Here is a 144,179-nt window from a genome sequence, read left to right on the forward strand (position 1 = left end):
CTGTAATGATGTTAGGGTCTGTCTTCTTACATCACTTGCTCTAATGCCTGAGAGTACAGGAAGTACAGCTGTGTGTGTATAAGTTGTGCAGCCTGTTAAGGGTCTCAACACACTGTTAAATACAGGGTATGATAATGGTTACCTTATCATGGTACCACCTGTGAATAGCTGCAAAGCAAAACAAAAATTCACTGGCAAGGCAATTGAACTTGCACTTTTTCCAGTTTGAATGGCAGACATGCTGAAGACTGGGAACTGAATTTGAGCCACAGAAAGGCACTTTGTGTGCTACGCAGACTGAGGTTGGGGATTCTGGTTCATACTGTCACAACTTCTGTCTTAACCCTTTGAATATCAAAACAAGAAGAGAAAGACCCAACTCAGCAAAGCACTTCCCAAATCTAACAGGATGCACATGACAAGCCCCATTATGCCCTTCAGATTCTGCTTCAGGAAAGCATCCCTACTTTGGGGGGTGGGGGGAGAACACTTAGGTGTGGATGTGAGTCCCAATTAAGTCAGAGGGTCTTGAAATCATTGTGCACTGGAGTCACTGCACATCACTGGGACATATGCACATGCCCAGAGGGAAATACGTACCCTGATCAGTAAGTGTCACATCAGTGTTTAAGTGTCTTGCCTTATAGGAAATGAAGAGCTTTCCTAAATAAAGAAAAGATTTAATCCAATGTTTAAGTGCTTTTCTGAATCAGACTGATCATTTGTGAACTCACTCGAATCCTCTGAATAAATTAAAGGGTTTTGTAGAACAAAATGTGGGGACTGAGATAGTAGTGCAAGTTTCATAAAGTGCAAGTGACAAAGATTGTCTAATTATCCATTGGGTACAGTGGCAATGTGAAGAACTTTGGAATGATCGTGTATACCTCTGTAGGTTTGGAGGTTAGTGTGGTGATCTGTCAAACAATTCCTCCTGGATGCTTCCACATGTACACAGGAACCAGATCATGATTAAGTGAGTCCTTGATGCCTAATGGAGAACACCTGAATCCACTGGAGGAAGTTTATAGGCAGTCCCCTATGGGGAAAAGTAGAGATCGGTTTGGTCAGGTTCATATGCCAGCTCAACACCTTAAAATGTTTTTTGTATGTGAATTCATGAGTGGAGGAAGGGATAAAAGACAGCTTGTAACCTCAGAGGGAGACTGACTGGCTGACTTGGGGTCAAATTGATAGATGGGTAGAGGTTGTAGAGGCACCACCTGTCTCAATCACAATGGTGTGTGATGTCTGGGCCAGGTGGTGCTTCAACAGACAAAGATAAGCTAAGGTTAGGTAAGACAACTGGTCTTATTGGCATTGGTAATCTTTCATGTGTTGCTGTGAGTACATTTTTTCTGTGGTTTTGCTGATCACAGCTGCTCTGCATAACAGGGTCCAAGCTCAAGTGAGTCCCTGTGATAAAACAGTTTACAAATAGAGGTACTGTGATCCTCTCTAAAGAGGGGAATGAAGAGCAAGTGTAGATCTGCTATTTGAAAGAAGTGTCTATAGAGAGTGAGAAGGAGATCCCAGGTGCAGCTCTCATGCAGCAAATGATAACAAGTGATCATTGTTTGAATATCTAGTAGGGCTTTGCGAAGCTTTGGTCCCTGATTCAATTCGGTGGAGATTCAGCCCAATTCTGTGGCTGAATCTCTGAATCCAAATCAAATCAGAGGACTCTTTAATCTCTCCAAATTGATTCAGAACCCTCCGAATCAATTTGGAGAGATTTGAACAGATTTGGTGATTTGGACATAGAGACAGTTTTAAATATTTTTTCTACATACCTCTACGTAGCAGGGGCTTATGATCACTGTGGCGCTCGGGTGGATACAGCATCCCACAGAAGCATGGTGGGCTCCCCAGCATGCTCGGCAGCAGACCTGGAAGTGGACCAGAAGCAGTTCTGGGTCCATCGGGGAAAATACTGGGCCCCCCACCCACGCCTCCTTGGCTCGGTGACTGGTGCCTCCCGGGTTTGGGGGGGCACCCAGGGTCCCCTTGAGGCTGATCACTGGGCCAGGGGAGTGTGGCCCCCCCCCTCTGCATGTTCCCCAGCAGACCTGGAAGCTGAACAGAAGTACTTCCAGTCCACTTCTGGGTTTGCTGCCAAGCATGCTGGAGAGCTCCCCCTTGCTGCTGTGGGATGCTACATCTGCCCCAGCACCACAGTGATCACAAGCCATGCTGAAACCTCAAGGTACGTAGAAAAAGTTTTAAAAGCTGTGCTTGTGTCCAAATTGCTGATTTGCTGAATCAGCACCAAATCGTCAGCTTCGGTTTTGGCCAAAACAAATCAGGGACAGTGATCCGAATCAATGGATTGAATCACTGTCCCTGATTCAGGCCAAATCTGAATCAAATAGGGCCCATTTCCCACACCCCTAATATCTAGGCAGCAACAGTGTTATCTTAAATGATTCTCTGTAGGTGTATGAAACAAAACCAGAGTGTCTTTTCTTCTGCCCTTACTTAATTCCCAGTTGAATGGTAGTTGCTTAACTTTCTTTCAGACTTTAACACTGGTGGGCTATTTCTTTCAGGGATTTGTTTCTATATATCTTTACTTTCCCTGGGAAATAATAAAAACATGATTCTGATTCATGCGGAAAGAGCAGAGCAGGGACAGGAATTTGGTTAAAAATAGTAACGTAAGTTAGGGTAGAAGAATGGAAATTGTTTCTTTTAAAGCCCATTATCAGTGATCAAGTCTCCAATAATAATAATATTTTGAATCCTAGTTTCAGGGAAGGTGACTTAAATCTCTTCCATATATTTTGGTAATTCTGTTTTTTGTAGGACTACCAGCAATAGACTTGTTGCTCAAATCTTCGAGTTGAATAAGGCATGACCATACCTCCAGCCATTGATAGATCTGACCTCTATATTTAATAGGCCCCATTATACAGATAAAAAACTAAAGCAAAAAGATTAGGCAAAATAATAGATGTATCTACATGAGATATTTACTGCAGAGCTGCCTAATTAGCTCCTCGGTAAAGTCTTCTTGTCTACATGTGTGGCCCTATTAGGTTGCAGTAAACTAGTAAAAGCTGCTGTATGTTATTACTTGTAAATAAAAATACTATCTTGTGGCAGCATTATTTACTGCTCAGCAATGCATGTGTAGATGCTGATGGGGCTGACTGGGTCAAGAGGTTGTTTCAGTTCAGGGGCTGCCAGGCAGCTAGCCCAGTAGTGAAAAACCCGTGTGTGCCAGTCAACTTCTCTGCAGCACATTGAGCTGGGTTGGAGAAGCCCTGGGCTGGCAGGCTGACCCCCCCACCTCCCCAGGGCCTCTTGCCAGTCAGGGCTGTTCTGATCTGGCTCAATATGCTATGGTCCCAGGCACATGTGTAAACACAGCACCTGGGACCAATAAACTCCAGCATGATATGTGTCAGAGTTTATTGCTTCAAATTAATTGCATGTATAGAGGTTTACTTGGTAGCCGTGTTGCTCTGAGACAAAAAGACATACAAAAAACTAGAACTCTTGGTTCCAAAATGATACCTTTTATTAGACCAACTGGAAAATGGCAAGAAAATTGTCCTTTTCTGCAAGCTTTTGGGATCAAAGTCCCTTCATCAGGCTCTGGGAAAAGTATAGATGGTACAAGATGGTAAAAAAGTCTAAGAGTTCTAGTTTTTTGTATGTCTTGCATGGATAGATGCAAGACATACAAAATATGTCAGTAAATATTAAATTGGTGGAACCTAAGCATTTAACTGTCTTGCTGAAAAAGGATGGAAGTGCTTTTCTAAGCATTTTATCCCAGGTTAACAGCTTTCAAGGTACCAAACATTCAGATTCAGTCTAGCTTTTGGATTCTGTCTCAGTGGAAGTTCTGGGCAGCCTCCACTTGTCTATACTCCTGGTAACCTCTCACACATACACCATGATCCAGAAGGATCCACAGTCACCTAGCAATATTATCCAAGATTACATGAGAAGTCTGTGGTACAATATAGAGCATCTCAAGTTTTTTGATTGAAATGAAAGGTTTCAACATGTCTAAACTGAAAAATTTATATCACTCAGTTGAACCAAACTGAAGCATTTCCTCCTAGTTTGGTACTATGTAAAACTGTAGCCACCTGAAATATCAGAATGCCTCCTGGGATTTGTAGTTGTGTTGGCATACTTGGGACATATGACACCATTTTTCTGTGTAGCTCATCTTCCTCTCTAGACCATGCATCTCATGATTACCTTGACAGTTCAGAGTAATTGGACACCATTTTGCATCATGATTTATTTAAACTGGCTCTCTTGCAGTGCTCTGAATCAGTATTGGAGAAGTCAGGAGCTCTACCCATTACAAGCCAGGTAAGTAATGCCATATTAACATCATGTTTCTAAATCATTTACTTAAAACCTTAGGAAATCCATCCGCAACCAACTTGGAACATTGACATTTCCAAGGAGAGGCAAAAGTCCATCCTATCAAAAACATCAATGTGCATGTAGTGAGTATGCACGGAAAACACTGTCTGCTACATGAAGTGACACAAGAATGGGCATAAGACAGTTTTAGCATTTTCAGCCATCAAAACTTGAATCAGTTTATAGAGAATTACTTCATGTTAAGTCACATCACATATGATGCTGTATTATATGATATGCTGCGCCCTTTTACAGATCATCAAACATTTAACAGAACTTTTCTGATTGCTGCTGTTACTAGCCAAAAGTTGAAGGTAGCATCTAACATCCAGGCATGGTGGATATGTGTCCCAAGGGCTACCCCCAGCTCCCCTACCTCTCTTTTTTTTTTTTGTCATGACTGCTCCATAAATGGAAGTGAACATCTTGATTTTAGTCATTTTCCTGATGTTCCTGTTCAGTTGTTCTGTACAAAAGTGGGTCTGAGCTATAGATAGAATACAGTTTAGCCTATAAAACTTTGAATCTCTCTGGATTTTTTAATGCTTCCTTATATCCAATGTTCATATCAATCTTGAAAACTTTTGCATGAAACTTGAATTTTATAAACTACTCAGGTGTTGTCTATGTAGAAAAGGGGGTTCCCAATGCAGCCTCCCTGTTGTGGGAGGGGGCATAGAGATTGTGTGCCTTGTCATCTTTGGTTATATTAAGTTAGATCAAAATCCAGATTTATTGTCTATTTTCCTTGAATCTCAAAAGGTTAAAAGTAGTAACATTTCTGAAAGCTCCTCTTGAGTAGGCCCAAATATATGCTAATCTTTTTTTTTTCTTTCTTTTCAAGGCAGCCTCAGAGCAATAGTGTTCAAATAACGATGCTGGCTCAGGGGTAATATGTTAATTGCAAGCAGCTCATAGGTGCAATTTTCAAAACCCCTGAAAAGTTTTCTGTTTGTTAAACTAAGCTTATTAAGAAACTTGTGGGGACTTTCCATCCGACCCTTGCCCCTTTCCATTCATTGGCTAGATTTGATAATTGTGCTACACTAGTGATTTTAGGTGTCTCTCTTGTCTATCTTTCCTGGGTTCTTGTCAGTATCTTGCAAAATTACCATATTTATTGAAGTTTAAGATGATCACCCAATAATTAGATTCCTTACATGGAAAATCTATAAATTGGTTAAAATTTTGCATGTATAGAATCTAATTATTGAAGGCTCATCTTTAATTCATTCTCAGCCTCAATGCTGCAAAGGGGCAGGCAGTGGGGGTGCAGCTGGTGTGAGGAGGTCAAGCAGCTAATCCCCTGCTTGTGTCTGCCCCCTGCTCATGCCCCCCCACAGCCTGAGCCCCACCCTCGCTCTGCAACCTGCCCCTTCTTCCAGCCTCTGCTCATCCCCATGCCTCTGCTTCTCTCCCAGCCTCCTTTCAGCCACTGCTCCCCCCTCTCCCTAGCCTCTGTTCCCCTTTCCTCCCCACTTACCTTTTCTTCATGCTGGCAGGCTCCATCCCTGTTTTTGCCTGGGACACAAGGCACAGTCCCAGCCCAGTTCCCACAGCAGCTGTGCACTGCTGCTATGGACCAGGCTGGGGCTGAGCTTAGTGCCTCTGGGTGCAGTGTGGATGGAGCCAGCCAGCACAGAGAAAAAGTAAGAGTGGGAGAGTAGAGGCTTCATGGAAGGGAACGGGGGAAGAAGCTGAAGGAGGAAGAGGGCAGGGTGCAGGAACAGCAGAGAGGGGGAGGGCAGGCAGCAGCTGTGGTTGGGGAAAAAACCCTGTCCTTGAATTGAGCAAGTATAGTACATTGTCTCCCTTCTGAGTATGGGGGAAACTCATGACGTCTGATCTATAGCCAGAATTGAAGAGAGTGGCTAGGAATCCAAGACAGAAACTAGTGCAAAACGCAGCAGGGAGGTAATGGAAAAGGATGGATGGAAGCTTAGCGAAATGGATTCTAATTTAACCACCAGTTTAGTTTGGAGGAGGCTAGAAAGTTGATGTATTTGAAGAATGATTTTTTACCTTTCTTTTGGTAAACTCACTTACCTGGTCTTGCATATTCGAAAGTCACTTTAACTTTTCAGTCCAAGTCTTGTATTATTAAAACAAAATCAGGATAGATAGAGCAATATAGGTATAATTATGCTTCTAAACAAACCAGTGTACTGTTTGTCTCCTGCTGACAGGTCAGCTATGTTGGACATGAACTCCCAGAGCAATTCCTTGGTCAAAAGAGCTGATGTATTCATCAGATGTGTCATGGGGAAGCTTGAACAGGACTGCAGAGTTATACAGAAACTTCATTGAAAGTAGTGTGACCACTTGTAGTATGCCTTCCAGTTCTGCTGTCTGCAGTTCAGGAAGGATGTTGATAAAACTGCAAATTGTTCAGAGAAGAGACTAATTAAGTTCTTGGAAAATGTGCCTTGCAGTAAAAGACACTAGGGGATGAATCTACTTTAGCTATCAAAGGGAATATAAAGGGTGACTTATTCCTGGTCTGTAAACTCCTTCTGGGGAATAGTTTAGTAATTAGTCCTTCAGTTTCCAGGCTGTGGTCCTTGTTATATCCCTGACCAACAGACTGAAGCTAGATAAATTCAGACTGAAAATAAAGTCCCTTCTCCCTTTCTGTCTTCTAGAGTTTTGAGAAGGTGTTACTTAATCCTTTCCTATCCATTCAGAGTGACCAGCCCTTAGATGGGGGAATACTTGGGACTAGCAATTACATTTGAAAACTCATTTTACTGCAAACTTTCAACCCAAGCCCATTGCTCAACATTAACTGTCTTTCAACCAGGCCCATTGCTTGACATTATTGTCTGGCATGTCATGACTAGTGGAAAATAGATTTAATATTAATGATTGCTTGATTAGCCATAGTTTCAGTTCCCCACAGTGTCTGTCCTTGCTCTCCAGAGCTCTCTGACTTCCACAATGGCTAAGCCACCAAAGGGTTCAGTTATATAGACTTCTGTGATGCAGCTATGGCAAGGGGTGCAGACAGAAGTGACAATTCTCACCTGATCTGGCCCCAGAAAGTAGTCTTCTACAGCTGTAACCAAACAGAAGTGCATAACTGCAGATGACTTTAAAAGAGCCTGATCCCTGAAAACCTGAACCCTCATTGCATGACGGTTCAGCTGAACACTCTTCGAAATGGAGTGCAGTCTGTAAATTGTGTCTGCAGAGCTCACAGCCTGTCACTGTTTTTAGAATGGGAGAGGGGCAATGAGCACAGGGAGTTTATACTCTGGAGTTTTTTCAGCCAGTGATGGAGGGTGGGGCAGGTGAATTGGCTGGCTGGAAAACCCTGAAAACAAACTCCCTCTTCTCCCTTTCCCCACTCCCATTCTGAAAACAGAGACAAGCTGGGAGTGGTGAGTGGTGCTGCTATGAAGAGCAGGCTGCAGACTCGCAGTCAGCTGCTGCTCCAACTCCAAGACCCAACAGTGAACTTCTGTTTGGTCTGGGGGATTGCTGCAATTCATAGCACTTCCTGCAAAGTGCTCTGAGTTACACTGGGGAGCTGCTTTTCTGTCTGCATTCCCATGGCTGTAAGCCACATTAGCTATAGGCATACCAGTATACTTACCATAATATCATACTATGTGCTCCCATGAATAGGAGCCCAGATCAGCTGTTGAGACTCCTACCTATTGAAGTGCATGATGCACCCCCACAGCTGGGAGCCCCATCAGCTGTGGGCTCCCAGCTGCAGGAGCTTGTTCCTTGTTGCTGGAAGGGAAGCCCAGGATCAGGAACCTGGGCTTCCCCTGCATTGGCAATTAGATGTGATGGAATCTGATGCTTGATGCCCCTGCCATGCTCCCTCGGGAATAGCCATGCTGGCTGGAAACTCACCTATCTGAGTTTAGATGTGTGGCATGGTCCCCTGATGCATGTCAAAACACAGCTTTTGGCAATCCCAGGAGCATGAGAACACATGCTCTGGAGAAGCAGCCCTGACTGGCCAGGGGTAAGAAGCAGGCAGTTAAAAGAGAGGATGCCAAGGAGAGTTTGGTGTTCCTGATGAGAAAAACCTTACTGGAGATGGCAGGAGAGGACAAGCCCCAAAAAAGAAGATCTGCAATCTGGACCCTCGGAAACTGCCAGGACAGGGACAAGCCCTAAGGAGGGGTTGACTCCCCCTGCAAGAAAGATAAGTAAATGGGAACAGGGGAAGGGACAGAGTGGGTCTGCCCCCCACAGAAGTCCAAACTGATCTCCTAGGAAAAGAATCTCTAGGGGGAAATGGTTGATGTAAACCAGCCAAAGAAGGAGGGAGGAAGAGAGAGCAAGTGAGCTATTCTGCAGGGAGAAGCAGGGACTGAGAAGAAAACTAAGGCAGCCAGCAAAAAGGAAAAAGGTTATACATGTCCTGCTGATGAGAGAAAAACTGAGCAGAGAGACACTGCATGAGGCAATACATACCCTTGGAGAAGGGAGAAAAGATCCAGGATGTATACCTGCAAGTTTTGATTTATAAAAGAAATAGAGGGAGAAGCGGACCATGGTGGACCTGTATTTAACCCTTTTATATCAGTGGGGAAAATGGTAAGAACCCTAGCTAGAAAATTTGATTTAAAGTTAAGGGGGAAGCTGCACCTATTATGTAAAAAGGGATAATTGAGGAGGCCCAAAGTCAAAGGGCCTGGGGCCTGCAGAGGAAGGACTGCTAATGAGTTCATGAAGATAACTCTTATTTGAGTCGATAAGAGTAATTCATATAGTGATGGAACTAGTGGAGAAAGAAGGCAGAGCACTGTAAGTTAAGGCTGGGAAGAGAAAGAATCCAGGATAAGCTTCCCTTGACATCCACGGAGAATAGCAACCATCCATCCAGGAGGAAAAGGACAGGGTGTAGGGGAGGTGGAGCCCTGCAGAAGATCTGCCATGAGGTCAGACGGACTGACAAGTTAGAACATTCATTTTCCTGAACATCCATTTTCCATCAAGATGTGGTAGGAAAGTGGGGGAGAGAGTGGGGTATAACACATTGTGGTTCTGAAGCAGAAGAACAGTGCCTGCTCACACACACCTCCTGCCAAGTATATGTGGCATGGCAGAAGGCATGATTATGTGGATCACACATCACATCATATTGTGCCTTAACCTGTATGTCTGTTAAGGGCCTCTGTGCAGGGGAGGCTTGCTCTACAAGAACTAGTGACCTGAGATTGACTAAAGTACTCAGATAGCAAAATAAAAGCGGGGGAGGGGTTCCAATCACTCTTTCTAATAAAAGACCTTTGTAAAACAGAACATTTTGACAATTGTGAGCATGGTAGCTGCCTCCATTCAGGCTAAATGAGGGAACAAATGAATGATATTGAATCGATGAAAGACACTACCCAGAGGCCAGACTGAATGCAGATGCAGAAATTAAGGATTGATGCAATGTGTGTCTATGTAAAAACAGTAGGTAGAAGGGGGGAGAAATATAGGAGACTGCAAAAATAAGATTTGTATGTGGACCCAAGAGAGATCTAAAACAGCTTTTGGGGCATAGTGCTGGCTGGAAAGGCAGACTTGAAATTATGAGGAAGGAAATAGCCCCATTTCACTTATTGTGTTCAGTGAAATAGGACCTTGGGTACACTTTTATTAGGTTCTTGGAATGCATGAATCCAGTTTTGAATCTGACTTTTTGTCTAATGTATGAGACAAAATAATTTACCTTTCCTGAGGGACATGGTTTCATATCGTACTATCTTGATTCTGCATATGTACACTTTACCTGCATCTAAAGTGTCTATAGTCTGTGACAGCAACTATGTTACAACAGTAGAAAAATTAATGTAAATAAACAGGAGATATTGTGAAAGGCACAAGTTTTCATTTTTGCAGTTAGTGTAGAGCTCTATTTCTATTTTTCTGGGATGACAAAGGAGAAACTGTATTTCTTAAATACAGTGGGCATGTATAGATATGCTTCAGGAGGTGCGGTGAGAGTTGCTTTAATTAGTGAGCCATGCTAATTTAAAGCTCCAGAGAGTCATGTTTATCAGCATCCTTGCACTGAAAAAAATGGCAGTAGGGTGATTTGAACTAAAGCTCATTCGATGAGTTTAACTTAAAGTGCCCCGCTGTCATTTTTTAGCATGGGGACGCTAATATGCACGATGTTGGAAGTTGCTGGATCACGTTAATTTCTGCGCTCCGGCACACTTGCTTAATCAAGTCTGCTCCAATGCATTGAATCTCCCGGCATGTGTGTAAGTGCCCAATGAGTTAATAAATGCTGATACAGCAGGCTTACCTACAGGAGACTAAATTGTACATTTGAAGCCCCTCTTGCCCCTCACCCATCCCCAGCTCTAGTTTGCATGACTTCATGTTCTTATGAAGAATGGTCTCATCTGGAATTTAACCTAGTATCCAGATAAATTTGTTAAATCAACAATTAGTCTAAATGGCAATGGGAGAAAAATTAGTGGGACACTTATTGCTACTTTGAAATGAATTTTCAGTGGTCTGAAAGGTCTATTTAAAATTTAACACTCCCCCCCCTCCCTCCCCCCCCCCCCGTGGTTATTTCTGTACTTAGAAGATCAAAATGTTAAACAAAAACATAAATACTCAGTTGAAGAGCTGGCCCCCATAGGAGCAACACATTTTTCTATTTTATATATATTTCAGGAAAACAATATCTCTATACATGCCTTTATCAGGCCTTTTAATACATGGTAATGATCAGAAATTTCATGTTTTAGCATACAGCACATTTTGTAGCAATGTGACTTTGAAACTACTGTGTGACAGCAAAAAAAATTATTGCTATTGTGATTTAACAGCAGCAAAGGGTTTACCATCCTTTCAGAATTTCTTTTGATATAACCCTATAACCCTTCAAGCCGTGTTTTTGACAAAATCCATGAGCTAAGCAGGTTTGGCTTCAGTCAGGACATGGCTGTACAGGAGACCTCTGTGCAATCCTTTAGTGCTGTTTGAAGTAACTCAATACGTGTTGTTTCATCCTAAACAGTGCGTAGTGTCAGTGTGACAGATTGATTTATGAAGGGGGTGCTGTGCTTGTGGAGGTGCCACCACTCACATGATAAGCAAAACAATTGCCCTGATCACTTGCAGTCATTCAAACCCCACAGCATGTCTTAGAAGAACAAAGGTGGTGCCCAGGTTAAATGTGACTTTGGACATCTATGCTGTCCTGTCTACGTAAAGCAATCCATGTCACTTCAAGCAGACATGATATGCTTATTTCCTCTTGTAGAATGTTTCTATGGGTTATTAAAAATAAATTTCATTTGCCTGCCCAGGGGTGGCTGCATTTCAGTGGCAGGAAGAGTGACACATTTGTTGTGAATATTTAAGATAGTTGTACAATTGCCCTGGAACATCTCTAAAATGCTTTCAGGTTTACATAGATGTTAGGCATTATCTAAACAGAACGTCCTTATCCTTCACCATTGCTGAGAAATTATAGAGACACAGTGGTGAGGCGTGTTAGGTTATTTACTAAATTATTGCAAAATATCATCTGATACAATTTATTCAATGGTCTGATTCTTGTCTGTATTGTGTCACGGCAAAACGCATTAACTTCAGCCCCTTAGCTTACTGTATGACATCAGATTTCCAGCGCTGGTACTTAATTGATTTGTCATTTATTTATACTTTTTTAATACACATACAGATTACATTCATAATCCCTTTTCTGGAACTAAAGGTTGGGGAATATGAATTATGTTAAGGGAACAGGGGACTCTCCTTGTTCTCTCTGTCATTCTCACTAATCTTTGGCATTATCTAGCTGTACAAGAAGACTACTGCTCTGATGGGGAGGGTAAAAGATGTTTAAATGGGTATAAGGATATCAAGAAAACCATGGTTAGGGCATGGGCCACTGGGATGCAGTCAAGAGACTGTTAACCTGCTATGTGAGCTTGTACAAATGAGTTAACTTTCTTAACTGTCAGTGGAAATGGGAATATAAAAAAGTAACCAGCATTTTTATAGGTGCTTTGAGATCAGCCAATGACAAATGCTGATTGATGTGGGCATGCTGAATACAAATGGTTTGATCCTGATCCTCATGGACTCAGATTATCAGAACTTCACAACATCAGTCAAATAAGCAGAGCAGGGAGCTAAGTGCCTCTGCTTCTAATGCAAGATCAAACCCAACAGGGTAACACAGACATTAACTAGATCAATAAGTGAAAATCAATATTTTCCCAACTCTGAAGTGTGAAGGGAAGGCATTCTGCATAGGTTCTCAAGGTCGCACATTAAAAGATCCCAAAAAGATAGTGGGCCAAATCCTGCACTAATTTGCAGGATTGTCCTAGAGTTGAATGGGCTCAGGTAAATGCAACACGCATTTCAGTGTACTTAGGGGCACCCGGTGATTCTATAAGAAGGAATCATTAGGCAAAGCCTGTTCAGTTTCCCTAGAAGTACTGAGATCAGTATATGGCAGCTCACAGAACTGAGCATGATTGAAAAGATACTTCCTCTTGAGTCTCAGTTCATTCAACAAATGGCACTAGAAAGGATCACAGGAAATATCTGCAAATCTTATATTGATACTTTGCAGTCCTACCCTTCAGTATATGCAGGCAATGAAAGTTTTTAGAAATGGTGTTTCATGATCTTTCCTGGATATCACAGCTCTTCTTGGAGGAAGGTAATCCTTAGAAACTAGGCTCTTTTAATGGCAAAATCTGACAGAGCACTGACATGTCCTGCCTTCGTCTGATTATCAGTAGCTAGGGTGTCTTTACTTCAATAGAAATAATCTGAACATTCTGGTTTTAGCAGAATACAAGAATATACATGTGCTGCATTAATAGACTCTAAATTAAGGACCATTAACATGGAAATTATCTGGTTTATAAAAGTGCCTCAACCAATATATATAAAACTAAGAGTCATTTCTGTGATTCTTAAAGTGTTCCTGTAGTTCCCTTGTCATTTTCTCCACCCTAAATGTGAATCCTTAGAGTCCATCAATGTCTCAGAACTTCAAGAGAGAAAAAAAGATTTAAAGTGCTGCTGGATTTTGCTTTTGATTCTTTAATGAAGTGAATAGTCTCTTAAGAAGAAGCGTTTGGTAAAATGGGAGGGTGAAGGGGAAGAAGGCACTGTAACAAGCCTTTTTAATCTAACTGCTAAGTGTTTTTTTTCCCCCTGAGGTGTACAGACATCTCCTTTCTTCAGCTGCACATTGTGCAAAGGACATCAGTAAATTAAAGAATTTCAGGAAGTGGAGTTAAATGGGCATACTCCAATTAAGCTTGTAACTGGTATGCAAGGCCTCAGTTTGCATCTAGAGCATTGTACATCTACTTTGTAGAAATTTATGAGTTTTGGACCCGCTAATTTATATGCCAGATCTTGGGTGATAACAACTCAATTATGTGCTGTCATTAAAAAGTGATTTGTTGCTTGTTTCCCCTATATGTCCATCCATGTGAACTGGGCTTTTTTGGTGTTGGTAATTGGACTCAGAAGGAAGTCTTAGTCTTGGTTCATAAAGGGACTAGATAAATTAATGGATGGTAGTTCCATTAATAGCTACTAAACTCAATAGACAGAGATAGTATTCTCTGGCATCTCTAAACCAGGGAGGGTGGATGCCAGGGTCGGGGGGTGGCAATTGAATTGATCACTCTAGATCTACCCTATTCATCTACTCTTCCTCTAAAGCATCCACTCCTGCCATTGCTGGAGACATAATCCTGGTTTAGATGGATCATTGGTCTGACTCAGAGGGCGCGTCTGCAAGTGACAATGCACTATAGTGTTGCACTATGGCAACGTAGCATCCACAAGCAAAACCCATGATGCCAGAACTACGTTGCCATAGCAATGCACTCTCCCATTATGGTTCTTAACCCTCTATATTTTGTTAGAGAATATGAATTGGGACTATTGGGGAAAGTCATTGAAATTGTAAATTCCACCAGCATAGTCTATGAATCCACCAGAAAATCTTATTTCCTGGGTTGCTATGGTCTGGCTTCCATATTGAAAACCCTTTTTCATAGAGAGTATATGGATATTTATATGGCCTATCTTAACAAAGTACCTGGGTAAATCACAGTCAAAACTCATTTGAGTCGCTCCTGTTTTACAGATAGGAAACTGAGGCCCAGGGCATATAAACAATATACCTAAACTGAAATCAGAAGGTGTGAATGTGGTTTATGTAGACCCATCGTAGGTAACTAGTATCAAGAGAGCTCAGGTATTAGTAGCCAACTAGTTATTGCTTCCGGGGAGCTTGGTTTAAGAGTTTGGAGGTTGGGGTGTGTGTTGCCACAGCTAATCAATATACAAACCAGCTAGTTTAAAACTAGTTCAGATATGCCCACCCAAGTTGGAGTCATAGCCTTTGGTTTGCAACATAGACTCATGCTCAACGACTTAACAGGTCATGCAGCAGTTCAGCTGGCTGCAGACTTACTGCAGGACTCCTGAATTCCAGCACTATTATACTCTTCTTTTTACCCCTTAGAATTTTCCAAGGCTGCCAGATGCTTCCTATTTCTGTACCTAATCTTCAGTTTTTGGAAAAGAAAAAAAAACCCCAATACGAGTAGCAGTGTTACAAGCCTCCAGAGAAAATTAGGCCTTTCAATGAAATACAATATCTTCTGGACTTCTACTTTTTGGTTTACAAAAATTATAAGACCACATCCACAGGTACTGTCAGAGACAGAAATAAGTGGAAAAATCTCATGCAGGAAAGTCAGCCTTAGAAACCAAGACTCACAAACAAACTATTCTAAATCTATAGTTACAGAATAGATACAGATGCCAGTATATTTGCTGTTTCAGCCATTTAATTCTACTTCTTATCCACCTTATCACTAGGTGGCAGCATAGCAACACACATCTTTTCTCTTGTTAAAAATATACATTGCAGCTTTAACACCTCTAGTTTTAGCTTATAAAAATGTGAATTAAAAACTTACTATTTGGCTTCTTGCATTTACACATACAGGCCTGTTTAGAAACCACCATTTACTTGTTTCAATTTCCTAATAACTATTTTACTCTAAAAATGAAAGTGCAGTGGTTTTAAATAAAATGGACAAATTTACCCTATCTCTGCAATTTAAATTTAGAGTTAAAAGCTCTAACAGGTGAACATATTCTGTTTGTGTCTCCTTTCTTCCACCAACTGTTCTCTAGTTATTTTCATATATACTTTATCGCTGTATGCTGAAGATTGCTTTTCTGGCAGATGGATTTGTTGCTCCCAAATGATTATTTGATTTCATCTGCTCAGTTGTCTGTATTTTTAATCATCCAGTAACTTGGCTGTGCTGTAGTCATAGATGATATCAGTTCTTTACCCTTTTTGCTGGTCATTTTTCAATATAATCTTCAATGTCTTGTAAACTGCTGTTTACTCCCGCCCCTTTTTGAAAATCCAGGTCCATCAGTTAAATCTCTACTTTTAATGTTTCGATTAAGTATGAACATGGCTTATGCTTTGCATCCTAGTACCTGATTTCCATTTACTATCCAAGTGATTTTGGATAGTTAGTTTTATTTACTAACCAAGTGATTTGGAAACCATATTTAACTTCAGAAATACTCTGAAGATCTGCTGGACTATAAGGCAGTTTTCATTTGTATCTATTTGCCCTTTAAGTGATCCTTGATTTCTAGACCATGACAGATGCCACATGAGGTCAGCAGATATGGTGTAGTTAAAATTGCTTTTTCTAAAAACATCTGACAGGTTTCCGCATTGGAGATTAATGATTGATGCAAGAAGTAGTGAATACTAAAATCAGCAGATTGTTGGTCTCAGCCCTGGGATTGCACAGTAGCTTGTACAAGGTTCCAGTACAGTGCAGGTACTGGGACCAGCTCCTGTGCTGTACCTGTGTCACTCCTCTTACCTGCACTGTACTGGATCATTGAACCAGCTCCCATGCACTGTGGGAGCTGCATGTTGGTGTTGCTCCCAGCCTCCTTACCACTTTGAACTGGCAAGTCTCTGGTGTGGTGTTGGGCGTGGGGGGTGCTGGAGCCTAGCAAACAGCTGTTTATCAGACTTCTAACCCCACCCCATTGGGCAATGCTGGTTCAAAGGCTCTGGTACCGTAAGGAGGCTGGTAGTTCAACAAGCAGCTTTTGTCAGGCTTCTAGGCCTCCCACCCCTCCATGGCCCTGGAGTTTCCAGATCATATTTCCTCTGTGGAGCAGTCTGACTGTCTGGCATTAACTTAACAAGTGTTGGGTAATAGATCTAGAGATATGACTTCCTGGAAAAGGCCTAATTTTACTATACTATGATGGTGCTTAGTACATGCATCGCTGCTTGATGCTAGCTTTGTAAGGGCAGTTAGTGTGTGCTAAGTGTAATATGTAACAAGGCCCTTAAATAAGAAATGGCTAATGTTTCCACTGATGATGCAGTGATTAACTTTAAGGTGTTAGTGTAAACCTGCTCCATGACAAAGCTGAAGCCTCAGAAAAGCCACAAGCCAGAAATTGAGTGGTATTGTTATTTATTTATTTGCTTATTTTCTAACAATAGCCTGCCACAGCAGGGAAAATTTAACACCATAATAAGAAATGGATAATTCAAGATTTTACATCTGTTTCTATCTACGGTCATGAAAATGGTCAGTTTGTCTTATGGAATCAGATTTTAGATTTATTCATGTCACATAGTTCATCTCTGCATCAGTCCTCTGAAACAGCTGCTTCTTACTGCATCACACCAAGAAAAAAAAAGACTTTTTTTTAGCCCCATTATCTACAGATATAACAGAGTTGCCTGTGTCACAGAGTAGTCAAGGGAGAAAACACAATAAGTAGATGTGCATATATTGCAGCTCTTTATGAAGGCAGATATGATAAGTATATAATATATGGCTCCCAAGGGGTGATTTTTACATATTTTGAATGGAGCTGTTTTCTTTAAATTTGATTTGAAAGTTAGGTACCTTCTAGCTTGCATCTAAATTCAGATCAATTACTGTTTTCTTTCTCATGGTAAATTGCTTTTTATGTTTGCTTTGAATGCCTTTCTATTAATGAGTGGTGCTTATAATGGGCAGTAGGAGAGTAAGTTTTCAAGATGCAGCAAATTTACACAGATGTGTAAGGTCTGTATTTGAGATGATTAATTTGTATGTACTAATGCAGACTAGGGAATAACTGGTGAGGCTGCAATACTGCAGAAAAGGACCTGGGGGTTACAGTGAACCATAAGCTAAATATGATCTCACAATATGTTCTTATTGATAACAAAAAAAACAAACAACAGCACATGGGGTTGTGTTAACAGGAGTGTATCTTGCAAATCAAGAGTAGTGATTCTGCCCCTCTATTCAGCAATGATGAGGGATCATCTGGAGTAGGCTATCCAATTTTGGGTGCCACACTTCCAAAAAAAAAAGTGGACAAATTAGAAAAAGTCCATGGCTGAGCAACAAAAATGAGAGGAGGCTTAGGAAAAAGTACATATGAGGAAAGGCTGAAAGAACTAGGGTTATTTAGTTTGGAGAAAAGAAGGCTGAGGGGGATTTGATAATGGTCTTCAGGGCAACTTTAAAGAGGATGGAGATAAACTATTCTTTGGGCTGTAGGGCACAGGACCAGGAGCAATGGCCTCAAGATGAGGTGGAGGAAATTTAATTTGGAGGTCAGAAAGAACATTTTGACTGTGAGGGTGGTCAAACATTTTCAGACCTACTTTCCTATGATCCTAGATCTATTACTTCTGTAATTAAGCTAAGGAATAGGACCAATTTCTGTCAACCTGTTTAGAGGCCACGATGCCTTCAGTTGAATTAGAATTTGCAATAATGGATCACATGATTTTAAAGGCAAAATTTTGATGGAATGCTCTTAGAGCATATTTTAGCTTTATACTAACAATTAACACAATGGGCATGTCCAGATGAGCCCACACGTGTGTCTTGTGGCATCTCAGAGCAGGTCGAGACTCCACAAGAGGCACACTGAGAACAAAAGAAGTTCCAGTGTGGGCTCAAAATTTGATACCTGGAAATCCAGGTTTGACACTGCACGGGGCCTGTGGAGACAGAACCCAGCCCAGCACAGTGCACAATCCCTACAAGCAGTACCAGGCTCCAGATGACAGCCTGAGCAATCCAGGGCTACTGAAAGGTGCACAGCGTTGCACCAAGCTGGGCCAGCCCTGCAACAAGTGGCACAGGTGGTGCCAGGTCTGAGGTGGCCAACGCCATGCCACAGGGGACTTTACCAGCAGCGTGCCCTGAGCACCTGTTTGGTGTCCTCCAGCAGGCTCAGGTGGTAGAATTGGGAGCACTGTTAGGCTGGGCAAAGTGCTGGCCCTACGACAAACTCTGGTGGGCTGGAGAACATGGGGTGGGGGGCAGGGACCACCATCACACAGGACCTGGTCAACAAAGGCAAAGGTGTTGGGAGGTAAGGCAGATTTCACCTCTTGCAAACAGTAAATTAGCAAAGTAATCCAGTGCAGGTGCAGTGCAGGGTGGCACAAGGCAGTGCAGCAAGGAATCCCCCTCACTCCCGAGGGGGCATTGGAGCGCAGGTGGCAGCACCAGCAGCAGCAGCAGTAGCAGCTATCCAGGACAGTCACCCAAGGCATGCTTCAGGTGAAGGTGAAGGCAAGGGGTGGTTTGCCTGAGGCAGCTGGAGCAGGCAAGGCAGGCTTAGGTGCCGGCAGCGGTGGGGGAAAGGGGCTATCAGGCAGTGTAGGCCCTCTCTCTGGGCTGTCCCCCAGCTGCAGCTTGGCAGTGGGCTGGACAGCAGGCCAGAACAGGAGTGCGGAAGCTAGGGTGCGGTACTGGGGTGTGGTCTAGTGCGGTGGGGAGCAGAGGACTGGGGGGGGTATCCCAAGATGAGGTAGCAGTGTGTGGCATTCAGCAGAGGACCCCCTCCTTGTGGAGTGGTGGCAATAGCAAGAGCAAGGCAGAAGCAGGAACAGGAGCCTGAGGCAGGAAGGGGCATGACCAGCTTCCCCCCAGAAGCTCCTACAAGCAAGTAGCAGTAGCAGCAGGAGCAGCAGCCTGAGGCAGGAATGGGCCTGGCCAACTTCCCCCCAGGAGCTCCTGAGAGCAAGTAGCCCTGACGTGCTTGCCAGGGAAGGTTTTAATACTGCTGGTTCCAGCACAGGTGCTGACCCCAGGCTCTAGCTCCCCATGGTTGCAGACCCAGAAGTAGCCGTGCAGGGTTATTTTGCCCCAAGTGACACAACTTGCCCCACACCAAATTGCATGTCCAGGCATTTGCACTGAGGCAAAAATCCCTGGTGAAAATTTGTACTCCTCTGATCTGAGCTGCTGCAAGTCCACGCGCCTGCACGTGTGGATGTGCCCAGTGGACTTAATTGTTAATCTGTAGAATGTTCTGGGGTTTTCCTTTTGATGATGGGAGATATGAAAAATCATGATCTATTCTACCAATTTTGTTCTCTCTTTTTGTGGTGAAGAGCACATTGGAAGGTCTTGGCATTGCTCATGGGTGAAGTGAAGCCATTATTTTGTGTGTTAGTTTTTCAAAAGAACTGTAAAGTGTTTTGGGGTGATTTTACTAACCAGCTACTTCAAGGTTATTACTCTTGCTTACTTTTGATAGGCAGTGAAAAGTCTTGACCTTCCTCCCTAAAGATCACATGCTTTAAGAATAATACCTTGCAGAAGCAGACTTTTTTCTTAGCCAATTCAAGTGCCCGTTTAAATCACTCCTCAGTTTTGTAACAGTTCAGTAAGGAAGTGACCAAAGAAAATCAAGACTGATAGAAATCTCCTGCAAAAAATTAAAAAATACTATTATTTGTGATCTCATTTATTTCTAACTCTGATCACCTCTCCTGGAATATTTTTCTCTGTAAATGTGAAACTATTGGAGGCAAGGTAGGAGAAAACGTTGACACTGGAAAATCTGTTTTTTAGTGCAACCCATAGAAGATAATTCTAGCCTAAAAAATGAAGAAGTCTGATGGGAGGCAATAATAGTGTTGAGTGGGAATTTGTATTGAGGCAATGCACTTCTCCTCCTCAGTTCAACATTGTCAGCAGGGATTCTGGTTTTCTCTGATTTAAAAAAATCCCCAATTTTTGTTAAAAAGTAACCCCAAATCCACATTTTTCAATGATTAAAATGAAACACCAGTGTGTGTCTGTGTCTGTGTCTCTGTCTATGTGTATGTGTATAATCAAGGATCCTGGCTTTCTCTGATTAAAAAAAATCCCCAATTTTTAATTAAAATGTAGCCCCAAATCCATATTTTCCTGTGATTTAAATGGAACATCACCATATATCTATATATAGATATATATATATATATCTATATATAGAATGGTGTTTTTTTTTTAAATCACAGGAAAATGCAGATTTGGGGTTACTTTTTTAACTAAAAAATTGGGGATTTTTTTATATATATAGTGGTGTTTCATTTAAATCACAGGAAAATGTGGATTTGGAATTACTTTTTTAAATCAAAATTGGGGATTTTTTTTAAATCAGAGAAAGCCAGGATCCCTGATTATCAGGGTTACCATTTTGAAAGCACTTAGCAAGATTAGATGTAGTGGCAATCTGCCTCTGATTCCAAGAGTTTAGTTCACAGAGTCTTGGTGTTCTCGCACTTCTTTGGATAGCTGGAGAAACATTTTTCCCTGTGGTTTCTATTAGCCCTAAGCAGAGTTTGAGCAAAGACAGTTCTGGTTTGGATTGACTGCATATTGCTACTTTGGGACTGACCAGTAGTGTAACAATGAGTGGGGATATGACTCATGAGCCCTCGGTGCTGTCTAAATGTGTGTGTGGGGAGGGACGCCAGAATGGACATGGGGAAGGGGTGGGGCACCTCAACTTCCTGTCCCTTGCCTGGCACCTAGCACCTTCCCTGTAGTGACTGCAGCAGGGAGGCAGAGCAACAGTAGTGGCATAAAATGTAAGAGGAATGGCTGGGGGTTTGATGCTACGAATGTCACTTTCTTTTTTGGTTTTACTTCCAGAAATTGGTGTTTAAATGTCTGCTCGACACATTTCAGAAGCAAAAAACCCCCAAAAACTAGGTGGGGAGGAGGCAACGCTTCCCTACTCCTAGGACAGCAAACCTTCAGCTCCTGTTCCTGCACCATGTCCTAGTATTGCCCTGGGCACACTGTGATGGGACTGACAAAAGAAAATGGTGACTACAAAAGAATGGAAAGCAGTATGGGCCCCAAGCTCAGGGTCACCAAGCATATCTGCTCTGTGAAGACTGTTCCCAGCGTCTGAGCTTGCCGCAACTGAAGGTCTGCTTTAAGGGCATGTGGCTCTGAGGGCACAACCAAAGTTCAGATCAAAGAGCTGTAGACCAAATAGCTTGTAATATAGCCACTACAGTTAACAGATATGAGGATAGGAAGATTTCTAAGTCCAATGTAGTCATGCAGATATGCCTGTAAATAAAAATGATTTATTTGGGTCATTGAATAAAATTTAGTTTTATCATTCTTTTTTCACCTTGGTGTGGTGACTGGGAAAGTTGGCCTTTGAGAATGGGATTTCTTTGAACTCAAAGGGTGCATCCAGATGAGCATGGACATGAAGTATGCGGCACCTCAGACCCATCTGCGATGCCGCACACTGCACCTGCCATACATGCATGCATTCCCCATCCTGCTAATTAGCAGTGCAGTGGGGGGCTGACACTGGGAAATAATGCCATGTATTGCTGGGAAAATGCATGTTCCTGTTCATGGCAACATGCCCAAAGGATTTGCACTTGCTTATGACAAATTTGCACAGGATGTGGTAAGTGACTTGTCTTTGGCCACACAGTTAGAGTTGGGAATGGCTGATTTTATTTATCTCCATGGCCTGTTTAGTCTACTTAGCAAAGTAACCTCTGGAGCTGGCCTTTCTATACTGCCTATTAGAATAACTGGGTTGAATGAACTGTTTCACCATTGTTTGAGTACATGTGAATGCTACATGTGCCCTCTGTACACTATAGATTGCTTGGCTAATTAAAGTAGTGCTACATTATATTTGTGTCTCAAATATTTAATTTCTCACAAGGAAAAAAGACAAGAGAGTTGATACACAGATTTAGATAAGTCTGATTCCAATAGATTGGATGGTAAGGGAGCTATATATCATGTCACTGTGCCTGTATTGATATCTAGCTATCTAAATAGATATAAATAGATAATATATATTGTCTTTATTTCTTGTTAGAAATTATATATTTGAGTTATTCTTCCTTTGGAGCTATATCTGCCATTGGAGAATTACTATAACACTTTTAAGGAGAAATTTACCCTTTTTGTTTTAGTTGATTGTTGGGTTTTTTTGTTTGTGTGTTTTTTGTCTCTCCAACTCTACTTGTGTTCTGTAACTTTATAAAAAAGATTGTAAATATCCCTTCCATTGCCATTATGCACACTTCCCTTTTTGAAATAAAAATATTTTCTTCAGAGAAACTAACTTCAATTCTTGAACCTGCTTGACTCCATGTTAGTACTCTACATAATGAACCTTGTAGATCAATGTTTTATATTGAAATAAGGTGAAATTAGATTTGAGATCTTGTAGTATATACTGTTTTCATTTCAATGATATATTATCAAAATCAGCTTCTGTTTGACATTTTACTGTAGGTTGTGGGTTACCTGTATTTTTTAAAAATTCTGATTGATGCAAACATGCCGTAACATACTACTATACAGTAAATTATTATTTTCCTCTCTCAAAATGTTGAGCTTTGGCTATTGTGGAAAATTCCTAAAGAAACATTCACTTCATTTGAAGATGGATTGTCCTGACAAGTGGAAATCCAAGATGCATTCATCTCAGGGGTTTCTTGTACTATAACTTTTACCCCTCTGTATGCATCACTCTGACCACAGGATATTAACACTAGATGTTTGAAAACTGATGCTTGGGCTGACTAGGAGGCATACCTTCCTATTACAAAAGGCAAGGGGTAAAAGTGTAATTGAATTTAAGGGAATACCTAAAATGAGTACAAAAACCATACAGCTGAGACAGCAGTATTTCCATTTCTAGTAGACTCATAACATGAAAACCAAGATTGCTCATTCACTTGGTCACTTTGAAATCTTGTACCTATCTAAGGTGCATCCTTTTGTGGGCAATCTCCATTTCAGTACCCTTTTCTTGTGTGTTTTTTAGAGGAACGCTGGGGCACACTTAGAATTCTCTGTCCAACAAATGAAATTCCCAATGTCATACACTCTCAGTCGGCTAGAAGAAAACTTTTCAGACTAATATTGTTAATCTATACTATATTTGAAATAAAAACCATTTTATATTTGAAATCCTATTTAAGGTCAATAAAATATAGTAAAGTGAGGGTCTATGAATTACATGATAACCACACAGGGTCCACAATTCCTAGCTATTTCTGTGCAGCAGTTTATCTTTTCAATCCTATTCAAGATGACTCAAAGCCTGCTATAAATGTGACTAAAGAAAAGCAAATAAAAGTTTTTTTTCTATCAAATTAGCAGCTTTCCTGAAATATCACAGCAAATAATGTACAGTAGGTTGATAAATTTCATACATATGCCATTTTAATACCTTTTGAATCACATTATAAGACAATTTTATTATTGCTAATTCTCTGTAATCTAATACCAATTTTCAAGAGAAAGGAAAAAATGCTTACTCTCACAAATGGAAGCCCATCAAAATTTCTAGGCTAAAACAAACAAGAAAACTGATTTGGCAATAATCTGATAACTGGTAGCTACTGAGTGCCAAATTACCTATGAAAGTGACTCTGGCATTTCAATTGCAATCAGAAAAGTAATCAGTAAAAATGAATTTCAGATTAACTTTGTGAAGGTCATCTGGGTTTGCCTTCATCTGAATAGTTGTCAGTTTATTTTATTTATATATTTATTTATTTTAAATCTCCAGTGTCACCTTTCAGAATCATTCACTGCAGTACTGGCCAGAGAATGACAATTCCAATTTGTTATAAAATTTGAGGTTTTAATATATGTTTTGTGTTCTACATCGAATGGATGAAAGAAAATCTTCTGAACATTTTTTTTAAATGAACTTGTAGAAACATTCAAAAGGTCTGTATTTGCCCTCAGATCTCTTCCCCTGCTTTTTAAAGTGACTGGACAGTCCAGTCTAGGCCTCTTCCCATCAAAAACTTTCTTGAAATTGATACATCTCTGCAATTCTTTTCATCTTAATCAAACCTGTGTGGTTGGATGAAAATATATTTAGCTGAAAATGTTCCAACAAATTGTATTCAGAAGTACTTTAGATGACGGTTTGTAGAACATGGAAGAGCTAATGAGGGTAAATCAATAGAGGTATGCTTTTGTGGTACTGAAACAATGATATAAGCCTATAAGGCCAAGATAGTAGCTGGCATCCATTTAGACAATATGGAATACCAGTCTGACATATATCTGTAACTGTTAGAGATGAGCAATGCTGATTAGGGGACTCTGCATTATTAACAGGAACTAGAGACTCCAGATCAAATTAGGATGTTGTCTATTTTTGCACATACTCAGCAGGCTCCTAGACATATAAATTGAGACTGAGTTACATTATATTTGCAGAAATAAGTGGCTAATTCCACGGGCATTTTCCTTTCTATCTTACTTGAGAACGTTGAATGTTTAAGAAATGTTAAGAAAGTTTAAGAACGTTGCAAAATTAAAAAAAAAATCAAAGGTAAAAATGCCATTTCCACATGCAAATACACAACCTAAATTAGACTAGATAACTGTAGTCTGCTATAAAAACTGTTGCTCTAAGGTCCAAATAGCAGACTAAATTACTGAGATCAGAAGCCTGGAAAAAAAAAAAGGTTTTGTATAATTTTCTCTGTTAAAAGCATTCACATCACTGCAAATGTGTCATGGGCCTGAATTGTTGAAAATATGTAATGGGATCATACAATCATGATGCTCTGGTGAGGTGCCAGAGGACTGGAAAAAGGCCAATGTGGTTCCCATTTTCAAAAAAGGGAGGAAGGAGAACCCAAGAAACTATAGGCCAGTTAGTCTTACCTCGATCCTGGGTAAGCTTTTTGAGAGAATTATCCTGGCGCATGTCCATGAGGGGCCAGCAGGGGAGATTATGCTTAGGGGCAACCAACATGTGTTCATTAGAGGCAGGTCCTGTCAGACCAACCTGGTGGCCTTCTATGACCAGGTCACAAAATCCTTAGATGCAGGGGTAGCAGTGGATGTAGTCTTTCTGGACTTCAGGTAGGCCTTTGACACTGTCTCTCACCCAATTCTCATTAAAAAACTAGGGGACTGTGGCGTCGACACCTACACAGTCAAATGGGTCGCTAACTGGCTGGAGGGCCACACCCAGAGGGTGGTGGTGGATGGGTCATTTTCGACCTGGAGGGATGTGGGCAGTGGGGTCCCCCAGGGCTCGGTCCTCGGACCCACGCTGTTCAAAACCTTCATCAGTGATTTGGATGAGGGGGTAAAAAGCACCCTATTCAAATTTGCTGATGACACTAAGATGTGGGGGGAAGTGAGCATGCTAGAAGGGAGGAATAGGCTGCAATTGGACCTAGGCAGGTTACAGGGGTGGGCAGATGAGAACAGGATGGGTTTCAACACTGACAAGTGCAAGGTGCTGCACCTGGGGAGGAAGAACCAGCAGCATACCTACAGGCTGGGGAACTCCCTTCTCACCAGTGCAGAGGCAGAAAAGGATCTTGGAGTCATTATTGATGCCAAAATGAACATGGGCCGGCAGTATGGGGACACAGTCAGGAAGGCCAACCACACCTTGTCTTGCATCCACAGATGCATCTCGAGCAGGTCCAAAGAGGTGATCCTCCCCCTCTATGTGGCACTGGTCACGCTGCAGTTGGAGTACTGCATCCAGTTCTGGGCACCGCACTTCAGGAGGGATGTGGACAGCCTTGAGAGGGTTCAGAGGAGGGCCACCCGCATGATCAGGGGGCAGCAGGGCAGGCCCTACGAGGAGAGGCTAAGGGACCTGAACCTGTTCAGCCTCCACAAGAGAAGGCTGAGGGGGGATCTAGTGGCTGTTTACAAACTAGTCAGAGGGGACCAGCAGGCATTGGGGGAGTCCCTGTTCTCCTGAGCACTCCCAGGAGTGACTAGAAATAATGGTCACAAGCTGGCAGAGGGTAGATTCAAACTAGACATCAGGAGGCGCTACTTCACTGTCAGGGCAGCTAGGATTTGGAACCAACTTCCAAGAGAAGTGGTGCTGGCTCCTACTTGGGGGGTCTTTAAGAGGAGGTTAGATGAACACCTTGCTGGGGTCGTTTGACCCCAGTACTTTTTCCTGCCATGGCAGGGGGTCAGAATTGATGATCTGCTCGGGTCCCTTCTGACCCTACCAACTATGAAACTATGAATCTTCCATATGTTAGGAAATGTATGGAAAACAGGACATTGCTTTCAGATACTCTTTATAAATATTTCAGAGTGAAATGAATACAGATTATAAAACAGAAAATATCCAGGCAGATAAATGGTAGAAAAAAACATAGGTCTGTGTGAAGTGGCCAGTATTCAATTCGGATTTGGTTTCAGCTGATTTGGTGGACAGTGATTCAATTTAGTGATTCAGATCACTGTCCCAAATTGATTTGGCTGAATCGGATTAAAAAGATTTGGTACTGATTTGGTGTGATTTGTCTGTAGACTATACTGGAAATCACTAAAATACCTGTAACCTTGTGATTTTTTTGCAGAATTCCATGAAAACAGCAGGGATGGTAGCCCTTTCTGAGGGCATGAGGCCTGCTAAGCTTCAAAGAGATAGGTGCAGGGGTTTCTGTGAAACTGCACCTCAAACTGTTGAAAACAAAGCTCATGTCACGTGTGTGTAGGCAGAGTGGGATTAAAAGAGAGGGGATGGTAGCTTGTAACAGGAGGCCTTCCTGGTGCCAGTTAGATCTTGGCCTACCCACCTGTTTCTGGGCCAACTTCCTGCCCCTCTTTTGCCTTCCGTACCTTGATGGAAAACTGATACAGATGTTATCCAGGCAGGAGGCTGCCCATTTACACCCCTGATGCCTAAGGGTGATATCCATTCTTCAGCTCTGTACCTACCCTACACTGCAGCCCATGCCTCACAGATGGCATCCCAGGCAGCTAAGCTGACCTGGAGCCTCACAACTCCACTGCAACTGGTAAGCCTCAGGCCTTTCAAAGATCTTACAGGTCTGGGCTTTCTCTAGACAGGACTGTGGGTATGTGTGGTGGCTGGAGGTTTTCAGGCATTTCACCAGGGAGGTTTCTGGTCCTGGCATTTCCTGGGGCTGCCGCACCACCAGCAGTCCCACCAGGCCCCCCGACCCTGGCAGGATACAGTTTTAGGTCATGTCCATGACCTGGGACCTCCTCCTTCCCCATAGCCCCAGTCCATACCTCCAAGTTCATCCTGGCATGGGAGCTCAGCAGGGAGATATTCTTCCCTTGCTGGCTAGTGATAAACTAAACTGCCGCCTCTGGGGCATTAAGTGGTTGTCAAAGAAAATTAAAAAAGCAAAAAGGTGCAGAGTGAAGATGGTGGTGCACATTGGAAGTGGCTCTGGTGGAAGAGATTGGCTGGTGGTTGGAGTGCTGGCACAGAAAAGTGGATCCACCTCTTCCATGCCCCCCTCCCTCTGCACTTCTGCCTCCCTGACTCTGTTCACCAGCACCTGTGTCCAGTGATCAAGGGTTTTGCTGCTACAGATGCTCTTCTTCACCCTCGGGTCACACATGCCCGCCAACACATGGACTATACTGGACCGCAACAGATCCAGCTGTTTTTTGATGCCCTCCTTCCGCCGCTTCACCAGTGCCTGCAACTCTGGTGAAAGCGACTTGCCCTAGCCAAGAACATTGATCCTCTGGAATTTCTCCATTTGGTTCTCAAACTCCTTCACTATGGGGATCACCTGGCTAAGGAGGGCATCACCAGTGGTAAGGCTCTTGGTGGCCTCAAGGAATGGCTTGTGGACCACCAAGATCTGGGAGATGGCATCACACTCTGTTAAGGGGGCCACTGATCCCAATCTCCCTGATGAAGGCTATCTCATGGATGGCATTCAGTTGCTCCACCAGGCTTTCAAGCATCAGGTATGTGGAGTTCCACTGAGTCTCTACATCCTGCATGATTTTGTGCTGTGAGATTCTCAGGTCTGCCTGCTTGTCTCGCAGCATCTTGCCCCCCTCGATGCTCTGGTGGAAGTAGCCTGCCACCTTCCTGCATCTTGAAATGAGCTAGCCGGTAGTGGTAGTGATGGTGCCATCACCAGCAGCCCTGTCCCTTTCCAAGGCACCCCTGACAATGAGGTGGAACTTATGTGCCATACAGCAGATGCCAACAAAGTTAACATCATGGACCACCTTGGCCATATTGGCCACATTGTTGGTGACCATGAACCACCGGGTGAGCTTGCCCTGTCCAATGAGCCACCCATGCACCAAGTGGTTCATGGCCCCCATGATCTCTGTTGCCATCTAGGATTCATCCATCACCTCTGCTTGAAGGAGAGCCCACCAATGGCCTGACTGATTGCACCAGTGCCTTGTGAGGGAGAGGTAGGTGTGATCTCCACTCTGGCTGCTCCAGATGTTTGAGGTGAAGTGTAAGGCCACCTGTGGACCTGCCTTATGCAGGTCCTCCCTGAAGTATTCACTGCATGCCTCATACCGGGAGGGCACCACCTTCCTGTTAAAGGTGGTGCATGAGGGCACTTGGTAGGATAGGTTCATGAGCGCCATGAGCCACCTGAACCCTGGCGATCTCCCCAGTGCTCTGGGTGCTCTCCCTCACCTTTGCAACGCACCCCCTTTCTGTCTGCCTTTCCCCCACTGTTCCAGGGTAGCCTGCCTCTGCTTTAGGGAGATGGGGGCTTTGGAGTGAGAGGGGAATTTCCCTTTGGGCATGCTCCTACTGGTGCCAGGCTGAGAAGGAGCAAGAGCAAGGGGGTGGTGCCTACAGAGATGCATCAGCATCCCTGTGGTGCTCATGTGTTTTGTTCCCTTGCCTCGGCTGTTTTTGGCTCTGCAGTGCAGGCACATAGTGTATGTAGGATCATCTGCCAGCTCAAAATGATCCCAGACCACACTACCCACTCACTTCTGGGGTGTGGGTGCATGTGTAGATGCTGCAATTTCCCCTCCTCAGCAGGCAGAGGCACAGCAACAGGATGAGTGGACTCAGCTGAGCCACTTGCCTCCACAACTTCTACCTCATCCTCCTCTGAAGTGCCTTCTGGGGAGACCTGGCTCTAGGGGAAACTTGAGGGGTGTGGAGCAAACTTAGCTGTTTCCCCCTCCTTCCCCAGAATTTCCCTTGCCAGGGCACTCAGATCCAGCTCCAGCTCTTCCTCTGGCACTGGAAGGCTCAGCATGGGAAGTGAAATGGGGGTAAAGGAGATTGTCATGCTCATGCTGGTGCTGTTGCTTGTTGTCATGGTGATGGTGGTGGGGGGTTATGGCTGGTGTTCTTGGAGGGGATGCAGTCTCAGGCACAGGCAATAGCACTGGCACTGCTCCCCTCTCCTTGCTGCTTGTGGAAGCCTCATCCTAGCTAGTTGTAGGAAAGAGGCTATGTCTCTGTTTGGGCAGGAAACTTACACTTCTTCCTCTACCCCCTCTTCTGCCCTCCCGGAAGACTTGCCAGCTGCCTTTCCACCATGTTTCATGGTGTGTTTCACAGTGTCTTGCTTTTATACAAATATGTAAATGTATCTGTGTTCCTATATAAATTCTGTAAGGCATGTAGTCTATGCTGCAAGGTATAAATGTATAGAAATAAGATATAAATGTATCTCCCTTCCTATATAAATTAAATTCTGTAGTGTAACATCCAATATCATTATAAAATTGAAAAGAATAAATCAATGAATATAATAATAAAATAAAAGGGTCTATAAGAAAGAAAAAGGTATTATGAAATGCCACTTGCTAAGCTAGGCTAGCAAGTAGGAAATCATTCAAATCAATGGTAGGTAATAGCTTTCGTTGTCTAATGCTCCTGAGATGCTGGAAAATAGCTCAGTAACTGTCAGACCCCAAGGCAGAAAGCAGGCCAATTCAAACAATGCTGCCTTTTAAGCTGTTTTCCATCCCTCCCCCAGAGCACTGGGATTGAAAGGGACCTCAGGGAAGGATCACAGTCACTGGCAACCTACACAATCAATATGAGAGCAGTTCTTCTCCCCTCTTCCCCCTCCCTCTCCTTACTTTCTGTTTCCCTGCAGGCAAGCCCAGGTTCAGCTTGAAAACTCAAAACATTTCAAAACTTTTGAAATATTTTGACTGCCCTCATTTCATTTTGAGGCTGTTTTGAAGCCCTTTGTTTTGTTTCAGTTTTGCTGTTTTGAGCTCAAAATGGGTCGAAACAGTGTCAGAATGAAGCAGCCAGCAAAATTCCACACAGCCCTATTGGTCAGGTGTGCTTGGATGTGTCCCAGTACAGCTGATCTGTTTTACTGGATGAAACAGATGCTGTCTGATGTCCTGCAGGTCAAGTCCCTGTCACTCTTGGGGTCTTGAGGGACACAATCCTGTGGGACAGCATACAGGATGTGCCTCTGCAAATGAGGAACCCAGGAATTCCCTAGGAAAACCTAGGGTTTCAATATTTGCAGAGACACACCCAGAGTTGGAATAGCTGGGTTTGCAGAGATACTTGTGGGGATTCTGAGTTGGGCTGTGCTTCTGCAAATGGGGGAATCCTGGGGCTTCAGCACCATGAATTCCCCTGTAGACCACAGGCTTCCTGCACTTTCCTGCTTTAAAACAAACAGGTGTTTGCCATAAAGTACCAGCACAAATTTATATTACTTTTTGTTATGGCCACCAGTTTGGACATTTGTTGCATGACAAAAGGGATGGGCATCTGTTTGTTTCTGCTTTGTGCCACCATAAAAATTACTATGATGACACAAAGATGATGTGTGTTTGCAACTTCACTCCACACAGTATCTGTAACTTCCTTGAGACTGTAAATATGGAAAAGGGACAAAAAGCAATCCCCTTTCCCATGCCCTAAACAAAAACTGAGGACTAGACTAAATGTTTTGAAGGAATTTAAACCCATGCTCTATATTTAGCTGCAAGCCAAAGCTTCTTGGAAAAGTTTGAATGTGTGCATTAAAGGAGCCCTGGAGCTCTATGTCAGTTTGTTAGAGAAACCCAAGGAACTGTTTCTTTTTTGATAGAACAGGAATGAAAGAGACAAAAAGGCATGTCAGAAGATAGGTATTGCATAGAACTAAATATAATATCCATGAGGGAGCCATTGAGTTCTGGAAATCATGAAATATTTATGCCCCTAAACTATTATTATGTAGGTGAGGCTGGTGAGACTACTAAAGCCCACTAAATTCAAAGGGCTCATTTCCATTGTAGAATGAGCCGAGTAAGAGAGCATGAACAGATAATTGTATTTCTCTTTATTTTTCTGGTGGGGAGTCCATGACTGTACCCAAACCTTTGGTGTCAGTGAGGTATGTATATTCTAAATATTCCCAGTAGTGTTCACTGGATTTAGGAACTTCTACTTTTGGGCTGCCTGACTTAAAAGTGCTTAGATTTGATTCTTCAAAGCTGTGGAGATCCCAGGGCTTTCACTGACTTCACTTGGAGTTCTGCCCCTCAATACCGGCAAGAATTGGGCCGTTCATTTGTCAGTTCAATAACTTAGATACCAGTGGACCTTCTACAATAGCTTCCATAAAGTATTACAAATTTAATCTCAGTAGCAGTGTAAACCCCTTTCAACAGACCCCAGATCTCCTTTGTAGCTGTATTGGCCCAGGCACAACCAAAGCTCTGAAGTGTAGAAAGGTAAACTTCCTCAGACCAGGGGTGTACGTATTGGGAAGTGTAGTACAGAATTTGACCCTTACCTAAGAGACATTTAGTTAATTCAGATAAAGTTCAAATTCCAGAGAATAACACTCTGGATGCTAAAGATATGACTGACAGTGATATTTGCATAGAAATAGGTGCAGTTTATTTTGAGTACTGAAACATACGTTATGAAGGAACTGTTTGTTGGAGGTTAATACTATGCTTGAAAGAACAGTATTGAAGGAAAATGAGGAGCATGACACACAGCAATTTTAACCCAAATAATATAAAATAAATATCCTCCAAACACAGATATTTCTTGCATTTTTCTCTCAAGCTTAAAGCTCCTGTAGCATAATTATTACTTTGATTTGTGATGGGGATTCTATATTTCCCTTAAGATGTTTATAGCGCCATCAGATCTAATTATTTCTGACTCTTGTGTAGCAATTTTTACAGAGGAAACAAGCAGAGTAACGTTTATTTGTTTGAGAGATGGGAAAAAAAGTTTCTTTACTACAGCTACCTATCCTCCTGAAATCCAGGCTCCTAAATTTCCAGATAAATTAATACATTTAACTAGGTCATAATGAGTAATAAGAAAAAAGCTTGCATTCAATTTTCTTGGAATAGAACATTTTGGTGCTTTTTATTGTCATTTATTATTTATTTTAATTAGTTCTAATTGCTGTGACAATTTGCATTTTAATAGAAACCCAGATGATTAAGGAAAAGACTCTTCCAGAACTATAATCACTCCTATTTCTACAGCATTGAAATTCAGCCTAACTACAAACATTATCCCAGCTGTATATCTTGAGAAACTCACAGCTATTAGCATTCAGACTTCTTAGCAACTGAGGTTATCACTAGAGCTGTAATAAACTGTGTGCCCCTTTGGCAAATAATCCTTCAACTTTGCTCTTCTGGTACACTTGCTTCACTGCAGGTGTAAAATGGTTGGTGTACTGATTGTGCCTATGTAAGGCTAGTTCAAGACTTTTATTAACACTGTCACGCTGAGCCCAACTGTTCCATTCAAAATCCACATATTAAAAAAGGTGCTGAACTGTCTTTATAAGGCTCTTTACTGGCTATGTTCTCTCTAACTGTATTACAGTTTCATTCCAAAGTGCATTGGCAACTAGGTTGTACTAGCTTATGTGTTTAGCTCTGAGGGGTCCAGCCATCATGCTATTACTGCCTGCAATCACAGCTGTAGACAGTGTCCACTTCTCATTATGAATCCAGCACAAAGACCTGCACACTCAGAGGCATCCTTTATGTTGACTGCAGTTGACTAGGTCAGCTTTTCAGTCTTATCCCAATTCTCCTACTGAAGACATGGGAACTTTGGGTACTTCTACATGTGACACCATTAACATGTACATGTGATGAAAATGTCACTTTGTGTTGCTTAATGGTGTCACAGTGTACACATGTAAGACTAGGGAGTTTTAAAAGATTTTGCATTGTTGCAAACTAAACTACATCCAGATGTAGTTTAGTTTGCAACTTTGCAGATTGCAATGATGCAGCTGTCACCTCACCCCCTGGCTACAGGAGAGGCAGGCAGGCTCTGCAGAAAAAAAGGATCAGACCCCTTGCAGCTTTTCCCTTCAGCAGGTGCCTGCTGAAGGCAGAAGCACTGAGGGGCCTGGTCCTTTTTTAGCAGTCCAGTTGCTGCCCCAGCTCAGCTGCAGCACCTGGCCTGATCCAGCTGTTTCCCCAGCCCACCCAGTAGAAGCCTTCTGGGCGCTGCTCCCTGGACAGGATCAGGGAACAATTGGATCAGGCCAGGTGCTGCCACTGAGCTAGGGCAGCAACTGGCCTGCTAGGGTGCTGCTGCTGTGGAGGGAAGGACCAGAGGTCCTCCAGCTCAGGGGCCACTCAGCCTGCAAGTACCTTGCTCCAGCCACAGGCAGGTTTTGGCTCCAACAAAAAAAAAAAGAAAAAAGGATTGGGCCCCTTGCTGTAACATGATGGAAAAATTGAAATGGTTTAGTCCTCAGGGTTTTATTCTATGCCCTGCCATTTCCGTTTAGGGGGCATAAAATAAAACCTCGAGGATTAACCCCAGTCACATGTACAAGTGCCATTTATCCTCAGTGAAAGAAAACATCATAAGGCTTACAAAGAAAGATGGCCAGAGAAGTTAGTGGCTTCTACCCAAAAGAAGTAATCACAAATGTCTTCTTAGTTGCCATGAAAGCGTAGCGGCAGAAATGTTCTCCAGTGAAAATGATTTGGGCAACTATATAGTGAACAATTGAAAATACGATCCCTACTTGAATAAATGATATTTAATATTAAACAGCTTTGTAGCAAGCTATTTCAGTGACTGCAATAAATACTTCCAGATGAGCTATACACATCTCTCTCTCACCATATTAGGTTTGTATAAAAAGATGAGAGAGATGCATTTGTTGGTAGTTATTTCTGCTAACATGCAAGAAAGCTAGGGTATCCTGAAAGGCATTCAGTTTGTCTTTCAAAGAACAGGGCATGGCCCTGCTTTTTTGCCCTGTTTTGAGGAAGCTGATACAACTGGTTCACTGGAGTGTACAGGAGTGCAGGGACTGTAGCTAGAGCTATCCCATAGCACAGTATAACGCAATAAAAACTATATTTTTATCTCACAGCTTGACTAAGAGCTGACAAAGGGAGGACACAATAAGAATACTAATTTTTGAAGGGGGAACATCTATGGATAGAGAGAAATTATTTGGTTTAAAATGTTGGATTATAGTAGGGCATGATGTGCTGAAACTAAAACAAAAAATGTAATCTGAGTATCAGGAAAGAATGCCCAAACTCTAATTTGTTAATCTAAGGAATAGATCATTGCTTGATAGGTTTATTTGAGATAATAGATTGTACAAAATTTTAGAAACTACACAGTAGACAGTAATACTTATAGATATAGAAAACAAGTCTCTTGAGTTTAGGGCTCTAGTTTATGATTAACAGGAACTTCACTAAGAACTATTTCTACACACTAAAATATTATTTTAAATGATTTTCATAATATAATCACTCAGTAGAATCAAGAAATTATTTTATGGGCTATATGATAGACCAATAGACTGGGCCAATTTAATTACTAAAGCGAGTTCATTGATAAGATGTATGTTACATCAGTGATAAATTTAGTCCATTATGTAAAAAGACATTTTAGTTGCTGTGCATCACCACATAGTGTAACATCTGTTCTACTTCATGCGTTGCAGGAAGGAGCTAAATGAAAAACACAAGATGGAAGTACTGAAATTAAGGAAAAGACAGAAGGCATAAGAGTTTTGAAAGATGAAAGAAAAGAACATGAGAACATTACAGATTCAGAGATTCACAGAAGTTTAGGGCTGGAAGGGACCTTGTGAGATCATTGGGTCCAGCCCCCTGCTCTGGGCAGGATCGACTGCTGGGGTTAAATAACCCCAGCAAGATGTGCGTCCAGTCTCCTTTTGAAGATCTCCAGGGTAGGTGCCTGCACCACCCCTGCTGGGAGTCCATTCCAGGGTCTGGTCACACAAACCATGAAGAAGTTTTTCCTTATATCCAGTCTGAGACCTTCTTCTAGGAATTTATGACCATTGTTCCTGGTTTTCCCCTGGGGTGCTTTGATGAATAGTTGTTCATCTAGCCCCTGATGCTCACCCCTGATATATGTATAAGTTGCCACCAAAGCCTCCTGCAGATTTCTCTTTTACAGGCTAGACAGTCCCATATCTGTAAGTGATATCCCAGCCTAGCAATACAAAGGAGATAGCATATACTTTTGATATTAGGTCATGGTACAAGATACAATGCAGTGTATATGGTACAAAGTTGTGGGTAAGTTGCTTGATCTCCCCACACCACCTGCACCCCCCACTGCCTGCTCCCCTGAATTAAAGACAACCCTCCAATAATTAGATTCTGTCGCAGGGCACCTCAGTGCCTGCTCCTAGAGAGGAGAAACTGCCAGGGAGAGAGAGACAGAGCCCTGGCATGTTATAACGAGCCCAGCTGAAGGTTGCCAGGGTAACAAACGCAGCTGCGGGTTGCCGGAGCAACTAAGGGGAGCCAGCTGCCTGTAGGGGGCAGGGCCTGGCCCTTATAAAGCCCAGGGCTGAGGCCAGGCTGGCAGTTCCCTGCCAGCACCCAGAGAGGTAGGAGCTCACGGGGCTAAGATGCCAGGACTGCTCGAGCAGGCTGAAGGATGGTGGCTTTGTGGTGCAGGAGCTATGTTGTTGCAGCCAGGCGGCCTTGAGTTAAGTTACAGCCAAGAGGCTTGTGTTTTGTTTGGTTAGTGTGTGTATTACAACCAGAGGCTTGGGTGAGGCTGTAGGGGTTGGAGGAGGCCTCATAAAGGGCCCCACGGGCGTGTGGGGGCCCCAGCGCCCGAGGAGGGCGCAGTGTCTTCATAGGGACCCCAGAGGGGTGGGGTACCCCAGTGCCAGTGAGGGCACAGTCTAGCGCCAGGAGGGCGCATTATTCTCACAGCGCCAGTGAAGGCGCAGCTTACGCGCCAGTGCAGATGCAACTGGCAGTGAGAAGCGCAACCAGTGGGTTGTGGGCGCAGCCAGTGGGTTGCGGACGGGGAACACAGACCCCGGGTTGTGTGCGGGGGTACGTAGACCCCAGCCCCAGAGAGAGGGGCGACTTTATCAGGGAGCCCAAGGTGGGCACGACGAGCCCCAAAGAGGGGGAGTGCCATATTGGTCTATTGAGAAGCCCGAGGTGGGCACGGCGAGCCCTAAAGAGGGGGAGCGCAATATTAGGAAGCCCAGGACGGGCGCAGCAGATGCCAGCAAGGGCGTCACTTGCAGGGTGCATAGACCCCAGCCCCAGGGAGGGGCGATTATTGAGGAGCCCTAGAGCGGGGCAATATTGAGGAGCCCAAGAGGGGCCCGACTGAGAAACCCAGGACAGGAGGAGCGAGCCCGGTGACAGGCTAGCACCGCGGAAAACCCAGGACGGGAAGGGTGCTGCGGTGGACCCAGACAGAAAGGGTTAGCAGTACAGCGTCTCAGGGAAGGGCAAGGTGCTACGGTGGCCCCCGAGAGGACGGGGAATAGCAGCGCGGTGAGCCCGTACTAGAGGGTAGTGGTGCGGTGGGCCTGAAAGACCGGCGGTTCGAGGGGACGTCCCAGAGGGGACTAGCGTATTATAGAAGAAGGGCCCGGGAAGCAGGCGTGCAGACACACCAATGTCTTTCACATCAGCGAGGCTTGGGGCGTGGTATTAGGGGTGGTAGGAGCCACGCGCAGCCCATAAGGCTGGGGTGCTTGGAGAGCACCCGTCATACTGGGAGATCACAGGAGTCCGGAAGAACCGCGGGGACAGAGGTCCCGAGTAGCCGTGCCCAGAGAGTCATAGGCAGCCTCCCAATCTTATATTTACCAGCAAGATGTGGCGGGCGAGAATAAGAGGGTGCCTTGGGCCGGCCTTGACATGGAGTGAGGGACCTCAAGAAGATCACGGCCCTCCTAAAGGACCCCGCCGTGACAGATTCTATATATGGAAAATTATAACCAATTTATACATTTTCCATGTATAGGATCTAGTTATTAGAGGGTCATCTTAAATCAGGAGCATCTAAAATTCATGTAAATATGGTATAGTCCTGGTGCCACTGAGTGTCCATCATTGTCATGATCTAAGCTCATCTAATACAAACTAGCATTGGCTCATGCTGATTATTATTCTGGCCACCAAAACCTTAAAAACAATGAAGAGGGAAGTTAAAAACATGGAGTGTGTATTGATAAATGAACAGGAATTTTGCAGTAACAATAATATGGGCATTTATACAATTTATAAATTTGCAAAAAAAAATCTACTCTCTTGACTTTCAATTCTATTATGCATGCTACAAAACAATCTTTTTCCACAGATTAGTGCACTCAAGTAGGTTGTCTGGCTAGGCCATAGAAATGAAGGCTGAGACTTTTCAAAGGAACCTAAAACCTTTGTCTATACATGCAGTTTAGAAACGAAATTGCTTTTTAAGCCAATCACAACTGTTTTATTAATATTGCTATTCTATAATACACTTGCAAGTGTTGTTGTGAATGTTAAATACTCAATTCATGTTACTCTTATATCCCCATCAAATAAATATAAATCCTTTTTCCAGTTATTTTGATTGTGCCGAGTTAAAATATTATCTCATGCTCTCCTAAAAACATTTATAAACTCTAATTTAATTTTATATGCCATAAAAAGATAAAATATTCTGTATATACCTACTGGGCTAGAACTTCAGCTAATGTCTATCACTGTAAAGGGTAGCCTGAGGGAGGGTGGCCTATGGTACTGAAAAGCTTGTCTAAGTCTATCCCAACCCTCAGTCTGTTCAATAAAAGACTTCACCCACAAGAATTCTTGCCTCTCATATTTCCTGTAGGGGTGTGTGAAATGGGCCATATTCAATTCAGATTTGGATTCAGCCTGAATCAGGGACAGGGATTTGATTTGTTGATTGGGATCACTGTCCCAATTCCATTCAGCCAATTCCAAATCAGCAATTCAGCTATAGACACAGATTTAATTGTTTTTTTTTTCTACATACTTCGAGGTACCAGGCATGGCTTGTGAATTCTGCAATGGTGGGGTGGATGGAACATCCCACAGGAGTGCGGGGGCCCCCTCCATGTGTTCAGTGGTGAACCCAGAAGTGGACCTGAAATAGTTCCGGTCCACTTCCAGATCTACTGCTGAGCATGTGGAGGAACCCCCTGGACCCTCCTGTCTTGGGGATCAGCTGTAGGAGGAACCTGGGTGCCCCCCCCCCCCCAGACTCAGGAGGCACCAGTTGCTGAGCTGGGGGGTGCAGGGAGGTCCACCGCACGCTTCCTGGAGGACCTGGAAGTGGACTGGAAGTGCTTCTGGTCCACTTCCAGGTCTGTTGTCAAGCATGCTGAGGACCCCACCATGCTCCGATGGGACACTCCATCCACCCCAGCATCTCAGCATTCACAAGCCGCCTGGTACCTTGAAGTATGTAGAAAAAACATTTAAAGCTGTGTCTATGTCCAAATCATCAAATCTTTCCAAATCTCTCTGAATCAATTCAGAAGGTTCCAATTTGATTCGGAGATATTAAAGAGTCTTCTGATTTGATTCAGATTTGGAGATTCAGACACTGAATTGGGTGGAATCTCCACCAGATCAAATCAGTGACCAATGCTTCCCACAGCCCTAATCTCCTGGAGTATCACAGCACAGTATCACTTCAACTTTACTATAGTGGGCATTCATGTGAATGAAGCTGTTATAAGAGATAAAGTTTTGGTCCTGTGTATCTAATTGTAGAAAAATTTTAACTTTTATAAAAGATCCCAGTGTTTTTTTATCTACACAGGAATCCCTTTTTGTCTTACAGTAACATAATTGTTCTGAGGTGAGGATACAACAGATCTTTAACTGTTTGCAGCAGCCCTCTTGGTTTACAGTCAGGGCAGGAAGTAAGAAAGACAGCAGACACAAATGAAGCTGCTGTGAGCAGTGAGGATGGGGAATTCAAGCTAACACTGTACGTACCAAATTGGAATTTGGCTAATATGAACAAACTTTCTTCTTAATATCTGCTTTGCATAAATATTTAATAAATGCATCATTTAATTCTGCAGTGTAGATACTGGATTTAAAATCAGAACTCTTTTTTCATTTAATACCCACGAAGCCCTAGATATGCAGACCTCTTATGAGAGTGATCGAAGAATGGAATCCCTGCTCCGAAAACAAACAGCAAGAGTGGGGGGAGGTTGTTGAGATGAACATGACTCCCTAGTCACTTGGAAAGCTGTGAGTTTCCCATGTTTTAATATAAAGAAGACTATTAACATCATTAATGATACAGGTATATTTTAAGTATTCTTGCTAATGGCTCTGAGAACATTTTTTCTAACCTACTCGGTTTCACTTACTGTAAACAATCCTTCCACCTTGCTGCTAAACAAGAATTCTTTTGTTGCCTCTAGTTTTGTCATCTCAGTATTAGTCGTGTACATATTTATTGCTGTGATAACTCTTTCCCCTTTCTGAAATAGGTATTTCCTTATCTCACAGTGAGAAAATTCTGCATCTGTCTTTTGAATAGTAACAGGGAAATTCAGACTCTTGTTTTTCTTTGTTTTCATTTTTCCTCATTATGGTAAGAAGATCTGTGCATTATTATGTTAATATGATGCAAGGAATCTCACTTATAATATGTTTGTGTAATTTATGCTGTTCAATCTCAGATGCAATGTTTTATTAAAGAGACCCCTAGCAGTTGAGACATTATTATGCTGGCTAAATAGTGAATGTTGATATATTTACATGTACAGTGCTTCGCCAATGACAAGAAAGCTATTCCTTAGCTGTTTCAATGCATACATTTGCTTTTTTAAGAGACGTTTGGATGCATTTCAGCATTTGTGTAGCTCCATTGACTTCAACACAAATACCCTGCCCATGTTTAAGTTCTTACTTATACAGTATACATCTTCAGTTTTTAGTGTTCCCTCGGAGACGCACTGAAGTTTGGGCTATTTAAATACATTATGTAGGGCAGTTAAAATGGCAAAAATGGAAGACAGTCATACTGAATCAAGTAACAGCTAAGACGCGTGTAGTATGAGGCTACTGTGCAGTTGTATCACAACAAAGGTGTTTGCTGGTGCTACTGCGCAGTAACTTGGGTTACTGCACATTCATTTAGTACTTTTATAAGCAAATACTAAATAAATGCACAGTAACCACTGCACAGTAGCATCTTGTGTAGATGTGGCCCCTAAACTGTAATTATACTATTAATTTTCCCTTATCAAAACTCAGTCTATGCAAAGCATGAATTGAGATTTCAATTTAGTATATTTTAAGCAAGTTTAAAGGAAAAAGTAAAGAAAAAAATAGACTGTGCTGAATTACAGTGTCTTGCTTCTGCCTTTTCTCCAGAAATGAATCATAATAATTGATTTAAAAACCCTTGTTCTTCTGGCTTCTCAAGCTGTAGAAAGTTCAATGACACTTTTCTGCATGCTCCAAGATCTGATTATGCCCAGATTTTGGTACCTTCTTCATTTATTACTTAATTACAGATGTTAGGATGATAATTCCTTCCTCCCCATCCTGATTTCTGTCTCCTCCCCTGTATTTACTAGAGAAATAAATCCAATTAGCAAAAAAATTGTAAGGAGATGTATTTATTGTTAGCCACAGGCTGCTTTATGTTGTATTGGAAGGCCAATAAGGCCACTCGTGTGCAGTCTGGGGCAGCTGTCCTCCCAATCCTGTTGCAGCAAAATAGGATATTCAGTCATTCCTTTTAAATCACTGTCTTAACTTTTGTTCTAGGAAGAGTTGTGCTAATTAGACCAGTATATTCAGAAAGTCTTCTGGGTTCTGTCCTGACTTGTAATTAACAGGAATTCCACATCCTGAGTTTTTGCAAGATCAGGGCGAAATCAAAGGTAATTAGCTGTCTCTTTGCATACCACTGGTGTAACCCTATGAAAGCTATTTGCTTAGGCTAGGGACAGAAATTACACACAAACCGGCTTAAGTGATCAGAAACTGGTTTTAAACTGTAATAGAACAGACATTCAGTGCACATAAAACAGTTTCAAAATAGCTGCAGCCAGTTTAAGATAAACCTGTTTGAATGTAATATCGGACATAAGTGATTTAGGTCAAAACAATTTATGGAACTTCTGTCCCTGACCCCTTCCTGATTCAAGTTAAGTCAGTCCCCCAGCACTGCAGCATGCTTTGCAGCCCTGGACTGGGCTGTACTGTCTGCTTGAGAGCAAGGCCTGCCCCACCCCTCTGCTCCTTAGCTAGAGCAGTGAGGGCTGGCTCACTGCCCAACCCCCCCCGCCCCCCTCAAGGGATCTGGGACTAGGAAGGGGGGTTAAATTAACCTCCCCCTAAGTACAGAGCTTCCCTGCCCTCCTAAACTTACTTCTGGCTGTGACTATGGACTACAAATCCCAGAGGCACCTGGAAGCAGGAAGAGGAAGTGATGAGCAACTCTGCAGAGTCTGGCTGCTGTGATTATGGTCTGCAAACTCCAGAGACTTTGGGAGTAGCAGGAAGAGGAAGAAAACACACAACCCATGCTGGCTACATGCCAGAGAGCTGTGCTGTAGCACCCCACCCCCTGCCCAGCTTCTGGCTTGAGCCACTGTGCAGGCATGTGGCTGCATTTCCTGATTTAAAAGTGAATGTCTATTCATTTGCTTTTTGGTTCAATCTTTGCAGCTTAAACTAACCTTCAAAGACTAAATCATTTTAGCCTAGGGCTTTTGGAGTGTTTTTACTTAAACCCCACTGAGCATTGTCATTAAGGCTAAGTAAGTGTGTTTGAAGAGAAATTAGTTCTGGCCAGGTACAGAAGTTACATTTATTTGCAACAAGCACATAGAAAGTGTTTTACAGACATAATTGAACAATCAATCAGGGCACACAGAGCGCTATAAAAATGGCACTTCCAGCTCTAAGATAACCCTCAATGGGTATAATATCAGACTTCAGCACTGTAGGTTAGAGCCCCATAATAAATATCTGAACCACATCCCATCACAACTCACAGTACTGTTTGACAGCCCATGGAGCATTGTGACACCTGCTTACCTCTGCTTCCAAGGGTGGCTCTCTACCCTCAGACAAAGCTTGGGCAAGCCAGCCCTGCCCCCAGGCTCTTAGTGACCCAAGGTGGTAAAGCCCTGGTTTCCAACCACTCTACCCCTCTGACCCCTTGTTCCCTCTAGCCTGATATGAGCCACTGTCTGATGTTTTCACTCAGTGCGTGAATTCCATCTACCCTTTCTGGGCATTTGTAAAGACTGAAGTTTCAGATTAAATGCAGCTGTTTGCTGGACACTGCATTTCCATAGGGAGCTGTCCTAGATGTTAATCTTATACAGTGTTGTTTTGAAGTGTCCATATTAGCTTGACCTATGCTTGTTTACAAGATCATGCCTGATAGGGGACTCATTTGGTGTTGGTATAAAACACTGTAGGAATAGATTTCCAAATTACTCTATATGATCATTTCATTTCTATTCACCCACTCCTAACCTAAATTTAGTACAACACACAAGGAAGGCCACAGTACGCAGCCTGCCAGACTTTCCATGGGCCCAGAAGTTTGTCAGCAGGGGAGTGGTTAGGGTTTGTCTTCTTATGTCACTTGGGGTATATCTACATGATACATGTTAATGCACATTAGCCTAATTTAATGTTAATAATGGGTACACGTTTACATGTGTGTACCCTTAATGCACATTAAAAATGGCAAAATTAGGCTAATGTGATTAGTTAAAGCACATTAACACATGTGTAGACATGGCCCAGCACTAATTTTAGTGGTGAGTCTGCCCAGCTACTAGGGGAATATAGCAGGGCTGCAGGGACTTGGCATCAACTTTAGTGCCAAGTTCCTGCATGTGTAGACACCTGCCAAAAATCAAGTTAAGTCAGTCCCCCACTAAACGAACATTGGCTTAATGTACATTACATTTAGTTGTGCTTAAATGCATGTGTAGATGCACCCTTGGTCTAATGCCCTCGAGTGGATGGAATATATCTGTGTGCTTGTAAATTTTGCAGCCTGTTATCAGTCTCTGAACACTGTTAAGTGCAATGTCAAGCTTTTTAGTATGATAACTTCTAAACCATACAAGAGCACAGTAATTTGCTGGGACATGTACCATTTCAAGTGTGAGCATTTTTAAGTTGGCACACCATGTTGTGCTGGCTAAATATCTTAAGGAAGCTATCCATGCAGAGACTTTACTTCTGACATTCTGATTGTGATGTTTATAGTTGAGGGAACCATCTATTGCGACTCCTAAGTAGGTTGGGGTATGTTCATCGGGAAGGATATAGTTGTGTACTCTGATATTCAGTGTGCTCTTGACTCAATGATTGTCCAGGTAGAAGAGTGATGATACTGATTTACGGATGCTTCCCCACTGACCTCATGCCTCTCAAACACCTCTGCTCCCAAACCCCTGTACCACTGGCCTGGAAAGAGAAAGAGGTGCCAGGTCTAGTACCCCTTAGTGTTGTCAGGGGCTTATCAGTTTGTGTTACACTGTATGGGACCATAAATCTGGTTAAATGACAAGTGGCTGCCTCATCCCTCAAGGTCACATTGATTTCCTGAGAAAGGCCAGCATATTGATGTGGAATCACTTTATGCAAAACTTCACCAAAACTGATCCTGAAAGACAATGGAAATCTTATTTTTAGTCCCACAGTCAACTCTGGGGACTGTGTAACCTACAGCTGCAACTGCGGGTTTTTGCTAGTGCATGTCTGGGTGCTGTTCGGCAGAGCACCTACTTATGAGAACTGCTGCAGGTAAGGTGCAGCACGGAATGGGAATTCTCCTTAGCAGACCCCGCCCCACCACTACCACTCCCTCCCTCCCTCTCCTCCTGGAAAATTGGTGAAGGCTCATCACTCCTGGCCCAGACACTTTGGTTCTCAGCCCTCCCAGTTCCCACAGAAGGGAGATAGAAGTCAGGTATTTGTGTTTTCCCAGCTGGGAGGCAGAACACAGCTGTTTCTTGGCATGGTCAGTGCCAAGTTATGAGCAGATGCATGACTTCTGGCCCTGAGTGGCAGAAAAGGTCTGGACAGGGGACTCACCATAGATCTCTCAGTATCTCCCTTGTCTGCAAACTCTGGAGGCCCAGTTAAGCTGGAGATGTTTGGTCCAGAGTAGTCAGCCAGAGACATGTGCATGGATGACTCGGCCTACATTCCACAGCCAATTCACTAGCCCTGGCTGCTGGCAGTCACCAGTGTAGACACAGGACCCTGAAGAGGTTCTAAGTAGTCCTGGGAAGTCACAATACTGCTCAGAATGGGGATGAGGAGAGGCCCACCACTCCGCTGGGCCAGGCTAGTCTGGCCCCAAATTCTGCTGAAGGGGAGTGGCGCAGCCTCTGCAAAGATAAGCAGCTACCTGGGCTCTGGTCCAAATTCCAGAGTGGGAAATGTTCTGTAGGTTTTCTTTATTATGCACATGAAAAGTCTGACAGCTGCAACATTTAATTAAACCAAGGGGCAGCAGTTTAGTATGCAGCATTCTCTCTGCCACTCCAAGGTTTCATGTTTGTTAAATTGAGCCCCCATTCCTGCCCAACCCACTTCCCCCACTGAACTTCATAACTGCCTGGGGTTGCCCAGGTCTTTCCTTACTCTCTCATACTCTCTCAATGTTAACTGAGAAGAAGGTTCCAAGTCCCAGAGTGGGCAATGTTCTACAATTTTTGTTAATAAACACACTAAAAGTTTGGCAGCTTCAACATTTGATTAAAACAAGGCACATCTCTTCCTCATGCTGCATTCCCCCATATCCCTAATGTATAACCCAGGGGTGGGGGAGGGCAGGGAGAGGGGAAGGGGGCTGGTGCCTGGTTAGCCCATGCTGTGGGTATTGGTGTCTGTGACATAAGGCCAGAGGAAACTGGGTCAGGAGACCTATGGCCTAGTGTAAGCGCAGGAGCACTCAAAGCCCTCTGCCCCTATCCATCTGGGAAGGGCTCTTGGTCCATGTAGGTGAGGAGCTACTCAGCCAGGACTTTGTGGATCCGGACAGCCTGTTGCTATGCAGGGCTGGGGCCACCACCACTGGCAGGGGCAGAATACAGGCATCTGGGACACACACACACATGCATATGCGTGCACACACACACACACACACACACAAAATCCAGTCATCTGGGACATGCATGCATAAACATGCACGTGCGCATACACACACGTAGAACATCTAGAACACAGTACACACACCATCCCTCCCAACCAATCAGGGGTATCCTGGCTGTTTGGCTCTGCTCAGGAGTCTTTGGCATGCTGGGAGGTGTCAGAGCTCCCCCTACTTGCTGGTCTCAGGCCCTGCAGGCAAGCTCTGAGCTTTGGGCTCCTTGAATGCCTGTATTTAATCTCTAACATTTTTTTCTTGAAAAAAACTTGTAAATCTCAAGGTAACATGAAATATAATGTGTGAACAAGGTAATCAGGCTACATCAATATAAAGCATATGTTCAAAAGCATTTTATTCAGCAAGGGCATAGTTTGTCATATTTATGCACGGTATCTTTTACTGTTAAGTCTTCTGGCCTTGACCTGTGTTTAATCTTTCAAATTAGATTTTCTTCAGACATGTGAGTTTTGTTAATGCTGCATTTCTCAGCTGTTCTTATTTCTCCTGCTAAAAAAACAGTTTGAATGTGTTTGTTCCCCCATCAATACTTGTTTTATTTTTTTTTTCATGATGATCTTTTCATTTTTCTTTACATGAAGGCAATGCTATGTAAAGATGTAGCCCCTGAACTCAGTTTTTTATCTCTTCTATTGTGGGCAAGGATTGTCTCTGTGTGTTTACATGGCACCCATCACATTAGGGACCCAGGGCTGGATATGAATGTAAGGTATACATATTTATAAGTTAACATACTTGAGTCAGGTTTTAGGTTGGGTATTTGTAGCAGTCTAGCTATGACAATATAATTTCATATAGGTTGTGAAACTTGCCCTTTAGGGCAAATATTTGCTGTTAGCTTGTACTTAACTCCATGCAATGGTGGCCAGATTGCTACCACTACCTGATTCACCTTCTTTTAAGCTAGCTTGTCTCTTTCTACATTATCCCACAGTCATGACAATGCAATGCTGAGCATTGCAGCACTGAACATTTAGATGCCTGGCTCCAATGGGGGAAACCAGAGCCCCGTGTGATGTGACTAATGCAGTGATTCTCAACCAGGGTGCCATGGCACCCTGGCGTGCCTTGATATCCTGTCAAGGGTGCCACAGGGTGCCATGCAATGTTAGTGCTTTTAGATGTATGACATGATTCACCCAACAAACCCAGAAATTTCAAATAGAAATCTGTCATGGTAAAAAAATTCTGCCCTTTTGTGGGCTTTCTGAGTTCTCTACAACAGGAAATGTTCTATTTTTTCTGTAGCCAAAAACAAGTGAAACCTAAGCTGTCACTTGCCAAGGGGTGCCTCAGGTCAATCCAGGTGTGTCTTAAGTCTGTCCAGGGGCACCTTGAGTCTAAAAAGGTTGAGAACCACTGGACTAATGTTTATAGAGAAGTGATTCTGAATGGGAAACAGCCAGCCTGGTGGGTCAGGAGTTCTCTAAATTCAGAAATGCTGAATGAGGGGCCTCATAGACCTGAGATCAGATGACTAAGACTCAGGGAGGGATAAGTGTCAGGCCTTCCTATCAGTGGGAGTGTCAGTCTCCCATTACTTAATTCAATGTGGCTCTGTGCTAGGTAAAATGTTGCTTTTGTTTCCAGTATGAGTTGCCTGAGTGACCCAAGGAAAACAGCTAACACAAGCACCAAGGGAGTTTTTCCACAGGCTCTGTGGTGTGGAAGAGGGTGTTTTAATTAAACCGACTCTTGGGAGCCACTCTAATTAAAAGGTTCTCTACATTTCATGTATTCAGTGTCCCACATTTCAAAATGGTGGTGGGGGAGCCTTAACTAAAGTTTGTTTGAAGAGCTTTAGTTAAAGTGCTTCCACTGCCATTTTGAAACGCAGGAATGCTGAACAGAGGAGACACCACAGCATGCCGGAGCATGCTGATTGGAACACTCCAGCAGGCTTGATCCAATGCATCCTAATCAGAATGCACATGTGCAGGTGCCTCTAGATACAACTCTAGAAAGCCAGATGCCTAAAAATATGTCACAACAGCACTGAACTCTTAGGTGCTTATGTTGCTTATTGGCTCTAGCCCTTAAATCATCAGAGCTTAAGTTTAGTTGCTCTTAAATACTGTTTACTCTTTGTGATGGACCCTGATTGTAGATTTTCAGATATGAGATGGAAACAGGAAAATATTACTCATTTAGACAGTTGTGACTGTGATTGACCCTTCCATGCATAATAATTTATCCCAATTAACTAGTGAATCTAGTTTCAGAATATGGTGCAGTGTTTCCAAACTCTGGTTTACTAATTAAATCACACCATTTAGGATTGAATGCAGTGATTCAATTACTTTGAGTTGGGCTACAAACACCATCAAAACATTGATTGTTTTTCCCTTAATTCTACTGAAGGGCTAATTCAGACTGACTCATTAACTAGAGATAAGTGCAACTTTGGAGAGGTCCCTTAATCAAAAAGGCTTGATCCATTCTTGATTAAAAGATTTTTTTTTATGGCTGGTGTTTTTGAAGTTTATAAACCAAGTTACAATTAAAGTATGGGTTTAATTCTTATACTTTTAAACATTGATATATTTTCTTCAGCCCTTAAAATTAAAAGAGGATATTCATTTTTAATTGCTATATAATACAACATTTATGTTAACTGATGTCATTATAATTATTTCACAGCAGTCAAAAAAATTGTGCAAACAATGATATCAATGACATGAATAAATAGACAAGCATATTGTGTGCTTCACTTGGTAATTCAGTACATTAAAACAACAATCTACTGAATTACCTAATTGCACATCAGCCTGGAAGTATGCATTCATGGATGGCAAACCAAAAAAGGTTACATCTTATAATTTGACCTGAAAATGTATTACTTCAGAAATGGAGTGAGCTTCCTTTGTGATGGTTTTCTCAATGGGGAAGGATTGTGATGAAAATCACTTTTTCCCTTAGTGTTCTGTTTGACCCTCCATGTAAGCCTTCCCCAAGTTCTAGCCCATAATAAAAAAAAGAACAAGTGGGTTATTGCATAATGCTTTTTCATATGCTTAAGTTCTGTTCTGTGCCAAGATCTGTGGGGGGGGTGACCAGTTTTTGTGGGGCAGATTGTCAGAGGGGGCAACACTGATTTACACCAGCTGAGCATATGGGCCTTCATGTTTAGAATGGGAATGTTTAATGCATGATGCCAACAGAGGAAATGATATGAATTAGTGTCTGTGTCTGTCAATGTAATTGCATTTATTTTGTGGATTTATAGAGTGCTATTTATCCAATTGAACAAAAGTGCTAGTGTTTGCTGCAAAGCATAACATTTCAACCTACTAATTTTCTCTATAGTTTGATCTAATGGGCTGCTAAGAATAGAGCTTGATGAAAGATATTTGATGAATAGCAAATTGAAGAAAAATCAGGTTCTGACTATTCAAAAAATATTTAATTAATTTGACACCAGTTTTTTAGGTGACTACATTTGGAAAATAATCATCATGGGCAGAACCATAACACTGCAAGAGGTGGCAGCAATCTAATTTCCTTTCTCCCCTAGGTTGGGTGTTATATCACTTTCCTAATGTAACCCACCTCTGTTTGAAGGGCTTTGAACCATTGTCTTCTAAATTACTGTCTCAGCCATCAGGCTAGAGAGTCTTTCTGTTATTCTCTCTCTAATTTATGTGAAATGGAACAGTGCCATCAGGAGGGATTTACAGAAATTCTGCAAGTACAGAATGTTGGTTAATTCACCTATGGCATTATTTACCACTATGGTTTAATTTGCCACTATTCTAATCCCCTTCCCTCTCTGCCCCTCCTTCCCCCACCCCCATCCTGGTAATTAATAATAGGATGATTTGCTGTTTTCTACATTCCTTTTTAGACTGGTGAATTGACCAGCATTTTCTTATCCTAACAACTAGGCATAGTTATTCTAATACTGTTTTGCTTTTTACAATATGTTTATAGTCATTGAGACCAAGAGCAAAAATGAAAAGTGACCTTGTAGCCCGCTGGTTTGGATAGTAACATGTGAGGTAGGAGTCCTGGGTTCTAGCCCCTGCTGCATTTATCTCATTGGGCATCTGTATAGAGGTGCTCCAGAGTACAGGGGGGTACTTTAATTAGAGCAGCTCTGAGTGTACTTCAAAATGGTGGCAGGGACACTTTAACTAAAACTTATTTGATGCATGAGGACGCTGAATGCACATGATGCAGGGGCTGGTGGAATGTGCTAATTAGCATGCTCAAATAGACTTAAAGCAGACTCAATTAATCAAGCCTGCTCCAACACATGCTAATTAATAGGGCTGTGTGAAGCTTTGGTCCCTGATTCAATTTGATTCACTGAATAGGGCTGAATCTCCAAATGCGAATTGAATCAGAGGACCCTACAATCTCTCCAAATTGAATCAAACCCCTCCAAATTGATTCGGAGAGATTCGGAAAGATTTGGCAATCCAGACATAGAGACAGCTTTAAATGTTTTTTCTACATGCCGCTAGTTAGCAGGGGCTTGTGAGTGCTGCAGTGCTGGGGTGCATTAAGTGTTGCACAGAAGTGCGGGGGGCTCCCCAGCATGCTCAGCAGCAGACTTGGAAGTGGACCAGAAGCACTTCCAGTCTACTTCTGGGTCCTCTGGGAAGCTTGGTGACTGGTGTCTCCTGGGTCTGGGTGGAACACCCCCCCACAGCCGATCACCGAGCTGGGGAGGCACGGGGGGAGCAGCACGCTCCCCAGCAGACCCAGAAGTGGACCAGAAGTACTTGCAATTTATTTGTGTTCATACTATGTTCTTCCATGAGATAAAATGTCAAAATTCTGTTCAAACAAGTAACTGGCCTTTGAAGAAAACTGTCAAAAGCAAATGGCAGGCATACATCATGAAAAATTGGGTATTCTGGAGGTCTCACCTTAGCCCTGATTCTTCAAGCCACTCATGTGTGGGCCTAAGTTTGAGATGGCCTGTAGCTCCAGTGACTTTAGATGGACCACTTCTGTGTTTAAAATTAGTCAGATTGTTAAGGATCTTGCTGTATCAGGGTCAAGGTCTGTTTATATTATTTGAAATTTATAAACTTCTTTATTAGGTCTTTGTCTTGCAATTGTATCTGTATGGTTCAGACTGTGAGACTGCAAAGTGTTGCTTTCACACTGCTAATTCTGAGTATCTAGTAGACTAAGAGAATTATGGAGCCAGATCCCAGTACAGAATGTCTCTCTGCTTGCAGAAAAGTACAAGATGATGTTGATTGTAAGAGTTACTCTACAAGCATGACACTGAACTGTTGCTGCTTTCTAATGTAGTTAAACTAATATCAGATAAGACTAGCAATTTAATTTCAAGCTCTCCTGTGATAGTCCCATGTCAGGCCAGACCTCTCTTGGTCTGCTAACTGGTACAACGTAAATTAGTAAAGACTTCTCCATGGTTGGGTTCTTGGTGACTAAACAGGTGCCCCCACCTGGGCTTGCCTGGGTGAGGAGGGTGTGTGGATACTCAGCAGGACTAAAAACAAAATCTGTCAAAGGGTGGATGAGCTCCCTGAGAGCCAATGGCAATGGAGAGGAAATGAATGCTACCATGTCACTCTGCCTGAAGAATCACTAATGATTCAAAGTAACTGAACTAGAAGGGTTGTTACAGCATCTAAGGTTCCCTAATTGTTGCAGATGCCTTGGGAAAGACTTGACTTGACTTGTGATATTCACTCACTAGCATAAATGCTGTTGTATAGCAGTGTCACATACTCACATCTGAATAAGAAGGAATTCTAATATAATAAAAGCTTTACCATTTACATCTGTCTGTCTGTAATGCTCCGGGCCAACAGCTCAAGCTCAGCCTGGAGCCTGAGGACAGAGAGACGGACAGGTGGAGGTGGATGTGGGGGCTGAGGTGGGCGGGGCCAGACTGCGCTCCCTGCTGTAGGGACCGGCTGTATGGAAGCATGGCTTGCAACCATGGTGGTGCATAGGTGTGCGTGTGGCATGTGGCTGGGTGTATGTGTGACATGTGGCTATGTGGATGGGTGGCCTGTGGCTGGGTGGGTGGGTGTGGTATGTGGCTCTGTGTGTGTGTGTGGTCTGTTGCTGGGTGCGTGGGTGGGTCTGGCATGTGGTTGGATGTGTGCAGGTGTGTGTGTCTGAGGTGTGTGCGGGGGGTGCACACAGGGCCGGACACAGAGTGGGGGTGAGTGTTGCGTGCAGCCAGATGTGCAGTGTCGGCAGTGCAGGGCGGTGGGTGGTAGCACTCTGTCCCCACTGCCTGCCCATCATTCCTGATGGGCACTTTGGTAGTGAACAGTACTCTTTTTGTGTGAGTGCTTGGGAAATAAAGTTACAAGGGGGAGCCAGCCTCTTCCTAGCACCAGCTTGGTGTTGGAAGAAGTGGGGATTATTCATTGAAATGCAAGTCTTTCATATGCTGGCTATTTTGAGATCCTCAATCTCTGTTCAGATGAATACCTAAATACAGGTGTATGCTGCAATTTTACCAAATTAAATTGAGCCTGATCTTTACCTGCTTTCCATAGGCTTAATTCCAATATATATATGGTCAACTGTATTTCAGAACACCCCTGTTAGGTTCCATTATGTTTCAGGTGAAGAGAGTGACCCTGATTCTTTTTCTACCTATAACAATATATATTAAGAAAAATATTATTTACATCAAAGAAGTTATACTGGTATCAGCGGGCTTGTCTACACAAGATGCTAGAAGCTCAGTAGATTAATTCTATTGTGAATTTGCGTGTTACAGTGAAAGCCTTGCTAATGCACAGTATAATTAGTCTACATGGGGATAGGGGCACTAACTCTTTGGCTGGTACATGCTGTCTCAGAAATACTTCATTACTTTTCTCCATAGTGTTATTTAGGGCATATGCATGTTGATGTTAATTTAAAATGCACTTCCAATTAGAAAGAAAAAAAACACCTCGCCTACCTGTACAAAGACATAACAGCCCAAACGTTCAGCTGATGCAGACTGACATAGGCACACTGCCACCAATGGAATCCTATGCTGAGAATCTGCCCATAAAAAGTTTAAATTGCATTGACACATCAGTTCAAAAAGGCAATCTCTGATCTGCCCTGCTATGACATGCTTCATAGAAAACATGACTACTCTAGGTTGTATTTGAAGGATTAAGGTGACAGCATTAGCAGAATAGAATTTTCTTCAGCTTTTCCTCTTGTTTTCTAGAGGGCATTTGATGTTCATGCAGGGAATAAATCAAAGGTTTTAGCATCTCTTCTTGTCAGTCACATGCAGAATTTCTCTCTGCCTGGTTTCTTATGTTGCATGACCACTAGGCAAGGTGAAAATACAAAGATGTAAGAGACTGAGAGAAAACTCCTGCTTGGTCGCCAGCCACGCCCATTTGACATGGATTTTTTTGTCAAAGTTGGTTACTATTTTTGTGTGTAATAAAGATAAAGATCATATTCCTCTGCAGGTGGTGCTACTGCTAGTGCTGTATGTCTGGTGTAGACACTAGCAGTTCTCAGTAGGCCTGCATCTGAAAGTAGATACAGGTTGTCTCAAAATGTAAATGCTGCCAATTTAAATTAATTCTCCCCACTTTTTCCAGCATCCTTGTCACTAGACTCCTCTCAGAGAAGTGATCACATGAGCATAATTGCCATGTCAACACTCGTTTTCATGCTCACACACAACAAAGGATCTATTTTCCATGTTTTTCCTCTACCTTATATATTTTCATTTTTTACCTTTCCATTTAAATATTCTCAGTGACTTTGTTACTGGTAAAAGGTTCGAGATTAATAGTCCACTAGATTAGAATATTCTATTGTAATCATTTTAGTGCATATACCTCTGGATCAATGCTACACCTGCCCCTCCACATTACACTTAAGGCATGATTAACCAGGTAATCATGTCTTAACTTGTGACCCAGCTACACGTTCAACCAGTTAGTAGCATGATAATCAATAAACTATGTTATGCCACAAGAAATGTGTAACAACTTTGTAGCTTGTTCTAATCACCCCATTAATTAACATGTGGCCAGGTGCTCCCCTGTGGCTGGGAGTCTCATCAACTGAGGGGCTCCCAGCCACAGGGGTGTGCCACCTGCTGCCAGCCTTGCAGTTGACAGGGCTTGCAGTGGTGGCAGTGTTGTCAGATGCGGGGCTTGCAGCAGAGAGAACACTGTCCCCCTTGCAAGTCTCTTCAGCTGCGAGTGTCTTCTGGGATTCTCAGTGGGGACAGCAGGGAAAAATGCTGCCCCTGCCCCAAGCCTCATGAGGTGCAGGGCTTACAGCAGGGGCAGTGGGGAGAATGTTGTCCCTGCTGAGCCTTGTGCATTATGGGATGCACAGGTGGAGGAATGCTGCTGCCACTGCAAACCTCCTACTGTGAGCCCCAGGCTGATGATGCTTGGCAGCAGGGGCAGTGTTCCCAGCACTGCCCTCACTGTGAGCTCTGCAGCACACATCAGCTATGGGGCTCACAGTTGTGAGAGCTAGTGCAAGGGGCCTCCCACACCAGGAATAAGGTAGGATGGGATCTAATGCACAATCCTATAATCACAGCTGCTGCCATGCACCTGTGGCTTGTAGAGGGGTCTTTATGATTTCAAAAACATTTATGTATATATGCGTGTATATTATATATAATAGGGGTGATGTAGATTGTATGCATGCCCACTTCCAGTGACAGAGCTCCTGAGAGGGTCACCTGATCCCAGCACTTTCCTCCCAGTCTTCTTATCCTTTCCAGTCCAGCATTTGAAGAGATTTTTTTTCATTTCTGTCACTTGTCCTCTGCCTATTGTTCTCCTGACAGGCTAGATTTCAGAACACAGACCAGCAGTCTTTGGGGACACAGACAGAAGTTTGCTTTGTGGCTAGCACCAGCAGTAGATTAGGAGGGCAAGTTGCAGAGGGAGAGAGAACTGCATGGCACTCTTTTAGTTTGCTTAGATCTCGCGGTACCTAGTGACCTTCTTTGGGAGAGAGAAAGAAAGCACAGTGCCCAACAGGAATATGCAGCTGACATAATCAGCTTCCAGTACACAATAGCTCCAGGATGGGATTTGTATTTGAGGAGTAATTATGGCTGGTTGCAAAAGGAATAGGAACTGGAAACTAAGAATAATGGAATCAAACTATTAACAGTTTTGGGGTGTGGTGCTGCACAGTGAAACCAAGATTTACTACAATTTGGAAAAAATTCTAAATCCTTTAAACAAAACTTGGACTTAAAAAGAGATTACAAGCCATGTTCATTCTGAGAAGCTACATTTGTTGGGATTTTTCCCCCTTTTTAATGGTTTCATGTTTTCCAAATCTTACTTGACCATGTTCTCACTCTGAAGTGCAGCTTCCTAAACTCTGTAACTGAAAGAATGATTCCTTGTGAGATTGATGGTAGTTTTATGTAGAGTTTAGATATGGTTTGTAGGGTTGGTTTGGATAGAGAAGATCCTGCCTCAGGCTGGGGGTTGGACTAGATGACCTCTGGAGGTCTCCTCCTGCCTTATTTTTCTATGATTCTACTATTTTGTTAAACTGTATAGTATCCATGCCCTTTTTGGGGTTCTTATTTTTAGCATAAACAACCAGGCATCTTCTACAGTTGCAGCCAATACAGGTAGGATTTGTATTGCTAGAGAACCAGGATTTGTAACAGGACTTTCTGCTTGAAATGTGATTTCTCAGAATGTACTACTAGAATGGCAGAATCAGTTTTCCTGATTGACTCCAGTATTGGCAAGTCTGAGGCTTGCTCTTCTCATCCTCTACAGATGCACAATCTCTCTCACAACCATTGACTCAGTTGTATGCTGCATTTTTACCCAATTTAAACTTCTACAAGCACTGTATCCATGAAAACTGATAAGGTGCAAGGGCCTAATTCTCACTGAAATGCGTGGGAGTTTTGCTGTAGAGAAGGATCTCTCTAAGGTATCATGGACAAAAGGCTGCTATGCATTTACTTGTAATAAACTGTGAGAAAAATCAAATGAGTGAACTTATCAGGAAGTCTGAGACAGAGGGAAGAGAAGACATTTTATAATAACCAGAGTCATCCCCTAGATAACTAATAGCCAAGACAAATCTGTCTACTTTCTAGCTAAAGTAAAATGGTATGCTATGTGGCCACAAGCCTTCATGACAATGTTTGTCATTTGCTGTGGAAGGTGTAGAGTTGGCCAAAGGTTGAAACACTGAAGCTTTTCTCTTTTTATTTAGCAGAATAATTATGACTTAGTGATACCGTGGTACACTGAGAATACAGGAAGTGGCAGAATAGGTAGCTGATCAGTGCATTTGGAAAAATTAGTCTACTGATCTTTGACTTCCAGATTTGAAGGATGCAATAAAAAGATGGTGGTATAAAAATTAAAACAAACTGAGAAAAACTAAAGTTACAGGAATCATAGACCTTGACTAGATGGATAAAGTAATGCTTAGCAGAACATATGAGCCATTCAGTTTGCCAGTAATCCAGTTTGGCCCACAAGCTCTTTGCTATACTGTGTGCCAAGAAGACACTTGGAATTCCAAGTGGTCATACTTAGTGAAAATCATCCCATTCAGAGGATGAGTGCTAGATCTATGAGCCATTTTAAATTCCATAAGATCTATTTAAAAGGGATAGATGGAATTCAAAGCGTTCACAGATCTTGCGTTGCTTCCCTGAATGAAAGTGAATCCTACCCACAGTGGATGTGTCTACATGTGCGCTTTACTGCAAAGTAGACTAGTTTGTTCTGCAGTAAAGCATCACCATCTACATGTGCACTGCAATTAGGATGCAGTAGACTAATTTACTCCAGTGTAGGATAGTCCCATCAAGACACAAGTATTCTTTTATGCCAGAGTAAATAACTGCAATTAAACAAATGTGTAGACAGTGACACAGGTGCAAAGTGTGCCCCATCAGCTGAGCTAGCAGAGAGCCAGGCTCCTGCCTGCTGCAGAAAATAAGCTGCTCCATGCAAGCTCAATTTGCTCCTGTCACTGAGCACATGTTCAGATGCTGCATCTGGATTAGTTTACTCCAGTACAGATTGCCACAGAGAATAGTGACACACCTTGGCCCAGAGTCATAGGTAAGACAGAAACAACAATGGCAGAATGAGACAACAGGTATATTTATTTACCTACTTCTGTTGTAGTGGTATGAGAAGAAATAAAGAAAAAGAGATATATAAAGTCCAGTGGTCTTTGTGACTAACCTACTTTCCTCCCCTGCACTCATATCAAACCACCAATTTTAAAGAGATGGACATTGCTGCAGGCACTACTGCACAGGAACTGATATAAATGTGTTCACCACCCATCTATTTGTGTGTGATCAGTGGATATATATTCAGACTCTTGAAACGCTGCCAGCCTGTTTGAGAAGCTTTTGGAAAATGTATTTGCTTATTACAGAAGTTAGTTTTCTATGCTGTCTGATTTCATTTCCCATCTTATCAAATATACTCTGTATATCCTTTACTGATCTCAGTTTTGGCAAGTCCAGCTTTATTTAGTCTTGTACTTCTCTTTGCATTTCTAGTAGCCTCCTTTTCACATCTCCACATTCTCAATGATCTTAATATCCTGCTTTCTCTAAGCTCGGTATAATATATTGATATTATTATTAACCAGGTGAGATGAAAACCTTGCATTTGAATAAGAAGAGTTCAGATGCCTTTGAGCATGGGAAAGCCAGGGTCACAAAATACAGTGCAAATGTAACAAAATTGATAAATCTGATTTTAAATGTATCACTAAGAGAACAACAGAATGTTCAACACAGAGTAGCACATTTCTTTCCATCTCACAACTTTCATTTATAAATTATATTTCATAGATTCATAGATGCTAGGGTTGGAAGGGACCTCAATAAATCATTGAGTCCGACCCCCTGCATAGGCAGGAAAGTGTGCTGGGTTCAAATGACCCCAGCCAGATGCCTATGTAACCTCCTCTTGAAGATCCCCAGGGTAGGGGAGAGCACCACCTTCCTTGGGAGCCCATTCCGGATTTTGGCCAGTCTAACTGTGAAGAAGTTCTTCCTAATGTCTAGTCTAAATCTGCTCTCTGCTAGCTTGTGGCCATTATTTCTTGTAACCCCCAGGGGCGCCTTGGTGAGTAGAGCCTCACTAATTCTCTTCTGTGCCACCATTATGAATTTATAGGCAGCCACAAGGTTGCCTCTCAGCCTTCTCTTGTGGAGGCTGAAGAGGTCCAGGTGCCCTAATCTCTCCTCGTAGGGCTTGGTCTGCAAGCCCTTAACCATACGAGTGGCCCTTCTCTGGGATCTGACCAGCGCCCGATAGAGGGGTAGTATCACCTCCTTGGTTCTGTTTGTCATGCATCTGCTGATGCACGATAAAGTGCAGTTAGCTTTGCTGATGACTTTTGTCACACTGCCGACTCATGTTCATCTTGGAGTCCACTAGGACTCCGAGATCCCTTTCTGCTTCCATGCTGCCAAGCAGGTCGTTTCCTAGGCAGTAGGTGTGCTGGACATTTTTCCTCCCCAGGTGCAGCACTTCGCATTTCTCCTTGTTAAGTTGCATTCTATTGTTTTCTGCCTATTTGCCCAACCTGTCCAGGTCTGCCTGTAGTTGTTCCCTACCCTCCGGTGTCTCCACTTCTCCCCACAGTTTTGTATCCTCTGTGTCCCAGGGACACCAGGGCTATGGGGAAACCCTGGCCAAAACCAAAGGGGAAGAAAGTCCATACTTACCCCTCACAGGAGCTGGAGGTAGAAGAAGTGCGCACACCGGGAAACCGCCCGCGCGTTTCATTAGCTGCGCTCATATTCAGGTGCGGCTGGGTGACGTCAGCAAGACACACCACCCGGCAGGGATAAAATTCAGCCCAGGAGGCACAGAAGGCAGGCTGGTGAGCGGAGGCTCAACAGGGAAGCCCACACCCCGAGAGGTGCAGCTGCTGCGTCGGGCAGCCTGGGACAGCAGAGGCAGAGCCTACGGAGGTGCCGGCAGTGGCGCCAACAGCAGAACCGGCATGAACGGTGGCAGTGAAGCCGGCAAGGAAGCTGGTAGCAGAACCGGTGTGAGAGCCGGCAGCGAAGCCGGTGAGGAAGGCGGCAGCAGGACCGGCGTGAGAGCCGGCAGCAAAGCCGGCAAGGAAGTTGGCAGCAGAATCAGCGTGAGAGCTGGCAGAGGCGCCGGTGAGAGAGCTGACAGGGAAGCCGGCAGAGGAGAGGGGGAAAAGCCAGCGGAGGAGCCGGCAAAGGAGCTGCCAGAGGTACCAGTGGGGAACCCTGACGAAGGAGCCGCCGGAGGAGCCAGCTAGAACTACAAGACTTCAGGGGGGCCGCAGCAATGTCCCCGGGGGGGTGGTGCCTAGGGGGCTCTGAGGCACTGGGCAATCGTAGGGCTCCTTGAGCTAGGGCACTACTGCCCTCAGGCTTTCTTGCCTGGTGGCTATTCCTCCTCGGTAGGCATGGTGGTGAGGTTTTGTTTTTACACGTGGTGGCACCACGGGTGTCAGGATAGGAGAGGGTCAGCAGGCTTCAAGGGCCTCTTAGCCCTCCTACAAGGGCCTAGCCTAGGCCACCTGGTCCTGTTGAGCTGGGGCTACAGGAAGTCCAAGGAAAGAGATGAGGAGGGGCCAGTAGGAAAGAAGACTGGGAGACCTGCAGCAGAAGGTGGCATCTGGCCGGGGTGTAGGGGAGGTCGGGGCCCCATGAGTGCCTGCCGAAGGCTGCTTCGAAGGGGACCCCCACCACTGAAGAGCCATTCAAAGTCGTGGCAGGAAAGTTTATGGGGTCTTCCAACATCATCCGAGGCACCCTCCGGGGTCCTCAAGCAGGACCGGAGCCAACCCAGTCAACTGCTCGAGCAAAAGCGGCTCGAGAACGCCTAGTGGACAAGCGGCGGGCACAACGTGGTGCATTGGCCAGGAACATGGAGGACCCCAACTTGGCAGCTTATGCCAACATGCAGTCCGCGGCTATTGGCCCCATCGATGACCTTGGACAGAACCTACAGGCTCTAACCCAGATCCTGGACTCCCAGCAGCAAATGCTAGACTGACAACAACACTGGCTCCAACACAGTTTAGCATCGTTCAAAATGCCAAAAATGCCCCACGATGACGACCCAGAGGCTTATATCAAGGTGTTTGAATAGTACGCCCTCATGACCAGGCTCAACAAGGGATATTGGGCCAGCCGGTTGGGAGCTTTAGTAGTTGGCAAGGCCCAGGCCGCCTATAACGCCCTCTCAAGGGATGACACCCTAGACTATGAGCACGTGAAGGAAGCCACCCTATATAGGTTGGAAATTAACCCGGAGCACTTCCGCCGCCTGTTTCGGGCTAAGAAAGGACCGGATGAGAGACAACCAAGGGTATTGCTGCAGCTGCTATGGGATTTGCTGGATAAATGGGTAAACCCAGCGGGACAGGATAGAGAAGCCCTGGCGGACAAAATTGTCCTTGAACAATTTCAAAATGATTTAGAAGAGCGGACACAACGCTGGGTCCCGCAACATACCCCACGGACCTGTGAAGAAGCCCTAAAATTGGACCTCAAAGGCCAGCTAGCCCAGGGTAGAGAAGGAACCCGGGACCCTCTCTGGTGGCCCCAAGAGAGCTGGAGCGCCGGTGTCCTCCTGGCCGGAGGGCTACCAAGGACACCGTGCGTTTCCAGTGCAGGCAGAATGGTCACTTGTCTAGGGAATGCCCGAGCCCAGCAGCAGAATGCTGGATCCCCACTGACAGGTCGAGGACCCCCAACAGAAAGGCGGAGGGGTCCGGAGTCTGGTGAACTGATGGACCACAGTTATGCGGTCAGCAAGGAGAACGCGGCCTGGAGCCGTCCCATTGTCAAGGCCTGGGTGGAAGGTTGCCCTGTGCAAGCTACCTTGGACTCGGGGTGTGCTCAATCTCTGGTAAAGTCAGATTTGGTGCAACCGCAAGGCCAGTGGATGGCTCTCCCCATGAAGGTAGCCTGCTTCCATGGGGAGACTAAGCAAATCGAGCAACAATGGATACGCCTAAGGGTGATGGAACACCAAGGACAACTCCTGGTGGGGGTTGTGCCTCAATTAGCTTGTGAGATGTTACTGGGATGAGACTGGATGCCAATGTACGATGTCCTGGATAGGGTAAGAGAGACAGAAGTGGCACGCAGGAGAATCCAGAATCATGAGGGGTGGCTGGGCGAAACAGAGGAAAATGAGGAGTCGGCAGACGAGATGGATGAGTTAGACCTCAACGACTTTACCAGTTGCCTGCAGTTCCAAGAGGCACAAGAGGAGGATCAAGAAATCAGGGCCCTTCGAGAGCAGGCCCAGAGTATCCAAGGTGTCCCAGCACTACCACCTGAGGGGCTTCCCCGATTCGAGGTAAGGAACCATCTCCTTTACCGCGTACAAGGGGATAGGCAGGAGGGGACTGAGGGCTCACAACTGGTGGTGCCCGCCCGTCTCCGCCAGACTGTTTGGCGATTGGCTCATGCGAGTCCTACAGGGGGGCATCTGGGATGGGACAAGACCCTCGCCAGGGTGAGCAGTTATTTTTTTAGCCCAGGATGGGGGAGGAGGTGGCCTGTCAATGTGCAGCCTGCCCCGAATACCAAAAGACAAGAACTGAACATCCTACACAGGCACCCCTCCAGCCCATGCCCCTTATAGACATCACGTTCTTGTGGATAGCCCTCGATGTTGTAGGACCACTTCCCCGCAGCAGCTCCGGCCACCAATATATATTGGTCATTGTGGATTATGCCACCCGGTACCCGGAGGCAATTCCCCTGCAAGCCGTGACCGCCCCACACATTGCGGAGGAGCTGATAAAATGGATAGTCAGGATGGGGATCCCGTGAGAGAGATTGACAGATCAAGGAAGGAATTTTATGTCCGGGGTTTTGAGGGTGGTATGCCGGACACTGCAGATAAAACAGCTATAAACCTCAGTCTACCATCCCCAGACCAATGGTCTGGTGGAACGCTTCAACAGGACAATAAAGTGGGTATTGCGATGCTGCATACAGGGAGACCCCCGGAAATGGGACCACCTCCTCCTTTTAGTACTGTTTACTCTTAGAGATACCCCTCAAGACATTACAAAGTTCTCTCCATTTGAGCTGGTATTAGGACATCACCCACGGAGTCTTCTACAGGTCTTGAGAGAGGAATGGGAGCAGGAGGGAGGACCCTCTCAAGAACCCAAGACATACCAACAGGAGTTCCAACAGAGAATCATGTTGGCCCGGGACCTAGCCCATGAGAATATGAGGGAAGCCCAGGCCCGTCAGAAGGAAAAATATGACAGCCACACCAAAGAGAGGGAATTCGAGCCAGGACAGAGAATCCTGGTGCTGTTCCCCACATCCACAAGCAAGCTCCTGACCCAATGGCAGGGGCCATTCGAGATACTCCGACAGGTTGGACCTGTGGACTATGAGGTACATAGGCCCGGCCACCTTCAGGAAAAGCAAATTTACCATATAAATCTCCTACGAGAGTAGCCGGAGCCCGAAGGATGGGTAGCCTTTTCCAAGACCGATAATGAAGACCTAGGACCCCAGGGGTTGAAGCAGGAGACTGAACCCTCTAAGGAGGGAACCTTAGTCAGGGTTGGAGAGGAATTGTCCTCTGTCCAGAGGTGAGAAGCACAAAGCTTAATAGAAGAGTTCCGGGAGGTATTCCGCGAGGAGCCTGGGTGGGTCTGGAACTCCTTTCATGCTATTAAGACCCTGCCCGGAGCAATAGTGAGGGAAAGGTGGCGACTCATTCCACACCACCTCCTGGAAGCTGTTCAAGGAGAGATTGACTCCATGTTGAAACTAGGGGTCATTCAGCCTTCTAGGAGTCCCTGGAGGAGCCCTCTGGTGCCAGTGCATAAGCCCAACGGGTCTTTAAGGCTTTGTGTTGATTACAGACGATTAAATGCATTGGCAATTTTCGATGCATTCCCTATGCCCCACGTGGCAGAATTAATCGAGAGAATAGGGGATTCCCAGTATATATCAACCCTAGACCTCGCGAAGGGGTATTGGCAAATTCCTGTGGCCAAGGAAGATCGGCCGAAGACAGCATTTGGCACCCCGTGGGGACTCTATGAGTTTGTCAGGATGCCCTTTGGATTACATGGCACCGCCGTGACCTTTCAACACCTAATGGACTGGATCTTAGCGCCCCACGCCGAATATGCAGCGGCATACATAGACGATATAACCGTATATTCCCAAACCTGGGCGCAACAGAAGAGAGCCCTTCGAGCCATCCTTACAGAACTGAGGCATGCTGGCCTGACGGCAAACCCCCGGAAATGTGCCTTGGCCCCAAAGGAGACAAAATATTTAGGGTTTTTGGTTGGCAGAGGCACAATTAAACCCTTGGCAGACAAGGTGGAAATTATCCGCAACTTTGCGGCCCCCCAAAACTGCCGCCAGCTACGGTCATTCTTAGGGCTAACCAATTATTACAGGCGATTTGTACCACACTTCTCAGAACTGGCAGCACCTTTATCGGAGGCACTTAAAGGGCGAAAAACTGGGGCAGTAAGGTGGACAGAGGAGATGACGCGAAGTTTCAAAATGTTGAAAAGGGCATTATGCGAGGATGTTATAATACACACCCCTGACTTTAGGAAACCCTTTATCTTACAGACAGACGCCTCAGAGATGGCAGTGGGGGCTGTCCTCACCCAGGAGGAAGGGGACAGCGAGAGACCTGTGGCATACGCCAGCCGCAAACTGCTACCAGCAGAGAAGAGTTACGCAATTATAGAATGTGAATGCTTGGCAATTCGGTAGGTGGTAGACCACTTTAGATACTACCTGATGGGCAGAGAATTTAAACTGGTAACAGACCATGCCCCGCTAAGATGGCTGAGCACAGCCAAGACCGATAATGCCCGGATTACCCGATGGGCCTTGGCACTCCAACCATATAAGTACCACATAATACACCGACCCGGCAAAGCTAAGACAGTAGCAGACTTCTTATCCAGGTGGGAAGGGGAAGACCAAACCGGAGACTGAAGAGATCAAACAAGGGGACTGACCGGCCCAACAGGTACGACCCGAAATGGGAATGAAGGAGCGCCCCAAGGCATCTTAAGGCAGGGGTTATATCCCAGGGACACCAGGGCTATGGGGAAACCCCGGGTCAAAACCAAAGGAGAAGAAAGCCCGTACTTACCTCTCACAGGAGCTGGAGGTAGCAGAGGAGCCCACACCAGGAAACTGCCTGAGCGGTTCATTAGCCGCACTCATATTCAGCTGCGGCTGGGTGATGTCAGCAAGAGACGCCACCCGGCGGGAATAAAATTCAGCCCAGGAGGCACAGAAAGCGGGCTGGTGAGCGGAGGCTTGACGGGAAAGCCCACACCCTGAGAGGCACAGCCGCTGCATCGGGCAGCCTGGGACAGCAGAAGTGTAGCCTGCGTAGGTGCCAGCAGCAGCACCAACAGCAGAACCAGTGTGAGAGCTGGCAGCAAAGCCGGCAAGGAAGCCGGCAGCAGGACCGGCGTGAGAGCCAGCAGCGAAGCCAGAGAGTAAGCCGGCAGCAGAATCGGCGTGAAAGCCGGCAGAGACGCCGGTGAGAAAGCTGACAGGGAAGCCAGCAGAGGAGCCGGGGAAAAGCTGGCAAAGGAGCCGGCAAAGGAGCTGCCAGAGGTATTGGTGGGGAACCCTGACGAAGGAGCTGCCAGAGGAGCCAGCTAGAGCTACAAGACTTCAGGGGGGCCGCAGCAATGTCCCCGGGGGGGGGGCACCTAGGGGGCTCTGAGGCATTGGGCAATCGTAGGGCTCCTTGAGCTAGGGTGCTACTGCCCTCAGGCTTTCTTGCCTGGCGGGTATTCCTCCTCGGTAGGCACGGTGGTGGGGTTTTGTTTTTACACGTGGTGGCACCATAGGTGTCAGGATAGGAGAGGGTTGGCAGGCTTCAAGGGCCTCTTAGCCCTCCTACCTGGGCCTAGCCTAGGCCACCTGGTCCTGTTGAGCCGGGGCTACAGGTGGTTCAAGGAAAGAGATGAGGAGGGGCCAGTAGGAAAGAAGACCGGGAGACCCGCGGCAGAAGGTGGCATCTGGCCAGGGTGTAGGGGCGGTCGGAGCCCCGTGAGTGCCTGCCGAAGGTGTGACGACCCTGGAGGCTGCTTCGAAGGGAACCCCCACCACTGAAGATCCATTCAAAGTTGTGGCAGGCTAATTCAGGGGGTCTTCCAACATCATCCGAGGCACCCTCTGGGGTCCTCAAGCAGGACCGGAGCCAACCCAGTCAACTGCTCGAGCAAAACTGGCTTGAGAACGCCTAGTGGACCAGCGGCGGGCACAATCCGCAAACTTGGACAGAGTACACTTCACTGCCTCATCCAAGTCACTGATGAGGACATTGAAGAGTATCGGTCCAAGGACTGAGCCCTGCAGGACCCCATTGCCCACATCCTTCCATGTTGATGCCGACCCATCCACCACCACTCTCTGAGTACGACCCTCTAGCCAATTTGCCACCTACCAGACTGTGATATCATCCAAGTCACAGCCTCTTAATTTGCTCACCAGTTTGGGGTGAGATACCATATCGAAGGCTTTCTTGAAGTCTAAGTAAATGATATCTACCCCTACTCCTGCGGCCAGGTGTTTTGTAACCTCGTCATAAAAAGAGACTAGATTAGTCAGGCATGATCTACCTTCTATGACCCTGTGTTTGTTTCCCCTCAGCATAATATTTCCTGCCCGGCTCTCACAGATATGAGCCTTAATAATCTTTTCAAAGACTTTACCAAGGATGGAGGTGAGACTGACTGGCCTGTAGTTGCTTGGATGCTCCTTCCTTCCCTTCTTGAAAATAAGGACCACATTGGCCTTTTTCCAGTCCTCCAGGACCTGACCCATGCACCACGAGTACTCAAATATTCTTGCCAGTGGCTGTGCAATGACATCAGCCAGTGCCTTCAGTACCCTCAGATGGAGCTCATCCGGGCCTGCCGACTTAAACGCATCCAGTCCTTCCAAGTGACTCTGCACTATCTCAGGGTCAACGCTTGGTAGTCTGGTGCCCTGCTGTTGTCTCTCTACAATCCCATTGTGAGACTTGTTTTGCCCCTTGTTTAGGAACACTGAGGCAAAGAACTCATTGAGGAGTTCAGCCTTGTCCCCCCTGTCTGTCACCAATTGCTTTTGCCCATTCAGTAGTGGTCCTATACTGCCCTGGGCCTTCCTTTTACTCCCTATATATCTGAAAAACAATTTTTTGTTATCCTTAACTTGGGATGCCATCCTCAGCTCCACGGTAGCTTTGGCCTTTCTAACTGCCTCCCTACAACTGTGAGCTCAGGAGGCCTACTCCTCTTTAGTAATTTCTCCCTGTTTCCACCGCTTCTATGCCCCCCTTTTTGTCCTTAGGCTTCTCTGAACTTCTCTGGTCAGCCAAGGAAGCCTCGTGGCCCCCTTTCCTCTTTTCTTCCACATTGGGATCGTCTCCCTCTGTGCCTGAAGGATTGCTTCCTTAAGGCACAGCCACCCTTCCTGGGCTCCCATCTGGGACCAAAATATAGGGTTGCACTGCAATTTTACCAAATTAAAATGATCCAGATCTTTACCTGCTTTACATAGGCTTAATTCCAATATATATATGGTCAATTGTAGTTAGGGACACCCTTGTTGTTAAGTTCCATTATACTTCAGGTATAATGGAAGTATACTGGAGTGTGATCCTGATTCTTTTTCTACTTATACAAACATATTAGGAAAAACTTTATTTATATCAAAGAAGTTATAGTGGTGCCAGTGGGCATGTATACACGAGATGTTAGAAGCACAGTACATTAATTCTACTATAAATTAGCACTTCACAGTGAAAGCTGTGCTAATGAACAGTAGAATCAGTCTACTGTGGATTAGCATCGTGTAAAAGATGTGCGCTAGCACTACTGTGCAGTAGCATTGATTATGGTGCATTCAGTTACTAACAGGTGTTAACTTGATGCACCATAATCACAGTGCATTTATGCATCTGTAGATGTGCTCAGTGAGAAATTATTTAGGTCCAGTGGCAAAACTCTTCAGTGGGAGTAAGATCAAGTTTTAACTTGTAGCAGAAAGCCCCCTTTGTACATTCCCTTCTGGACATTGATATAATAGAAGCCCCTTCTTGCCTGCAACCCCCTCCACACCCTCCATTTTGTGCATTTATTTTCCTTCTCAGTATTGGCAGAGACCTAGCACACTCATTGCATGGGTGTGGCAAAGCTCAGAGCAAGCCAGAAAGCTGAAGTGGCTTTCTGTAGAAGAAACCTAGAAACTACATCTACATATAAATTAAGGTCAGTGTCACTAAAAAAACCAAAAAGAACTAAAATATCCACTGCAAAGACTATAAATATATCCTGGTGCTAACCTAAGTCACTTACTGTCCTCAGTAGCCTTTGATCCTCACTACCTCACATAGCATTTATATACATTTCTCACAGTGCATTTTCATATTTCATCTGTCTCGCCTTTACCATGGCATTTTGTATTTTCTATTTTATACTTTTAAACTCTTAAGGAATGTACTCCCTGTAGAATGAAATTGCACCCTGGACAATTGTTAAAACTGCATTGAAACTGTAATTGTAAAGTGATAAAATCTGTTGAGTGAATGCAAGTGAATGATGATCATCAGTAGACAATAGCCTAGCCAAAGGAACTCCATTTTAAGCTAATCAAGCTAAAGAACTGATTATTGGAACTGAGCACTCACCCTATGAACTATTCCTGTAACCCATGACAATACAGCCATTAAGTCAGTAAGTCAAGGGTGGAGCCCCAAAACTTCAGGTACCAGCAGGCATAGACCCCTGTGACTAACTGCTGTCAGGTACTACTCAAGACCCACGTGGGACAGTGACCTCTGGATTGAGTAGTCAAGATGATTCTGGTGGATCACACAAGTCAGCCAGAAAGGAATAAAAGGCAATGAAGCATGACCCTCAGTGGCAACCTCTCATCCAGCACCTGACCTATCAAGACAGAAGGACAAGCAGGTGACCCCCTTCTGGAGAAGACATCGTCTTGAAGGAAGCTGACCATCAACAGCAGACTCCAGGGCCTCATATAGGTAGATATACTGACACCAGTGCTCTCACAATCACTACAGGAGCTACTATACACTATACTTCTTGGGTTTGAATGAGTGAGTGCATGTGTGTGTGTGTGTATGTGCTAAAGTGACCAGTACCGCCCATAACTCAAAGTTTGCATTTATGATTTTATTGGTAACTTCATATTCCATCCAATAAACTAGAATTTATAATGATCTCGTGAGTTGGTCCTTTGTAGCCAACACACTTCCAAGGATTTGGGCACATAAAGAAGTTCATGTCCTAGTTTACTTAATATTAACCTGTTCATGTAGTCATATCCTGTGTGCAATGTCTTGATTTCCATGTTAACTCATGGATTCTAGTGCAGTCAGTTCAGTGATCTAATGAGGCATGTCTACACGTGTACCAGCATGTGCAGTTGTTACTGTGCAGTCCCGATGCCACACAGATTTTTTCCCATGCTACTGCACAGTGGCTCGTTGCTGCTGCACAGTAGCATTGGTGTCACAGTTTGTGCCCGCCGATGCTACATTGCTGTAGTTCATCGCTATGGCAATGTAGCATCTTGTAAAGACACAACCATCCTCTCCTAATTGTGTGACCTATTTTTGCTGCATAACTATCAGGAATATAGTGGCAACCATGATGTAAGATACTGCATTCCCCAACAATTCTTACATATGCTCAAATTCAATCTCACTTCTATGATGCACATGATGAAAAATATGGAATTAATACCCAATTTAAATAGGCAAAAGTGGCCCCTTATGGGGCAGATTCCTGACACCTTTGCTCATTATTTATTTCACAAACAGTCTAATTGACATTAATGCAGCTATAGATAAAGTTAGATACATTAATGAGCATTTTTAGAATCTGGCACAATATAAGAAAACAAGCCCATTAGCAGCATACTGAACTTTCCATTTAAACCCTGACCACCAGGTGGTGGGGTTTCCTGTATTACTGATATTCATGACCTACTAATAATTTGTAGAGATGATATTTGTACATTAGCCTTCTCCTTTAAACTGATTCATTACAGCTCCGTAGCAGTCACAGAGTTATAATGATAATTAACTGGATGATTCTAGGGGCATGACTGAGGAGGAGAAATCTTAAATGAAAATCAGATAAAACAGAAAAGGTTGGTCAGAGTGCTGAGATTGCAAAGGAATATAGCCTTTATCTTATGGTGTCTTTTCTTTCCTTTGAACTATAATAGTAGCTCTGAATTCATGGAACTGACTGTGCGACCCACTATGTATGCAAGATCTTAAACACCAGTGAGATGCTTAGTTGGTGCAAACCATTGATGTGACTGGACCAATTCTCATTGACCTAGTCTGTTATTATACTGTACTAGTTGTTCTTGTCTGCCTTATACATGTTATTTCTAAATCTATTAATGCTGCTTTATTTTTATTTCTTCTGCATCCCTCCTAAGTTTGTGAACCTGATAGCTTCTAAATGCGGCAGATTACTTCAGCACATATCCAACCTTAAGCAATGAAATAGCTTCATTAGTGTTAGTAATGCTGGTCATACAAGTTGGCCTCAGGTACTCAGATATTTCCAAATTAATCAGCAGGTCAAAAAGCCAAGTGAAGTAGGTGGTTTAGCTGTAGCAGGTGGAAGAATCAACATGGAAGTTTCTCCTCCAGCACACAGACCTCTTGATAATAAATTTAAATGCATCTGCAAAATAGACTGTGAATCAAATAAATATTCAGTTAGAGAAACAAATTAGGAACAGGCAGTTCCAGACTTAACCAAGCATGCAAAATTCTCTGTTGGTGTAGAAATTAGAGATTTCCACAGTCCTTTGAGTATATCTCTAAGAGTATCTAAATGTTCCCCAAGGTTAATTCCAGAATAAAAATGATCTATAATAATTGTGATCTTGTGGATATTTCCATTAGATAAAGATAATGGGATTTCTAAACTACTATTTGAGTTACCATTAGCTACATGCTGGGGAAAATAATGAAATATCTGGTTTATAAATTCATCTGTGCATTGATGGCAAACAATAACAGAAAATAATTCTTTCCTGGAATGTCAGCGAGTGATTTTTTTTTTTTTTATTTTATTTTTTTAATATATGGATTACAAGGTCAGGGTATTTGTGTAAGTGTCCTAATGTTATTTCTTTCAAGGGCCTGATCCAAGTCTTAAAGGCAGTGGAAGGGTTTTCATTTTCTTCCCTGGGCTTTTGATCAGACCTTATATGGCTGCACTTGTGTTCTGGTGATGTGCCTAATTAGAACAACTGAAATATTTGTTATTAAAAACTTCTGGTTTTTCTTAGACAAAAAAGAAAAAGCATTCACATTAACAGTACATGGTTACTCTTTATGTGGAAAGATCATAAGATTTATTTTTGAGAAGTCTGTGGGCAAAAAGAGAAACTCCAGTTTTGATTTTTGCAATTGATACTGTTAAACCATCTACTTCACTTGGCTAGTTGACCTTCTGATTAATTTGGAAAGAAGTGAGTAACTGAGACCAACCTGAAGTACATAACAATGTTATTAACATTAAACTTACATTTTAAAACTGGGTTTAAAACTGACATTTATATGGCCTGTGCTGAATCCATTGGCTATACTAACTGTTGACACCAGTTCTGGTTGGATGAAAGCAATGCCAAGATGGAAGCGTTCCTTGACTGGAAGAGGGCTCATTCTGCTTGGCAATATGACACTCACACTCAGAAGAGAAGGAAATATATCAGTTCTTCAAAGCCACATCTCAAAGGAGGATCTGGGAAATCAAGAATCAGTGGTGGCAAAATAAAGCCAAGTAGGTCTGGCCGTACGGTGACAAACATGGTATGCATAGCTTTTTCCAGGCACTGAAAGCTATCTACATCCCAGCTCCTCAGTCATACTTTCCTGCAACTGCAGGATGGCTTGATGCTCCTCAAAGACAATGAAGCTATCCAAGCTAGATGGAAAGAGCACTTTGAGGCACTCCTGGACTGTGAGTCAGTTGTGGCACATATCACCATGAAATCCATCCCCCAACACCCTGAAAGGGGATCCCTCACCAACCCTCCTGTCCTAGAAGTCTGGTGTCCCATCAAGGAAACCAAGAACAACAATTCTACTGGATTGGATGGCATACCTGCTGAAATCTTCAAGGCTGGCAGCAAGGAGCTGGTACTGAAACTCCATGAATTTATTATATGAATTTGGAACAATGAAGAGATCCCTGGGGACCTGAGGGATGCCAACATCATGACTGCCTTCAAGAAAGGAAATAAGTCTTTGGGTGGGAATTATCAGGGGTATCGTTCTCGTTTCTACAGCAGGGAAAATCCTTTCATGCATCTTTCTAAAGTGTAGTTTCAGACCATTCCATAGGGCAACTGATATGAATTTTGTTGCCTGCCAGGTCCAAGAAAAGTATTGGGAACAACATCCGGACCAGTATATGGCTTTTATTGACCTCATTAAGGCCTTTTATCCCATCAATCATGAAGCCTTGTGGAAAGTACTGGCCACATTTGGATATCCTGAAAAGTATCTCAAGGTTCTGAGGCTTCTTCATGAAAAGATGGCTACGATTATCCTATGTAGTAGATCGAAGACGGATCCATTTGTAATCTGACCTGGGGTCAAGCAGGGATGTGTCATCACACCAACTGTTCTCCATTTTTTTAACAATCATTTTGGTTCTACCGCCTTCCTTCTGGAATTGGTATAGAATACTGATGGATGAAGGGTTCTTCAATCTGTGACATTTTTGGTCAAAGACCAAAGTACTCAAAACAGCCATCCTTGACCTTCAATGTGCCAACAACTGTGCCAACCTTGCACACACTGAGGAAAACCTCCAGACTGCATTGGATCTTCTTGGAGAAACCTAGCAAACTCTGGGCCTCTCTCTTAACATCAAGAAGACTGAAGTGCTGTGTCATCTTGCCTCAGGCCATAAATGTGACACCCTCCCCCGCCTCCCCAAATTACTATTGAAGGAAAGACCCTGGAGGTAGTTGAGCACTTCCCTTACCTCGGTCATGCATAACTGCCTCCTTTGGGAAATTACTTAGATGCAGAACTAACAGCAATGCAGCCCTGGCAGTGGAGGCTCAGCGTGGCCTAACCACTCAAGCTTGCTCAGATGTCTGTGTGAGCTGTGCTCATATCCCAAAATGCGTATTTAAATCCACCTTTGCCCTTTTCTCCTGTTCCTAATTCTAACCACAAGAGGAGTAGCTTGAAGTCGTCTTTTTCTGTTGGATCACAAGTGTATCAAACTGACAACAGAGAGAGAGAGATAATACTTGTGGATGATACAGTCCCACCACAGCCTGGCCCCTTTCATTTTGTTTCATTTTACTTTTTTTAGATCATTATGCATTTATATTATGTAGAAAATATGTTTATTTCCAAGTCTCAAATGTTTTTCAGGTGTATCTGTACAGATGTTTCACTTTATACCTCTTAAGAGTGCCATGACTACTTACAGCTTATCGCCATGCTCCGCAGTTACTGTACTTATTTACCAAGTGCTTCAAGCTACCTTACATAATACGAAGGCAGGGAGATGATTTCTATTCTAACTTAATTTCATCACTTTTAAGTACTTTACTAGGAGGTTTTTCTTCTTACATATTTTAACAATAGCTTGCAGACTTTGTATCTGGTGAATGGCTGTAATTTTCAGATGCATGAAATTGCCAGATGACATAATGGAACAGAAGTATGAACTGTTCAAATGAATAAATGTCTAATATACTGATTGGAAAATTACACTGTAGTTGCTTCATTTGATGGCCTTTTGCTGTTATACATTTTCTAGGCTAGTGACCTTGATTGACATGTTGCATTTCAGTGGTTTTGTATATTTCGGTAAGCAGGGACCAGGGAAATACAATAATGAAAATAAATCCAGTTGTATAGGCAGGAAATTTGAAAGAGAGATTTACATGTGTTTTGGAGAAAGCGCTTCTTAGAGGAAAGAACAATGACAATGCAGTTAGGCAACTGAATACTGAATTTCCCTGGCTTTATACAGTCATCTGAAACTTGTTAACAAGTTATTTAGGACAAACCTGTGATTTGTGCTATATGACAGAACAGGGAAGAAGAGCTAGTAAGAGCAAGAAGTCAAAGAAGACCCCCTCTCTGCCAAATAATGGGAAAGTAGCAAAGGAACGCAGCAGACCATCTTGAAGGGAGTGCTTCTAGGGGATACTACTCAGGTGTAGGCATTTCCATACTATCACTTGCTTTAGACCAGGGGTGGGAAAAATGGCATATCTGGCCAACAGCAGAACCCCATTTCCCAGCAGCCCCTACTTGCATTGCTGCAGGCTGTTTCCATGGAGCCAGTTTCCATGGCACCGTGACAGTGCAGGGTCAAGGTTTCCATGGAGACTGACCCCAGCAGTGCTGGCAGGGCACATGGCTGGGTGAGGAGCTGCTCTGCAGCTGGAGATGGGATCCTGTGTGGGTGACAGTGTGGTCCAGAGCTGGGACATAGTTATGATCTCCTGCCTGCATGCCTCTGCGTGGGGTGTGTGGGCAATGGATTGCAGCTCTGCCCTGGGCTCTGGACCATGCTGTCACCCCCACAAGATCCCAGCCCCAGAGCAGCTTCCCACCCAGCTGCTCATCCTGCCACTGCTGCTAGGGCTGGTCTCCATGAAAGCCCTGGCCCTGCACTGTCATGGCTCTACTGCTGCTGGGGTCTCCATGGAAGCCAGCCAGTGACACTGGCAGGGGCTGCTGGAAAATGGAGTTTGCTATGGGCCTGATCCAGCTCATGGGCTGGACTTTGCCCACCTTTGCTCTAGATCATATGTAAAGACACAGTCTGGCTTATGACCTCTCAGTGGGTTGGTGTCTGCATGTGTAAAATGGATTCAGTGCTATTTGCTACATCTTCTTCACAGCAATGCTGAGAGGCATTAATAAGTAACATTAAACAAAAGACTTTGAGATCCTAGAGTTCCCCATCACTTTGATTATCAACATGCTGCTTCTTTTTCCTGGGCTAGAAGGCATGAAGACCCTCATTTCAAAGTCTGTTTTTTTTCTTGTCATTTTCTATATTGGATTTCTCACTAGATCCCCAATGTTATTGATGAAAGGACCAGAAAGCAGTTGTTCTACATCCAAGAAATGTAGGTTGAAACAACTATTTCTATGTGCAGCTGCTTAAACTGCACCAGAACTAGAAATAAACACTTCCTTAAGACCTACATGCCAGTGTGTTCTGTTAAATAAAATGTGCAAGAATATCTGTGACATGACTATCTATTGACCTATCTTACTACTATACTCCCCTGCTTTTCACAATCTGGAATGGGCCAAATAAAGAATAACTTTGTTGAGGTAATGAAGTATATTTTAGGAAGAAAACACTAGAGTCCTTATTTATTCCAAGTCCTTCTGGCTTATCAAAGCAAATATTGATGTTCAGTCTGTTATCAGAGTTTTCAAACTCCCTTATTTTAGCCATTTTAATTTTCCAAGTGGACGCACATCTAATGTGCTTACCTCAAGCCCACTATAAAAACTAATAGGGTTAATATTCCATACATTTAGATGCATAGTGGGGGCTGATCTTTACCATGGCTATAGAAATCCAAATCTAACCATCACCTCTTCCAGATACAGGCTATTTGGGAGTAGAACAACTAATGTGTTCACAGATCCACTGTATTTCTAGGAACACTGGTTGAAGAGCATAGATTAGATGCAGAAAATATCCAGTAGCGGACATTCATAATAATCTGTTACTTTTCAAGATTTTCCTTAGTCTTTTTGGGAAGGAGGAAATGAGACAGGAGTAGAATAATTTATCCATCCTGACTGAATAGCTGAGACTGCCAGCAAGGGTGCCAGTTATAGCAAACAATGGCTGTTTTGGTAATGTGGAACACCTGCCCACTTAGAAGTCAATCAAGACTTGAAGTAACATCATTTAGACAATCAAGCAAGCACTAGTTGATGGTAGGTCAAGTAGGTTGTATCAGTAACTGAATTTTACACTAATGACCTAGGTGTAAAAAGCTTGGCATATCATTGTCTCCGACTAGATGATTCTTTTTTCCCGTAATTCTGAGATATCAATGAGTCCCACATTTGCACATAACTTCTGACACGCATAAAAGTTATTGGCACACCTCCGGAGGATAAGCCTTTCCATTCTTAAAATAAGATCATATTTAAAAAAAAATAAAGGAAATGAAAAGGAACTGATTTGCATATGAATGAGTTTTGTTTTTTTAAATCAGTTTTCTGGCTTATTGAATGACTAAATGAAAGATTAAAAAATATTTTTACCCAAGGTGTAGGGAAATGTATTTTTTTCATGTAGATAAGCTTAATTGAAGCCAGATGTGCTGTATTTTTAAGTATGTCTATGGAGAGTTTCCTGCTAACGAACATACTGGAATTCAATGTGCTTTCACTTGTGTTGATGTTCTGTAAACCCAGAGAGGCTGAGGAAATTGTTTCAACAATTTGTTCTGCGTACCGAGGAAGGACCCTTCGCTTGGAACTAGCTGGAGACTTGCATTCAATTCACAGATCCACCATAGTGCATGACTTCAGACAAGTCTCATAGTTTCCCTGGGCACCTCTTTATTTCTTGGGGATATTAGGAGGATAAATATATTAATGATTTCATGGTGTTGTGATAATGTGTTGAATGGAGCCATATGCCTGAAGAAACTCCCTCATATACCTAAAGGAATTCAAACCCACATGCCCTGTCTTCTAGGAGAGTGTCTTTAGCCACAATGTTATCTTGGATGGGCACTCTGGACTCTGGCTGATGGTTTGGCATTGAAAAAGCATTCAAAATTCATTGGGATCAGAGAGAAAGGATAGCATGTTTCTCTGTGAAAAAGACAGCAAGAGCAAGCTAGCTGGTAGGCCACTTGCATGAAAATAATTAGTCCTGGATCCAGTGCTGTTCCTATGTTTTGTATTACACACAGGATGAAATCCTGAAGCAGTATTTAGAATAGGGATTAGAACATACAGTTCTTTGTAAGGATGAAGGCAATGTCTAACATAAGGCCTCGGTCCTAATTAGTGGAAGCTACTGAGGGGCAAATAACAATAAACATTTCATATGCTCCTTTAACTGATTATATTCATAGGTATATAAGGAAATAACTGTTCATACAGTACATACCAGTATGAAAAAATGCTCCTATATTTAAAAGGAAAACGAAGAAGTTTAATGATTTCTGAAAAGTAATGGAAGCCCTGAGTTTTCCTTAAAGGTATTAATATCACAGTATGAAGTCTTTAGATAGTGTTTAATAAGAACTGTTATAATCTCAGCAATACAGTTTGTGAGATTTTTATGACTATGCTTAAAGAAGCAAAAGATGCTGTCTGCAGAATTAATATTTTGAATTGCTTCTACACAGGAAGAAGGCTACATGATTCACAGGTCTTGGCATGGGATGCTGAGGGGTAAGGTACTGGTGCTCCTGAAGTGAAAGGGAAACTGTCATTGACTCTCTTGGGGCCCTGACTTCATACCAAATGTTTTATTTTAAATCACCAGTTCAGATGGGCAAAAGTGAGCAGAAGCTGGTATCACCCACAGGCCATTCAGAGTTCCATAGAAAATGAGTTGTTCTTTGTCTTAGACCCAGTGGGAAAGCATCCATGAAAAAAATGCCCTGCCATCAGAGGTAGTAGTGCTGTTCACTGTGCCAAGAGATGGTCCTAGGATTGAATAGCCATGGAGGACTCAACTATTCTCATACTCTTGTAAAGAAACACTGTATGAACATGGACAGATGAGAGAGTCATCACAAGTAATAAATCTACAATTGCAAAATTATTAATAATTGTATTAATAATGCACAGAGTGGATCAAAAACTGAATATTCATAATTTTTGCTATTAAATTATTTTTTACTAATTTTTGTTTTTGGAAAAGCTATAGAGTGGTGACTTGTTTGATTAAAGTGAGTGTAGTGGAGCACAATTAGGGTGCTCACCACTTGGTGTGCTGCTGTAGGCTACAGAGGAGCCTGCATGGTGAGCAGCAGGGAGATCCCCCCACACCCTGCTGGTAGCCATTTTAAGGGGGATGTTGTATGATGGAGCACCTTTGGTGCTTTGTCACTTCAATGGCTGAAAGCAGGCAGCCGGCAGGTGCAGGCCACCTCTGATGATGTGGCCATTTTAGATCCTGGCTCTCAGGGCTGAGGCAGAAGTTTTGCTGCAAGCAGCTGAAGGAGCAACAACACCTGGCTGAGCTGCTGTTCACAAACATCTTGGTTGTAAGAGAAGAACTATGGGGATGGCAGAAGGTTCCTACAGACTCAGTAGGGTCCAGAGCCCCAGGAAGAAGGCTTAGGCTTAGTTAGAACAAGGCCCAGCCTAGGCATGGGGCTAACAGCTGGTAGGCCTACAAAGGGCCAAGCAAGCCCTGGAGTAGAAGAGGGCTCTCTGGTGGGACCCAGGAAGGACCACTCTGGAGTATGGGGGTCAGCTGCTGCTAGGTTGTGTCTCTGATCCCTCATGGGGGACAATGCAAGAGGGCCAGTGCCAAAGGGAAATTAAGCCCAAAGTGAGGGGCAGGCCAGGGCCACTGTGAGCTATCTGGCACCCTGACTGACTTGGAGGTGGGGCCAGAGTCTGTGAGGGCTGAAGGTTCTTTCAATGCAGGGGACATCACAGCTGAAGAGGGTAGGTGTCAGCCAGCATGCAGGCTGTTATAAGATTGGAAAGGGGCCAAGTGAAAGCTGGGCCCAATGAGAGCGCGTGCTCAAGGTCAGCATCCAGGAGCCCTAATGAAGGAGCTAGACCAGGGCAGGTAGGCCTGCTTGGTCTTGGGTAAGACCTAAACCTACACCCTGCCAGGGAAGGGTGGTCTGTTGGGGCTGTCATGGCAGGACAGTCCCCCAGAAATGTTAGGCCCATTACCTCTTCAGTGAAAGGTGTATAAGGGTATCTGATAACCCCAGAAAGGGGGCAGTTAGGTCCAGGTAAGTCTTCAGATGCCTGAGGCCACAAGTGGGTCTGAGGCCAAAAGGGCAAGTAATTTGCTTTAATTAGAGGGTGAGATTGAGGAGTTACCTGGAAAGGGGCTTGGGTCAGAACTCCACCCAGGGCGAGGTGAATTGGATGGTAACGACTCAGATGAGGATCATGGGAGAGGCTCAACAGGCTGTGCCAGGGCCAGTCAAGGAGTGTGAGTAGACAAGTCTGATGGCCTTCACGAGCCATTCAAGGGAGCAGGGCAGATTGAATGTGGCCTTGTGTGGGGCAGTGAGTAAGAGGCCCAGTGAGAGCAGGCCAAGTAGTAGAGGCCTGGTGAGAGTGGGTGGTGTGAATGAGGCCTGTTGGGCTGGAATGATAGGATGAATGTGTGAGGCCTAGAAGGAGGCTGAGTTTGGCCTGGCCTCAAGCCAGAGCAAACAGCAACTCAAGGATGACATCTGTGAGTCATGGGATGTGATAAGGGGAGGTCGGAGTTGTGTGAAAACTCCTAGGCACTGGGGTCTTGCAGGGGCAGCTTCCTGCTTATATTGTAACACCATATTACATTACAACAAAGGCATGGCAGAAGAGACTGGGCAGACTGTCCTAGACAGGTGGGCAGGCCGGTACTGTGACCAGGCCTGGGAGTTTGCCCTCTGTCACAGAGAGACTAAAAAAACCCCCTCTACTTATACCATTGTTTGATATTATTAAAATTATTATTGATAGGTATTTGTCTCTTGTCAAAGGATCTGAAAATTATTTACAAAACTAAAAACTTACAACACACCTAAAACACTGTTAATTAAGATTTACCTGTACCTACAATGTATAGGATTTTTAAAATCTTTTTTTTTTTTCATTTTTGCAAATAATAAAATATGTGTTCTATATGTATGGAACAGAATGACAAGTCTAATGAATCATGAATAATATGCAATAATTAGTGCAATATAATTTAGCATGAAAAATTAAAATTGATTTGCCTGTCAAATTTTAATCAAGGAACACAGTGTTTTACCAAACAACAGAGATGATGCTTTCCTTTTCTGGGGACAAAAAATGTTACTTGTCATGGCCAATACAAGAAAATGTCATAACATTAAACAAAACATAATTGAAACAAATTAACTAACTCTTTCTTATGATACTTTAAAGAAAAACAGGCACATAGATTATTTAAAAACATTCCAGGGGGAAAATCTTTTATTTTGGAGCTATTAGGTTTTTTTAATTAATTTTCATTATTTTGTTAAAATTTCTCAAAGTCAGATCTTGCCCTACTTTTATTTAAGAGGTAATCAAAACAACATCAATTAGAATTTTGCCAGTACTTCAGTGTGGCAAGATTTCATGCACTGATTACTTTTAAAAATAATTTTATCCATGTAAATCTAGAATGAGGATTGCAGACCATTAGAAAGATCTGGAAAATCACTGGAGAAACAAAAGGCAGTTTGTGAAAGTTATAGAGTACTTAGATAATGACATATTAAAGAGCAAAACAATAATGTTAAGAAGAATGGTATTACAGCTTAAGGCACTGGAACTGCATTCAGAAAACCTACATTTAATTCCTGGGTTTGCCACAGAATTTCAGGGTGATTTTACGTAACCACTTAACTTTCATATGCTGCAATTTCTAATCCACAAAATGGGACCCATAGTGCTTCCTTTCTGCTACTGTTTAAATGCCTTTTCTGTTTAGACTGTAATAACATTGCGGCATATGTTTTATTTCACATATGTACAGCACCAAACGCAATGGCTCCTCTATAAAAAGTAATACTGCAACTATTAGGTGAAAACACTATTCAGAGTGTGGAAGAAGCAATACTGAGAAGATAAGAAATGTTTATGATCATCAGTGGATGCTTAAATGAACTCATTATTGAAAAAAGAAAGTATGGGTTATTCTATACTCTGGACATATCAAATCAAAGGGTCTGGCTGTACCACTCAAAGACCATTTTCTAGGGAGCAGTGCAGTGAAGCATGGTATGCGCTCCCAAAACATACCATAACCGCTGTGAAGTAGCCAGCTTAGTGCACAGAGATAAGTATTCCAAAGAAAGCAAGGTTATTGGCTTGTGGCCAGTGCTACACTGTGGTGGTCATGGTGCAGAGATAGCATGTGCAGGCTGTATCATGGTTTGCTGACCTCCTTAACACACTCTTCAAACATTGTTGGCATGGCTGGGAAATCTCTCTCAACTGTAAGAAACTAAGGGTTGAAAATCATGGCTTCTCGGTGATGTAAAGGTCAGCTTTTCAGTCTTGAATGAAGAATCCTTTATTGAACTGCAAACAGCTGATGCCATTTCTCCCTCTTAATGCAGTATTTGTATCACTTATGTCTCCTCTGACCTGCAAATCTGCATCATGTATCGATGAGTAACACCAATAGATAGGTGAGAGGAAAAAAATTAGGTGTCCTGCTATTTCTGTAGTGAGTTCCATGTCACTTCCATTTACAAGACATCTTAACATCTCTTCAAAGGTAGACTCTACCTCTCAAACTGCTGGTAGTCACAGTGCGGGTATAAAACTGAACTTGCAGATTTGGGATCCAAGAAAGTGATCAGGTTTGGAAAGTCTGGTCTCGGGTGAGAACAAACATCCATTTTTACATGAAGATTTATGGCTATAAATTATGGATTCTATCAGCAGTAGGTACATCATCTTATGTTGTTAAAACTGCTGTCCCTGCGCTAAGAGTAGCACATACCCAGAATTCTACATGAATAATAGAGCATATTATGATCCAGCTAACAGTGTATTTAGAAGCAACATATTCTATGTCTGTGGTTTAAAATGAACACCTGGCTGCAACTTAGCGCATGTGTTTGTATACCTGATGCCAATTCAATATGCATGAAATCAGTTTTTAAAGTTGCAAATTTGACAGATGCCTCTTCCCTGCTATTATTTAAAAGAAAAGGTTTGTGTTTGAGTATGTATGGTTTTTTTTGTTTTGTTTTGTTTTTTTATCTCTAAAGTCTCTTAAGTTTTACTGTCTGAAATAGGAAGCAAAAAAATCTTACGTGTTTTTTACTCTCGGGATCCTGGGTTATGTTCTGCTACTGTTTTGTTCTGTACGTTTCGTGAGCATAGTAGAACTGGCAGGGATCCCAATCTTGGATTTGGTGCAGAGCTTCAGAACTCAATTACACACTGAGGCTGGCATGGTTTCATTTGAAGTAGTGACAGGGAAGAGGAATGCAAGAACTACAAGGTACTTATACAAAGAGTTATGAAGGAAGACAGGGAAAGGGCAGGGGAGAGGAGAACATTTAAGGGAAAAGGAAGGCAGATCATTTTTAGTTTTGATGGTGATGGCAGTCACAGGGGCTTGCAATTCCACTGGTTCTTCAGAAAGGAAGTTTATTTCTTGCTTGAAACGAATGCTTATTCAGTATAATTGCCACACAGAAGGGATACTCAATCCCAGGACATCATGCTATGATGTCCAATAATTATTTTAATACAGTTTCACTAAGGTCCCCATCTACATGTGTAGGTAAAGGCACAATGGGATCTTATGCATGATCCACATGTGCATGGCAGGAGGCATGATTGTGAAATCCAGCATCAGATCCTATCATGCCCTATTCCTGGTGCAGAGGAAGCCTGATCCTGGGCTCCCCCTGCACCAGCAAGAAGCAAGCTCCCATGGGGAGCAAGAAGCAAGCTCAGTTGTGGGGCTTCCAGTTACAGAAGTACACCAGGCACTCCCAGGGCTGGGGGATGGTGGCAGGCTCAATCTTCCAGGCCTGAGTCTGGGAAACCCCCAAGCCTGGAGGATTGTGGCTGGCATGATTTCCCAGGCTTGGGGGTATATGAAACCTCCAGGCCTGGGGGATTATGACAACTGCAAACTCCCAGGCTTGGGGTGAATGAAACCCCTGGGCCTGGGGGATCATGGCTGTCATGATCTCCTAGGCTCAGGGGTGCATAAAACTCCTGGACCTGGGGCATCACAGCAGCTGTGATCCCCAGGCCTGGGGTTTCACGCCTCTGGGTCCCAGTATCCAGTGACCACAGTTGCAGGATTCTGGGTCCCCGTGCTGCCAGGACACAGAGTCAGCAGCTGCTGAGGCTGAGAGTCCCCTCGGTTGTGGGACTCACAACTCCAGCTGGGCAAGATGCACCCCTGCGTCTAGGAGCTGTGTCAACTGATGGGGCTCCCAGCCCTATGATTTGTAAATTAAAATGTGATAGCACCCAGCTATAAAGTTAGTACACATTTTCAAGGTCTAATTTATAGCTGGTTGGGGCTTCTTATGGCATGATAGATACTTTGCATGTGTAGCTGATCTTAAGGTAATTTCACAATTAACCAGGTAATTGCACGGTACCTGTAATGTATAGAGGAGGCTTCACTCTCACAATATTTTGTTTAGCCTATCTTTCTCAGCACTATATATTACATATGCTTGGCGCTCAGAATGAAGATAGAAAAATCTCTAGGAAAATTACACCAGGGAATTGGTTTCAATCCAAAGATATTGCTTTGTAAACAATTTATAGTTGCTACTCATAAAGTTAGTAGAAGCAGACCTAGGCTGTTAGTAAAATCATAGGCTCTACTTTAGGCAATGGAAGCTTTGCTGTGGACTCAATAAAACCAGGATTTCATTCCCAAAGTTGTATCATTCTTTAAAAATGATAATGTTTTTTGTCTTTTTACTTATAATTTGGAGTATATCTCATTTTTGGTGCCAGTTTCTTATACTTAAAGAGACCTGATTTTTTCAATCCATGCTTACTACTTGCTTCCTGAAATTCAGACTCTTTATATGGTGCTTTTGGCTGGGGGTGCAATGTTGATGCATCCAAAACAAGTCACTTTAAAAGTCTTGGCAGAGACCTCTTATTTGATTAGTTAAGAAAAGAAAATGCTAATTTTGATCTGATGCTTAATTTCACTTCATCCATTATAGTATGGGAGCTACTTCCGTAGCTGATCCTGGGCTCCCCCTGCTTTGGCTTCTAATAAAACTTGCTTGCTTTGGCTTCTAATGACAGAGACAAAGCATTCAACATCCAAAACTAAAATCCCTAAACAAAAAAAAAAAAAAAAACCCAAAAGAAGTAAGTAAACAAAAAAACCTGTAGGGAGACTTTAGAAGATAAGCACATTTATTTAAAAACAAATACGTGGCATAAATCATTTCTTTTGAGAATGCTCACAAGAGAAAAGACAATCAGATGAAGAACTAAGCATAAACAAGAAATGAAGCATAGACAAAGAGCTACAGGGGCAAAGTTTTAAATTATCTTTTTGTCTCTTGGGACAAGTGAAGCTAAGAGTGACTTCAGCCTAAAATCATAATCTTAGAATGATGGATGAATTTCAGTACAAAATAGGATCAGTTTCACTACCTTTATTGAAGGAAAGTTGTCTTACATGCAGGATGTTCTTTCTGTGTGAACCATCAAGATGATAAACTGTTGCTGACCAACATAGTGTGGTGGTTCGTGAGGTTTGAGCAGCAAGAGTTCTGGAAATCATCATGGCCAGTAGAGGGAGAAAACATAATGGACTGAAAAAGTGACAAATATTGGCCACATAGTAGTACAGCTAATATCTTACAGTGGGCTTCGGACACCCAAGTGCAAAAATTATACCCTCAAAGTCCCTCTCAGCTGTTGCCTACCCCCTGAAGTCCATGGACATCTCAGTTTTTTAGATTAAAGTTCCCCCAAGTGCCAAAAATTGTGTTTCTTCATGCGCCACACTTTTGCAAATGTTTTGCAACATGTCTTCTTCATTCACAGTATTCATTGGGCAGTTCTTTCTTGTATGTCTGTGCATCTTGACTGTTTATTTTCAGAACATAGCTGCCCAGTGTTTCGAGTACTCATCCAGAATATGGCAGATGCCAGCAGAGTTCCACCCTACATACTACAAACTTGAACCCCCAGACTACAAATTAGAGTGGGCAGGGATACTCTCCACCCCTCCTGTTGAAACTGTTCTACTTTAAAAAAATGCTAAACATTTCTTGGTTTAGAAAAAGAATGTGAGGGTGATCGTGACTCTCTAGTCTCATGGTTAGAGTTGGAAGGGTGGAGACCTGAATTCCACTTTCTGTTTCAGGGCCTATTTCTATATTTCGTCCAATGACCGTAATGTAAAATACATACACAGTCTGTGGAAAAGGCACTAGAATCCATCTCTCCTCTTTATCAGTTAAGTACTGTAAAATCATAGACAAGTAGGGCTGGAAGGGACCTCTAGAGGTTATGTAGTCCAATTCCTTGCTCAAGTCAGGATCATCCATATCTTAACTATCCCACATAAGTCCTTGTCTAACCTATTCCGAATACAATATTCTCGGTGTTCCTTTCCCACTTTCTGGCCCAACAGATATTTAATAATTCCATACACAATAAAACAGCTTCAGCAAGTGGCCATACCCCCAACCTATTCCAGAATAGCCTGTAGCCCGGTGTTTAATACATGCTTATGGAAGATGTGGGCTTGATTCCTTTGAGGCAGAAGAGAGAATTGAACTCAGCTATTCCACTTTCTGGACATGGGTTCTAACCATTGTGCTAGCCAAAATGCAGGGGTCCTGGTATCAGCAGCAACATCTCTATGGGTGTGTCTACACAAAATGCTATGACACTACAGGCATGAACCGTGATGCCAACGTTACTGCACAATAGCAATGAACTACTGTGTAGTAGCTCATTGTTACTGCACAATAGGGTTGGAAATGACCCATGAGCTGCCAGGACTGTGCAGTAACAATGGTTACTACACAGTCATTTAGTACTTGCTAAAGCACTCCAGTAGCAGCTTTGTAGTCAGAGGCACATGTAGATGCACCCTGTTTAAAAGAGGGGAACTGGTATCAGAAGTACGCGCTCCTCTCACAGTGTTTTCCCAAGCTGAAAAAGGCATCATCTGGTTAGGCAAAGAGTGATGATAGGAATAAACCAAGGCAAGAAGTTCAGCTCACTTAACAAAGGAAAATATTTGGGCTACTGCGAATATCTAACTGTATAGATATAAATAAAGATAGTAATGAAAAGGGAGCATACATTTATCACTCATAAATAAAGCATTTTGCCTTTAATAAAAGTTTCTCTTTCATTTTCCTCCTTCTGTCCTTAGTAGGTAATGTTCTGTATAGCATAAGGAAGATCCAGAAACCTTTTGTTGGCTACAAACTGTTCAATCAAAATGATGTACATTTTGTTTTATTTAAAGTACTAGATGTCGAATCCTGGCTCCATTGCACTCTGTGAAGGTGTTGCCATGGCCTGCAGTAGGGCCAGGATTTCACCCATGAACTTTAAATGCAGTTACAACTTAATTCCACCTGTCAGCTTGGAGGTCTTCCCAGATGCTTGCAATGTGGGGTCAAATCAATTTCCATTAAGAGTGGAGGCAGAATTGTATTAGCTATTGCTGTCTTTTAGTATGACTGTACCACAGTTGGAAAAGAGTAAGTACATCAGAAGTTAGGAAAGTCAGTGTAAGAACTAAGAAGCAAGTAAGTAGAGGTATTTGTAAACCAGAGGCCTTGACCACCACTTCCTTGTTTAATGTACTAAATGCCTTGCCTGCATTTTGGTTCAGAAAGGTACTGGCTTGTCAAAACACCCAGCCACATCTTGGTCACCACAGCATCAAGAGTTTTGGGAGGCACCTTCAACTTATTTTGGCCTATGCCTGATTTTCATAGATTGCATAGATTTCATAGACACTAGGGCTGGAAGGGACCTCGGAAGACCATCGAGTCCAGCCCCCTGCCCCAAGGGCAGGAACTCAGCTGGGGTTATAGGATCCCAGCAAGAAAAACATCCAGGTTTCTCTTGAAGGCATTCAAAGTAGGTGCTTGAATCACCTCCGGCAGCAGGCCATTCCAGACCTTGGGGGCTCAGACAGTAAAGAAGGTCTTCCTTCTATCCAGCCTGAAACAGTCTTGCATTAGTTTATGACTGTTTGACCTTGTAATCCCTTGGGTCACTCTGGTGAACAAACGTTCCTCGAGGTCCTGGTGAACACCCCTTATAAACTTATAGGTGGCCATCAGGTTGTCCCTGAGCCTGCGCCCCAATATTATTTTTGGGGTAGGAATGGTTAGTAGCTAGTGGCCTAGATGATTCTTGTCTCATGTTCTACAACAGTGCAATCATAATGATTTCAGTGACGTTTCCTGTGCTTTACATGGTATAACTGAGAAGAGATTCATGCCTTCTGTTATTTCCGTTGAAAGGGGCCTGAGCCAGAGCCAAATTTTCCCAAATAAATGTGTCTTAAATGGCTGGGGTACCTCATGCTGAGGTTAATCTGAAAGGTCTGAGTGTAATCATCCTGTCCCCACTTGGAGCTTGTCCATGAACTATAATTTAGGCCCTTTACTAATTTGCACCCCCAGCCTGTGCATTTATTTGGTGCGATTTTGAGTTACATTGTTGATAACTTTAATTAACTGGCAGATGGTTTCATTTTCTCCTACTATGAGAAAAGCCTCCATGCTGCTTGGAGATCTCAGAGTTGCCTAAATTTTATCACTACTCTGCTTTTGAATGACTGTTACTGTTGCTAAGTGATGTGACATTAGACCAGTCTGCAGCACAGTGGATCAGAACTACAGAGGGTACAAAGAATGAGGTCTACGTTTTCGTGATCACACAGCATCAATTGAGACATATAGGCTGCATCTACGCCATACGGTAACATTGCTTCAGCACCGTGCTTTAATACTTCCTTTTGGCCACAGGCGACATAGCTGCCAATCATGTTTAGACCCATGTGATCGCTACATCACTGTAGCGCACCATATGGGGACATCGTGTGTTGCTATGGCGATGTAGGGTAATGTGTAGATGAACCCATATTGTCTTAAAGTCTGATTGAAGTCAGTGAGAGTTTATTTCACCTGTTTCAGTGAGCTTTGGATTGAGCCCATTGTGGGGACTCTGAGAAGCAGCGATTTGTTTTTACTCAGGAAGATAGCATATTATACCACTTTTGTCATATCAAAGCTGGACTAGTACAGCAGCTTTCTCTCTGCTCTTTCAGATGAGGATACACAATACTCACAGTAGATTCAAAGGGACTTAACAGAGGCTAGAGCATCTTGTTGAACTTCACACATGCAGAGATCCTTGCTTTGGCTTCTAATGAAATGTGATGATTTAAAGGTTTTCACTGCTTTTGTTTAACACTTTCAAAACTGCTGAATTTGGGAAGGAGGAAGATAAATTAGTACTGAGGCATAGCTAGGTTGCCTTTGGATCACCAGGTGGAGGGAGAATTGCAGACCACTCAGAAGACAGAGCCAAGTAAGATTCAGTCCTGAAATCAGTTGGAATCACAGTGTAGGGGAGGAGAGTGGGGTGGCTGCAGACTGGCTTTAAAGAGTTTCAAGTCTACATTAATACTCAGAGATGATTAATTTTATCTGATTTGGGGCTCAAAGTCAAATGTTTCTCACAGCTGTATGTTAGGCAGAAGGTAGGGCAAGGTAATACCTCAGACCAGTGGTTCTCAATCTTCTAGCTTCAAGGCACCCCTCCATAACTTTTCTGAATCCAGCAGCACCCCAGTTAAAATTGCCCTGTAAGCCTCTGTTTCTGGGAGAAATGTGTAGGGTCAGACCAGGAAGGGCTGCAACAGGATTAGGCTCTTCTACATGGGGCTTATCTGATAACCCTAATGCAGGCAGGAGCACCGACTCCAGCCGCAGCTGCTTCCATACCTGGGTCCTCATGAGGCATGTGGGACAGTTTTACGTGGCAGTGGCACCCACACGGCAGGGTCTTGTGGCACAGCTTTAGAAACTAACTGGTTCAGAGGTGCCACCCTACCCCTACCTGCTGCCTGACTTCAGACTGACAGCTAACCAGCTGACTACAATGTGTTGGGGTCAAGCAAGATGGAGTTTCCTTTAACTCTCTTTAGCCCAACAGAGAGGTAATTAGAACAGAGAAAAGAGAAATTCTTCCATCCAAACCATGTATGAAGATGCAACATATCATGAAAATGGTAGATGGCAAAGAGATGTGGTTTACTCTCTGAATAAACTGCAGTCTAGAGAGAATGATATCAATCATTTTCTCTTGCTCTTTTTGAAGTTCTACAGGTAAAAAGGAGATCCTTTATCCACCAGGGTTTTAAAACATCGTTAATGGTCAATGCTTATGTTTAACTGGCTGAATTTCTGATAGTGCTTCAGAAAGACCTCAGTTTTATCAGAAGATTTTTGCTTGATGTAATAACTTAAGTAATTGAACAGATTAGAGTTATCTCAGAACCAAAATCTCAATTCTGACCAGATACAATTTGAGGAAAGTTTTGATGCAGACCCAGAGTCTGATCCCAAAGTCCCTTGAAGTGGGTGGGAATCTTTTCATGGAAGTTACTGCAGGTTGTGTGTGGCTTGGTGTGCCATGCTTGTTTGCAAGTCATCTATTTCAGTTGGATTGCTTTAGAAGGCAATAGTCAATGCAGTCCATGTGGCCAAAATCTGTCCTTTTTGTCTTAGGGTCATTTCCCTTCCTAATCACTCCAAGTTTATATTATTAATAAGAAGACCTTCCACAAGCCAAATACTTCCGCTTCACTATGTTGCATTTATTTATTGTTCCTCCAATTTCTTGAGCTCTTTTTTTTCTTTAAGCAGAAATAGCTAGAAATGAGAAACAGGCTGTTTTCAGCCTATTTGGGCCTACTTGATACATTTCCCCTGATTAGGAAGCATTTCTTGTGATGTTGGTTTTAGTACATGCTTATAATTCCCTGTACTGATTGCATTTTTCATGATGTTATCATTAAAAAGGCAAATTTCATTGCTGATTATTTGCTTTTCCCATCATTAACTGTTCTGAGGCTATTTTATTAGCATGATTGTTATGGGGGCCGGAGCATGAGTTCCTACTCTTCTTGTTCTTAATGAGAGTTTTACTTCAAACTTCTGTGAAAGCTGGATAAGGCCCCCAGTTCCTCCTTTACTTTTTATGTATCTCATGTATCATTATCCTGCAAATGGTTTTGTCATACAGAAAACAAAAGTCATTTGTACTTTCCATTTTTATGGCTCTGTTCACACTAAAACTTCCATGGAGAGTTCATGGGAAATATTTTTTTATTAAAACAGCCTTATTCAGGTTGCTTTACTTAAAACTCTGTCAGCAATTAAGCTGTAAGTTTTCAGAGGCCTGTAACTCATGAGCATTGATTCAGCTTGCACTGAAACTTGGCAAATAGGTCTGGGCCCAGGAGTCCATTTTTATCCATATAATTATACTATGCTTACTCACCTGCTGACCGGCTTTGCCCCAAGTACAAGGAATTGGGCTGGTGAGCTGTGCAGTGTCTCACTAGCAGTGTCGCTGCTTCTTTGCTTATATTGGCTGGTGCCCATGCTCACACATGTGGGCACCTGCCATTACTTTGACACTACCAAAACACCAAGTATTAGATATGTCACAACATGGATACCTGAGATCTCTAACTGTGCTTAGCATGGCACACTCATGTTGCAACAGGTAAGTCTCCAAATAGATTTAATATGGATGTTAAAGAAGAAAAGGTTGCTTGAAAAGTACACATTTTACTCAGACATGATTAGTTTCTGAGACTGTCTTATTTCCAGATTTGTTTCCCACATACATTGCACTTTCTCCTGGTTCAAGGCATTAGTTTTTACTGATAGCTTTGACTGTCTTAAGGAAATGGTGAGGTCATTGACATTGTCATTATCATTATCCCATTACGCTAGGCTCCATACATTCACATAGATAGAGGGGATATCAGGGACCGAGAGACAAGATGTGAAGTGACCTTCCAAGACAACACAGGAACTTTGCACCAAAGCCAGAAACTGAACCTAGTCCAGTGCCTCTTCCACAAGCTTTTTCTTTATCTCTCACCTTTTTGGAAGGGGTGGCTTATGTATGTTCTTGTGTTTTTGTCTTCAGAGTTTTTCTTGTAGAAGAGTCTGACTCTGATGAAATCATGGTTGAGAATACCTTAAAGGTTGACTTTTCTGAATGCTCTAAAATCTATACACACACTGATCACCCTGGATTTAGGTGTGCTTCATAGTGGTGCAGTGCAGGGTTAAAATCCCAAATCTGGGTTTACTTGAGTAAGGGGGTTCTGAGAAATAACCAGCTTTTCTTATATTTGACAGAATCTATCAAAGTTGGGGGGGGGGGGGGGGGTTGTTTTTGGTTTTTTGCACAGGCCAGGGGATCAAACAATGGCTTTGATACAGTTCAATTTTCCTTCTGATACATGGCATCCACTACATTTATAGGAGAACAATACTGAAAACTATACGCAGGAAAAAGTTAAATTCTCCATATAAATGATGCTTTTCCTGTTTAATGATCATGAATTGAATAGAGTACATGGAGTGCACCTGGGCCCCCCTGGGCAGAGCAGAGTGGAGCTGTGAGGACTCTGCCAGACCCTGATATTAGTGATCAAAGGAGAGAGGTGTATGCATCTTCAGAAGTGTTGGACTGAGTGTTGGATTGTCAGGCAGGAGTGGCAAGCTTCTGTTCAGTAGAATCCAAAGGCAGAATGAGTGTAGATCTGTTCTATCACACCCCTGCATGGCTCAAAGAGGGCAGAATTGCAGTGTTTAAAGGTTATTAGAGGTGTATGTTTGAAGGGCCTTAACTCTGCAGGTCTTGGGCTTCAGAGTTTTGAGTTGTGCTGAGCTCAGTGTTCTGGGAGAGTAGAAGATGACACCATGGAACTGTATCTCAGTGAGCCATGGTCTGTGTCACTAAGTTTTATAAAATCAATAGTGTCTGTGCAGGATGGCAAGCCAGAAGCAGAACTGCTTCCCTCACACAGAGGAGAGAACTGCCTCTGGCCCACTGAGGAACAGCTGATTTATGAAAGGAGTGCTACACTGAGACTGTAACCACAATGGATGAAGCGTGAACCATGTGCATGTGCAGGACTTTGGCAAGGGTTAATGTGGTCAGTGCTACATTGCTGATGTAACCAGTGATAAGGGTGCAGACAGAAGTGACAATTTTTACCCAATCTGACCACAGAAAATAGTTTACAGCTGTGACCAAACACAAGTGCATGGCTGCAGAAGCTTCAAAAATGGCTGATCCGGTGAAAATCTGACTCCTCATAGCATGAGGTATCAGATAAAGATGTTTCTAAATGTAGTATCTTTTCTAACGTGTGTCTGCAGGGCTCCCAGCCTGTCACTGTTTTCAGAACGGGAGAGGGGAAAGGGAGCAGAGGGAGTTCAGTCTGGGGGGTTTTCAGTCCTGTAGAGGGTGGGGTGAGGTTATTGGAGCTAGGTGGAGGTGCATGTGCAGGGGGGAGCTCCAATTCACCCACCCCACCCTTCAGCATCATCTGGGGAGCTGCCTTTCCCCCCTCTCATTCAGCTAGCACTGGCAGAAAGCCCTGACCATTGCTATGCTATGCATTGCTGGCAGCTACATTTCTCTCTGCCCTAGAACCAGCAGGGAACTTCTGTTTGGTCTGGGGTAACCTTGTAACGCAGAACGCTTTACAGAAATGTTTTGAGTTACAGCTGGGACCAGCACTTCTCTCTGCACCCTGGTGAGTCAAAATTAGAACAAAGGCTTCAGTTCTCCTGTGCTTACCAGACAGTTGCTTCATTTGAAACATGTAATCCCTGTGATGTCAACAGCGCCACTTGTATGGTCAGTAAGTGGTTGCAGGGTCAAGGCCTACATTTCTAATATCAGTCAATTCTATGAACTGGAGCAATGTAGAAGATTTAAGAAATGCAATGACAATTACTATGTTACAGTGCTCTTTAAATGAGGGCAACTACTACTTTCGTTTGCATAGGCAATATGTCTCTGAATTGCTGCAGTGGAAAGCAATCAGCAGCTGCAATATAAGAAATCAGCCAGTTAAAACATGAAATTGGGTGCAGTTGATATGCTGTGCAATGTGCTGAGCTCTGTGCTGGAATAAGTTTTCAGGAGAATATTTATGTTTATTTAAGTCCCATCCTGTGATCTGGGATTCCTCATGAGACAGCAGCATTTATCCAATGTGACAAATTTATTTCTGCATTTAGACACAGAGATGTTACAAAGAAGAATTCCACAGTTTCAGTGAGGCAATATCCATCACTGGCTATAATGAAGTGTCTAGAGAGAAATGAGAGACTGCATAACATTTCAGGAGTGATGTAGCAAGGAATCTGTGCCCTTTATAGGCTCCCAGCCAGAAAACTCTGCATACCCAAAAGGGGATGTTCAGCCTGGAAAATGCTTTTATTCGGCAATGCCTTTCCTAATCAAGTATCTTCCTCCCACTGTCACAGTGTATTGATTCCTAGTCAGCAGCTGAAATGCAGCAGACTTTTTTCTATAGCACCAAAACGAACACAATAACCTTCATCAATCCATGATAAACTATTACCAGGACAGTTTAAGATGTCCGCTTGCAATAGCTCTTGTAGAGCAAAGTGGCAAATGATGAAAAAGGGAAACTTGCTTTTCCTATTCAAATCTTAGAAACTCACTTTTTTAGCCATTGGGTAGAAGACAAATAATGGAGGTCAGTGTCTTTCAAGACAAGAGGCAAGGGCAGGTAAAAAAAGAGGAAAAAGAACAGGCCACATATTTTCTGTGAAAAACAAATGGACATTCATCACGCTTCCCTTTGCAGCCTTTCAGAGAGGGATTATCTCTGCAGAAAGGCCAGACCAGAATAGATTTTTTGTACTTGTAGACTTATTTGTAGCATTATTTTGTCTGTCTATAGAGAAAGGAATGCATTAGCTAAGGGTAAGTCTAGAAAACTTAATTCTTCTTAGCCTACATACTAATAATAATTGATGGCCTGATTCTGCACTCCTTGCAGTCCAAATAGCCTTACTGCAGACAATAGGGCTGTGCCCAGATGTGTGTGAACATTTGGTTCCCGGGAGACAACTAGTGGTGGTGCACCTTGTGCTGCAGCTAGTTGTCCCCAGGGAATGCCTATGCCATGCATGCTCTGGTGCATGACAGGTTACCCTGGGTGGAGCAGGGGAGGCTGGGCCAGCACTGGGCTAACCCCAGCACTCTTACCTGAGGTCCTGGGGGCCTCTCAGGGCTGCAGTTGCATTGCTCCTGTTGTGCAGAGCCTGGCTTGCAGTGGAGTGTGACTCTGGCTGGCCAGGGTCTGACTTTGGGCAGCTCACACTGCTGCCATGTGTGCCACTCTGTTTTTTTGCTGTGGGCTTTTTTGGCGGCTCCCTTGCAGCACAGAGAACAACTAAATATGCAGTGTGTGGTGCCACAGATGTCTGAGGTGCCACATACCACACAGCTGCCCTTATCTGGATGTGGCCTAGGAGTGTAAAAGGATCAACTCTTGCAATCTCTTCCACACTGGTAGCTGTAGGTATATGCTACTGTAATTCCACAGATACCAAAGCTGCAGAAATACAGTGGAGTATCAGACTTAATTTACATAAAAATAAATTATTGTACACATGCACATATAAAACGCATACAAGTCATGTTCCCAGTTCACAACAGCGGTCATTCCAAACTCTTGCAAACTTACTGTGAATGTGAGTAATAGAGGTCAGAGGGTCTCTTGATTTTCTATAATGATTTTACAGTTTTAAAACTAGAACACCACAGTTCTCCATTATGAACATATTCATGCAAATATATTTATTATTTCCTTGAAACTTTGTTCACAGTGCTTACATAACTGTCAATTTCTTTCCATTTTGATATAACTCTACTCTTCATAGGAGTGTCATTTTGACTGAGGCCCTGTGAGTCATAAACTATATTTCATCACTGATTTGCAGTTCTGCCTCCATAGTAAATAGAGCTGGGCCAGGACAGAAAAAGCACTTTTACAAATGATTTCAAAATCATCCACTGAGCAAAAAGCATTGTTTTTTTTCTCTTCATCTTTTGTTTTGACCCCTTCATAATTGATTTGTTGGCAGTCAATGATTAATGGAAAATGATTGACCTCACCTCTGACCTCTGAAGATAGCTTCTCCAGAACAGGGTTGCAACACTACATAGCTTGCAATTGCTTATGCCTCTTCTGTTGAATAAACACATTTTGCTTCTGGTAAATGGACATCAATCCCGGTCATTTAATTCAGACATCTATTTTAAGAAAATCTGCTTTTTACTTATGGTAAAACTTTCCTCATGGTGGAATGAATGTTTTGTCAGTTAATGGAAATTAGTTTTTGCGTAGCTCTGTGCATGACAACAAGCTCATAATAGGAGACAGAAAAGCGGGAGCAGTAACAGTGTGTCACAGACCAAATCAATAATCTGGAGCCACCCACCCCACAGAGAAACACATGCCCACATTTCAGTAGAACTTCTTGATCCCAGATTGGCCTTGTCAGCCATCTGCAGACCCACAGATAATGCAATTGTGGAAAACAATCATCCTTGACTGTGAGGGATTGCCAATGATGACTACTAGGTATTTCATAGCAAAAGAGATCATGTCATCTGATCACTATAGATAATTTGGCAGTGTTATATTACTACCTTTGACATCTCAGTAACAGCAATTTTAAAAAAAACCATCTTGATTACTTTCTGTTTACATCAATTTAGAGATTGGATAAGATTTTCTACCTGTATTCAGCCTAAGCATCTGCCATCCACACTCTTTCTTTTGGGTCTAAAGGGTAAGAAAATAAGAGGAATTTATTAAACCTTTCAGGTATTTGTTTTGATATATTTATTATCTACTTACATAGTAAAAGATGTCACCTACAAGTGGGGTAAGCTGCTATTTAGGGCTGTGTGAAGCTTCGATTGGTAATTCAATTTGAAGGAGATTTGGCCCAATTCGGTGGCCAAATCTCCAAATCCGAATTGAATCAGGGGACCAATTAAAAGGTCTGAATCAATTCAAAGCTCTCTGAATCTTTGGAAAAGATTTGGGGAGCTTTGATGATTTGGGCAGTCCCTGGTGGCTGCAGCAAGGAGCTGCAGCTGACTCTAAACTGGTAAGTACTAGGAGCAGGGGGGGACTGAGGGAGGGGGGAGGAGACCATAGGGGGACCCCTGCCAACACCCCCAACCCCCCCTCTCCAGCTCCCAGTACTTTAAAGAAAAGCCCCAGTGCTCACTGGGTGCTACTGGGTGGGAGTGATCTCTGCTGCCCCCCACTGCCCGCCACTGCTCCACGCTGCATGGGGGGCTCTGCATGAGCCCCCTGATCCACCCTGCTCCCTCAGCACCGCCCCCCCCGGCCACTGGTGCCCCACCCAGGCCAGCTCCAGCCCTTTAAGGAAAAAAAAAAAAAAACCAGAGAAAAGCCCTGGGACTCACTGCTCTTGCAGCAGCCTCGGGCTTCAGGGGCTCATAGTGAGCCCCCCACATGGCACGGGTCAATGGGAGGCAGCGGGGATTGCCGCCGCCAGCAGGAGTGGTGAGTCTGGGGGGGGTTTATTTTTTTTCTTCTTAAAGGGCTAGAGTTGGCCGGGGCAGGGTACCTGTGGGGTGCTGGGGGAGCAAGGCGGGAGGCTTGGGGGACTCGTGCAGAGCCCCCCATGCAGCCTGGGGCAGTGGGGACAGCAGGGATCACCCACTGCTGGGCACACTCACTGAGTCGTAGCTTTTTTTTTTAACAAGTGCCAGGCAGGGCAGCCACTGCCAGGCTGGGAGGGCAGGAGGGGGATGGGTCTGGCTGATTTGGAGATTTGGCAGCAGCCAAATCTCTCAATCAGATTTGTCCAAATCGATTTTGGACAGTGATTCAAATCACCAAATCCAATCACTGTCTCCTGAATCGGAGACAGTGTCTGCCCAATTTGTTCATACAAGTACTAACAAGTTGTTCCTACAAGTACTAAATGACTATGAAGTAACAACTGCACAGTTAGTGTCTCATGTAGATGCAGCCAGGAAGCAGAGTAGCAGATCAGGCAGCAGAGTGGGATTGGGTGGCATTTGAGGATGGTGCAGGACTAATTTATGGTACACCTGCCAAAAATGTTGGCCTCTACTGTACTAGACCACCTTTTATCTCAAGCTTTATATTTGAGACAATTTATTCAGCATGAAGATTCTGGTGCAAACTCCTGAGGTTGCCAAAAGCACTCAACAATTTGACCTGAATATAAGTTAAAGGTGTTCACTGTCTTGCAGGTCCTAGCCTGTGTTGCTCAAACGGCTAGTTTTCGTGCCCCCGGAGGCTTTTCCGATCGACCTCAAGGAGAGAGTCACACATACTTAGGCTGGGTCCATTTCAAATTTATTGTTTGCGCAAACAAGATCAACAAGGGGGCTAGTAGCCCAAAGCCGAGTCGACCCCCGGTCTTTGTCCGAGGGTCTTTTTATAGCTTACCTAAACAAAGAACCGTAGCGTGTTATGCAGTTATTGTCTGTCTTACAGCTTCTACAAGCTTCTACTGTTTCGTCTAAGATTCCGCAAGATGTCAAAGTTTCCATGGTTACATCTAAGTTTCCACAGGAAGTTTGGGTTTTCATGCTATGCTTAACTTATTATGGGTTATGTTATAGCATCTGTGTGTTTTTAACAGGGGGGTCTGTGGTAAACTTAATATCCTCTAGCAACCCCTTATCTTTATGTCTTCAATCTATGTGCAGAAGCTATAATGCGGTAGCCATTTGCAAGCCTTGTCGAATACAGAAGCATTTTGCAAAAAGGCCTTATGTCTAAATTCAATTATTATGTCTAACCTTTAATCGTATTTGTACCACAACTCCCCCCTCAAGATGCTTTCTATCTTTACAGATTTTGATAATCCTCAGCGAGGGCTAGCTCCTGGTAACGTATAAGCATTTCATGATTGGCGACCGACCGAGCAGTTTGTTTTACAATGGACATCATGCAGGGTAGGATACAGGGAAGCAGACAAAGCCCCGATATTAGTAGAAGAAAAGCCGCTATACCCCCCTTTAACCATCCAAGCTGGGGAAACCAGGGTGAAAACCAATCAAATTTCCACCCGTTCCAAGTTTGGACCGGAACATGTGCTACCTTTTCCATGTCATTTGCTAAGGCTTTTATCAATTCACCATTATCATCTATTTCGACACAACAGTTGGACAAATTCAATTTCTTGCACCCTCCTCCTTCACTGGCTAGTAAGTAGTCAAGAGCTAACCTGTTTTGTAGTACCGTAGTACTTAGCTGGGTGAGCTGATCGCCGATCAGGCGTAGGGCTGCAGCTGTTTTTTTGGTAACTATATCTACTACGGCTTGGAGTTTAATAATGTGGTTTGTCAAGTACGTGGGTTCTCTACCAACTACGTTCGGTTCCCAAGTTGCGGGACCATAGTACTGAATAATCCTTTCTGCTGGCCATTCCTCATCACCCCATCGTTGGCTCCTGCCTTTGGCTATACTCTCAAAGGAATTATCAGCGCTTTGTTTAGCGCGGTGAGTATTGGGAGGTATTGTTTTAATACCAGCGGCTGTAGGCTGTGTTATCCAAACATCGGGAATCAGAGCTCCCAAATAACAAGTCCCAGTCCAATTGGAGGGAAGTTGTCTATATGCCCACTGTCCGCAAATCCACCATAGTCCACAGGCCTTATTTGTGATACTAGAGCGGGAAAACATTAAATGTAAGGTTAATGAGCTTTTTCGGGTATCGTTTCGTGGGTGTATGGTGCAGTTCCGCCAACGAAATAGATTTTTACCCAAAAGGGACCTCTGGGAGAAGAGTTTCCATAGGCAGCCACAGTGTTCAGACGTATTGTTTGAGGCACTAATACATGCCCAGGCGCCGTCCTCCCGAGGGGTTGTTCCTTTAGAAATCCAAGTTTCTTGGCATCTTGATTTCCCTACTCCAAACCCCCCTCCTTGTTGACAAATACATATAGAACCCCTAATTTTTGCCACTCTAAGTCTCTCTGAACCGGTGTAACGAAAGGAGAAATTGAAGTGATGGTTAAAGCCCCAATCTGATAGTATACCTGTCTTATTTAGGGGGATGGGTAGAAAGGGGACTCCTTCCTCACTAGAAGTAGGAGTAAGTGCACACAAAATACAACTATGATTAGTTAAAGCCCGGGCCGAGTCTCTGAGAAGGGTTACCCAGGAATTTCCCACCCATGGGTTTATAAGTGGGCCCCCGGCTTCCAAATGACAGTAAATGAGGGGCCACTTACAGTGGTGGGTATAGTCTTAACAGATTGGAGGCTTGAAGGTCAACATTTGAGGATTGCCTCCCAGAGTTCCTGCTCCATCTTGACACACCTAACCATGTGGCCTATGCTGACTACGAATTCTAGCATAATCTCTTGACGAGGACAGCAGTGAGAAATGGGAAATAAGTAGGCTTTAGATATTGAAGACTTAACCTGTTCGTAGGTGGTCTTAGAGAAGGGTACAGACCCGCTTTCCTTACACTTACAGCAGACAGACATTTTTAGGGTTGCTGAGTTTGATGCATCATAACTGGTCATGCGTAGACAGGTACCTAAAAGAGGCAAGAGTGTTAAGATTAGGGTCCGCATCTTTGCAAACGTAGCTTCAGATCTCCTACTGGTTCGCTTGTCCACTTGTCGGCTTTTTGTTCCCGGGTATTGTCAGCTTCCGGAGTGACCACACCCTGGGAGTTGGTGTTCTCCTGACGAAAAAGCTTTACCCTCGAACAGTGAGTCCACTTGTCGTTGTTTGCTAAATGGATAGCCGTGTGTGTAGTTAACAACACCTGGTATGGTTCTTCCCACCTTTCTGCGAGGGGATTCTTCTTCCACTTCTGTACCAGGACTTGGTCACCCGGTTTAAAGTTGTGGATCGGTGTATCAAGCGGGAGGCTCTGTAAGGGTGCAGCAAACCTATGTAGGGAAGACAAAACAAACTGCAAGGCAACAACATGTTTCCAAATCTCGGATTTGCCTAATTTTACAGTAATTGGCTTTCTCCACCCTGCTGGCAAGACCCTGGGAGGCATACCAAACATTAGTTTAAAAGATGACAATTTAATTCCTCTTCGTGGTGTACTGCGAATACGAGTTAAAGCCAGTGGGAGCGCCTGCGGCCATTTCAAATGAGTCTCAGTACACAGTTTTGTTAGCATAGCCTTCAGTGTTCTATTCATGCGCTCCACTTGGCCTGAACTCTGGGGTCTCCATGGAGTATGGAGCTTCCACCTGATATCTAAAGCCTTGGACACTTCCTGTACTACTTTCCCCAAAAAATGACTACCTTGATCTGATTCAATAGATTCAGGCAACAGAAATCGAGGTATTATTTCGTGAAGTATCACTCGTGTCACTGTGGATGCGGTAGCTGTTCTTGTGGGGTAAGCTTCCACCCATCCAGTCAATTGATCCACCAGTACCAGCAGGTATTGGTACCGACCAGATTTGGGCAGTTCAGCGAAGTCAATCTGCCAAGCCTGTCCAGGATACTGGGCCCACGATCTTCCTCCCATGGGGACTGGTGGTTTTGCGGACTTTGGATTCACCTTTTGGCAGGTCGGGCATTGAGAGGCCACTCTCTGGGCTTCCAAATAAAATCCTGGAGCCACCATTTGACGAGTCAACAAGTCTCCCATTGCAGTGCCTCCCATGTGAGTGGAAGAATGCAACCGGTGGAGGACTTCTCTCAATAAGCCTTGAGGCATTAACACTTTTCCCCCAGGTACGATCCACCATCCCTGCGAATTTTTACTGGCCTTAAGTTCGGCGGCTAGCTCGTCTGACCCCGGGCCGTACTCCACCTTACAATCCTCTAAGAAAAAGGACACTTCATGGACCGAGCCCTGAAACGCTGCCTCTCCTCCCATTCGTGCCGCTTCTTTGGCTGCCATGTCAGCCCTCGCATTTCCTTTTTTCTGGCGCTCGTCTGCGGCCTTGCCATGGGCCTTCACATGTACCACGGCCACCTCTTTTGGTAATCAGAGGGCTTCCAACAGCTTCACAATCTGTGGCCCATTGGCAATCCTTTGTCCAGAGGCCGTGATGAATCCACGCTCCTTCCACAACAACCCATGGGCATGAACGGTGGCAAATGCATATCGTGAGTTTGTAAAAATGTTCACCCTTTTGTCTTTTTCTAATTCTAATGCACGGGTCAGGGCAGTAAGTTCCGCTGCCTGCGCTGACCAGGTTGTGGGGAGTTTCTCTTTCCACACAGTCTCAGTCAGCGTTACCACAGCACATCCCGTGTGTCGCTCCCCATGTATCATACTACTTGAGCCATCTATGAAGAACTCTTCCTCTGGGTCCTCGAGTGGGTTATCTGCCAAATCAGGACGGATTAGTATTGTTTGAGTCAACACCTCCAGGCAATCATGGCACGGGGGTCCTGGTTCTGGTATCAGGGTGGCTGGATTCAGAGCCGTGGTATGTTTGAAGGTAAGGCCTGGATTAGACAGAAGAAAGATTTCATATCTGGATTGTCTGGAGGGATTCAGAAATTTCTCTCCCTCTCCTCCAAGAATCTGGGGAACTCCATGTGGCGTATGTATTTCCATATCAGCTCCCATAACAATCTTTTGGGCCTCCTCCACAAGAGTAGCTGTGGCGGCGACAGCCCTCAAACATGGAGGCCACCCCTTCGCCACCAGGTCTAGGACCTTGGAGTAGTATCCCACGGGCTTCCAAGTTGGGCCTACTGGTTGAGTTAAAACCCCGGAAGCCACCCCTTTATTCTCATGCACATATAGCCTATAGGGCTTGTGCCCATTTGGAATCATCAATGCAGGGGGTTGCGAGAGGGCAGCTTTCAATAACTCAAATGCATGCTGGTTTTCCTTAGTCTATTTCCAATTAGCAAGGCCCTCCTTTGTGAGGGATTCATATAGGGGTTTGGCTTTTCCCCATAATCAGGAATCCATAGTCTACAAAACCCGGTTAGGCCTAAAAAGGCTCACAGTTCTTTGGGGGTTTTAGGGGTAGGCATATCCTGTATTACTTGGATACGATCCCTACTCAGGGGCCGAACCCCCTTCTCAATCTCATATTCCAAAAAGGTAACCTTTGGTTGGCAAATCTGGGCCTTTTCCCGTGACACCTTATATCCTTTCTTTCCCAGGGTGTTCAGCAAGGATTCTGTCGCTCTTTTTCCTGTCTGTATATTGGGACTTGCTATCAATAGATCATCGACATACTGCAATAGTGCCACCTCCGGGTGTCTCTCTTTCCAGTGCTCCAAGTCTTTTTGTAATGCTGTTCCAAAGATATGGGGGGATGAGACAAATCCCTGGGGCAACACTGTCCATAACAATTGAGTCTTATGATATGTGTCCGAATCATCCCATTCAAAGGCATACAATTTTTGGCTATCTTCATGCAGCGGGATAGAGAAGAAAGCATCTTTTAAGTCTAGTACCGAAAACACCTTGGCATCTGCTGGAACTTAGGTCAGAATGGTGTGAGGATTTGGAACCATAGGGTGATCCACTAGAACCTTTTTGTTTATAGCTCTCAAATCTTGCACTAACCTGAAGGAGGCGCCATCTGCTTTGGGCACACCCAGGATCGGGGTGTTAAAGGGGGGTGATCCCTCTATTAACCACCCATACTGCTTGAATTTTTCAATCAGTGGCTTCAAGCCCGCGCGAGTGGCTCTCTTCAGAGGATATTGCCTCACACGTACAGGACCCTCTCCCTCCTTCAGGGGAATCTTGACTGGATTTACGTATTTTGCCCAGGCAGGGGTCCCATCCGCCCATACACACGGATCAACATTTTCCAAAAGTTCAACCCCTTTGGTTTCTGGTCCCGTCTTGGCCGTTCGAAGGGCCATTTGGTAATTTGAGCCCTGTTTTACTGGCAGCCGTACTACAATTTGATCCTCACGGAAGAAAATTTCAGCTTGCAATTTTGTTAACAAATCTCACCCCAGGAGAGCTACTGGGCAGGCAGGGGACACTACGAAGGCATGCTCCAGCATATTATTCCCAATTTTTGTGAGGAGGGGCTTACACACAGGTAATCTGGTTCGTTTTCCCTCTATCCCTTCTACAGTTACATGCTTACTGCTTTCTTCAGCTAGAGGGGGTTTCATGGGAATCATTGAAAGGTGGCTCTGGTATCCACCAAAGCCTCGTATTTTCTGCCACCAACCCTTATTTGTACCATGGGATCCTTCCGGGCATTTGCCCGCAGGGCGGTGGCCTTGGACCCCGGTCCCCTTCAATTAGAATCTTCCCCTGAGGATTCCGCTCTCATCTGGCGGTTCCCCGATTGGGTTTCCTTCCTCTTATCCTTCAGTTTAGGGCAGTCCCTTTTCCAATGTCCCTGTTCTCGGCAATACAGGCATTCATCCGACTTTACTTGGCCTTTTCCTCTCTTCTCCCCCCCCTCAGGTTTCTTCTTCCATCCCCCGCTGTTATTCATGTTCTTGCCCAGGGCCGCGGCCAACATTGCCATCTGCTTCTGCCCGCGTTTTTCTTCCTTCCTCTCTGCTACTTGATCGCGATTTCCATAAACCTTATACGCAATTTCCACAAGTTCTGAAAGAGGCTTTCCCAGCCCCCCTTCAGCCTTTTGCAACTTTTTCCTTATGTCTGGGGCCGCTTGCCCAATAAATAACATGTTTACCATGCGCTGATTTTCTGTGGCCTCAGGGTCCAAATTGCTGAATTTCTTAAAGGCGTCATACAACCGCTCCAGAAAACTCAAGGGAGATTCATCTTTTCCCTGACGGACCTCGTATAATTTAGAGAGGTTAGTTACTCTCTTCCCTCTGGCGAATTATTGTCCCAATCGGGGCTCTCAATAGGACCGTATGTCCCCTCCCTGCCCCTCAGCTTTTCGATCCGCCGCTCCTTGTACCAGTCGCCTTTCCTCAGAGGTCAAAAGGGTATGTAACATCATCTGAACATCGGCCCAGGTGGAACGATGAGTTTGCCCTACTGACCGAAACAAGCTCTGCATTTTCTCGGGGTCCTCTCTAAAAGAAGGATTTTGATTTTTCCAATTAAATAAGTCCGATGTGTGGAAAGGCACATAGACAAAGGTGGGTTCCTCTCCTTGAACTGCCACTTGTCTCATCAGACACTGGTATCGGGGATGCTGATTGCGGGAGCTACGAATGGGTCGGGTTGGTGGTGGTGGTGGTGGTGCCAGTGTCCACCCATCGCAGTATTCACGACACCATTGTGGAGGCCAGCAGCCCGATGGCCAAGGATAATCCGGATCGGGATCCGGGTCAGGACCCTGGGAGTTGTTTTTCCCTTTGCACTCATAAGCCGGGGGGGGGGCGATGCCAGGAGGGTCTTTGAACTTCCTTCCTTCTCCCCCGCGGTGTCGGAGTCGATTTGGGATGATGCTGAGGAACGCCCTGGGCCTCCCCCTCCCGAAGTACTAGGACTCGCTAGGGATGATGCTGGAGATCTCTCTGGGCTGCTGGGGCTAACTCGGGATGAACTTTCCAAGCTTCCCCTTCTCGAAACGGTGGTTCTGGCCGGAAACTGTGTTCTATTCCTATTCCTTAGTCCCTGAGTCAGATCTCCCTCACTACCAGAATCAAGAAGGACTTGGGGCTTTTTCCCAGTGTCTTTTGCCAGTAACATTTTACACATTTTTCCTTTACACCTTTGGACCCAGGGGGGAATGGGATTCATTACATTTGTAGCCCAAGAGTCTATATATGGGTATTGGTCCCAGTGACCATCCCTTGTTACCACCTTCAACACCGCCTTAGTCAATCTTATATTAAAAGAGCCTTCCTCCGGCCACCCTACCTATTGGCCATTCCAACTGACAAAACTTTACTAAGTTCTCCTTTGTCATTGTTACCCCGTATTCTCCCTTAAACTTGTTAAAATTCCTTAGCATGCATCCTAATGGGGTTGCAGAGTTTTCTTCTCGGGAGCTACCCGAACCCATTGTGTCAACTAGTATACAAACTCAATCAGAGTCCTGTCCGCTGAGTCATGAGGTTCCAGTTGAGCCCCCTTGCGACTGACGCTACCTCACCAGGCAGAATCGGGGTGGCTAGGCTCAACCATAGTCTCAGACTTGGTCAGTGGCTCATGTTTCTAAAGGGGAGTTTCTGGGCCTAACGTCCACTGGGTCACGAGGTTCCAGTTGAGCCCCCTTGCGATTGACGCTACCTCACCAGGCAGAATCGGGGCGGCTAGACTCAACCTTAGTCTCAGACCTGGTCAGCGGCTCATGTCTCTAAGAAAAATCCCCAGATCTAATGTCCCCTTCTAAGCACCAACTGCCAGAACCATTCTGGACTTTCCCAACAATCCCCAAATTCCCTGAAGGATTATTCAAGTGACACAAATAAACCGAATACTCACTCTGCCGAACCCCTGGCGCCGTCTCTTCGGAACCACTCAGCCTGGGTGACTCATTCAAGGAGAGCCTTTAACCTTCCGGGTGTCCTGACTCATGTACCCAGGGACCATGACAGACTCCAAGAATGGTCTGGTGCACACTTCACGGACCCCTTCGCCGATCTCGTCGTCCGACCCCGGAGTGGTCCGAGAACATCTCCTGCCTGGCTCGCCAAATTGTTGCCCAAATGGCTAGTTTTCGTGCCCCCGGAGGCTTTTCCGATCGACCTCAAGGAGAGAGTCACACACACTTAGGCTGGGTCCATTTCAAATTTATTGTTTGCTCAAACAAGATTGACAAGGGGGCTAGTAGCCCAAAGCTGAGTTGACCCCCGGTCTTTGTCCGAGGGTCTTTTTATAGCTTACCTAAACAAAGAACCGTAGCGTGTTATGCAGTTATTGTCTGTCTTACAGCTTCTACAAGCTTCTACTGTTTCGTCTAAGATTCCGCAAGACGTCAAAGTTTCCATGGTTACATCTAAGTTTCCACAGGAAGTTTGGGTTTTCATGCTATGCTTAACTTATTATGGGTTATGTTATAGCACCTGTGTGTTTTTAACAGGGGGGTCTGTGGTAAACTTAATATCCTCTAGCAACCCCTTATCTTTATGTCTTCAATCTATGTGCAGAAGTTAATGTGGAAGCCATTTGCAAGCCTTGTCGAATACAGAAGCATTTTGCAAAAAGGCCTTATGTCTAAATTCAATCATTATGTCTAACCTTTAATCGTATTTGTACCACACCTGTAGCTGTCAAGGTATTTAAGATGATCAGAGTAGGATTATTTGCACTCAGTAAACACTTTACATTATAAGCCACTGTTTAGAGACAACAGCTACTAATTGTTTGTGACCATGGCTCTCCAAGTTGTAGCCTATGGGCTGCATCCAGCCCAAGAGGGCTTAACCTAGAGTCCACCAGCCTCTATTGCTCTGGCTGCCCTAGCAATCTCTAGGCTTCTCCCCTGGTTTCCACTTTCTGCACCTGCACAGCACAGCACAATGTGGCACAGCCCATGGGGCACGGCGGTGGGGGGGGGGGAGGAATGACTGGTGAACCAGGTGGCAGGGAGTGACCTGCTTCCATGCAGTCAAGGGGTGGGTGTGACTGTTGGTTCATCTGTTGCAATAGGGAGCCTGTGTGGGGGTGACCCTTGAGGCCTATGGCTCACGCTACTGTGGCCTGCTGGTGTGGCTCACATGGGCCTGGCCCCCGGCCGTGCGGATGTTGGGTAGCCCTGATTTGAGACGATGAATGAATTACATTGTGCAATTAAGAAACAACAGTGCCTGAATGCATCCTGTAAATCTAGTTTCACTTGGCACAGTCAGTGGACTAGGTAATTACAAACTGTGCTTCAGCATTTCACAACCTAATTGGGAAGAATGTGTAGATATTGGAGTGACATAGGGCTGTGTCAGCACTTTTTATTCTGAACCTGCTGCTTCAGGCACTTGTAACTTGTGTGTAACAATTCCATCTGGACTACAGTCACTTGGTATTTCTTGGGGTTGCATTCCTTATGAGGAGGAGGGGAACAACACTAGCATTTCAGTTTATTATTGCTGTATTTTTTTATAACAAGTAGCAAAAAACCGAGATTTTTTTAAACTTTCTGAAATAGGAAGGTTTTTGTGTTTAATTTCACTGATGTAATCAGTATTCCACCTGGGTGCAAGTATAGCTGACTAATGTAACAAACCTTTAAAATGTGGTAATTTTCCCCAACCCTGTGGAGTTACCTTGACAGAGTCAGGAATATAAATATACTGGTGTAATTTACAGCAGCATAGGCGTTGTCTTTCCACATTTTATCCAGGGGTAACCATTTGCAAAGAGGCAATTATCTCCTCTCCAGATAATAGCCGCATATTTACCCATTCTTTATCTGGTATAATTTACAACTGTGTATAAAAGCCATATAAATTACATCAGATTATGGGCTCATGTGCTCCCATCCTTAGATACTGTTTGCTAAACTTAGAACATGAAACCTGCGCACTAGCAGAACAGGCCAAGTACAGACAGAAGCAACACAAGTGTTCACATGGCCCCAGTGCCAGACTATTATTTTACTCAAGTGGACAACTGTTAAAACTAAGCGGGTAATTCAGGCCTGATGGTGCATCCAATTCTTACCCTACCCAATAAGACGGACAGTAAGAGCATCTAGTAATGTTAGTAGGAGTGCTGCTGTCTTCAATATGAGCTTTTGTTCATTAGGAATTGTACTAACTTACTCCAGCCAGACCACGTAGCTGCTTGCAATAATTTTTCAAGCACTACAGATCTGGGCTGGATTCCAAGTGGCAACCTGGAGATAAAAGCTTTCGTAATCCAGTCCAGGTCAGTCCCTTGATCTGGAACACGTACAGTTCTCTTCCTTAGCCTCCTCTCCCTAACCCCACCTGAGCTTGATAAAAAAAGGGGACAAAAATTACTTATTGGTGTAAATTGGCAAAAGTCAATTGACAAAAGATTTGGTGTGCACATACACAAGTGATAGACTATGGCTCTGAGTTTAGTGATAGATTTAAGTTTTGTTATTTATTGCATATTAAAAGGGTTTTTTTTTATATTTATAACATTTATATTTATATTTCTGACATACCCTTTAAAGATAAATCACAAATGAATGCAAGAACAACAGTGCATTGTATGCTGTTAAAGTTAATCTAAAATTTCAATGAACTTTTTGTCTTTATTGATGTTTAAAACACATAATTAATATATTAATTAATATGCAGTAATATGATACTAAATGAGACATGCTATTTCTATCTCTGGGTGCAGAAATACAACTGGAGAGAGAGCATTTACTATAAAGCCCATGGTAATAAGTGGCAGGATCAAGTGAATCATTTATAAACTTTCCTTGATTAGTGAAGTAATTTCTTTGATGAATTTCCAGTCTGTTGAAAATGACCACATATATTCTATAATATGAGTCATCCCTTTTAAATAGAGATTCTGTCACCAAAGGAATAACAACTAGGAGAAAGTTTCTAATTGACTATTACCTTTTGTAAGTTCACTTTATTATATTTCTGTTGCTTGATGGTAAATTTGGTTACAAAAGTCTAAACCTACTTCACAGTCTGCTAGTACAGGGGCATGTGGAGTGCAGTTTTGCTTGCACTGCTGGGAGGGGGAGGCAGAAAGACGGGTTCTGCAGTTTGGGGGCAGGAGGGCTCTACACATGCTGTATAACTGATTGGGGGGGTAGGAGGGGATGCATGCACTGAGGGGGGGGGGCCAGTGATTCAATTTGCTGATTCCGATTACTGTCCTAATTTTTTTTGGCCAAATCTAAAGATTTGATTCTGATTTGGAGAATTAGCAATTTGGCCATAGACACAACTTTATATGTATTTCCTACATACCTCAAGTTACCTCGAGGTGGTGGGGCTCTGAGCATGCCACACGGCAGCTGGGCAGGGGGTTGGGGTTCTGCACGCACCGCACCAGAGCTGGGTGAAGGACTGAAGAGGAAGCAGTGGGCTGAGCCAAGGGCACTGGCATAGATTCATAGAACTGAAGGACCGGAAGGGACCTGCAAGACCACCAAGTCTGGTTCCCTGCCATGGGCAGGAATTTATTGGGCTCAAATGAGCTCAACAAGGTACTTATCCAGCCTCATCTTGAACACCTCCAAGGTTGGCAAGTGCACCACCTCTGCTGGGAGTGCATTCCAGATTCTGGTAACCCTTACAGTAAAAAAAAAAAAGTTTTTCCTCATATCCAGCCCAAATTTTCCCTCTTTTAGCTTGTGCCCATTGGTACTCATCCTCCCTTGAGGTGCCTTCCTGGAGAGTTGCTCCCCTAGATTTGAAGTTCACCCCTAATGTACTTGTAGACAGCTATCAAGTCACCTCTCAGTTTTCTCTTACACAGACTGAACAAACCCAGTTCCCACAGTCTCTCCTCATAGGGCCTATCCTCCAGGCCCCTAATCATATGGATGACCCTTCTTTGTACCCTCTCAAGCTTATCCACATCTTTCCTGAAGTACGGTGCCCAGAACCGGACACAGTACTCTAGCTGTGGCCTTGCCAATGCTGAATAGAGAGGGAGAAGCACCACCCTGGATCTCTTTGCATACCTGGTACCAGAGCTGGATTGATCCAGCCTGCAGTCCCAAAGCCTTATTGACTGCTGTATTAGCAGCATAATTTAAACAAGTTGCTTTGAGTTGGATTCAACAGGACCTAGGTTTCTAAACTGGGATTTTAGTGCTGTTTGGGTGTCAAAGTCTGAAATTGTGACCTGGAAAATTCTGATCAGGTACCATGCTTAAAATCCCCTAGGTAATTCAGGTTTTTCACTTAAAGTCTTGTCTGTGGACATGCCCACGTACACCTCAGCCCTAACACTGTAGAGTCACTTGGCACCCTTCTTTACCCATTTAGCCAAACTTTTCATTTTGATAGTCAATCTCAGACCAGGCTAACTGTCTCAAACACAAAATTCAGTAGCAGTCCCTATTTTCTTCTCAGTTCAGCAATAGACTAGTCTTAGAGCACTCATTCAAGATGTGGAAGACCCAGTTTGAGGCCCCATCTCTTTTGGAAGAGGTCCAAGTCCACATCTTTCACCACCCAGGAAAGTGTCCCAACCATTAAGCTATAGTCTAATTAGGTGTGGAGTGGGATGGCAGAGGGGCACGAGTGAGCAAAGCATGACTTTTTAGCTTAACAGATAAGGCCTTCTCCTGTCAGGGAGGAGACTAGGAGTGTGCAAAGCAGGAAGTATTCAATTCAGATTTGGATTTGGCCCGATTCAGGGGACAGTGATTCAATTCGCTGATTTGGATCACTGTCCCAATTCAATTTGGCTGAATCTGAATCTGAAGATTCGATTCTGATTTGGAGAATTAGCGATCTGGCCATAGACACAGATTTATATGTTTTTTCTACATACCTCGAGGTACCAGGTGCGGCCCATGAATGCTGAGATGAAGGCATGGATGGAGTGTCCTATAGGAGTGGGAGTGGGGCCCTGCATGCTCAGCAGTGGACTCCTTCCCTGCAGCCCTCTGGCTCAGCAAATGGCCACAGGGGGACCCCAGGTGCCCCCCCCACCCAGAGCCAGAAGGCACGAGTTGCCAAGCTGGGAGGTGGGAGTGGTCCCCCGTGTGCTCAGCAGCGAACCTGGAAGTGGACTGGAAGTACTTCTGGTCAACTTCTGGGTCCACTGCTAAGCATGCAGGGGACCCCCTCATGCTCCCGTGGGATGCTTCATTTGCCCCACCATCTCAGCATTCATGAGCCGTGCCTGGTACCTTGAGATATGTAGAAAAAACTTACAAAGTGGTGTCTATGGCCAAATCGTCAAATCTTTCAGAATCGAATCAGAGGCCTCCAATTTGATTTGGAGAGATTAATAGGTCTTCTGATTCGATTCAGATTAAAAGATTTGGCCACTGAATCAGGCTGAATCTCTTCCGAATTGAATCAGTAACCAAGTTTCGCACAGCCCTAGAGGAGACTGGTGTTCTAGGCTCTAGTCCAAAGACATTTTATATACATAACCCACTACATGTTTACTGTAAAATATATAAACAGCCCTTGCAGCATCCCCATCTCCCCTCTTATGAGTGTCCTAGGACTACATTACAGTGTTGTGCTAAAGCTTTCTTTTCTTTTTCTTTTCTTTTTCATTTGGTATAAATGAAATGCTCTGCCTCTGAGAATCCTTATTTTTACTTGCATCATGGAAACAGCTTCAGCAGGAGTGGTATAGAGTGTCTATCCTTCTGTGCGGACCCCAAGTGCAGGGAATCCCTGCCTGTAACCCTGAGCAAAGTACCTGAGCCAGACAGGGTACATCTATCATACTGAGGTGATTAACTCTCCCCCTAACCGGTATGCAGGGTTCTGAACTTCTTTCTGAGGACCAAGCACCTAAAATGCCTGGAGCCCTCTTTGGATTGAATCATTTTCTCTAACACTCAAGCCACATACCACTGAAATCCATAGTTTGGGTTCTTTTTCTTTGACTTCAACTGCAGTAATTCTGGGGCTTTTCTTAACAGGTCACTTGTTGAGATTCATTTGGGAATGGTTGCTATATGCATGTTCTACCGTATATGATGTCAAATCCTTGTTGCTTTACTTGTGACAGCCACTTCACTGAACTAGATCTGATATACTGGTTGGTACTTCAAGTGAATTGATTGTGAATTGCAGATGTTCTGAAAAATCAGTCCCAGTATAACCCATAGTATGGATAAGGTCATTGATATATGACTTACTCAACATTGTGCTAAAGCTGTTCAACACTTGGGGCCTTGTTACACATTAATTTTAGGCAGCTCCTGGAGCTCTTAACCCCTGGATTGTCCACACATTAACACCTGAAACTAGTTTTAAGCATACTTTAGGTGGCTTAAAGTTATGCCACTCCAGGGCAAGTTTCTCTCTATTACATATTTTCCAGCTTGTGTTCCATGAATATGTGGCAACTCCCCACAGATGAACTGCCCAAGTTGCATTCCTGCAGCATCCAAGGATGCAGTTTCCCCTCCCCTACCCCCTGTTCTCTGTGGACAAAATTTCCACTCCCTGAACTCTACTGCCCAGGAGGGAGATCTGGCACCAAGCCAACTCCCCTTCTCATCCCCAGGGGTGCAACCCTGTGTAAACAGGCTGCAAAGCACACACCACTTAGTCAGGTGACAGAGCATGGATGGGTCCAGGAGTGAGGTCTAAAGGGATGGGGAGGGAAACAAAGTAGGGGGCTGGATTGGGTCCCCATGACCTCAGGCTTTGTTCCTAGGGCAGGGGCAGTAGCTTCTCCAAAAGCACCTTCCCTTACTGCTTCCACCTCACAGCCTTCCCAGGAAGCATGACCAGCACCCCCACACACAACCCAAACCCAATCTATTAAAACATGAGCTCTTCTTTAATTTACTTCCTCTCTATTTCTTTTTGAATTCTTTTTTTCTTTTTTTTTTTACTTTCTTATTTTATCTTTCAGCGGTCAGCTTCCTTTATTTCACCACCCTTCCCCCAGCCCCATTTCCTTTCCACCTTCTATTTAATTACCCACTCCATCCCACTAACTCACTGCATCCCAGCTTCATGCCTCCCCTGAGCTCCATCTCTCATACACCACCACCTACAGCAAGGACAGAAGCTTGTCCTGGTTCACCAGCTCTGTAGTGGCAACTCACAGCTGTAGCTCCCAGTCAGGCCTCTTCATGCCAGCCCTCTAGTTGCAAGTCTCAGCTATGCAGGTGGGGGACAGTCAGAGAAGGTTTTTATCCTTAAGGTGTAACTGCTCCCAACTCAAGCTAGCATGATCAACATTTGAGCAGCACAAAGTGCAACATGTAACAAGGGCCTTAAGCTATTTCAGGGGTTTAAGTGAGACTAAAGTAGTTCAAAAGCTCTGCACTCTGATAAATTTCAGTCCATGTAGAAAAAAGGAAATACTACAGTGAAATTGGGGACCTCCACTCAGCCTGGTAGAAACTTCACATCTGGGCATAGTGCAGATTTTTTAGAAGGAAGTCAATTATATTACCAGTGGCAACATGATTATAATCACAGTTAATTAAGTGTCCCTTTAAAACACAAGATTCCCTAATCCTGAATAAAATGAATGATTTGTTTTACTATCATTTTCTTTTTCAAATTACAACTTTAAAGGTGATATTTCAAATTTGCCAAGTTGATCCCCAGACCATTAAAGGAAAATAATTTCTGTTAGAACCTTTGTTTCTTAACATTAGGATTAAAACAGTGTATTTCATAATTTTAAACTAGCAATTAATTGGTCTCAGTCATTCAGCAGTGTTTGTAGATTTATCTAAAACAATATTATAATAAAGTTTAAACAAATTAGTAAAGCCAATGATAATCTTTTATATATGGAAATGGTACATGTGATGTTCACTGTTAAATGATATGCCTACAGCCAATGAACAGGCTTTGGTGGTTAATTAAATATCCTGGGGAAAAAAATGCCTTGAATAATGAAAAACAATCTGCTAACTAAAGTGTTTCTTGTTTATGAGACATAGGAAAGTGCATAGGAAAGTGATGTAAGCATAATAAGCAACTATTTGAATATTTTTTGCATTATACCAGACCCTAAACTGCAGTGGAGATCATGGCCCATTGGACTAGGTACAGTACATAACTCTTGCTATGAGATAATCCTAGCCTCCATGCAGCTTAAAGTCAAAACAGGATGGAAGCAGAAACAGAGCCAGGAAAGTGAAGACATGAAGCAGGTGACTTGAAAGACCAAGAAAATAATCCAGACCTCTTGAATCCTGGTTTGGTACTTGTATCTATTGACTATGTTTGTATATATTCATTTCCACTTCATGTCCTTTAGAAATTCTGTCTAGAATCAAGGGGTATTTTTACATGTGCTTTGTGAGATGGTGCCAGGTAGTTTAATTAGTGAGCCATGCTAATTAAAAGTACATGGGTGTCACATGTATCAGTGTCCCCAAGCATCCCAGTGCTGAAAAAATGGTGGTGGGGTGCTTTGAACTAAAACTCGTCGAACATATTTTATTTCAAAGTGCCCCACCACCATTTTTTCAGTTCCGGGATACACGGGAACGCTGATACATGTGATGTGGAAGGCTGCTGGAGCACATCAATTTCCATGCTCCAGCAGACTTGATTAGTTTAGTCTGCTCCAATGCACTGATTTTCTAAAGCATCAGAACAGGCTCCCCACACATCCGTGGGAGCTCAAGCATTGTCCAGATGAGGAGTAACTATCCACTTTAACTCCTTGGGTTGTATGGTTGGAAACAGAGTGAATCAGAGTTTGGGGGGGGGTTTTCCTAATATATTGTTGTTGCAAATGGTTGCAGGTCCTTGGAAGTTAGTGCTTTTACCCCAGTGTTTCATTTATCCTGTTCGTGTTCCAGCCGGCTCTGAAGCAGGCTTTAAAATATCCTTTACCAAGAAAATGGCCAGCTACTTCTAAAATGAGATAAATATCATTCAAGGTACTCTTGTCAGCTCTCATCTGCTGTACCTTTCTAGTTCTTTCTGTTGTGGTTAAGCTTCTTATCACTCTGACATTTTTTGATTTATGACTATAAATGTTAAAAAATACCCAAGGCACACACTGTCTGATACACAGCAGAAAATATATTCTCTTATTTGCGTAATGAAAAGCAACTGATGTATCATTTAGTAAAACATGTTTTGTGGTTTAACGGGAAAACAACAGTACATTTCGCTACTGCATTATTTGGCCTTTTTCAGTTTGTTATCTAAGCTGAATCTGAAAATACAATTTTTTTTAAAAACAATATAAGGCATCAAACTAAGGCCCATGATTCGGAAGAGTAAAATGCTGGGGAAAGAATATTACCCTTTTGGTATTTGTATTTCACACGTATCAAATATCAGAGAATTAGATAATTTTTTTCAGACATTTTTTTCCAATGAAAAAATCAGAATTTTTCACAGAAAGCAGGCATTTTTCATGAAAACTCTTATTTGGTTCTCCTTCCCTCCCAATTTTATCTAAAAAAAAAACCATCTTAAAGGGGAATACTAATTATAACACAGATAAATAGAAATAAACCAAAAATGACATTAGGTGACTGGGCTTTAAATTCTACAAGATTGTTATATAGCAAGCCACTTTCAGGTTCCATCTGTGCACCCTATTCCTTTTACATTATATAAAGATTTAAATTAATTTCTGTATTTTCTTTTAATATTCCTTAGAACTGGCTTTTTGAGAAGGGTCTCTGTGAGTATTCCTGTCCTCTGGAGCATGTAAAAGCTGTGATACATATTTCCTCTTGAAAAGTGAGATCAGATATGAAAAAGTGGATCAGTGTACCTTTCACCTGGAATTCTTAAGCAGCTGTAAGTCATTGAATGAACCCAGAATTGAAGTTATGTGGAGCCTAACTTGAATGGTGTGGACAACTTAGAAAACTGCTATAGAGCAGATACATTAGGACAGGAGTAAAGGCAGTTTTTCTTCTCTTTTCTAAGAGCTCAAATATAAGGGAGTAAAGGGCAGGGTAGCCTACCTAGGACCTGTGAAAGGTAGAAAGCAGCAGCTGCTGAGATGCTGCTACTTTTTTGCAGGAGTATGGGTAGCAGTAAAATGGGGGAAGATCTTGGCTCTTCACCCAGCTTGATTCATATGTTGGGGCTGGCATAAGGTGAGGGAAGTAATCATTAGGCCTGTGCGAATAGGGAACTATTCAATTTGGGTTCAGATGCGGCTGATTCAGATGCCAGTGATTTGATTCAGAGCTCCAAATTGGTTTTCCATTTCAATTCAGCTGAATCGGCGCCGAAGCTTCGGAGCTGATTCAATGATTCGTCCATAGGATATAATGGGGAATCAATGAAATATCTATAACTTTGTTGTTTTTTGTCTGATTCAGAAGGAAGTTTTAGGGATGGTAGCCTCTGCTGAGAGCATGAAGCCTATCAAGCTTCAAGGAGATAGGTGCAGGTGTTTGGGGGACACTGCACCCCAAATTCTTGAAAGCAAAACTCATGTTGTGTGTGTGTTAAGCCACAGCAGGGTCAAAACTGCAGGGATGCTAGCCCCTGCAGAGATCATAAAGCCTTCCAAGTTTCAAAAAGATGGGCACAGCGGTTTGGGGAAAACTGTACCTCAAGCTATGGACAAGAAAAACGTATGACATGGGTGACACTCTGTGTGTTAAGGCACAGCAGGGTGGAAGCTGCAGGCCTGCTAGCCCCAGCTGAGGCCACAAAGTCTGCCAGCTGTCAAGGAGATAGGCGCAGGGGCTTCTGGGTTCTGGGGCCCTGCACCCCTAGCACTGACAGGCAAAACTCATGACATGGGTGCTTGTTCAACTGACTGTCTGTGTCTTGGGGCAGTTGATTGTCTGTATTAATTCTTTCCTCTCCTTAGTATGTGATTTTGTAGGTGTTAATCCTTGCTCTTTAATTTGTTATCTAGTAGCTAGCTACTGTGTATTGAGCTGGTCCCTGAGTGATTCATGATTCATGATTGATTGGCCTGCAGTAACATCCATCTCCCCACCCCCATGCCCCAAGACAGACACAGTTGCTCAAACACCCATGACATGAGTTTTGCTTTAAGGAGAAAAATCCAGGTTTTTCTTCTTAAAATGATAAAAATCTGCATTTCACTGTGTTTTACTGTGACAAATGGAAAACCCGTCCATATATATATAACTGCAGATACTTAGCACTGTTGCGTCAAATGCTGAGACTAAAATTACATGATACTCACTATCGTTGGAGTTCTGGTAGAAGCTCCAGCACTAGCACTATATTGTAGATAGGTTCAGTAATACTTACAAACCTCTAGAACAAGCCTTGCCCTTGCTTCCAGTGAACTTGGGGGGGTGGACAAATTTGCATCCATTTGTATAAAATCCTGTCTGTTTTTTTTATTAATTTGGGTGAGACCAGACAGTTTCAACATAGTTTTCCTCTGTGACTGTAAACTCATTGTAATAAAAAGAATGAAGCAGAACTAGAAGCTTCTGATCTATGAACACTGAAATGAAAGAAAATGTTCATGGAAAAAATAAACAGTTTTGACATTCCAAAGGACAGAATCAATAGAGAGGGCAAAGGGTGACCATAACATGATAGGAACTGAGATGCTCAGTGTTTTTCTGGCTTTAGTTAAGTATTTGGGAAAAAAGAGGGTCCCATCTTACTGCAGACTCCAGTGATCAATCTCTCCCTGAAATCTTCACCTATAAAAATCAAGGGGAATTTTGTTACTTACTTTTAATGAGTTCAAGATTTTACTCTTTCTCTTGGAACTGATTGGATCAGATTGAGGCAAACTTTTCTTTAGATAATATAACATTTAAAGTTGCCTCACTTTATAAAGACCTAATAGGAACATGACAAAACTTCATAATTTAGAGAGAATTATCCAGTATAATTTCCAGAATTGTCCCCACATGATATATGTATAGAATCAAAGGACCAGAGGGGACCTGTAAGATCATCAAGTCTGGTCCCCTGCCATGGGCTCAAACAAGCTCAATGAGGTGCTTGTCCAACCTCCTCTTGGACACCCCTAAGGATGGTGACTGCACCACCTCTGCTGGGAGTGTGTTCCAGATTCTAGATACCCTTATGGAAAATAACTTTTTCATAATGTCCAACCTAAATTTTTCCTCTTAGCTTGTGCCTGCTGGTTCTCATCCTCCCTGGGGGTGCCTTTCAGACGAGTTGCTCCCCTAGATCTTGGTGTTCACGCTTGACATACTTGTAGGTTTCTATCAAGACACCTCTCAGTCTTCTCTTGCTAAGAGTGAACAAGCCCAGTTCCTAGAGTTTCTCCTCATAAAGCCTATCCTCCAGGACCCTAATCATATGGCTGGTCCTACTCTGTACCCTCTCAAGCTTATCCACATCCTTCTTGAAGTGCAGAGCCCAGAACTGGACACAGTACTCCAGCTGTGGCCTCACCAGTGCTGAAAAGAGGGGAAGAAGCACCTCTCTGGATCTGTTCACAACACATTGACCAATACACACCAGAGTTCTCTTTGCTCTGCAGAAGACTTCTATTTTTCCTGCTGGGAATTCTCAGGTCAGCTCGCGGAGGCAGGTAAGTCAAAGGATGTGGTCATCATGGGTGACCTAAATTATCCAACATTTGCTGGGAACATCAGTCAGCCAGGCATGACTGCTCACATAGGTTCCTAGCCAGGTTACAGGACCTCCGTCTAACCCAGGAGGTGCATAGTCCCACCAGGGGAAATGCCTTGTTAGACCTGGTCCTGGCCACAAATGACAACCTGGTGAGGGGACTGTGGGTGCTCAATCACCAGGGTGATAGTGATCATTGCCTATTGGAAGTCACCATCTAGCACAGGGTGGCAAAGGCCTGCAGCAAGACAGCAGCCCTGGACTTCAGGAGGGTAGATTTCATTGAGCTAAGAAGACTAGTCGGGGAGGCACTGAGGTCCCGGGGGGGAGGGGAGTTGGGAGTCCAAGAAGAGTGGTCATTCCTGAAGGAGACAATCCTCCAAAACCAAAGGGTGGCAATCCCAACATGGATCAAAGGGGGCAAGAGTGCTCAGAATCCCCCATGGCTCACCAAAAGCATCCAGGAACATCTCAAAGCTAAGAAGGAGGTGTACACCCAATGGAAGGGAGGGGCCATCACCACGGAGGACTATACGGCCATTGCTCAGGATTGTAGAGGGGCTGTTAGGAAGGCCAAGGTGGAGATGGAATTGGGACTAGCAACCCAGATCAAGGATAAGAAGAAATCCTTTTTCAAATACATAGTGGGTAAAAAGAAGGTTCTGGATAACGTAGAGTCCCTGTAGGACATGCTTGGAAATCTGGTGGTCTCACCAAATGACAAAGCTAACCTATTTAACAATTTTTTTGTCTCCATTTTTCTGAGCAGGGACCAGGTCATCCCCCCCCCCCCCACCGGTATCCCCAATGGTCCCAGGGGAGGCACAGCCAGGCCCAGGGTCAGAGAGGACCTAGTCAGGGAACCTCTGTTGGGACTGGACATGTTCAAACCAGGAGGTCCTGATGATCTCCACCCCAGAGTGCCGAGGGAATTAGCAGAGGTCATTGCAGGGCCCCAGCACAGCTTTACGAGCACTCGTGGTACTCTGGTATGGTGCCAGAGGACCAGAAAAGGGCCAATGTGGTCCCCATTTTCAAAAAAGGGAGGAAGAAGGACCCAGGAAATTATAGGTCTGTTAGTCTTACCTCAGACCTGGGGAAGCTCTTTGAGAAAATTATCCAGGTGCACTTCTGCAAGGGGCAGGCAGGGGAGTGTATGCTTAGGAGCAACCAGCATGGGCTAATTAGAGGCATGTCCTGTCACACCAACCTGGTGACCTTCTATGACCAGGTCACAAAATCCTTGGACATAGGTGTCACGGTAGACTTAGTCTTTCTAGACTTTAGGAAGGCCTTCAACACTGTCTCTCACCCCATTCTCGTTAAAAAATTAGGAAATTGTGGTGTCAATGCCTACGTAGTCAGATGGGTCACCAGTTGGCTGGAGGGCTGCACCCAGAGAGTGGTGGTGGACGGGTCATTTTCGACCTGGAGGGATGTGGGCAGTGGGGTCCCCCAGGGCTCAGTTCTTGGGCCCGCACTGTTCAACATCTTCATCAGTGACTTGGACGAGGGGGTGAAAAGCACCTTTTTCAAATTTGCAGCTGACACTAAGATGTGGGTAGAAGTGGGCATGCTAGAAGGGAGGGATGGGCTGCAATTGGATGTGGACAAGTTACAGGGGTGGGTGGATGAGGATAAGATGGGATTCAATACAGACAAGTACAGGGTACTGCACCTAGGAAGAAAGAACGAGCAGTATACCTACAGGCTGGGGAACTCCCTTCTCACCAGCACAAAGGCAGAAAAGGATCTTGGAGTCATTATAGACTCCAGGATGAACATGGACCCCCAATCTGAGGATGCAGTAAGGAAGGCTAACTGCACCTTGTCATGCATCCACAGATGCAGCACGAGCAGGTCCAAGGAGGTGATCCTCCCCCTCTATATGACATTGGTCAGGCCTCGGTTGGGTGTACTGCATCCAGTTCTGGGTGCCGCACTTCAGGAGGGATATGGACAACATGGAGAGAGTCCAGAGGAGGGCCACTCACATGATCAGGGGGCTGCAGGGCAGGCCTTACGAGGAGAGGCTATGAGACCTGAGCCTGTTCAGCCTCCACAAGAGAAGGCTGAGAGGTGATCTGGTGACCATCTATAAACTGGCCAAGGGAGACAAGCAGGCAATGGGAGAGTCCCTGTTCCCCTGAGCACTACTAGAAATAACAAGGAATAACAACCATAAGTTGATGGAGAGTAGATTCAGGCTAGACATTGGGAGGCACTACTTCACAGTTAGGGCGGTTAGGATCTGGAACCAACTTTCAAAAGAAGTAGTGCTCAATCCTACCCTGGGGTTCTTTAAAAGGAGGCTAGAAAGACACCTTGTCAGGGTCATTTGACCCCATCATTCTTTCCTGCCCATGGCAGGGGGTCGGACTTGATGATTTGCTCAGGTCCCTTCCAACCCTACCAACTATGAAACTATTATGCAACTAAGACTTCATCGTACTGTTGGCTCATGTTCATCTTCTGATCAACTGTCACCCCCAGGTCCCTTTCAGATGCAGTGCCAGTCAGTGGACCACCATCCATCATATTATTGTGGTGAAGGTTCTTCCTACCCAAATGAAGGACCCGGCACTTGTCCCTATTGAACCTCATCTGATTGCATTAACCCATAGGACCAGTCTGTCAGGGTCATCCTGGATCCTTACCCTATCCTCAGATGTGCCCGCATTTCCCCACAGCTTGGTATCATCTGCAAACTTAATCATTGTGCTTTCCATCCCCTTATCTAAGTCATTGATAAAGATGTTAAAGAGCAAAGTCCCAAGCACTGATCCTTGGGGGACACCACTGGAGAGGGCCTTCCAGAATAAAGCCATCCCATTGATTACAACTCCCTGGGATTGACCTCTGAGCCAGTTGCCAACCCACCTCACATTAGACTGGTCTATGCCAGTACTCTCTAGCTTAATTGAAAGGATCTCATGGGAAACAGTATCAAAGGCCTTGCTAAAGTCTAGGTAAATGATGTCACCTTCATGTCCCTTGTTCATTTGATTAGTTACCTGGTCATAAAAGAACACCAGGTTTGTTAGGCATGACCTAACCTCAACAAAGCCATACTGTTTGCTTCTTAATACCCCACCAGTTACAAGCTTGTGGTTGATGGCCTCCTTCACAATTTTTTCAAAGATTTTTTCCCAGGATCGAGGTTAGACTGACTGGTCTATAGTTTTCAGGGTCATCCCTCTTCACTTTCTTAAAGATGGGTACCATGTTAGCCCTCTTCCAGTCATTTGGAACCACTCCCAAGGTCCACAGTTCTTTGAGCAGCTTTGCCAGAGGCCCTACTATGAGCTCAGCCAGTTCTTTCAGGACTCTTGGATGCAGGTCATCTGGCCCAGCAGTCTTTATCAAGTCCAAATGTTCTAAGATTACCCTCACCTGTTTGGGACTGATTTCATGTGGACTGTTGTCTTCCCTGTGTTCCCTGGGCTGCTGAACAGGTGAACAGCTCCCATCTGATTTCAGGAACACCGATGTGAAGTAAGTATTCAGGAGCTCTGCCTTTTTGCAGGATCAATTATTGGATGCCTCTCCCCCTCCCCCCCCCCCCCGAATTCAGTAGGGGTCCCACAGTGGAGCTTGATTTTTTTTCTTGTTCCCTATGTACCTATAGAATTACTTTTTGTTGTCCTTTATTTTGGTTGCCAGTTTGATTTCCATGCCTGCTTTAGCTTTTCGCTTCTCTTACCTGCAGACTTTGGCCATAGGATTTTACTCCTCTCTGGATGCTGAACTGTTTTTCCTTTATTTATATGTTTCTTCTTTCTTTTTCAAAAGTTCCCTGTTATTCCTGTTGAGCCAAGCAAGTCTTTTGGCCCCTTTCCTGCTTTTTGATTGCATGGGGATGGCCTCTTTTTGAGCAGTGAGAATTGCCCCCTTAAAGCTCCACCAATTCAGTTTTTCCAGTTGCTGGTTGTGGAGGACCTTTCTAACTAGACTCCTGAGTTTACCAAAGTCTGCTCTTCTGAAGTCTAGGACTTCTGTTTTCCTGGCTGAATTCCCAGCCTTTTGGTGGATAGTGAACCTAATCAGGTTGTGGTCACTATCACCCAGAGTACCTCCAATCTTCAGGGTGCCTACCATGTCTTTCCCTTTGGTCATCATTAAGTTCAGAGTGGCTTTACCCCTAGTCAGTCCTTCCACAGCATGTGTCAAGAAGAGGTCATCGATAGCTGCCAGGAAGTTGGTTGACCTGCTGGAGTTGGCTGAATGGTCTTCCCAACAGATGTCAGGATAGTTTAAGTCACCCATGACAATCAGGTCTTTAGTGTTGGCTGCCTCAGTCAGTTCCCTAGGGAATGCCTGATCACTCTCCTCTTCTTGGTAGGAGGTCTAGATTATACTCCTACCATCAGGTCCCCTTCTCCTGAGCCCCTTTGTATCTTGACCCATAGGGTCTCAAGGGACCTCTCCCTGCAATCAAACATAACCTGCAGGGAGGGTTACTGCTCTTTCACATAGAGGGCCACACCTCCTCCCTTCTTCCCAACCCGATCCTTCCTATAGAGCCTATAGCCCTCAATGTCTACTGTCCAGTCATATGAATTCTCCCACCAGGTCTCTGTCAGCCCAAGCAGGTCAACTTCCTCATCTGCCAGAAGGAGTGCCAGTTCATTCTGTTTGTTGCCCATGCTTCTGGTTTTCCCATAAAGACATCTAAGTTCACCCCTAGTTGCCTCAGGTTTTCTATCCCACTTTAAGTGCCTGAGGTCGTTGGTACCCTTCTGGATGTCCCTTACTTGAAAGTCCTCCCTTGGGTCATCTTGGCCAGAGGGTTTGTGTACAGCAGTGGAATCTACCCTCTCTCCCCCAGACACTCCTTGTTTAAAGCCTTCCATAGCAAGTCAGTGATTCTTGTAGAGAAGAGCTTCTTCCTGCTGCCCATGAGGTGAAAACCATCTCTAGCATGTAGACTAGTACCATTTAACTGCATGCCAAGGTCAAGGAATCCAAAACCAACATGGCAACACCATTTCAGAAGCCTTTGGTTGACTTCCTCAACGCATTCCTCTCTCCAACAACCACAGCCTCTAACTGGGAGAATTGAGGAGAAGACCACTTGTGCTCTTAGTTCCTTGAGCTTCGTCCCCATGGACTTGTAGTTGCTCATGATTCTCCTGGGGTTGTTTCTCACTGTGTCATTGGTGCCCACATGGGCAAGGAGCATAGGGTAGTGGTCTGTAGGACAGACCAGCTTTGGGATTCTCACCATTACATCTTGGACCCTGGCTCCTGGAAGGCAGCAGACCTCTCAAGCAAAGGGTACTGGATGACAGATGACACCTTATCCCTGCCGCAAGGAGTCTCCCATAACGATCACTCTTTATTGCTTCCTTGGTGGGGATGGCTGTTCCAGTCCTGTCTTCGGTGCAGAGGATGCAGATGCCTCATCTGTCGATGGTGTGAAGACTGCGTAGATGTTGTGCAGGGCTATTGGTGGAGCAACTGATGCACGTAGTGGCTTTGGGCCTGATGTGACCAATTTCCATGTGACGTCAGTTGGGCCATCTTGATCAAGCCCGCTCTTTTGCCTGGTCTCTGTGGCATCCTTCTCCAAGTGTAGGGCCTGGCAGTAAGCATTGATATCCACCTTGTGTTCCCTGTTGGTTCACAGTCTGCTCACCTCCTCCTGGAGCTCTGTCTCCCAGACCTCCAGAGTCTCCACCAGTGAGCACATTCCACAAGTGGGAGTACTTGAAACCCATATCCTAGCCTTTAGCAGGCATGCCAGGCAGCCTCCACAGCCTGGAGACAAGGTTTCCATCTCTGTGGAGGCCAGGACCATAGGCTTTGTCTGGGTAAAGACCTCCGAGGTACCAAGTGGGGGTGGTCCATCCAGATCAGAGAGCCTAGGAGTACAGCGCATGCCCATCACTATATTACAGGGTGGGCCCAGTTCATTCAGCTTCTTAGATGCTTGTTTGAGTAGGAGACAAGGTGGGTGTAATTAACCACACGTAGTCCTCACCAGCAGCTGTTTCTGTGGCCTGGTAGACAGGCTCAAATAGTTGCCTGAAAAGGAATCCCCTGGCTTCTCAGCTTCCCGAGGAGCTGGGGGACTCCCTGGGCACCTCCCTGGAGGGAGGGGAAGGGCTGGTCCCTTTTCCCCTTAACCTGAGATGCAGTGTTGTAGGTTTTTCCCATGGCATGGCAGGGCTTCAACTGCACAGGGTCGCAACAAGCATGGGGTGTGCTGGGTGTCTCTCCAGGGGGGCAACTTGGAGCTGAGAATGCCCACTGGTGGCCCCTCCACGCACTCTCTTGCGTGAATTCCCATGTGCTGGGCCCAGAGCATGCCTGTTTGCATGGCACCCTGGGGGCTGAGCTAAGTAGGAACCAGTGGGGTGTGTCATGACCCTCCTTGGATGTGCCCAGCTGCCACCTCTAGCTACTGCCTACCCACCATGGGACTGACTTATTTTCCGTCTCTGTGCTGGGGGTCAGGTAGGGGTCCACCAGGGGGGTCCACTGGGGGTTTTCGCTATTAGGGAAACTGTTGCACCCGTGCATCTCCCACCAAGAGCTTGTCCCAATATGTATTTGTGCTCCATCTCCTCTTTCAGACAAGGATAGAAAGAGATGTTCATTTAACGTGTTAAACCATTCCATCCCTCGTACCCCTTACTAGTGTTATTAGTGGTGTCTAGAAGCATCAACTATACTGTGACCCTATTTTGATGGGCATTACTCAAATTCATAGCAAGAGACTGTCCTCAATCCAGTTTATAATCTAAATAAGTAAAACAGTTCAAATATGGTAGAGAAAAAGCCATGAGTTGTCCATAGTCTCATTAATTCAGGAGCTGTATTTCCAGACCCACTGAATTGCACTGCAGTGCTGCTTTGGGCATGCCTTCTGCTTTAATATACATATAATTATGGAATATTTTTTGTTTATATGTGTATGTAATTATACTGCTTTTTACTTGAAAATCCATATGCAAGGATTCAGCATTTTGGCATAGACATGGCGAGGTCACAGGCATGAGCAAGTTAGAATAAGATAAAGGAGAGGGGATTTAGTGTGTATCAGCTGTCTCATTGTGCATACTCATACCCCTAGTAAACAAGGGATAAACTACTGGAGGGTAAAAGCCTGCACATGGGCAATTACTGTGGAGTCACTGACATGCTGTAAAATGTCATAGTAACTCATTTGTTTGTCCTTGCCTTGGGAGTGGGTTAAAAAAGATTCAAGGAGTGTGTCAAAATACTAAATTAATTGGACAATTCCATACAGACTATCTTTAACAGTGTCCTCATGATGCATGGAGCTTCCATTATTGTAACCCTAAAGAACATATTCATTAAGTTAGGCAATTAACTTAAGAAACATGTTCTTTTGATGCAAACAAAATTATACCTTTATGCTTTAAACACGGTTTATTGATTTTTATCACTGCTCCCTTTGGATTCTATTCCATTAATTAACATTAAAGGATATTTCTGGCTCAAAGCACTGTGGTTAAAAATTTAGGTCCATGAAATAAATATTCCGTATTTAGACTCAGGGCAGTTCTTGGACTAGCTTTGAAATCAATGGAAATCATAAGTACAGCAGAACCAAGGCTTTCATAGCAGTGCTATAGGTTGGGGCAGGGGGGAGGGAAGAGTAGATAACACTGCCAACAATCATACTGATACATGGATTCACTTTGGAGAAAAGAATTAAAGTTTATTTGGGCCTTGGATGCACAGAAAGAGAGGAAAGGAGTACGAGAGGGAAAATTAATCTTAAGCCTAGTGGTCATGGCATTAATGTGGGAAGAGAGAGAGCTGAGTTCCTGCTCCAAGGTCTTTTTAATAAAATTTTAATTGAATGACAGCTAAGAGTTAAAGAAATAGTTTTTGGACAAGGGACTCTACCTTCCCAGGTGAATGCCCAAAGTGCTAGGTATATACTTGGTAGCCATATTGGTCTGAGACGAGAAGACATACAAAAAACTAGAAATCTTGGTTCCAAAATGATACCTTTTATTAAAGCAACTGGGATCTATTCCTTCCCCAGAGCCTGACAAAGGGATTTTGATCCCAAAAAGGACAATTTTCTTGTGATTTCCCAGTTGGTCTAATAAAAGTTATCGTTTTGGAACCAAGAGTTCTAGTTTTTTGTATGTCTAAAGTGCTAGGGAGTCATGCACCCTTTTACATTTCTCTCTTCCCATATCCTTTTTTGGACCTATTTTCCCTTCTTTCCCATCCCCCAAAAATATTAAATTATTTTCTGAGAAGTGGAATGTTTTCAGCAGAGGGGAGGAGACCACCTTGTACCCACAGCCCAGAATGGCCTATGGTTTTGGCATAAGAAAAGGTTCTGCATTTCATTCCTTGCAGAATATGCTATTTAATCATCTCTCTCTTGCTAATGTTAAGGAATCTTAGCCTGCCATAGGGGATTTAATTCTGCCATCAGTTGAAACCGGTTTATGCAAAGAAAGCAAACTTAGATTTTCATCCATAATGGCCTGATCCAAAACTCAAGGAAAGAGACTCCAGATTACCTCCACAGGCTTTGGTTTGCATCCCAAGAACTGAATATCCTTATCTTCAGTTTATCTGATGCCCATGAAAGACCCCTTAATGTTGCAGAATTGGCCCTAATTACTGGAGAATTCCACAGGTTCTTTGGATATGAGTCAGTAGGTGGAGGAGGAAAAGGTTACTGTACTCTTGTAATGCTTTTAACAGGCACAATAAAGAATGAAATATAGATAGAAGTCCACAGATGTCTGTATGTGACTCCTTTCCTGTGTTCTACGTGTTGCTAAAATTTCAGCCCTAAAGTAGGTCTGCCTGTTGCAGTAAGACGTGAAACTAGGCAAAGCTTATATAGATTAGAATGTTACTACCATGTTGTATAGCTCCTGTTGCAATGTTATCTGAGCCCCTCACAATCCTCAAAGTCTTATAACACCCCATGAGGTGGTAAGACTAACCCCATGTAGTAAGGAGCTGAATAGCTGAGACAGAAGTCACACTACAGATCCATGGCAGGGAAGTGAATGCCAGTCCCCTGGAGTGTTACAGAACTGAACTCAGATAATGATGCTTAAGTACCAGAGGTTCTTAGGATCTGACACAGTAGAAACTAGCTAAGTTTTATTTAGGCTTGTTGGTTTCATTTGAACTGGAAACTCAAGAAGTTGGATCTCTTGAAAACTAAAATCAAATTAAGTGATGAACTGAATCTTGTGGACTGAAATTGTTAGATTTATTGAAGTTGTAGAGAAAAGGTCCTTATGGATTTATACAAGAGAATTGTCTTACAAATGGTACATCCAAAGCAGGTATTATTTAGATAGACCTTTTTAGATCAGTTGTTCTGCCACCAGTGAATGCTTCCTGCATTTTCTCTGGGTTAGAGGCAGCATCTGGTTCCTCTCAAGTCACTGCTGAGATTTCCCAAGAACTGTGTACTGTGAATCAGTGGGAACTATAAGGCTGTGCAAAACAGCCAGTAGAAATCAGCCTCCTAAATGTGTTATATTTTGATTTATAAGATGTTGGTTCTACTTTATTGTAGAACAATAATTATGAGATGAGAGGTCTGTGGTTTATTTAACTCTCCCCTTCCACATAACCTGTCAAGGTTTTCCCACCTCAGTACAAATTCTGTCACTGTCCAATTGTTTACAAAAGCCAAGCATCACAAGAAAACCCAAGATGGATCATGTGGTCTAGGGTTTTGCTTTGAGCCCTTGTTCACTGTCTGGCATTTAGTCCTTTTTTGGCCTCCCTCTTCAATTTTTTATTAGCTTTTATAGTGAGCAATTGGCAGTGCATCTGGTACTGTAGAAGATGAAGAATGCATAAACCTTACATTTGGCTGCTAATTGCCTATTTAGGCAATTCTTTTTTAGATACTTTAAGCAAAAAGCAGATGACAGTATGTGGACAAAACTGAAGAAAATGTGGATAGGTGCTGTGATCTAAATACACTGGACACCACTCCTCCCAGGACAAGAATTTTAGGACAGTTCTCTCTTTCTTTTGGCTCTAAGTGGGGTTTCTCAAGAACGGGCAGGAATTATGTTGGAAGTTTTATGGCCCGGAGGTAAAAGAGATTGGCCAATGTGTATTTTTTTCTTAACCTTCACTGTGCTGTTTTTCCACTTATCAAACAGAGAGTCAGTGGCATTGCAATGAAAAACCTGAATATAAAATACCCTATCTAAAAAGAAAGCTATACTCAGGTTGAGGCTTTTTGTACTACCTAGCATGTTCATGTCTCAGAATTTCATATCACATCCCTCTCATTGTTATGCCAGATCATAGGCACCCAGGTCTGGGGGTTACCTTGAAGCGAGCATGCCAAGAGGTCTGAAGGGAGCATGCCAAGTCAGAGTATAGGGAAGCCAGAAGATCTGTCCTGGGAGCTGAGTCAGAGATCCAGATGCTCAGGCACAGCATGAGATCAGGAGGTTAGCTGGGTTGGCTAATGAAACCAGAATTGGGTCAGCTATCCAGAGGGTCAGGCCAAACTCAGGGTCTGTGGGAAAGCCAGGTCAGGTATCTAGAGACTTTGTCAGGAAGCCAGTAGCAGCACAAGCCAAGGTTCCAACAACCTAGATACAGGGTTGGTACTCTGCTGAAGGGGTGGCAGATAAGGATCAGCAGCTGTTAGGCATGCTGAGGCCTCAGATTTAAGACGGCAGTCTGACACTTGTGTGGCCTCTTGGCAGCAAGTAAGATGTCAGTTGTTAGAAATATGTATGTGACTGTTATCAGCAGTAAAATATTTGCATGCAAACTTCATGTTTGTGTGAATTACATCAGGCACAATTCCATGCCACACAAAATCCACTATATAAAGCTATAAAAAATGAAGTCCTTCCAAAATAATGGATTTTATGTATTCAGACATGAATGACATTTGGCTCTCCCTATTTGGGGAATTGAGGCAAAGAAGTCTAATTGATAGATTTATTTTTACTGGTCCTAAGAGCAGATCAGTTAATACCTGTTTTCTCCATGAAATGTTTCAATGGTGCTGTTTTCTTTCTCTTTTTAATTTCATTACACTTTTTTCTTCTTTGGCTGACAGATTCACTAAACTTTTTGGTATGGTTTGTAATAGCCAAAGGGATTTGGTTTGATGAAAAGCCAAACATTTTAAAAGCAAATAGAGTGCTTCTATCCCTTTACGTTGGGGGAAAAAACAGAACATAAAAAAAGAAACCCAAAATCAATGGAAAATATGAGACCATTTCCACTGTCACTTTATTTCCCTTCAAACCACACAGATCAGCAATGAAGATGGTCAGACTAACTGGAGCAAAGGAAGAGGTACAAAGTAACTAGACATCATACTGCAGTTAAGTTGTCAGGAACATTATTCATAGATTCATAGATGTTAGGGTCGGAAGGGACCTCAATAGATCATCGAGTCTGACCCCCTGCATAGGCAGGAAAGAGTGCTGGGTCTAGATGACACCAGCTAGATACTCATCTAACCTCCTCTTGAAGACCCCCAGGGTAGGGGAGAGCACCACCTCTCTTGGGAGCCCGTTCCAGACCTTGGCCACTCGAACTGTGAAGAAGTTCTTCCTAATGTCCAATCTAAATCCGCTCTCTGCTAGCTTGTGGCCATTATTTCTTGTAACTCCCGGGGGCGCCTTGGTGAATAAAAACTCACCAATTCCCTTCTGTGCCCCCGTGATGAACTTATAGGCAGCCACAAGGTTGCCTCTCAACCTTCTCTTGCGGAGGCTGAAAAGGTCTAGTTTCTCTAGTCTCTCCTCGTAGGGCTTGGTCTGCAGGCTCTTAACCATACGAGTGGCCCTTCTCTGGACCCTCTCCAGGTTATCCGCATCCCTCTTGAAGTGCGGCACTCAGAATTGCATGCAGTACTCCAACTGCGGTCTGACCAGTGCCTGATAGAGGGGAAGTATCACCTCCTTGGATCTATTCGTCATGCATCTGCTGATGCATGATAAAGTGCCATTGGCTTTTCTGATGGCTTCGTCACACTGCCGACTCATGTTCATCTTGGAGTCCACTAGGGCTCCAAGATCCCTTTCCACTTCTGTGCCACCCAGCAGGTCATTCCCTAGGCTGTAGGTGTGCTGGACATTTTTCCTCCCTAGGTGCAGCACTTTGCATTTCTCCTTGTTGAACTGCATTCTGTTATTTTCTGCCCACTTATCCAACCTGTCCAGGTCTGCTTGCAGCTGTTCCCTGCCCTCTGGTGTGTCCACTTCTCCCCACAGTTTTGTGTCATCTGCAAACTTGGACAGAGTACACTTCACTCCCTCGCCCAAGTCACTGATGAAGACATTAAAGAGTATCGGTCCAAGGACTGAGCCCTGCGGGACTCCACTGCCCACACCCTTCCAGGTCGAAGCCAACCCATCCACCACGAGTCTCTGGGTGAGACCCTCCAGCCAATTCGCCACCCACTGGACTGTGTAGTCATCCAAGTCACAGCCTCTTAACTTGTTCACCAGTATGGGGTGGGATACCATATCGAAGGCCTTCCTGAAGTCTAAGTATGCGACATCCACCCCTCCTTCTGTGTCCAGGCGTTTCGTAACTTGGTCATAAAAAGAGACTAGATTGGTCAGGCACGATCTACCTGCCACGAACCCGTGCTGGTTTCCCCTCAACATAATTTGTCCTGCCAGGCTCTCGCAAATGTGTGCCTTGATAATTTTTTCAAAGACTTTACCAAGGATGGAGGTGAGACTGACTGGCCTATAGTTGCCTGGGTCCTCCTTCTTCCCCTTCTTGAAAATGGGGACCACATTGGCCCTTTTCCAGTCCTCCGGGACTTGGCCCGTGTGCCACGAGTGTTCAAATAGTCCCGCCAGTGGCTCTGCAATGATGTCGGCCAGTGCCTTCAGCACCCTCGGATGGAGCTCATCCGGGCCTGCTGACTTAAAGGCATCCAGTTCTTCCAAGTGACTCTGCACCATCTCAGGGTCTATGCATGGAAGTCTGGTGCCTTGCTGCTGCCTCTCCACAACCCCAGTGAGAGACTTGTCATGCCCCTCACTTAGGAACACTGAGGCAAAGAACTCATTGAGGAGTTCAGCCTTGTCCCCCCTATCTGTCACCAATTGTTTCTGCCCATTTAGCAGGGGTCCTATTCCTCCCTGGGCCTTCCTTTTACTCCCTATATATCTAAAAAACAATTTCTTGTTGTCCTTTACTTGGGATGCCATCCTCAGCTCCATGGTAGCTTTGGCGCGTCTAACTGCCTCCCTACAAGCACGAGCAGAGGAGGTATATTCGTCTTTGGTGATCTCTCCCTGTTTCCACTTTTTATGTGCTCCCCTTTTGGCCCTTAGGCTGCCCTGGATTTCTGTGGTCAGCCAGGGAAGCCTCCTGGCCCCTTTCCCTCTTTTACCTCGCACGGGGATCGTCTCGCTTTGTGCCCGAAGGATCGTTTTCTTAAGGCACAGCCACCCTTCTTGGGCTCCCATCACTTCAAAACTCCTACTCTGCAGTGCGTCCTTGACTAATCGCCTGAGTTCATTGAAATCAGCTTTCCTAAACTCTAGCACTTTCACCGTACTAGTTACCTTACCCACTCGACGTCTTATGGTGAATTCTATTATTAGGTGATCACTGTCCCCCAGATGGCTACCAATCTGTAGGTCCCCTACCATGTCATCCCCATTGCCAATACCAGATCCAGTATGGCATTCCCCCAAGTGGGACCGTGTACCTCTTGTGTCAGGTGGAGGTCCTGTACACAGGTTAGAAACCTGCGTGAGCGGTGGGACTTTGCTGTCTGTGTCTCCCAGCAGATGTCAGGGTAGTTTAGGTCCCCCATGACTACCGCCACTTTAGCTTTTATGGTCTCCGAGAGCTGCCTCAGGAGCCCCAAATCTATTTCTAACCCTTGATGTGGAGGTCTGTAGCAGATCCCTACCACCAAATCCCTTTTGTATGGGATGTATGTTCCTATGTAACATAGTCAGTTAAGTGTTGAGAGCATTGTTTAGCAGGAAGGTTTGGATATAGTCAGAAGTATCATAAAAGAAAACTCACCCTCCCATCACTGATGGGGAATTTAAAATCATTAGAGATCTTTAAATCCACAGGCAATAAGACCAATGATACAGATTGGATAGCAAAGACTCCTGGGCTCCAACATGGGTTCAGTCAGTCTTCCTATACTCACAAACCAGCAGCACACCTGCATTTCCAGAGTTTAGTACAAGAATTCATCAAGAAGTTCTTGACACCTTACATGGTAAGAAGAATTGTGAATCCAACCTGTGTCTTTCCTGTCCTGTGAGAGTCATGAATAACTGATGACACACTGGACTGAAGAGCCAGTGGATCACTCAAAAGGAAACCTTCTTTTCCTCATTCAAACACACAATAGTCCAATTGACAAAGAAGAAACTCAGCCTGGCTATTTTAGAAGTACTCTTTGATTCCACTTTACTGCTAAGTGCTCACATGATAGCATCCTTGAGCAGTAATATGGTGACTGGGAGACTGTCTCCCCTTAGTAGAGTTAGCATGATGCTGTGATGGTCCAGTATGGCCCAGGAATCATGCTTTGCTTTGCAGTCAAAACCGTGTCTAAATTTATCTCAACTATGAAGTCGGTCCAATAAAAAGTATCATCTTTTAATAAATAAATCTTTGCCTCTAGCCTTAGCAGATAAAGACCTGGTTTCAGTTATTTGGGTCTTTTACCAATATTCAATTGCACTGACTCAGCAATGTGACATACCTGGGCATGTGGGTGCTTAGGAAGGTCCATCTTGTACAAAATGTTTCACCGTATTTCCTCAACAATGCAGCCTAGAGTGAGAACAGCAGACCTACCCTCTGCTATATATGCTGGCTTGCCATAGCATTTCAAGTAAGGTCAATGTCTTGGTCCGTAACCTCAGTGCTCTCTGTGATTAGACTGTCGTGGTAAACACACGCAACAAACTTTAGGTCAGGTCAGCAGAAGCTTGGTTTATTAGAGAATGCATTCTGGACAGACTCATACACAATTGGAGAATTGTGAAGCGGTCTGACCCCGTACAATAGGTGAGGTGAGTTCATATAGAAAATATGACATCATAAGCATAGCAACAACATATACCAATCAGCATTTGCCATGACTTTGTTAGTAATGCGCATGTCTCTATTTTATCTTATTTTAGCAGAGTTTTAGGGGTTTCTTCTGACTTGTAACCTCAGCGGTCACTTCCCGTTTTGGGCTGACTCAGCAGGCTGGTTTGTGGTTACTTTTGTGCTAAGTTTTTGTTTTTACTAGACTAGGACAGGATGGTCCCAGTCTGTGTTAGTCTGGCAGTATTGGGTCATGTCCTTTTGACTTCCCCATAGCCTAAGCTGAATACATGATTTGCACCCTTACATATAATGGAGATTCAACTCCATTTTTCTCTTCTTCCACAATACCCACTTTGAGACTTAACAGTCTCACACTTCTATCTCTATTAACTTCTGTAACTCATTATTTGTTTCTTTCTGGTAGCTGTCGATGCGATTACAAGTTTGTGATACTATTATTTTAGTTTCCTTTGAGATACTAGAAATGCTTTGCTTAGTTCTTCGGACGTTCATGTGGACATAACACAAAGTTAGTTGTATAGATATATATATACTTAAGCCTAAAACTAAAATCAGGCACAAAATAGACATTATTTTTTCAAGCAAGCCTTTGAATAGTCCCAAAGGGTCTAGCCAGCTGAACCAGTTGGCTGAAGTATCTTTTGGAATGAAGGCAACCTCAGCTCCTTTTGTAGCATGTGCTAGGGCATCATTTACTTGCTCTTCTACTAACTGGAAAGTACTATATACATATGTGCAGCATTTTTGCCGTATTACTGCACAGGCACCCCCTTCAGAAGCTAAAACATAATAGCCAATCGGTTTTGCATAACCATTTGTCATAACTTATCTTGGTTTTGGGCTATGGTTTTTATAGCATTTCTCAGACTGGTTATAGCAGTTTCAGTTTCTAAGGCTAATATTTCAACTACTGCGTGTAGTCTCAGGGTATATCTTTTCAAACAGGAGATAGCGGGGCCAGTAACTAGTGGAATTATTTCTGCTACAGAACACCCTATTAATTTTCCCAAAATTAAAGGATTTTTATAAGCTTCAAGGGTAGCTACTGCATTTTGGTTTTGGTTTGCTAAATTGGGGTTCTCTCTTTTATTTCGGTGACGCCCTTGAGGCAAGACCTTTATTATCCTGATGGTCGGAGTTAGCCAGGCAAGATAGCAGGATCTAAACCAATTTGGCGGTAGTTGATGATAGGCTTTAGTCCCACATACCCAATAGGTTCCTCGCAGAACCTGGTTAATTCTAAAGGAGCTGTCAAACTGGTCTCAGGCAAACCGACCTCCAATAGGAGAAGACCTCTCCAAAATGTTAGGATATGCTGACTTTCTGGTGCTATTTCTATAGCAATGTCTTCCTAAATTAGAACATTTTTTATGGTAATATTTGACCACTTCATTGGTTTGCAGGATATTGCACCAGTTCCACTAGTTTGATTATATGGGTTACACCGTCCGTTAAAACTTTGGCACCATGTTTTCTTTTTGGTATGATTGTTCATCCACACCCCTTTTCTCATATCATAATGTTTGCAACTATTTCCCGTTGAATATTTTTTTTTGTTGGGAGTAGTTGCGCATCCAACACATTTCTCCCTGTAGAGGTATCACCTTAAGGTACCCTGCATCAGTCCAGGTGGTATTGTTTGGGTTTGCCCACCACACAGTTAAATTTATATGGGTTAAAGGCTGCGGTATCATTGGAAATCCTTTATCATTGGTTCTGGGGACAAGTCCATAGACCCAACAATCAGATGTGTTTAAGGCCTCAGTAACCTTTTGCAAGAATTTTAAGTATACATTTGAAGCGCTTAAAGCAATTAAGCTAAACAAGATAGCAGTTATGACAAGTTTTTTAAAAATGTTGGCAAGTATTGTTTGACTTGCCTCTGCAGGCAATTCTTTAGGTTTTCATTGTCTTTTTTGTTTGCCTTGATGTTAACAGCAATGATTTAGTCTCAGAAACAGAAAGGACAAAATATTTCAACAACGAATAATACCCACACCAGTAGGACAAATCCTACTACTAACTACACCCAAGAGGGCAACCAAAGTTTCTCCTCGTTTTCTGAGCTTAGGTTGCCTAGAGGGCTGATATCTTTGGCTCTGGGTCTGGGTTGAGGTGGAGATCTTCCAAATGGAAACATTTACATCTTTCGAGGGCACAGATGATACCTTGGCTCTCCTACTGATGGAGTCAGCTGGATCAAGGTGTTAGGTTCATCAATGAGATTACTATCACTTGCACCTTGATACTTCTCACTTGCTTGAGTGAGGTCTTGAGGGTCTTTGTCCTTGGCCTCAGGGAAAGGTTTCAGCCTTGGTTGGAACTCAGCTGCTTCGGGGTCCAATGGTGGTGATACCTTCTTGCAGTGCGAGGCATGAGTCCACGTCTGGTGACCTTGGCAACGAACAGCAGTGTTAGTGGTTAGAAGCACTTGAAAGGGTCCTTTCCATCTGGGTTGAAGTGCATTTTTTCCGTTGATGAACCTTTACATAGACCCAATCTCCTGGCTCAAGGTTGTGGCAAGGAACATCCAGTAATTGAGGTAAAGCTTCTTGGACCTGTGAATGAACAGACTTGGCATACTTCATTAATGCTTTGCAATAATTTAGCACAGTTTCATCAGTCAATTGTAGGTCTGCTTGGTGTGGGCTACGGGTGGTGTAGCTGGCATTCTCATGGGTCGTTCCATGAGTATTTCATAAGGGGTTAAACCATGTTTTCTGTTGACAGTGTTTCTAATGTGCATAAGAGCAATGGGCAATGCATCAGGCTATTTGAGACCTGTTTCAGCGCAGATCTTTGAAATGCACATCTTCAAAACTGAGTTTTTACATTCTACAGCACTACTTGACTGTGGGTGATAACTGCAGTGTAGATGTTGCTGTATGTTGAGTGCTTGGCAGATGTTTTTTACTATCTGTCCTGTGAAATGGGTGCCTCTGTTGCTATCTATTGCAAGGGACAATCCAAACCTAGGGATGAATTTTTTGAGCAATTTTTTTGCTACAGTAATGAAATCAGCATGTACACATGGGTAGGCTTCTACCCATCCAGAGAACATATCAATAATAACAAGAATGTATTCATAAGAACAACACTTAGGTAGTTGCATGAAATCAATTTGCAAGTTCACAAACGCTCCCCATGGAGGGGGATGGGCTGCAGGTGTCGTTTTTACCCATTGCCCAATGTTGTGAGCTAAACAGATCAGACAGGAGCTGCAGTACTGTTGTGCCATGGAAGGAAAATTTGGAGCAAACCAATCTTTTTGCATTGCAGCAATCATGCCTCCCTTGCTGGTATGGGCTTCTGAATGAGTCAGACGAGCAAGGTATGGCAAAAGTTCTCTAGGTGCTACCAGGCGGCCGTCCGGGGAGCACCAGAGAGAGTCAGGGTGCAGTGAGCACCCTGCACGCAGCCAGTCATCCTTTTCCCTTTTTGTGGCCTGATCTTGAAGAAAGGCTAGGTTTGAGAGGCTAGCCAAAGGAGACTGGTTTGCTGAAAAACAAACAAAAACAGAGTTAGTAGCCTGTGGGCCAGAAAGGGCCGCATTTCTGGCAGAACGATCTGCCAGATCATTTCCTCGTGTGACATCATCAAAAGGTTTTTTCATGAGCTTTACATTTAACAATGGCAATAGCAGAGGGCAATTGAACAGCTTCCAAAAGCTCTTTAACATAACAACCATGACTGATTTGTGTCCCTGATGAAGTGAGGAATCCTCTTTGTTTCCAAATTTGTCCAAAATCATGAAAAACACTAAAAGCATACTTAGAGTCAGTATAAATGGTTGTGATTTGATTTTTTGCAAGGATGCAGGCACGTGTTAAAGCAATGAGTTCAGCAACTTGAGCAGAGCGAGCTTGAGGTAAGGAATAGGCTTCTAAAACAGCATGCTGAGTGCATACTGCATATCCTGCAACCAATTTGCCTGCATCATTTCTAAGGCAGGAACTATCTACAAGCAGAACAAGGTCGGAGTTTGGGATAGGAATGTCCTTAAGGTCAGTTCAAGGGATTAACAATTGAGTTGTGACAGATAGGCAATTATGAGGTTCACCATCAGAGGCAATTGGCAGAAGTGACGCTGGATTCAGAATTGAACAGCGATTTCAGGTTACATTTGCAGCTGACAGTAAAAGTTTCTCATATTTAGTAAGATGGGAATTGGAAATATGCTGAGTCTTGCTCTTCAGAAGAAGAGTCATTACAGCATGGGGAACTGCAACTGTTAAAGAGTGTCCTAGAACTAGAGTATCGTCCTTTTCAACCAATAAAGCGGCGGCGGCCACTGAACGAAGGCAAAGGGGAAATTCTGCAGCCACGGGATCAAGGGCAGAACTATAATACGCAATTGGGTGATGCTTCTCACCATGCAGCTGAGAAAGTACTCCTAAAGCGGCTCCTTCCCGTTCATGACAAAACAAAGTAAAAGGTTTCCTGTAATTAGGAAGTCTAAGAGCGGAAGCAACAGTGAGGGCTTGTTTAAGGGCCACAAATGCTTGCTCAGCTTCAGGAGTCTAAGGTAGGGGTTCCGGAGTGGTATCACGGGTAAATGCTTGCAAGGGTTTTGTAAAAGCAGCATAACCCAGGATCCACTGTCTACAATAACCTGTTGCACCTAGGAATCCCCTCATTTGTTTTCTAGTCATAGGTTTGGGAATACTAAGGATAGCTTTAATTTTACTAGAGGAAAGGTGGCATTCTCCTGCTGAAATATCATGCCCCAAATAGTGTACCTTAGGCTTACAGGGCTGTAGTTTAGATTTTGAGGCCTTGTGGCCCTTCTGAGCTAAGGCCATAAGGAGTATCAAAGTATCTTGCCTACAGGCTTCCGAAGTGGGTGAGGCTAACAACAGATCATCAACGTACTGAACGAGGGTGGAGCCCCCTTTAAATGTGATAGGATCCAAATCCTTTTTCAGGATCTGGGAAAACAGGGTGGGGGATTCTGTATATCCCTGAGGGAGTCTTGTCCAGGTATATTGGAGTCCTTGATAAGTAAATCCAAACAGATACGGGCTATCCGCATGAACGGGGATAGAGAAAAAAGCAAAACAAAGGTCTACTACTGTAAAATAAGCAGCGTGAGAAGGGATACAGGAAAGAATAGTAGCAGGGTTAGGGACCATGGGGAAAGCGGGTAAAACAGCAGCATTTACAGCTCGGAGGTCTTGTACAAAACGATACGTATGTTTACCAGGTTTCTTAACAGGTAGGATAGGTGTGTTGCAAGGGGAGCATGTTGGGACAATAATCTCTTGCTTAAGGAGTGAGGAAATGACAGGCTTAATTCTCTCCTCAGCCTCCTTTGAGATAGAGTACTGCGGGACATGAGGAAGTGTGGAGGTACCCATGCCAACAGTTCCTCTTGCAAGTAGGAAGTGTCGGGATCACAGTACTCTTGAGTTAGCAAAGCCACAGTTTCCCTATGTTCCAGTACTTCAAGGTAAACACCCTCTGGGTTACAATAAATCACACATCCCAGTTTACACAGCAAATCCTTCTCAAGAAGGTTGACAGGAGCTCAGGGGCTAAGAAGAAAGGCATGATTCTCAGACAAAGGGCCAATAGAGACAGATATAGGTTCAGAGATGGGATGTGGGATAGGTTGTCCACCTATACCAACTGCATTTACGGTTTCAGGAGAACGAGGTAGAAAAGGAAATTCAGTAGCCTTTAGTGTAGAGTGGGAGGCTCCAGTATCAATAAGACAAGAAACAGGTTTACCAGAAATAAGGCATTCAACAAACAAACCAGATTAGTCAGTAGCAAGCAAAGGAGCAAAGATGTCACTGTCCCTCAGGCTAGCTTATGCATTGTTAGGGAAATCAAGAGGAAGAGGAGGTCAGGGCTGGGCTCTGGGTTCCTGGCCAGGGGCGGATGGGGCATTCTGATTTCCAAAGTCCTTCTTGCTTACAATAGTGACATTGGTTTCCATAACCTCTCCTATATCCACCCGGGCCTCCCCTTCCTCGGCCACGTCCTTGTCCTCTTCCTCTGCCTGGACCCTGCAACTGAGAAATCTGTAAGGCCGTTAACTTGAACTCGGCATTGTCTTTGGACTGTTCCAATTTGTTATAAAAATGGTTAGCTGCAGCAAGGGCTTCAGTTAAATCTCTAGTTTCCCAGCCGATAATTACTGTTTGAATTTTTTCACCAATTTTAGCGTTAAGTCCTTGAACAAATGCAGCCACGATAGCCTACTTAGCATTTTCAACTGGATTATCCATTTCTGAATATTGTTCAAATGTCTATTTGATGCGTTCTAAATAGTCACTAGGGTGTTCATTTTTATTTTGCTTACAAGTATTTATCTTGCCTCTTCAGGCAGATTGTAAGAATTGCCTGAACCAAAGCTTTTCTTTTGTCAATAAAGTCCTGACCAGTTCCTGGGTCCTCGTTTGGCCATGAACAAGAAGTATAAAGGTATATCCTGGTTTCTTTGGATAATTTAGGTATCAGGGCTTGTAAAAGTTGATTTATGGCAGCCCAAGTGGGGTTATAACAAGTTATTACAGTCCGTAACTCTTCCTGAAACTTTTCTGGGTCTTCCCTTAGTTTAGGACATTTTTGAGTTAAATTATATAAATCTCCTGGTGTCCAGGGCGCATGCACAGTAACAATACCACCTCATCTTTGTTGATCAATGCCTGGCATTTGCCACAGTGGATATACTTGAGCACTACTGGACCGGAGATTCATGGCACATGGCCGCCTTGTGACTGGCAGGGTGGTGGAGTCTGGGCTAGGAGGTTTGTAAGGTGGATTTATCAATAAATCATTAGATCGTGTCGCAGCTTGGTGTTGAGCTGGCTGTTGTGGTGGGGTTCCCATGACAGCGGGATTGGAGCAGAAATCAAGAATGTCTTCTGCTGGCTCCGGTGGAGGGGGTGCCCCAGGCAAAGTTGGATACAACGAAGCGGTGGCCGGCATATAATTTGGGGGAGCAGCCAATTTCTCCCGAACAGCTTTTAATTGTTGTTTTAATTTTTCCTGAGAATCTTTTAAACTTCAATTTTGAGATTCAGAGCGTCGTTTAGACATCTCCTCATGCCAATTAAAAAAAAACATTCCACTGACTTTGAGGAATCTTTCCTCTCTCAGATTCTAGGGCGCCACGCAAATGAACAATTTTATCTTGGTCAAATGTTCCTTCCTGTGGAAATTGCTTCACGGGATCATCCCTAGTATACCGGTTCCACTTATCCAGATACTTTCAAGTCTTGGGAGAATAGTGTGTATACATAAAGTATGCCGGAGTCCCCTTAGGAGAAACTGGAACTGGTTTTGACTGACCTGTCCCCATTTTCAATCACACAGGAAGACGCAGGAAAGGCTTATTTAGGATGTCTGGGCTGCTCAGTGCCTTGCCCCATGGTTTTTTTTACTGCCCAGACAAAAGGCTTCTGACCCGACACTGGCTCATACAATGGAAACAGGAATGGTAAACACAAAAGGGATCCTTTCACTCCTGCTCTTGGCAGAAGCTACTGGGACAAGGGGTTTGGAAAAGACAAAATCACTCAGACACCCTGTCCACTTGGTCACGAGGTTTCAACTGGGCCCCCCTTGCTTTCGACGCTACCTTATCAGGCAGAATTGGGGCGGCTAGACCCAGCCTTAGTCCCAGACCTGGTCAGTGGCTCATTTTTCTAAATACACACACACACGCAATCAGTCAGCCAGACCCCCACCCCCCACACGCCCTTAGTTAATTAACTACAAGACCATTGTGCTCTTGGGTGGAGGTGATTCAAACAGTTTCTCCCTGAACAGAACGTACGTCACCAGACAGAAAATTTTAGCCGGCAGGAAGATTCTAAACTGACCTGTATTCAATAAGGTTTGGATCCAGTCACCTCGGTCAAGTCAGGAGCCTACAGGCAGCCTTCCTTTGAAACCCCATTAGAGATTTTAAAATAGGTCTCTTACCTCTTAAGTTTGGCACCACGGGGTTCGGGGGAAGCAGTCTGAGGTCCTCCTTCCTCAATCCATGTCGTGGATCTGAGTCACGGCACCAGGAAATTGTCGTGGTAAACACATGCAGCAAACTTTAGGTCAGGTCAGCAGAAGCTTGGTTTATTAGAGATTGCATTCTGGACAGACTCATACACAACTGGAGAATTGTGAAGAGGTCTGACCCTGTACAATAGGTGAGGTGAGTTCATATAGAAAATATGACATCATAAGCATAGCAACAACATATACCAATCAGCATTTGCCATGACTTTGTTAGTAATGCACATGTCTCCATTTTATCTTATTTTAGCAGTTTTAGGGGTTTCTTCTGACTTGTAACCTCAGGGGTCACTTCCCATTTTGGGATAACTCAGCAGGCTGGTTGTGGTTACTTTTGTGCTAAGTTTTTGTTTTTACTAGACTAGGACAGGATGGTCCCAGTCTGTGTTAGTCTGGCGGTATTAGGTCATGTCCTTTTGACTTCCCCACAGCCTAAGCTGAATACATGATTTGCACCCTTACACATAATGGAGATTCAGCTCCATTTTTCTCTTCTTCCACAAGACCTAGGGCATATAAGAGACCATGTGAGGCTTGGTGAAATCAGTAACTTCACTTTTGTGGCACAGTGGAAGTTTCTACAATAAAGGTAAAAGTCAGCTGTGAGGAAGATAGGTTTCGTGAGCTGTCCTGAGGCCATGGAATTAGTTTCCCAAAACCCAAGGGCCATTGCAGATTTCACCCCCTTCTGCAGCAAAAGTGAATACATTTCTTCAGCTTTGTCTTCTCTAACATTAAAACACAGCAACAGATACATTAAGCAAAGTAAAACAAAAATCTTCCTGCTTCTCCCCCTGTAGAAAGGATGTTAGTAAAAAGAATGTGATAGATGTTACTCATGTTACTTCAAGCACTACTGGAAGGTGCTTGGATGCTATGGTGGTAACTGTGGTAAAAGAACCAGAATAGAATAGATTTCTGAAACATGGAAATGGAATTGCAGATGCAAAACCTTCATCATAAGATCAAGGTTTATCCATGGGCACTGGTGGTGGATGGGGGTTTTGTTATAACAGTTTTGTGGATGATTAGCCTGGAGTGTACATGTTTCCAAAGTTTATTATTTTCCCCCATGTAGTCTCCCTAAGCTATGAATTTATTATTTGGATATTGATGAGACACAGTGTCCTTAAAGATGTTGTGTGGAATAAGCAGACCCCCCTTTTTTTCTAGAATGTGCTGTCAGCCTGTTTTGATACCACAGAGCAGAGTGTTCATGCTGTAGTATTATGTGCTCAGGAGCCATCCTGTTTTTAATTGAAAGAAGCATATCAGAAGCTATTTGGGTGGCAACAGGAGAGTTAGAGAAACAGAGCTGAATACTAGGAATGAGATGCTTCTGTAATGCAAGGCAGGGCAGGCTCCAGGTCAAAGAATAATATATTGTTAGACATCCAAACTGACACAAAATAGACAATAAAAGTGGTGTATCTGAAATACTGAAAGGAGGAAAAATAACCGGTTTTCATGCTCTTCCTGCACCTTAAGGCAAATTAGCTTCTTTATGCTTTTTTAACTTGCATTTTATATTACTTTTAGCCAAGATTTAGAAGAACAAAAGTGCAAATAAGAAAATGGAAGATAAAATTATCTCTACAAATTCTTTCCAACAGCATCCTATTCACGGATACTCTGAGAGAGGCACTTTGAAGTGGCACTGCCTTGTTGGTGATGGTCCCTTAAAAGATGCAAACTCTTGTCTTTGCCTGGTCACAGTCAGTCAGAACTGTGTACACATGAGATACCTAACTAGAGAAATTGCAGTCTTAAAAAAAAAAAGTGGGGGGGCCGGCAAAGTCCACTTATGCCAGTAATAGAATGCAAATGAGACATCTCTAATGTTTTCCATTTAACTTTTGCTGCAGAGCACTGAGATAATTCCTAGCTGGGAACTTGTAGATATACTAAATACTTGGTATAATGGCAAATGGACTGGGCACCAGGGAACCCAGATTTTGTCAGTGGCTCTATTGCTGACCTGCCATAGGATATTTTATCTTTCTGTACCTTAGAGCCTTGTCCCACACTTAGGCTAGGTACAGACATACAGAAAGCCTAAGGTGGACTCGAATTAACTTATGCGGGTTTCTGAGCAGATTAAGTTAGTTTGGGAGCAGACAGATTATAAATTCACCCTTTGATGGTGGGGGGCACACAGGCTGCTTGAACTAGCTGAGGCCAGCGGGTTGGGGGAACTCCCGCTCATATCCCAATAGGCCAGGGGTGGGCAAAATACAACCCGCAGGCCAGATCCTGCCTTCCAGGCCATTCTACATGGCCCATGGGGCCCTTAAAATTGTAGAAAATTAATACTGTTCTGCCTCTGGCTCCTCTCAAAGATGACAGGAGTCAAGGGCAGTAGGACCCAGGGGAAGCCATGGCAGGCTCCTGCAACAGCAGGGCCTGCCTGGCTCTACCCCACCCCACCCCACCCCACCCCCAGTAAGAAGCCCCTGCATAGCAGAGGCTTCTGTCTTGGGACTGTGGGGCTGTTTGTGCCTGTGCCGGGGTGGGAAATTCAGGTAAGAGGGGGGCAGCAAAGGAGGACCGTGGGCGATCACCCCAGTCCTCAGAGCCAGGTCAGCTCCTGCTGACTCCCACGGTCCAGCAATGCAGCCAGGAGCTGGTGGGAAGTGGGGGGAATTGAGGGCAGTGGACAGCAGGGCCTGCGCTGGTGTCCCAGGGCCAGCACTGGCAGGGTCCACAGCAGGCTGGCAGGAGCATGAGGCATGGGCTGGCAGGGGTCCATGGAGCTGGGCTCGGCTGCCAGAAGGGAGAAAGGGGACCTGGCCTACGGCTTGGCAGCTTTGGGCCAGCTGTGGTGTGCCTTGGCCTCCGACTCCTTCCTGCCAAGCAAGGCAGAGTGGGCGTTGCAATGCCCCCCAGCATTGAGGAGGAGGAAGAGGAAGGCTTGGCTGCTGCTCTGCTACCCCCATCCCTTGGCTGCCCCCATCCCTCTGGCTGCTGCTGCTACCTGACCTGTAAAGGGAAGTTAGCAGGGGCCCACAAAGCAACCAGTGATGCTGGCAGAGAGTGACATAACTTGAGAAATTCAATAGATTGGCCTAACCTAAATCATTTCGGTTGTGATGCCACATCGATCCAGATCTATCATAGACTGGGTTCTGCCATTTTTAAAGCAGTCCATTTGTGCTGAACTTCTGCTCTGTTACAGAGTTAAACTAGCTTCTGATCACTTATGCCAGTTTATATGTAATGACTTTACCTGGCCTTTGTCTATCATGTTTATTTAGCTGTGAGATATTTTAGACATGGAACATCACATATTATGTGCTTCTATACTGGCTATCCTTGATTTGCTTCTGGCTTCCAAGTGTTAAAGTTATGAAAATAAAAGTAAAAACCAGAACATGGCACAAATGCTCCTGGAATCTTGTTTTAGTGATGGAATCCATTTATGTAGAGTAGAGATTTTTTTGACATCATAACATTCTGATTTGAAAATCTCAATTTTTTTTCTGGGAATGTTATCTGATTCTGCCAGTAAAAAATATAGGTTACAAGTAACACTCCTTTTGGTAACTAGTTTACAACTTAAAGTTCTTTCAATGATTTTCAGTTCTTGAAACAAAAAAAAAAAAAGCCAAGCAAAAATACCCTAACCTCCCTTTCTTAATGTCAATGTCTTTTTTTAATCCCATAGTCTCTGTGTTGGTATCACTAGTCATATGATACAGATGTGACCACCAGGGGAGGAAGAAGTATACATCCAGAAAACATTAGGATAATTATTGCAACAACCTTTAGAACAAAAAGATAAAAAAATGAAATGCAATTAGTTGTGTTTAGCACTATCCTTTACTGTTCTGTGGGTCTCGACCATCCTCTTGGCCCCTCGTCTCTTAAAAATGTGGAGATTCAGACAATCTTCCCTAATAGCTCCCTATTTTCTGACTGCCTTATCATCATTGAAATTTCTTCTTTGGGGAAATCCTTTCCTATCATACTCTCCATATAGCAAGCCCTTTAACTTGAGGAGTTTAAATCTATCTTAAACAGGGAGGTTACAAGTTGTAACTTTCCTCCCTTCAAGCTAATATTTAATTCTTTTTCTGTTGCTTGTTGTTCCATTCCTGAGGAGGTGGTACATTCTCACATGGCAGCCTTACAGTTGCCAGTGTTTCCTATGTTGCACTACAGATAGGGTGGGTCTACACGTCACCTTACGGTGATGTAGCAACGTGCTGCATGTCACAATACAGCATGCTATGGTGACATAGTGTGCATGTGGATCTACACATGATCAGCATCTTTGTCTCCTTAGTGGCAGATTCTCGTGTTTTAGCATGCCACTATGGCGACATAGCAGTGAAATCTAACTGTGCGCTGCACACATGGCTCAGTATGGGTAGTTACTGTGCCTT

The sequence above is a fragment of the Alligator mississippiensis genome, chromosome 13 (assembly GCF_030867095.1).
Source record: "Alligator mississippiensis isolate rAllMis1 chromosome 13, rAllMis1, whole genome shotgun sequence".
Classification (NCBI taxonomy): Eukaryota; Metazoa; Chordata; order Crocodylia; family Alligatoridae; genus Alligator; species Alligator mississippiensis.